The sequence below is a fragment of the Aotus nancymaae genome, unplaced genomic scaffold (genome assembly GCF_030222135.1).
Source record: "Aotus nancymaae isolate 86718 unplaced genomic scaffold, 86718_ANA_hifiasm-v0.15.2.pri h1tg000062l, whole genome shotgun sequence".
NCBI lineage: Eukaryota > Metazoa > Chordata > Mammalia > Primates > Aotidae > Aotus > Aotus nancymaae.
In genome coordinates this window covers 37,399,451-37,543,629 of record NW_026988476.1, presented here as the reverse complement: position 1 = coordinate 37,543,629, position 144,179 = coordinate 37,399,451, and the positions used below count along the sequence as shown (strand labels likewise).

Sequence of the window (144,179 nt, the reverse complement as noted above, 5' to 3'; positions counted from 1 at the left end):
TTCCTAGAATAATTAACATTTCATGAAATTTTCATGTTGTTTTCACATTGTAACCAGCCTTTTATATTTTTGATATTGTTTCTGGTTCTGAAACTACAGATGCTGACTTTCTTACTGCCTCCGCCCCCCCAAAAAAATCTAAGGCACCCAATAGACCACGAATAAAAACCACAGATGAAGACTCTTTTGGTTAATAGAATTTTTCTTTAGTGGATTTGGAAATAATATTACGGTAGAGTTGATATACTTGAAAAGCTTATGGGAGTTGAACTTCCAGAAACAAGGCTCATATTGTATAAAGTTTTCCTGCCTCTTGGTTGTAAGGGTCTTTCTTCCTTCGAAATAAAGGTCTGGCCTTGTGTTGTTCTAGTCATCAAAATGGAGGGTCTTCTCTGGGACACAAATGAAACACCTGGTACTTTAAAAGCCTTGGTCTCCAAAGAGGCATCCAGTTTCCTGGCACACACAACTTTCAGTATGTTCAACTGAACTTGGACCAGTGACCTGTTCTTGGGCCAAGTTACTAACTGGCTATGAGGTGTACCAGGCCTACATTCTTGAACCAATTAGGGTAAAGAGCCTCCTTGAGGTGAGGATTTGGTCTAGAAGAGCCACAGCTAATTATAGATATGTTCTAAATCGATTATGAGATGGAAAGCATCAAGGAATCTCATATAGAGACAGCTGGTTTTGAAATGCCACAGTCTTGAGCAGTAAGCATGTCTATAAGCTATGTAGAAGTATTGAGGACATTGTCCAGGGATACAGCAGAAATTAAACTTCCCAAGTTCAATCCCTAACTTAACCATTCCCTAGCTGTGATGACCTTGGGAAGTTAGTTAATTTCTCTCAGCTTCACTTTCTCTTCTGCAAAATTAAGATTAAAAATAAAATGGAAATAGTAGTCCCAAACTCAAATAATTGATAAGACTATCAAATAAATTGAAAGTAACTAATTTAGTGCTAACTCTTGGTAATATTACTCTTGTTTCTTCTTGGTGTGTTTTGCAGTTCTGTGTTTTAAAAGGACATAAATATTTTTGTATTTATCTTCTGCTAGGTTTCTCCATTCTGACTCAGAGAGAATCAGAAATTGGTAGTTGGACAGAATTTTTAGAACTATATAATTCTATCTTTTTATTTCTCATTTGAAGAGAAGGAAATACTAGAGAGTGAATAATTTCTACTAAGCCATTGCTTCTTAGAGTTTGAGAATCTCTATTACTGCTACTGATGAGGATAATAAATAATGATAGCAAAGTATGTATATATACTGTTTTATGGTTTACAAATTGCTTTCACATTCATTATATCTAATTGACCCTCTCAATATTCCTGAAGACATGCAAGATGGGTTTCTTAATTCTCATTTTGGAAGATAGGTTCCCCTTAGGTAACTTTCTGGGTCGTAAAGCTAGTTCTTGGCTAAGCTAACATTAGAATTCAAATCTCGAGTTTAGGCTCCTAATCTGAAAAATTTTTCGTGATATATTAAATCCTCATTCATTTCAGATCTCTGGGTTTTCGGGTACATTTGTAGCATTCATAGGGCACTAGAATTGGAAAGGATGTTAACAATTCTCTTCCCTGAAGCCCACAGAGACTAGATGACTTACTCATCAGAGCATAGCTCTAATGGTGGCACAGCTGAGACTGTGTTTGTTTCTGTTTAGAGTACTCCTTCTACTAGGTCATGCTGGAAACTCCCTTTTAAATTCTATTTATGCAAGGGGAAGCGGAGGGAGCTTCAGTATGAGGCAGGTCTGGTTTGGATTCTAAGCTATGGGACTTTACTTCGAGAAATTCAATAAAGAGAAGAGATAGGAGGGTCAGGGCTTAGTGAAATTTGGGGACCTTTAGGGCCTGTGACTACTTGTAGGCTTTGGGTGTTAGTTTTTGAGTTTTTTTTTTCACCTGTGGACCTTTTTGACCTATGGCTATTATTAGAAAAATAATATTCTGATTATTCTTCGGACTAAATTTTCTTATGTTTAAAACCTGACTCACTAAAGCTAAAGGGGCCTGAGTCTGGAATGTGGAGAGGGTGTCTGGTCTTTGCAGAGGGGAGAAAGCAAGATGCCTTTTGCACAGTTTATTAGCACAAGAAAGGAAGCAGAAATTCAAGGCAGTTGTTCGAAACAAGAATAAAGGTGGTAAACATAGGTGCAGCCATCCTTATGCTCTATTCACTGGAAACCTCCAAGTGGAGACAGAGGAAAGTGAGGAATCCCAACAATAGTTTATCATTTGCTCAGCATGGTGAAGAAATCAGTCACAGATGTTTATTGAATTCACCAAACAAAATGAGCTCTCTCACACACACGCAAGGTAATTACAAATGTATCCAGAATGTGTCCCAATGGTGCAACCATAAAAACCGTAGAGCTGGAACTCTCACGCAAGTGCATATTCAAATGTCCCTTTATCAAACTCTTCAACTTCATCTTCCCATGTAGAGGAAGGCATGCTGCTATATGGGTCCAGCAGGATTTTGAAGCATCTGATAATAAGAAGTCCCAAGAAGATACACAAAATCCCAACAAAAGCAAAGCCAGTTTTTTGCTCCAGAGTCAATGAGAAAGCTGATACTTCGTTGACACTCATCTTAGCTGAAGAGTTGCCACAGTAGGTACTACTCATTATTCACTGGCACATTGTTGTGGCTCTTCACAATTCCATCTGGAATCAACTCTTGGCCTAGGTACAAAATTGGACTCAGTTTAGTTTTTTTTTTTTTTTTTTTAATACAGTTTATCCTTGTATGGTATTGGGTAGGTTGCTGCTTAATAAAATCTGATATTTTGCAAACCTTCTTGACTGAACTCACAAAATGTTTGAAAACATTGATCAGAATCAAATTAGCACTGGAGATGCTACTTTTAACTGTTGTAATTGGAGAATTACCTTTGTGGACACCTAAGACTGTCCCTATATACTCTCAATAAATCAAGTGTGAGTGTGGATATTCAAATTATCAGCCCTAAAATATTTTGATTCATTGCTAGACAGTTAGATATCTGCTTCTTTGATCTTAATTGTCATCTAATTTTTACCTCATATTTGCACGTGTAGGTAATATAATCATAGTATGTAAGCTGCTCAAGCTGTTTCAAGTCCAAACTTCAAGGTCTATTTCCAGTGCCATTTTGATTGCTATAGATTCTTATACTTTTAAACAGACATAATGACTTCTCTATTTTTTACCACCTTAGGTTTTATATGTATGTACTTACATTTTTTTCTTCACTACCACTGGATATACTAAGTGTCAATTTCTTAAAGAGAGGAATTATTTCTTAAAAATTACATTAACGCAGGCAGTGCCCAACAGAGCAGCTTGCAAGTAATAAGCAGCAGTGGCTATGGCCATTAGCCACCTCCCCACCATCTCCATTAGTTTTCAGAACACCCTAAGTAGACATAAAATCCAAGTTAAACAACATGCTTTCTCTGCAAATTCAACTTCAAGACAAGCTTCCCAGTCCCCCTCCCAACAAAATTTCTGCTCCGAATTCCCTACTGTGCTGAGATTCTAAAACTAGCACTAAAGTGTAAGAAAGTATATGTTGAACTGAAACACAATAGGCTTTTTTCCTCATTTGATGTCTTAAGTTAGTTAAATGAATTACAAATAAAGATAAAAATTAATCAAATAAATTACTAATGTACAGTCACCCTTTAGAGAGGACTGTCACCAAATAGCTTTTCATCTAATAACTGTGAATGATAGACAGTTGGTATTTTCTTTTTTATTGTTGCTTTTCCTGATAATTTTTGGACCTAATTTTCAGAAAACAACTGAGACAGTACAAAGGATGGGAGGTAAGGAACGGAGAAAGAGAGTAATAAAAGCAGGCCTTGTAGCTTTCAAAATTATTCTGCAAGTAATACACCAACTAATATCAATCAATATTTTGTTTTATAATGATTTGGATTACAAAAAAGCTCTATCTTCAAACCTTAAGTGGCAGAAATATTCAATAACTATGACTTACGTTCATTGTTTGATTTTTTTGTTTAGTAAAGGGAAAAACTATTGTTCAAACCCCTGTTGAGTTTCTTTCTGCTAAATCATTTTTTATCCTAATCAATATAGTATAGTGAAAAGACTTTATTTTTTTAAATATAGGGACATTTATTGGCTGAGAATGATCTTCCTGAAGGTTGAGGTCTTGTTGTACTATTTGTCCTGTAAAAGGCATAGAAGACTGGATTGAATCTTTAATGACTCTGAGACTTAACTGGAACTTTTTTTGCTGTCTGAATGTCTAATTTTCTTGCTTTTGTCAATTAAAAGTCATTTGTTAAGATCCATATACTTGCTGGTTCATTTGTTTAATGGATGGAGAAATTGAATAGCAGCATGTTTCTGTATGGAGATGTTGAACCAAGGAGATGATTCAGCTAACTCACTTGTTCATTTATTTTTTACTAGAGCATAACCTTGCTGGGCTGCAACATGTGGATATTTTAGGAGATATGTGGGTAAGAGGAGGCAATAAACATGGTTTATTGATGGACACTGTGGTTTCCCAATAGATTTTCTTCAATGAAGGACTTGTTGCCCAGCAGCAAAGAATGTTGCCAGCAAACAGTCTTCAGCTTCAGCCTCTTTCACTGTTTGCTTCCGTTGCAGAGAGATGCTTCATCCAAAGTCATGGCACTTCCCAAGGAAGACTACACTCAATGATTGATTATATAATAGGATAAAAGCATGGCCATCTTGACTCAAAGGAGGGCAGCTCTGAAAACCTATTTTAGCTTCAGAGTTCTATATGGGCTCAGTGGAGACTGTCACTGGGTCCATAGCACAGCTCAACTTCTGCCCATTCCTGTTTAATTTCCCACTCTTCCATGGGTATTGAGCCCAAGGACAATCCTCAATAAAAATTCAGCAAACTAACCTCTGTCTCAGAGTCTGTTCTGGAGAGTCCAACTTTTAACAATTGATATCACAAAAGTTAAAGCACTTGGGCAGTTTTAATGATCTGTTTATTTTTCAGCTAGTTCCTTTTTTTATCATCTAGCAGTAGCCTAAACTGACTAAAGTTATGATGTTAGCTAAATGTATTCAGGTGTTTTGAAAATGCGTAATGTAGACCCAGACACAGTATCATAGCTGATCATTGGAGGAGTTAAGTCTGTTGACTCTTACCCAGTGATTCATTTACTACACTCTTATTTTTCTTAAAACCTACTAACCAACCAAACAAACCAACAAAAAAAGGCGTTTTTTTTTAGAGGCAGCAATAAAACATTCCTCTCATTTGTTACTATCAATTTAAAACAAGGCATCTTCCTACTTAAGACATATAAAATCCTTTGTACTTTAGAATATAATATGTCCGTTATACACCAAATAATACTTTGTTCTTAGAGCCTTAGATGATATGTAAATTAAAGAGTATTTATCATTTTAAATGGAAAATAATTACTTCTCACATAATGATCACAGTTCCCAGCACACTATAGGTATTCAATAAATATTTTAATTGAATTAAACTAAATATATTGTAGAATATATTTTTTGAGGAATGAAGTCCTTCAAATAAAGTTTTGTACAAGACTCTAGTTTTTAAATATCCAGAAAGCATGAAAATACATTTAGTTAAAATAAAAAAGAAAACTTTGATTTCAAAAATTGGCTTTGAAAATAAGTATAAAAACTCAGTAGCTCAGAGTTCAGTGTTTTTGTTCTTTTCTATCAAATTTACTTAGCATTCTCAGACTCACATCATTTTTAGTATTCAAAGGTTAGAGAAAATAGATGTTTCCTAACAACCTTGGGAGTTTCCTTTTGTTTTCTAAGGAAAGATATATAGCCAACATATATTTTGGCATTAGTTTGTGCCAGGAAGTACAGGGTTAAATTTTGTATTCAACTATAGTGACATTGGTTAGCTTAAGATTTCTGGTATAATTACTCCTTCTTCTTCTGTCCCTGCCCTCTACATTACTTGGCTGTTACCCTTAACTAAGAAGGTATTGTAAGATACTTTAAAGGCTTTTGGAATCATGTAAGGGCATAAAGAATGAGTAGATATGCAGAGTCACTGTTAATAAATAAATAAAGTCACCATTTTTATACTACCTTGGAGGAATAGATAAATGGCTATTTCATGGCTTTAAACAAAATTTATAAGCACTCTGTGTCTCTATTATTGGTACAAATATAGGAGCAAATGCAGTATAACTAGGGAAAATGCTGAGAGTGATCAAAAACTTTCAGAATGCTGTTAAGAAATCTAAAGAGCTAGATGAACTTGAGGTAACACATAATAATATTTTCATGTATTCATTAACCAAATATATATTGAGCATCTGTTAGATGTCAGTACTGCTCTTGGTACTGGAGTACAGTGGTGAACTAGATAACAATGTGCACCTGCCAAACTTAGGGTTACATCCCAGTGGTGAAGACAGACACAATTATTTAAAAATATCTATCTCTATATAACCATATCTATATATTATGGCAGGTACTCATAGTCATAAAGGCTATGAAAGAAAGCAAAGTGAGTTAAGAGGAAAGAGAATGATGGTGGATAAGCAACATTCCTTTAGTTAAAGAGGTCAGCAAAGGCTTCCCTAGGGAGACAGTATTTGTCCTGAATGATATCTGGAAGAGAACCATGAAAATATTTGGAGTAATAGATTTGAACTTTGTGGAAATAGCCTTTACAAAGGCTTTGAGGTAGAAGGATTTCGTATACAGTATGTTCATATCAAGAGATAGACCAGTATAAGATTAAGCCCTTTATTTGTACAAGACAGTTTAATGTTATCAAATAACAACAACAACAACAGCATCTACTTAATCTACTTCTGTCTTTTTAACCAATGTAGAATGAGCTTTAGAAATGACAAAAAAATCAAACAATGTAAGGGGACAAATACTTTAGTAGAATAATGTGTAGCCACAATAAATGAGTTAACACTCTCGTGAACAGATAGTTTATAACTTGGAGATGTACTTTCAAGACTTTTGAGAAATTACAGACCATGAAACAGCTGCCAGAGGTAAGGACATGGACAAATGTCTCAATTTTCAAGAGGAGTAAGGGGGAATTGTAAAAATTATGTATTGGTGACTTGGAATTGATCTTTGTTGCAAACCCATAATTAATTATTTAACAAGTAATTTGTCAATATTTCAGAAGTCATTACAAGTTAACATGAGTTTAATAGGTAGTGTCAATTCACTTCCTTTTTGAAAGTTTACTACTAATATGGTGAATCAGGGAAATAGCATGGACAAGATTTAGTTATTCTGGCAATGCATTTAACAGCCTCCCATGATATATTTGTGGGGAAGACATGAGATATGCCTGGATAATAATATTTTTATGTAGATTCATAGCTCTAAACTACCCTAATAAATAGTGGGTTCTGTGATCATGGAGATGGGTCTCCAGTGTGGTATTACAAAGGTTTAACTTTATCTACACATACTTTTCAGTGTTTTTTAACAATGACTAAGTTGAAGATATTGAAGTGAAGCTTATTAAATTTGACAAAGTTTGGCTGAAATATGATAGCACATTTAATAAAGGCTCAAAACAATTCTGATGCCTAGAATTTTGGGTTGAAACTACAGCATAAAATTTAATAGAAACACTTCTAAAGCCCAACGTTTAAGTGGGAGGGAAGGAGATGCACCAACCCCAAACGGGAGATAATGACCTGGCAGTTCATGTGAAATAAATCTGTAAGCTGTCATTAATCAAGTTAGTATGAGCCAAAGACATGAGGTTGTGGCTTACAAAAGCAAATGTCTTAAATTGAATGGGGGTGCAAATGATAGATAGTAATAACATTATTATAATGCATCAGTCAGGCCACATATAAAGTAATGCTGCATATATTCACTATACTTTCATTGAAAAACATTTATTGGGTTGCTACTATGCTCTAGTAGACATGGACCCCTCTACTCAAAAAGATTCCAGCTAGTAAGAGAGAAGAGCCATGTACACACAAGGAAAAAAACAGCAATGCAGGCTTCTACAAAAGCAATAAAAAAGAGGAGGAAACAAACTTGTATTTAAAATCTACTGTGTATCAAAATACTGCATTACATACATTATTTTATTTAATTCCCACAAAGCCCACATTGTGTTGATATTATTATCTTCAACATCTTGGTGAAAAAAAAGAAGATCCAAAAAGGATAAACAAGTTTAGATGGAATCAAGATTTCACCCATTGAGGGATCAGGAAAGTTTTTTTCGCAAGAGATTATATTTGAACTGAGTCTTGAGAAACAGAACAATTCAGATCTGAAAAGAAGAAAAGAGCATGACAATAAATATGAAGACAGAAATGTACTGGATTTACTCAGAGCACAGTGAGTAATTTGGTACAGGCTAGAGGGAGTATAGGAAACCAAGCATTGGAAAGGTAGGTTCCATTATTTTGACTGCCAGGCTAAGAGTTTGAAATTTATTTGCTTAAAGGCTGAGTGGCTTGATGATGAGACTGAAATAGATGTAATTTTGAAAGACAAAGCATCATGGGAAAGAAATGGTTCAGGTGAGAAGCAATGAGGGTCTACACTAGGGATTAGATGTGTGGAAGATGGTAGAGGTTGGAAAGAATATTTAGAAAAATAGGAGGGGTAGGATTTAGAAGTAGTGGGCCCATGGAGAGGGAAGCATCAAAGACGACTCTACACTATTAAGCTTGAACAAGTATAAATATAGTGTTTTTATTGATCAAAACAAAGAAAATAAGAGCAAAGTATAGAATTAGAAAGTAAATGATGAGTTTACTTCTGAACTTGGTGAATTTGCAGTACTCATGTGTGATGCATAGTAAGCACTCAATTGACAGCTTTCAATACATTAATCTAGATCATTTTGTCTACCATAAAATTTTTGATGGAGAGAATATTTTAAGGTATTGTTGTTAAATAATGTTTGTGTAGAAGACTGTATCCAGGATGGAGAGAGCCCAGTACGTGGAAGTATTTGCAGATCAAACCTTAAAGAAAAGAATTGTTGAGTTTTGCCTAGGAAAGGGAAGACCAAAGATGACAATAGGTAGATTCAAATATTTGAAGTATTATCTTGTAGAAAGCCAGATGGGCTTGTTCTAGATTGATCCATAGAGCAATTTTATTGTAATTCCATTAAAGTCTATTTTCTGTAACCAGAAATGATTAAAGATGGAAGAAGCCCAGCAAGGAGCTTCAAGGAATGCCTCTCCTACAAGGAGAATCTCCTAGTGGAGTTATATAAGAAGGATCATGAGTAAATCTGTAGCAGAAAGTTTACCACAATAAAGGAGGCCAGGCTTTCTAGAAGGAGGCATTAGTAAATAGTGTCAAATTCTGCAGTGGTGATGAAAACTAAGCACTGAAAACTAAGCACTGAAAAGGGTCTTATGGTTGGCATTCGGAATTATTTCATCATTATAAAAATTTAGTTGAGGGTTGAGGAGGGACACTAAATTGAATGGGAGTTAGGAGTGAGGGTAATGAGAAAACAGAGTCAGATGGTAAATAAACTTGACAGAAAATAAGTTTTACTTAGTCAAAAATTAAAGGTACAGAAGGTTAAATCATAAGACGAATCACTTTCTATAATGAAGATATGACTGCATATTCAGTTTTTAAATAAAGAGCCACATAAATTTACCTGGGTTCAAAGAATTGTAAAAATTTCCATTTTTAACAAAAAATGGGTTGAGAAAGAACAAATGTTTTATTAATATCTTAAAAGGGAAAACAGGCTTTTATATTATCATAAAAGTCTATACTAAAGATGAAAACAAAATGCAGGTCAAGGAGAGCAACTGAAGTAATATTCAAAGGCTGATTAAAAAGTCTGGCCTTCAGGCTGTGACTACACAAGCAAATAGAAGTAAAAAGTTAAGCAATTGCTGAACAATATGCTCAGCAAATAGATGGTTTTGGTAATTTAAACTATATATGTAGCAATTGAAATACCAGTATTTCTGGCCTAAATTTTTCAAACGATTGCCCAAACTTTCCATTTTACTTGCTCTGTGAAATGAACAACTTGTCTCATTTCAACAACAAATCTAAAGTTTTTGAGAATATACTGCTAAGTGTGCCAAGTCTTCTGCTTTTCTATTGATATAGAGCACACTATGATATAAAAATACTGTTAACTACAACATATTCTTAAAAGCAAAAGTCTCCAGTTACAAAACTGATTCCTTCACAATTACTAAGGTATTCAAAATACTCAACAGTTATAGATAAAATATGCATTTTCACTCTTTCTAATTGCTGGAAGAGCTCTTCATGACAAACACTGTAATACCTAGCTCTGGAGAAGCATCATCTTAACATCCTGTTTGCTAGGAAATAGAAAATGAAAGAAATCTGAGAAAATTTAGATGATGTTCCAAAACCACAAATTTAAAAAATCCATATAAAAATAGTTAAGAAAAAAAATAAATTCTCAAAAATAAGTAGAATGTAAATTGGGTAATGGTAAAAATTATTTGTAGTATATTATACCACAAAAAATGGGTAAAATCAACAATGCACAATTTACATATCAGGATCAATATGAAGAATGATTAAAATATTTAAGGTTCTTTTAGTACTGCTGATGCAAATAATAAAATACTGTCTTGAGCCATATTCACTGGAATAAATGATTAGGTACTTTGGCAATGAGTAACTTGGTTGTAAGTACATTTCCTTCATGACAATTGTCAGGCACTAAGATTTCTAAGTACTGATGAGTCATAAGATTGGGCCAAGGGTATTCCTGTAGATATCAAATAGCCCAAATCTCATGAAGTTGCTTTATAGTTAGCATCCAGTAAGTAAAAAACAAAGTCTTCCTATGATCAGTACTTACAAATCATACCCCTGTAAGTAGTCAAGCATAGTATTTTTTTATACCTGAAATGCAGCCTTTCATATTCATGAATATTGTTAGTGATGTTTATTTCTTCTGTGACATAACCTTACTAGAGATATAAAAATACACCTTTCAGATAAAATCATTTAATCATCATGCAGTAATGCACAATTACAGAACCCAATGTTAAAAAATGTGTACTCATTACAGAAAGAGCCCCCTGTGTTTAATTTTAATCAACAGGTTTTTCCTCTTGTTTATTTATCTAGTAATGGTATTCCAAATAGTAAACCTGAAATAGTAACTATTAGAGTGGAATATGATGTTCTAGGTGGAAAGTATTTTAGTACTGGCCATTAGATACAATAATCTCTACTGCTAATGATGACATTCATAATTTCATAAAATAAGACATAGAAAAACACAGCTTAAAAAATAATGAACCCTTCCATACATATACACATTCCACACAAAATATAAAGGTTATTATATCCCAGTAAAAGAGAGAAAAGAAGCATTATTGAAGCCACATCTGCACAGAGGTAGTTAATCATTAAGAATCAAATGTGTTGGAATCAAAGGAAAACCTTAAATTACAAACCCAGATGTCTTCATCATGGTGAAATGCATAAACTTCAGGGCTTTCCAGAGATCCCAAATCTTAGGATCTGCCAGAATCCACCCCCAAAGCCTCAGATTTCAACCTTAAGAGAATTTCTCTCTCAAGAGAATCTTTGGATGGCTCAAGGACTCTGACACTCAATCCTTCCAAAGCACTGGGAAACCTGGTCTGAAAATTCTCCAAATATCTCATTTAAAAAATCTAGACCATCATCATCATTCTGCGTTGTTTGTCTCCAGGTCTCTTTCTACGTACTAAGCCGAAGAAGCATGGAAACTTCCTACAAAACATTATGGGAGAAGCATCAGCAATCTGCACGTACACAGCACTTTTCCCCCCCTGGCAGCCGCATCAGCAGTGGCGCTAGCATTAGGGCTGCTGTTTCCCCTTCAGAATGTGAACTTATCAGACCTGCTGGCTCCCCCGCCCACCGCCCCACCACTCGCTGTTTTGTTTCAGAAATGCAAGAGAATGAGGGCATGCTTCTCATCTGGATCTGCATTTGGAACGCTGTCAGTTAATGCGGAGGGAAGGGGGAGAAAGTTACTTCGCAGGCAGCAATGTCTCACCTTCCATGCTTGTTGCCATGGAGATGAAATCCAGCCAGTAGACTTAAGTGTTGGCACGTTTGTCTGTGTTCGCTGATCGGTTCAGTAACAATGTAGAAGGAGTGTTCTGGAACCTGCGTGGAGTCACAGGACCCTGGCTAGCGCTTTCCTGGCCTAGGAGTGTAAATGTCTGTGTCTGTCGGTGAGACAGAGGACGTGGGCGCCCGCCGAAGTACGTGTGCGCGCGCTCGTGTGTTTGCAGGAAAACGTGCATGGATTTCCTCGGTGTGGAGTGTAAATATTTGCGCTCGCGTGTTTCCCTGACAGCGTCTGTGTGTGTATGTGAGACTGAAATGAGGTGGGAGATGAGGAGGGGAAGGGAATCGGCTCCAGCAGCAACAGGCTCTATTCCTGCTAAAAGAAAGAGAAAGAGAGGAAGAAAAAAAAATAGACGATCATTTTTCTCTCATGACACACCCTGAAGGTTAGCAATTAGATTTCATCACTATCTTTGTTTACTAAGGCAGCGGGGGTTTAATTAATTCACTGCTGAAATCCTTGTTCTGCTCTCTGCTGCATTCCTAACTGTGCCGCGGGCATTTTGCTGTGCTTTGGTGACAGCCGTTTCAGTCGAACAGTAGGCTCTAAATTCTTACATATTTCTTCTTATCCGGCAAGGAAAATTCAGGAGTGAAAGGTATATTGGTTTAACTGGAGGCTGAATGTGTCGTTTGGAGTTCTTTTTTTTTTCACTCCCTTCCCTCTTCCACACTAATACAACTGAATCCCCCTCGGTTCCCAGAAGGCGCCTAGGCGCTGTCCGTAGTGCTGAAATGGGTTGTGGTGAGACCTGGCTCCCAAACACGAGCTAGAAGACCGTAAAATAGCAGCCAGGAAACGCTCTGATAAAGCTCTAGATAGCTGCCAGTTAACGTTTTCTAAACAGTGTTGAATATGTAGATTCTAAACCTAACCGACATGAAAGCAAGGCAAAGCAAAGCAAAGCAAAGCAAAAGAAACCAAACAACAGAAACCTTGCTCTTTATCCTTATTTTAGGGGTCTGGTCGTTTCAACAAACTTAGTTATAGGGTTCCCAATTCCCTGAAACCTTAATTATTCACCTTATAATTACTGGACTGTGAGTGGTTGGGGGAAAGGTAGATACAGAATTGGGACATCATTCATCTAAAGAAAATAAGTTGAAAACACGTACTAAGTTTAACTAGATTCAATAACAAAGTGAAGACAAAGTTTATGATTATATTATTTAGAGGATTTACTGATTTGGGAAATGTAATGGTCTTACAAAAAATGGGCAATGTATAACTGAGAGTTCATATAAGACCACATTTTTTAAAAGTTGTTTTTGATTTGAAACTATTAAAATGTCCTAAAATGTAGGAGAACTAACTGCCCCCTATGGAAGAGTGAAAGACATATCTTCTTCTAGGGACATTTCCATGGCCATGGTTTTATTGACTCTTTTAAAGCTTGCCAAGGGCCATATTCTTTATTAGTGCTCTGTGCTGGAACAGTGCTTCTTGAAATATAACATGCACATGAATCTCCAATGATCTTCCTAAAATGCAGATTCTGATTTAGTAGGTGTGGGTTTGGGTCTCAGATTGTGCTTTTCTGACAATTTCCTAGGTGTTGCCAGATATTACTAGTTTTTGGGACCAATTAAAGTAACAAGATGCAGCTGGAAGTGGTGGCTCATGCCTGTAATCCCAGCACTTTGGGAGGCCGAGGTGAGAGGATCACCTGAGGTCAGGAGTTCAAAACCAGCCTGGCCAACATGGCAAAACCTTGTCTCTACTAAAAATACAAAAATTAGCTGGGCATGGTGGTGGGCACCTGTAATCCCAGCTACTCAGGATACTGAGGCAGGAGAATCGCTTGAACCGGAAGGCAGAGACTGCAGTGAGCCGAGATCAATTGTGCTACTGCACTCCAGTCTGGGGGACAGAGCAAGACACTGTCTCAAGAATAAATAAATAAATAGAAATAAATAAAGTGGCAACATGCTAGAGATATTGTATTCTGGCAATGCAGTCACTCATAGAGTGTGGGAAAGGAGATCATTTTATTCCATCTATTATCCTATATATGTTCGCAAACTGTTACAAAAATAATTTATTCAAAATTAATTCAGAGGTTAATCATGTAAACATTTTGTCTGTACAGTATTAACGATTTTTATGAATTTGATTCATTTGATTTTGATTTTGACATTGTGTGGCTGGACCAGTGGTATAGTTGGTAGTTGACTCTGTATTTCCATACTATGATTACAATCATTCATTCTCTTTGCAGGCCCAGCTCAAGGGAGCAGAACTAAGTTACGTGACTCTGCTGTGGATATATGTGCTCCACTCCAATAACTTATTATCATGGTTGGAGACTTTGACGTTTTATTTTATGACTTTAAATATGGCTCCATGTTGAATGCCCATGAAGCTGATTTTTAAAATCTGGATATTACACATTTAATTCTCATTTAGTTTAGAAGGTAGAATATGGCTGTTTCATAGATCATTTATGTGAATGTTGATTTGTCATGTCATTGACACACATGCTTACATTTTGAAGGTTGCTAGTGTTTCCCATTAATGCTTCTGAATTGATGCCAAAGGAAAGCTTTGACTATAAATTAGGTTCCTTGGTATTAGTTGGTGCATGACCCTGACCCTTTTCAAGCTATATGAAAGGTAATGATGCTCTCAAAAGTGTGCAAAATGGCTTATTCAGGAAAGCATAATGGATTAAAAATCCATTAGGCTCCACTTTCTTTGCTAGATGCTGAAATACAAAGATAAATGAGATTTGGTCTCTGCCCTTGAGGAGATACATGGCAAAATAATGTGGCAAGTTCTACAAAGTTCTATGCAAACACAGATTAATATGCTATTCATATTTTGTTATCCATTGCCAAAGAAGGGATGAAGAATTGCAAAAAGGTAAAACACAGAATACTTGTACTTCAAGTTCTTGCCAATATCTGCTGCCCAACTTTTACAAACAAATTGCTGAAAGACATGAAATATATGAATGCCTTTCTAAAGCACACGTAGATAATCTATATTTCTGGAGCATCTGTGATTTATTTTCAGAACGATTCAAGTTATTAGAAAGGTATATATGTGGGTGGCATTGTTTAGAAGTTCCCCAAACAGAATTGCCTTTACTATGCTTTGACATTATGCTGTCAGCTTATACACATAATTCTATGTGAAACAGCTCCCAGCTCACACAACGTGCTCTATGTCTACTACAGGGCTGTTACTAAAGTCTTGGTCAATATGTAAGTTACTATTTCTTATATAAAGATGCCTAAGGAGTTTAGATTTCAGAGACATAGCCCCCAAACCATTTCTTTACCAGTTTTATGAATTAATTTCATGAACCAGTTTCATTCAATACCAGTTTCATGAATTAAACTTTCATACCCCTCCTCCTCACTTAAATCAACCCAGGTAAAGTGGTATGTTTTGTTCTTATATACAATGAAAATCACGTAACTAATTAAAATTAGCATTTATTTTAGTTACTAGGGATGTCAGAGTCAAATTAACAGCTGAAAATGGATAGCTGTATAGGATCTTAAGACTTTGATATCTGTTCTTTTTCATCACCTTAACTACTGCAATTTTGGTTTCTCAGGTAATGATATATTATTTTCTTTTAATTATCTGTTTTAATGTGTGACCTCATGTAAATGTCCTCATAAAATCAGAAGTGGAGTAAATAAAAAAATAAGTAAATGTCTCTGCATTTTGGTCAAAATATGTTGACTATTGGGTGAGTGTATATGGTTGTTTTATAAATTTATTAATAGGATAGTAAAATACAGAAAAATGTATCATCTAATTATTTATGCAGATACAAATCTAAATTATAATGATGAAATATTAAAATGTCAACATGACAGAAAAAATTTTTAGTTTATATAATTACAGATCAGCTTAATTTCAGACTGCTTTGCTATCCTGTTTCTCTTTTTATACTCTAAATAGTGTCCCTTCTATGACTAAGGCTTTTTGTTATCTCAGAGATTGGAAGTGTTAATTGTCCACCTTGTTAGAAGACATGGTAACTATAGGAATTTAGAAAGCATGACAGCCCCACTCTAATGAACACATTCTAGAATGAGGTTGTCACAAAGAAACTGAAAACAAGAATTTCCTCTAACAGTTGAGCTCAGGATTCTTTTCAGTGGAAAATTTAGCTTGCATAAATTCTTGCCATCCTGGCTCTAGTTGACTTCTTGCTCTCAACTTATTGGGCCAATAATTTACTTTCAACTTTTGAGGAAAATCTACATCTTGTTAGGCTGAGATTTGATCATTATTCCTGAACTAAAATATTTTAATGTAGCTGTGTTTTTGATTTGAATATTGCTATTGATTCAAACATTGGATAGCATATCTTTCAAATGTGAAACTTAAAAAAATGTATTAAAGACAAATATAGATTAGTTTTGGTTTAACTATTTTTTAAGATTGATCTAATGCTTTTTTTTTTTTGACTTTAGATGATGTTAGGTAATTAGCTATATTCAAAAGTCAACTCTTTATTTTTCAAACAATGAATTCCTATGTATTTGAGTGTCATTTTTATCTACCCATACCTTTTTTTTGTCTACATACACAGTTTTAATCATTTTCTAGGGGGAGGAATAAGAATGATTTTGAAATTTCACTAAGAAATGTAGGCCCTCTTCCTAAAAATATATATATATATATATATATATATACACAGATGGTTCGCTCACAGCTCAGGTATTCATGGATCTCTGGAAGTTCATTTCTATAATCCCAAGGTAATCCAAAGAGCCTACTAAAAAATCTGCTGTAAATGAATGGTACATGATCTCATTCCCTGTCTTACAACTAAGTATTGAATATTTTAAACTCCTACATTTTTAAAAGCCATTAGTTTTCTATTTTTTTTCCCTTGGAGATCTTTCTTTAGGTTGTTTTTACCATCTGATATCTCAAAAGTAAGCCAAGGCTGAATGTGCTGAAATAAGATTAGAGAGTATAGTAATAGGATAATTAGATTTGATTAGAAAATGACTGTGTGGGATTTTGTCAACAGTGAAGAAATTATCTAAGTACATGGACTCCTAAGTGAATTGAACATGATGACACTTTAGTGTAGTTAATGATCTAATGCTGGTCTGGTTGATGAGTCCCATTGAAAATAAGATGTTATGTTTTCTGGTAAACTTTTCTGCAAAGAAAAATGTACTAAATGTTTCAGTTCAGAGTGATCTATTTAAATGAAGTTTCATTTAATTGGTTTTAGTTTTACTGCTCAAATGCCTTCAATTATTTCATTTAAAGTGTACTTTAAGCCCTCTACTATATTTACTGTTGAATCTAAAGAGTATGAGAGGGTACCTTGGGCACAATCTCCACGAATGTGTGAGCCATAACTACAGTATAATATATAGAGATTAGCTTAAGTTATTTTGCTCTGCTAAAGAAATAGAGAAACAAGAGTAGTTTTCTTTTCTATCTTAATGTATGCTTCTGTAATAGGACTCCTTTAAAAAATAATTGGCAAATAGGAATGTCAATGGAATGTGGAAATCAATTGTTTTATACCTGATTTTCCCCAATACATTAATGTTTTGACTACCAAGTAAAAGCAGTTGCACTCTGTCCACTAACACAGCTGAAGGCAGTAAGCTGTGGAGTAAAGTAGTCCCATATACAACACCTATTTGCTCCTTTTTCCTCTTGGCTTAATTTGACCACATGATCTGTCTTGAAAATCCATGTTGCACAATTCTTTCTGATCTTTGTGCATTTGTCCTTGTTTTCATAACTCAACCTTTCCTTATATTTATCCCATCATTCTTTCTTAACAAAGAAGTTCTAAATATATTGAAATATATATCACAACTTTCATTTGTAACAGTGCTAGCATTTTCTTAGCTTAGTAAATGTTTTTGCAGTGCTCTGGTTGTCATGTTATGTGAGTTTTACACTTTTTTCTCCAATGTAATTTTTTCCCTAAATCTTTCCAGTTATTTTTGTTATTGAATAGACTTAATTTTTTTAGAGGAGTTTCAGGATTACAGAAAAGTCAGAAACTACAGAAAGTTCCCATATCTCCCATCCCTTTCCCACAGTTTCACTTGTTATTAATATCTTACATTAGTGTGGTACATTTGTTAACAGTTGATGAAACAATTTTGTTACATTATTATTAAGTACACAGTTTACACTAGAGTTCATTTTTTATGTTGGTCAGGTCTATGAGTTTTGAAGGGTGTATAATGTCATATATTCACCATTATATTTTCATGCAGAATAGTTTCACATCCCTAAATATCCCTTATTTTCTTTCCTCTTCCCCTGACAAGCCCCTGGAATCCATTGATCTGAAAACTGTCTCTGTAGTTTTCTCTTTTCCAGAATGTATGCATAGAGTCATACAGAATGTATGTATAGGGTCCATCTGTTGGCCTTTGAAACTCACTTCTTTCATTTAACAACATGCATGTAAACTTCCTTCATGACTTTTCATGGCTTGATAGCTCATTTTTTTAATCACTGAATAATATTTGATTGTATGGATCTGCCACAATTTATCCGTTCACCTATTAAAAGATATCTTGGTTGCTTCCAATTTTTGGCAATTATGAATAAAGACATTATAAACATTTGTGTGTAGGCTTTTGTGTGGACACACATTTGCAACTCATTTTGGCAAACAACTAAGAGCACGATTGTTGGATTCTATGGTAAGACTATATTTAGCTGTGTAAGAAATCGCCATACTGTCTTCCAAAGTGGCTGCTCCATTTTGTATTTCTCCCAGTAATGAATGAGAGTTTCTGTTGCTCCACATCCTCTTCAACACTTAGTGTTGTCAGTGTTTTGGATTTTAGCCATTCCAAAAATATACAGTGGTTTCTCATTATTGTTTTAATTTTCAACTCCCAGTGACATCTGATGTTAATGGTAATTTCATATACTTATTTTCTATTTGTATATCTTCTTTGTATATGTCTATTCAGATTTTTCCACTCTTTAATTGGGTTATTTGTGCTCTTATTGTTGAATTTTATGAGTTCTTTATGTATTTTAGATATAAGTTCTTTATTAGATATGTGTTTTGCAAAGATTTTATCCCAGTCTGTGGCTTAGCTTTCCATTTTCTTAAGTCACCAGTTATTTTTAGTGCATGATTTTGTAGAATGTGAGTTATTTTTCTTTTTCAGGAATCTGTGGATTGTTAAAGAATAAACATTTGTATTATGTGGTATCACATTTCTAAAACTAGTCTAGCTAAATAAAAGCCACACCTCTCATATTTTAAGCAAAGCTAAACTATATAAATGTTTGTCTGGTGAGATACGAAGCCACTTTAGGCAACTATAGGAGGCAATCAGAAAGACCTAAGAAGGGGCCTTCTTTTTCTATATTACCTAAAAGTCAGTATAAAATAAGTTGAAGTTAGTGACTATTGTTTTAAAGAGTATTTAAACATATGAAGATTTTTAAGGAGAAAATATAAGCCTAATGTTTTGAGGACTGATTAACTGTAATAATTTTTACATAATATTCTATGTCTACAGTAGTCCTTATGTGACTGTCCCCAGTAGCTTAGATAGTGCTCAAAGCAAAAGCACTTGGGAAGAATAAGGTTTGGTTTTTCAGAAATGTTGTTGATACTGGTTTCCAGAAATATTCAGAGTCCTGATGCAGAAATCTGTTTTGAAGTACATGGACATTTATGCAAGCCTACATTTGCTCTGTGATGTTGGGACTGTCAGAACATCTAGCCTGACAGTGCTACCATGCAGTCTCTTTAGTAACCTGAAGGATATTGCAAGGAACTCACAATTGAGATTTGTTAATAGAGTCAAGAGAGTAAGATAAGTCACAAGTATTTTTACATACTAATCTTATTTAGAAGTTCAGGCACTTTTTAAATCCAACAGACACAATGAATGAATGGATTGTTAAAATAAAATAAAATGAAGATCAGGCTTGAGAATCCTCTGAGCAGACAAAACCAGTTAGACAATGAAAGAGTAATTTAGGTTATTTCCTGTAAATGCCTCTGAAAATTGTAAATAAAACTTAAGTTGTCTTCCAAAAATGGTGTAAGATGATGATTTTTAACCTATCTGTTGTCTGAAAACCTCCATGGTAATAACAAATCACTGTAAAAGTTAACAATTTCATTTTTGCTTTATAAGCCAGCCTATAATGCCATGCCTCTGAGCTTCCCCTTACCATTTTCATTTTGAGATCTCTCAGTTTGTAAGTTGTTTTGTATTATATTTACACGTTTTAAAACATTTCACCTGATTTGATTTTTACAGCATGATTGCGCACATAGAGTATCTGTCTCCTTCATATTGGGGTACCTCAGAAAGCATGGCAAATGGTTTAGAAACTGTGCCAAATATTACCTATTGACATTCAGCATTGTTCTCGCCCAACTAAGTTCTCCTGTGAGACATTTCTCAAACTCTTGCTAGTAGTATTCCAACCTAAGTTCTACTAAGGAGAAGCACTGTTGGAAAATTTGCAAGGAGGATGGGAAAGAAAAGCCATCAATTTTAGCAGTGGCTGCAGGTAACTTTCTTTGTATCAACAAACGGTAGATGGAATGTTATGTCAGCAGATTCTGGGCACAAGAAGTCTTGAGACTTATCTTGTTGTTACAGGTCAGAGGGATTATTGGCCATGGTTTCCTGTGACTCCTGCTCTTCCTAATATTTTGAACTCTAGCAATAGCTCCTGAACCTTTACCCTCTCAGTCTTACTAATTGTTGTATAAGCCTTTAAGACTTCGTGCATTAAATCCTTTCCTACAGGAAACATCTATAACATTTGACTGAATCAAAAGCTTTATTTCTTTTCCTGACTGACGAAAATAGCTAGAAACGAAAATCATGGAAATATGTCTTGTTTACATACATATTGCATATATACACATATATATTCCGTATGTTTAAACAGTTTGTGAATTGAAATATAATGACATGAAATCACTTCAATCTATCATTTTGCAATACATCATGAAAAAATATATCACATTAGTATACTACTGAAAAATCATTGCTTTCAACAAACCAAGCTCATAAGCAGCCATGAGGAATGGTGTGATCCTTCATGAAAAGGGCTGTAATAAGGTACAATTTTTGGATTCTGTTTAGTTTCATGAAACAGAGGACACAGACAGAAATCCAATGGCAATGCCTAAAGGCAATGGAGGTTGTTTCTCTCCCTAAACACGAAGAAGTTTGGATGTAGGTAGTCCAGGGCTTCTACAATGACTCTGTGAGGCCATCAGTGTTTCTGTTTTCTTTCTCACCTGTCTTCCTTAGCTTGCAACATTTGTCTTTATTTGTCTTGGTTTCAAGATGGATACTTCACCCTTTAGCTTTACAAGAAGGCAGGCAGGCAAAGAGCTTATTAGGAAAGTAAAGACCCTCTGAAAATCCCTAGTATATTACTCCTTGTAACTAATTTGATAGATCTGTGCCCATTGTCACTCCCAGCATTTCAGGTGGGCACGCTGCTACCCTAAACAAAATTGTGGTTCTACCAGTAAAATTAAAAAGGGAGAATGAAAATCAGATTAAAAAAACTTTTCAGTGTTCTACAGCATAAAGAAAAAGAGAAAATAAAACCCAGTATAAATGATGTCTTCAAAAAATATTTTTAATGTAGTGTTTTTATAACCAAATGTAGAAAAATGATTGAAGCAAATAAGTCATTTAAATTAAAAATAGTCATCAGGATTGTGTTCAGGCATATTTAATAGAAATAGCCCAAATAGCAGCAATTTATCAAGATAGAAATGTATTTCTTCCTCTTGAAAACGAGTTTAGGGTTAGGAATGTCAGGGTTGTTATTGTCACTTCGTGGCCATCAGAGATCTGAATTTCACATATCTGTTCTACCATCCTTACCACTCAACTTACAATCCATGGTGTAATAGGGTTGTTGTTGTTTATATATATCATTGCTCCACTTCAAGCTAAAAGCAGGAGGAAGCAATAGAGGACAAAAGGGCCATTCTTCCCACTAAGTCAGTTTCTTTCGTGGAAACTTCTACATGGTCCTTTCAACATTTCTGTTTATATCTTATTGGCCAGAACATAGCCACGTGGGTGCATGTAGCTGCAAGTGAGGCTAGAAAATGTGGACATTTAGTACTATTCATAGCTACTATAAAAAAAAATTTTCTATTGCCAAATAAGAAGTGGAAGATGGATTATGTCAGTTATCATCATTTATAGGATTATCTTCAAATATGCAGGACAGCAGGTGGACTGAACCTTATAATTCATCACTCTAAGAATTCTATTTTCTCTTCCAAATGTTGTAATTGAAAATTAAGAATGATGTGCCTAAAAAGGGTAATTATTTAAATTGAAAACAATTTCTGATATGAAGCAATCATTTCATTAATACTGAGTTATGGCCTGGCATGATGGCTCACTCCTATAATCCCAGAACTTTGGGAGGCCAAGGTGGGTAGATCACCTGAGGTGAGGAGTTTGAGACCAGCCTGGCCAACATGGTGAAACTCTGTCTCTACTAAAAATATAAAAATTAGCTGGGCACAGTGGCCAGCACTTATAATCTCAGCTACTAGGGAGGATGAGGCAGGAGAATAACCTGAACCTGGGAGGTGGAAGTTGCAGTGAACCCAGATTGTGCCACTGCACTCCAGCCTGGGCAACATGGTGAGAATCCATCTCAAAAAAAAAAAAAAAAAAAAAAAAGAGAGTTAGGGCACCAAATCAAGGATATTTTAAAACATTGCCATATAATATCCATGGCTTTGGATAGAGTAAGCCCAATTTGTGGAATTATTAACAGGAGGGAGTGGCTATGCCTACAGGAAGGAAAGCAGGGTAGGGCTCCCGGGAATTTGCTCTTTTGATCTATCTTTTGATGGAGTTACTGGAGTGAGATTGAGGAAAACACAGGGTGATTTAAGTTAAGAAATTAGAAAATGATTAAAAATGAGACTCAAAGATCTGGGAATTATAGAAGTCTTTAGTCTTCAAAGAAAAAATATGTCCCAATATTGCTTACAAAAATCAAAAGTAATTCTGTCATTAGACAATTACCCTAGGATTGTAAAGCTGAAAAATAAAACAATTATCTAAGGAAGTCTACCAAAACCCTTGGTATTATCTGAATTATTTGAATAATTGAGGTAAAAGTGGACTTTCTGCCTGAATTATTCAGATAATTGTCTTAATTCCAAACTTCACTTAGCTAGCTGGTAGAGACCTTTCTATAGGATATATTTTTGGAAAGCTAAATGCTAAAAGAAAATGGATTCCTAAAGTAAGCAGAGTTGTGGTATAATGAGGGTGTATGGGGGTGATAGAGAGGGAGGGAAAGAGGAAGAAGGAGGAAAAGAGAAAAAGGGAGAGAATGGTAAGTAGCTAATTGTCAGAATAAGATTATATTTTTCTTCCTATTCGATAGTAACCAATGTCTACATTTTCATCAATAGTGAACTTTTTATAAAAAGGGAAATACATATGTAGATTTCAAATATAATCCATATTTTTTAAAAAAGTTACAAAATCCTTTTTAAGCTTTAAAAATATAACTTTTTACTTTGTAAGGTTTAGAAATTTCATGCCTTCAAATCCAGCCATTTAATTTGTATAGTGAAGCAAATTGACTTAAAAATTATACTATACTTTTTATTTTACTTATTGTTGGTCCTTGCCTTTTCATTCTTAAAGACAAAAACAAAGCAAAACAAAACAAAAATGAATGATGACATCCTAGTTGCTACTCTATTCTCTTCTTCACTGGTAATAGAACCCAGGACAGTAAGCCCAGCCCCTAGATTATTTGTCAACCTTCCCCACAGCTGAGTGTGTCACGTGACTAAGTTCTGGCCCATAAGTGGAAGTGTTGTGTGAGACTTCTGGATAGGTTCCTTCTTTTCTGGACTCTTTCAGACCTACAATGCAGACAAGGTGCCTCAATCTCCAGCAGCCATTTTGAGTCAGAAGGCTACCTTAATAATGGAAGCTTCATACTAGGATGGTGAAAGAGTAAGGTAGCAGGAACCTGAATCCTTGATGACTCTGAAGCTACTACACATCCTCTGGGAGGCTCCCTCTGCATTTCTTAAGAGATGTAAAAATGTCTATCTTGCTGAAGACATTATTATTTCTAGTTGCTGTTACTATCAGATGAACACAATTCCTAAATGATACATGTATTAAGGTATTAATTAAAATATTTTGTGATTTTTAGGATTAAATTTCAAGATATGTGTAATAACTCTTTCCTTACCCTGCCGCATACACACATACAAACATGCATTCCAATTTGTTAGAAAGATAACTGATTATGTGAGGTTGTACCAGTGACATATTTTGTGCAATTGCAAAGGATAATACTTTTGTAATGTGAATTATGGGAAAACAAGAATTTGAGCATTACTTAAGAATTTTTCAATGTATCTTCATGCACACACACAAAAAACAATAGAGAGGAAGAAAAGAAAATACAGAAATGGAATTCAGCAACAGAATATTAATAGTTTTTTTTTACCTTTTGCAATTAATAGCCAGAAAGGAAGGAAAGATGAATCTATAGAGCAGTCAGATGGAATTGTAAAGATTAATCATTCTCTTCCTTCAGAAGTCGCCCTAATTCTTTCTGTCTTTTAAGATCCAGCTCTTTTATAAGGCCTTCACCAATCTCTCAGTAGGAATTAACCTCTGCTCTTCATGCATTTATTAAGACTAGGACTAAGCTACAGTGGGTGAGGTGTTTGTCTTGGGTACAAAATATGAAACTCAGTAATCAAGATAAATATTTTAATGGAATATTTTAATTGGCAAACTAAGGCATGCAGGCCAGTCTCCTGTTTCTGTAAATAAATTTTTAATTATGCTTTGCTTTTATCTGTATTACAGTACTCAAATAGTGCTTTTTATGATCGTTCTCTCCCAACAGGGCTGTACTCATTTTCATATTCCTCACGTGCCTACTACTCTGTTTTAAGCATAAAGGCCTCTTAAAAAAATCTCACATTGAGTTGATTAAAGGATTTTTGTGAGACTATATTGTTCTAGTGATGGTGGGGTTCAATCATTAAATTCAACTATAGCCAAAGAATAACAGAATGATGACTATTTTGAAAGTACTTTTAATTTAGCACTGTGGGAAAAATCACTTGGCTTGTCTTTCACTAAAACCCTGCTGAGCTTAGGGAGATAGAGAATTGTAATATTACATTATGTTCATATAGAACTTTTTCCTACATAAAGTGCTTTCTTTTAATGCTCACCTCAGTCCTGTAAGGTCAGTATTGCTATCCTTATTTATTGTGGAGAGATTGAGAAGTGAGGTGATTTGCCCAGGGAGTTATGGGCAAAAAGAGGCAGAGCTGGGGTTCTAATCCAGATTTTGTCCATCACAATTGAAGGCCCTTTCTGCTGTTAAAAATCTTAAATCTGGAGTTGAATGAGACACAATTTATACAGCAACTACAATAGCATTCTCGTCATTAATATGTCCTGACTGTGTGTGTGTGTGATGAAGTAGCTGAACTCGTTAAGCAGAGGATTGGATGTTTTATGGCATTTCTTGGTAGAGGGCAGGAACCTACATATCGAAAAGCTGAAGATGAAATGATATATTATTTGAGTATTACTTTCTAACTATGTGTATGATACTCTGCAAAGTGAGTAAACTGGACATGTTTGCTTCTTTATGAAAAGAAACATTTGAGAAGGCATTTAAACTTTTCAGCTGAAAACGGTTATGTCAACGTGAAATATTATAGTACTCAAGAGTTAGGAGTTGATTAAATTTAACAGGTTTCCTTTTCACACTTGGGGAAAAATCTACGACTATATTTTAAAGCTCTGTATGACAATTAAATTTGAGAGCCTATAACTACCTCACATAGAATTTCCATGAGTATATAATAAACACATAATCAAAACCTCAAATGTCCATTATTAGCCAATCTAGTAGACGATGTTTTATAATTATAGATTCCCCCATTGATAGATGTCCAGAGAAAAACTGCAGTCTACTTTTACTAAGCTGATAGCTGAGTTCCTAGGAAATCCTCACCCCTGAGAACAAATAATCTTCAAAGAAATTCAAAGGCATTCATTTTGGTGAATTGCAATCAGTCATCAATAACTATTTATGGAATATCTGCAGGGTGCCTAGGCATTGAAGTGGCAAGAGACTTACTCGCTTCATTCAAAAGATTTCTAAAGGAAGTCTGAGGACTTGCAAGAAGTCTTAAAGATGCAAAGTGGTGTGTTCTTCTTTAACTGTCCCTACCAGGAATGAACTGAAGAGTCTGGATTTTAGAGCTTGGTGTCTAATCCCGCTTTGCAAGCGAAGACTCCACTGGTGCCAAGCGACAGGCGGGCTGGTGGGCAGACATGGAACCACCACCGGGGGCTTCAGGACTGGTCCAGCCCTCCCCAGGCAGGTGCAGGGCTGACTGCAGCAACGGCGGCCCTGACCCCCGTCCCCATTGCTCCCCTCCCCCCGCACTCCCACCCCCCGCACCCGGCACACAGCATCTCCCAGTCGCCCAGTCTCGACCGGTTCTCGCGAGATCCGGGCTACTGAGCGCTCGGGGCCTTTTCAAATCGGGATCCGTTACCGCTTCCCCGGCAGCCGCCATTGTCGCGCTCGGAGCCCCTCAGCGCAGGCGGCCGAGGCGGAGGCAGCGGCAGTGGGATGGCGGACGCCGACAAGGCCGAGGTGCCTGGGGCCACTGGCGGCGACAGCCCGCACCTGCAGCCCCCGGAGCCACCGGGCGAGCCGCGGCGAGAGCCGCACCCCCCGGAGGCGGAGAAGCAGCAGCCGCAGCACAGCAGCAGCTCCAATGGCGTTAAAATGTATTGTCTTTTCCTCCGGGGACCGGGGCGAGATGGGGAGCGGGGAGTCAACCCGGGGGTCAGAGGCGGGGCTGAGCCTTGATGGGGGACAACCGCCCCCACGGCCCCGGCCTGCCCCCGGGCCATCGGCTGCACGAAGAGCAGGTGCAGCTGGGCCGCTCCCAGGCCCTTCCCCGCCCGCCCTGGGCCTGGCCGCCTGCGGCCCCGGGAGCCTGGGCTGGGGACCCGGGGACCGGCGCGCCTCCCTGGTTTCTAGCCCGGGACAGCGGACACCCCCTCTTCCCTGACTTTAAAGAACCTTTGAGCAAGGCTCGGCGACCGCCACGGTTTGCAAGAAAATGGTCCCCCTATAAGGGCCAGTAGTTAGTGTTCATCACTAGAGAGTATCTAGGGATGACATCATCGGACATTTCCTCTTAACCACCGAGAACGTATTTAAAAGGAATATCCCTGGCTTCTTCCTGAGATTCACAAGTTTAGTGTTTTGTTACTTTCTAAAGTGTATGTTCATTTTTAAACTGGTTTATACCGAGAGGAAGTTTAATAATGTGCTGTTAGACTGTATCTATTGTGTTACTCTGGAATTGGCTAGACGTACTTTAAAAAGGGAAATGTGTGATGCGCATGGCTTCCCTTCCCACTGGATAATGTGCGTCAGCTGTGCAGAGTATTTTTTTTTTAAAACTCAGTGTGTGATTATCTTAATTTTGGTATAATAGATGATTAAGATTTTTTTTTTTCCTAAATGAAGGAAAACTTTAAGGTTGCAGCTGTCATCAGGGCCTATAAGGAATTTAGTTGACCCCAATCCATAATAATTTCTAGCTCTAGGGAAATGTTATGCTCCCCTTTGTTCTTGTCCTGTGGGAGGAGATGAAGTTAAGTGCTTACTTTCATATGCCTGCCTCCTTAAACCTGAAGTTGAAAGTATGTTAATAATTTAGTGAAAACATCCTTTTCCTTCTGTTATGCCTCAGAGCAGAAAGCAGTAGACGTAGGCTCACAGTAAAATAGGCAAGGGAAAAAAGTTTTTTTGACCTTTGCATAAAAATGTTTGAAACAGTATTGTAAAACCTGGACCAGTCTGTGTAAAAGTTGGTGGCAGATAAGATGGGGTAGCTCTCCCCAGCTCTGTGACACTCTTGCTCTCAAATGAGTTTGAATATGATCAGCAGCAGCTTTTAGAATAGAGGTGCAGGTATAAGAGATTGGAACTTAGTGGAGTTTGTTCCTGAATGAAAAGTGGTGCCCTTCAGTACTTAAGGAACCAGAAAGTGAATGAAGCGCTTTCTACCATGCTTGTCAAAAATGTGGGCTTTCGGGGATATGGCATTAAAAATAGAAATGAAAAACGGTGGAATGATAAACTTAAAAATATGTGCTATTAGTTCATATTTAAACACGAGCATACATGCCACCTTTTCTCCTGAACAAAAAGTGCAGCCTTGAATTACAGAGAGAAGCCCTCCTAAACTTGGGTATGATTAGTGTTAACATAGGGAAAGTTTGGTATCTAAACCTCCATCAGATTCTCCAATCCCTTCTAAAGTTTCATCGTGGTTTAGCAAGACTGAAAAAAAGAGAGGAGAAAGGTAGAGAAAGAATCCTTTTCTAATTTTGGAAGAGAAAAATATAAGGTGAGGAAATGAACAAATATTACTGGTAAATACAGATTATTTCCATATTGCTTATAATTCACCTCTTTCCCTTTTCTTTTTTTGTAGAAATTGACTTGAGTCCGGTTTACTCTCAGGGATTTCTTGTACTGTCTATTCCATAAGAACATATATGATGGTCCAGCATGGGTCATTCAAACTGAGTAACTAGGGACCTAGATCTTTTTTTTTTTTTGACTTCGTGAACTAGTAGGAGTGGATAACCCCAATACATAAACCTTGGGTTGATTACTATATGCTTTTAATAAAAATAATTCATTGTTGATTATGAAAATTACCATAATATTGCCCTAAATCATATATTGCTTGGAATCGAACAGAGTACTGCTTGTCATCAGGATTGAAATAACATTTGCTAATGTTAATCCATAGTTACTGAGGGTGGGAGACCACTATGTCTTATTCTTCTTTGTGTTCTTAAGGCCTAGTAAATGTTTGTTGAAGAATTGCAGAAGTGAACTTTTGCTTGTGAAACTCATATACAGAGAATTTAGTTTGCTTATTCAAACCTTTAGAAAAGATCTGTTTTCCTAGCTGTAGTCTTCTTTTTTAATGCCAAGTAGTATACTAGCTGTCCTTTTCTTCAAAATGAATAGGAGGGAAGAGAGCAGTGTTTTTATAACTTCGTTAATCATGTGTAATTAATTAAAACTTTTGAGTGTATAGAGATTGAGTTATATTAGGGTACTATAAAATATTAAGCATTGGAGCAAGGTAATGTGTTCTTTAACTGAGTGATATTTATCATATTAGGAACAAAGACTAGAACTGGGCTTAATTTTTACCCCCCAGCTTTATTAAGGTAAATTGATGAAAATTTTATATTTTAAAGTGTACAATGTGATGTTTTGGTATACAAATAAATTGTGAAATGATTACCACAATCAAGCTAAATAACATACTCATCACCCCACATAATTACCATATTTTTGGTGTTGCAAATACTTAAGATCTACTCTCTAAGCAAATTTCAAGTATACAGTAAATACATTATGTTAACTATAGTCACTATACTGTACCTTAGATCTACAGAACTTACTCATCTTATAACTGAAAGTTTGTGTCCTTAGGATATCTCTCCATCCCCTGCTGCCCTTCACCTCTGGTAAACACCCTTCTACTCTTTGCTTCCAAGTTTGGCATTTTTAGAGTCTGTGTATAAGTGAGATCATGCAGTATTTGTCTTTCTGCATCTGGCTTTTTTCACTTAGCATAATGTCCTTTAGGTTTATCTCTGTTGTTGCAAATGGCAAAATTTTGTTCTTTTTGTAAGGCTAAATAATAATATTCCAGTGTGGATGTGTTGTATACAACAGATAATATATATCATGTTTTCTTTAACCATTTATCTGTCAATGGGCACTTAGTTTGTTTCCATGTCTTGGCTATTGTGAATGATGCAGTGAACATGGGAGTGCAGATATCTCTTTGAGATAGTGATTTTATTTTCCTTGGATGTATGCCCAGATGTGGCATTGATAAATCATATGGTAGTTCTGTTTTTAATTTTTGGGGGACCCTTGATGTTGTTTTTCATGATGTCTGTACCAATGTATATTCCCACAGCAGTATCTAAGGGTTCTTTCTCCACATCCTCAGCAACACTTGTTATCTTTTGACTTTTTGATAATAGTCATCCTAACAGGTATGAAGTGATATTGCATTGTGGTTTTGAGTTGTATTTCCCTGATGATTAGTGATATTGAGCACCTTTTCATATACCTTTTGGCAATTGGTATGTCTTTGGAAAAATATCTATTTGGGTCCTTTTCTCATTTTTTCATTTGGGTTGCTATTGAGTTGTATGAGTGCCTTATACATTTTTAATATTAATCCTTTATCAGATATATGGTTTGCAAATGTTTTCTCTCATTGCTTAGGTTGCCTTTTTATTTTGTTGATTGTTTCCTTTGCTGTGCAATAACTTTTTACTTTGATATAGTCCCAGTTGTTTATTTTTGTGTTGTCTGTACTTTTGGTGTCACATAAAAAAAAAATCTTTGCCAAGACCAGGGTCAAGGAGCTTTTTTCTTGTGTTTTCTTCTAGGAGAAAATGGATTAAAAATTTAAAACAGAACACCTAAAACCATGTAACTACATGTGTTTTTTGGTTTATGTGGATATCTAGTTTTACCAATACAATTTTTTGAAGAGACTGTCCTTTCTCCATTGTATATTTTTGGTGCCTTTGTCAAAGATCAGTTTACCATATACTTGGGGATGTATTTTTGAGTGTTCTGTTCTGTTCCATTGGTCTGAGTGTCTGTTTTTGTGCCAGTACCATATTATTTTGATTACTGTAGATTTGTAATGTAACTTGAATCAGGTAGTGTGATGCTTTTAGCTTTATCTTCTTGTTCAAGATTGCTTTAGCTGTTTGAGATCTTTTATAGTTCATACGGACTTCAGGAATTTTTCCATTCCTGTGAAAAATGCCGTTAGAATTTTGATAGTGATCCTGAATTTTGATAGAGATCACCAGGTCATTTTGAGTAGAAAGGACATTTTGAGAATATTAATTCCTCTGATCTGTGAACATGGAATATCTTTCATTTGTATTATTTTCAGTTTCTTTCATCATGGTTTCATAGGTTTTCAGTGTATAGCTCTTTAGCTTCCTTGGTTAAATTTATTTCTAGGTATTTTATTCTTTTTGATGCTATTTTTAAATGAAATTGTGTTCTTTGTTTTTTTTAGATAGTTCATTATTAGTGTGTAGATATGCAATGGATTTTTGAATGTTGACTTTGTATCTTATAACTTTACTGAATTTATTCTAATAGTTTTTTTTGTGGTGTCTTTAAAATTTTCTCTGAATAATTTTCTGTGTAAGATCACATCTTCTGCAAACAGAGATAATTTTACTTCTTTCTCTCCAATTTGGTTGTCTTTTATTTGCCTAATTGCTCTGACTGTGACCTTTAGTACAATGTTGAATAGAAGTGGTAAGCATGAACATCTTCTCTTTTTCCTGCTCTTAGAGGTAAAGCCTTCAACTTTTCACTGTTGAGTATGACATTAGCTATGGGCTTGTCATATATGACCTTTATTGTGTTGAGGAACATTCCTTCTGTACTAAATTTGTTGAGAGTTTTTATCTTGAAAGGCTGCTGAATTTTGTCAAAAGCTTTTTCTGGATCTATTGAGCTGATCATTTGATTTTTAAAAATCCTTCATTCTGTTAATGTGGTATATAACATTTATTGATCTATGTATGTCATCCTTGTATCCCTGGGATAGATACCACTTGATTATGGTGTGTGATCCTTCTAATGTGCTATTTAGCTTGCTAGTATTTTGTTGAGAATTTTTCATCTGTGTTCATCAGGGCTATTGCCTGTAATTTTCTTTTCTTGTAGGATCCTTGTCTGGCATTGTTATGAGGGTAATCTTGGCCTTATAAAATAATTTGAAAGAGTTTCCTCATGTTCAGTTTTTTTTGGAAGAGTTTGAGCAGCATTGGTATTAGTTCTTAAATGTTTGGTAGAATTTACCAGTGGAGCTATCAGCTCCTGGGCTTTTCTTTGTTGGGAGATTTTTGATTACTGTCTCCATCTCCTTTGTTATTGGACTGTTCAGATTTTCTAATTTTTCATGATTTGGTCTTGGTGAGTTGTATGTTTCCAGGAATTTATTAATTTCTTCTACATATAACAATTTGTTGGTGCATAATTGGTGATAGTAATTTCTTATGATCCTCTGTATTTCTGTGGTATCTGTTATAATGTCTCCTCTTTGATTTCTTTATATATTTTTTCTTCTTTGATTTGATTGTTCTTTTTCCCTCATAGTCTAGCTTAATCTTTTGTCAGTTTTGCTTATCTTTTCAAAAACCAACTCTTAGTTTTATTGATCTTTTCTATGGTTTTTCTAGTATATTTCATTTATTTTTGCCCTGATTTTTGTTATTTTCTTTTTTCTACTAACTTTGGACTTAGTTATTTTTTCTGGTTCCCTGAAGTATAAGGTTAGGTTGTTGGAGATCTTCTTTTTTTATTTTCGAGACAAAGTCTTGCTCTGTTTAAAAAAAAAAAGTACAATAGTGTGATCTTGGCTCACTGTACCTTTTGCCTCCCAGATTCAAGTGATTCCTTTGCCTCAGCCTCCTGTGTAGCTGGGATTACAGGCATGCTTCACTACGCCTGGCTAATTTTTGTATTTTTAGTAGAGACAGGGTTTCACCATGTTGGCCAGGCTGGTCTCATACCCCTAACCTCAAGTGATCCACCTGCCTTGGCCTCCCATAGTGCTGGGATTACAGGTGTGATCCACCGCACTTGGCTTGGAGGTCTTTTGTTTCTTAATGTAGGCATTTATTGCTCTGAACTGCCCTCTGGTAGTTTTCCTCTGGAACTGGGATTAATATTGGATCTCAGATTACACCATTGTACTTTTAAAATCACACATTAAAACTGAATTTCTTCTTTTGATGTTGGATGTTGATTTTTTTCAGAAATTTATGTTATAATTTAGATAGGCATAGTTTGATTTTAAGAGTAGATAACATTTTTCTGGCTATTCTAGAGTTTTTAGGTACATTGTGAAAGTGGTTTTCTAAATGAATAATTTGGGAATTTAGTTTATGGAATTCTGAATGTACTACCAAAATTTGGGAATTTTGTTGCATCATTTCCTTAAGAGTTTTCACATGTATTTTTACTTTCTCTTCCAAAGTATTTATGACTTAGAAATAGTTCAGAAATTAAATAATTATTGCTCAGTTTCTTTTTTTTTATTGCATTTTAGGTTTTGAGGTACATGTGAAGAACATGCAAGATTGTTGCATAGGTGCATACGTGGCAGTGTGCTTTGCTGCTTTCCTCCCCATCATCTGTATCTGGCATTTCTCCCCATGCCATCTCTCCCCCAACTCCCCACCCCCTGCTGTTCCTCCCCTATTTCCCCCCAACAGACCCCAGTGTGTAGTGCTCCCCTCCCTGTGTCCATGTGTTCTCATTGTTCAACATCCATCTATGAGTGAGAACATGCGGTGTTTGATTTTGTGTTCTTGTGTCAGTTCACTGAGAATGATGGTTTCTGGGTTCATCCACGTCCCTACAAAGGACGCGAACTCATCGTTTTTGATGGCTGCATAATGTTCCATGGTGTATATGTGCCACATTTTCCCTGTCCAGTCTATCATCGATGGGCATTTGGGTTGGTTCCAGGTCTTTGCTATTGTAAACTGTGCTGCAATGAACATTTGTGTGCATGTGTCCTTATAGTAGAACGATTTATAATCCTTTGGATATATACCCAGTAATGGGATTGCTGGGTCAAATGGAATTTCTATTTCTAGGTCCTTGAGGAATCGCCACACTGTCTTCTACAATGGTTGCGCTAATTTGCACTCCCACCAACAGTGTGAAAGTGTTCCTATTTCTCCACATCCTCTCCAGCATCTGTTGTCTCCAGATTTTTTAATGATCGCCGTTCTAACTGGCGTGAGATGGTATCTCAATGTAGTTTTGATTTGCATTTCTCTAATGACCAGTGATGATGAGCATTTTTTCATATGTTTGTTGGCCTCGTGTATGTCTTCTTTTGTAAAATATCTGTTCATATCCTTCACCCACTTTTGAATGGGCTTGTTTGTTTTTTTCTTGTAAAACTGTTTTAGTTCTTTGTTAATTATGGATATCAGCCCTTTGTCAGATGGGCAAGCTGCAAAAATTGTTTCCCATTCTGTTGGTTGCCGATTCACTCTAGTGACTGTTTCTTTTGCCGTGCAGAAGCTGTGGAGTTTAATTAGGTCCCATTTGTCTATTTTGGCTTTTGTTGCCAATGCTTTTGGTGTTTGGGTCATGAAGTCCTTGCCTACGTCTATGTCCTGAATGGTTTTGCCTAGATTTTCTTCTATGGTTTTTATGGTGTTAGGTCTTATGTTTAAGTCTTTAATCCCTCTGGAGTTAATTTTAGTATAAGGTGTCAGGAAGGGGTCCAGTTTCTGCTTTCTGCATATGGCTATCCAGTTTTCCCAACACCATTTATTAAACAGGGAATCCTTTCCCCATTGCTTATTTTTGTCAGGTTTGTCAAAGATCAGATGGTTGTAGATATGTTGTGTTGCCTCCGAGGCCTCTGTTCTGTTCCATTGGTCTATATCTCTGTTTTGGTACCAGTACCGTGCTGTTTTGATTACTGTAGCCTTGTAGTATAGTTTGATGTCCAGTAGTGTGATGCCTCCCACTTTGTTCTTTCAGTTTCTTAATAATTAGATCATCCCTGTAGCTTCTAAACTGATAATGACTTTTATAATTTTTTTCTTTTTTGTTATACACTGGGAAGAAACAAGATAAATTTTAATTCATACATCATAGATGAACAGTTTAGCATTATTTTTAAGATGCTTCTAATTGGGGAAAATGAAGAAATTGCTTTCTCTGATCATCTTTGAGTAAATATTTTAAAGAAGATATTATATATAAAGTTACTGTTTTTTAATGGAATTTTCAGATTGTTGTAAGCAAATATTTACAACATCTATGTAACCTCACCCAAGTCAAGCATAGAACATTGTAAGTACTTCAGAACTTTGTGTAATTTTCACAATTGGTTTAATCCAGGAAGAAAATAGTCAGGGGAAGGGGTATTTATCTAGAGACTATATAGCTATCTGCTTACTGAATAGAGTCTTAGTTACTTTACAAACATTCATTGAATTCATGTAAGCCTATTATATAAACAGGCCCTTTGGGAAATTGAAAAGAAAGGTTTGTTCTTCCATCTGCTGTACCCAGAAACCAGAGAAAAGGCCTTTGTGCCTTTTGGCTGCTTACTGCCATTTTCAAAAGTGGCTCTCTGTTCAGACAGGTAGGTATTTTCTAGAGTTAGACAGTTCAGAACACTCCCCCCAGGCCATGCCATTTCTGATGAAGGAATGTGTTTGATAGTGAAGATGTCCCTTTCAAGGTCTAAAAAAAGATGGCAGAGCAAGTTTGACCCAAACGTCTCTTTCTTTATTCTAGCAGTTTTTCTGGCAACATCTGTGCTCAGATCAGTATGGATTCCTTTTTTTTTTTTTTCATTGAGTTCATTTTTTTAATATACTTTAAGTTCTGGGGTACATGTGCAGATTGTGCAGGATTGTTACATGGTATACACATGCCATGGTGGTTTGCTGCATCCATCCTCCCGTCATCTACATTAGGTATTCCTCCTTATGTTATCCCTCTTAACTGACCATTAATTCATTCAAAAATTACAGCACAGTGTTATTTGCATTCACTATTCAAGGTGCTGCTGATACCAAAGCAGATAGTTTTTGCTCTCATAGATGTCAAAGCAGATAGTTTTGGTTCTCATAGAGTTTACATACTATATTTGTGGCTGTATGTTACCTACAAAGAAGAGTAGTGTTCATGAAGTTCACTATATTATGTAACAAATGACTGCTAAAGTTAGAGGTATGTGTGGAGCATTGCAATGTATGGATCAACAGAATTGCTTGGTTTAGAAGACTATTTAGAGCCTGGCTCATTAAACTTGGTTTGTTGTCAGAATAATCCAGAAAGTTTAAAAAAAATTTAGATTGCTAGGTGTCATCCCCAGTGATTTTATTAGTAATGTTGGTGAAAAATTGCTTTAAAATGGAAGTTTTGTTATTAAAATAGTTTTAAATTGACTAGAGCACTTACTTATTTAAAGAAACCTATTGACTGGATGTGGTGGCTCACGCCTGTAATCCCAGCACTTTGGGAGGCTGAGGCCAGCGGATCACCTGAGGTCAGGAGTTCGAGACCAGCCTGGCCAACAAAGTGAAACCCCGTCTTTACTAAAAATACAAAAAGTAGCTGGGTGTGGTGGTGCAAATCTGTAATCCCAGTTACTTGGGAGGCTGAGGCAGGAGAATTGCTTGAACCCGGGAGGCAGAGGTTGCAGTGAGCCTAGATCTCGCCACTGTACTCCAGCCTGAGACAGAATGAGACTCTATCTCAAAAAAAAAAAAAAAAAAATCTATGTTTTGTAAAAAAGAGTCATTTTGAAAAGTAAATTGCATTTTAAAATATAAATTCAGATTTTTATCTATAGGGTTTAAGTGGATGCCTACATCTTTTGGATGGTTGGCATATGACATCATAGAGTTGCATTGTGATTGCAGTGTTATAAATTGAATTTTTTCTAGTTAAAGCCTCATTAAAAATCAGGTTTATTAAACTTTTGGCTTACGTTGCTTTTGTGTACTGCTTCTCTCCCACATTACCCATTCTAGGTTATATTATTAATGAAACTGCATAATTTGATGAAGTAACCTATTCTAGTTTATAGGTTAAAATGTAACATAAACTATTAGGATATTTTATAAATTTTCTGTGTTGATCAAAATTGGGAATAGAAAAAGTTTGAGAGCTGTAATTTGAGCATATACGTATATAGATGTGGATATATAGACATAAGTTTGTATTTTAATTATGCTTCTAATTAAGGGAGGATAAAGTTCTGGGAAAAAACTATTAATCTTTAAGAGGTGAACTTTTTCAGAGTATCATTGTGTAAGTTAGTTTTTAAAAAAAGTTTTGAATGATGCCCAGAAAGTTAATTCTCCATTAAAGGTGACAGTTTTAGATACCTTAGAGGTAAAATTATCTGCTCTCCCCTCTAGTCCAGTCTAATAGCATTTATTAAATAAGTAGCGTGACAGGAAAAACTAGGCGATTGTTTGGATGCTTACAACTATTTAATGTGGAAAAAAATGAGTACTGTTAAATGAGAAGTCAAACTATTGCTTCAAAATAGCACTGGGTAATTACAAAGTTCTCAGGCTGATTCTCCAGCTACTGTGCTGAGGTCTAGCTTAGTGGAGAGTTTTATGAAGTGATAAATATGAAATATTTATTTAATATAGACTTCCATTCTTAGAAGTACAACTGAGGGTTTTTGTTTGGTTGATTTTTTAAAAATTCACAGGGAGAATGATGAATCAGTGAAAGAAGAGAAATCTGACTTAAAGGAAAAATCTACAGGAAGTAAGAAGGCCAATAGATTTCATCCTTATTCAAAAGACAAGAATTCGGGCACTGGAGAAAAGAAGGGTCCAAATCGTAACAGAGTTTTCATTAGCAACATCCCATATGACATGAAATGGCAAGCTATTAAAGATCTAATGAGAGAGAAAGGTAACTATCTCTGAAATAACCCACTGTTGGATAATCTTCATATAGACAGGGGAGGGAACTACACAAACATTTTTATTCCTCTGAGCCACACAGACTCAAAAAATTGATTTTTATTTCTTGACATGTGAATTAATCTTTTCTTCTTCTTTCACTTGACACAATTTCATTACAAGGTAGTATGGATATTTTTCTTTTTGCCATTTTGGTGGGATAGTATCGAGACAGCATATGCATGCCACCAAGAATTTTGTTAAAGTGATTGCTTTGTCTAGTTGAAGTTTTTATAGATTTTAAAAGAGCTATTGCATTAGTTAAGCAATACATTTAGCTTGTTAAAGAATGAATAATAAGGTCTGATTATTTTTTTTCCAAAAGCTGTTTTGTTATTATCTTGGTGGAGTCTGGAATCTGGCTGTGGAATTTATTTTGTTTGCCTTGTCATGACTGCCATGATGCTGTCTTTGCAGTTCTAAATTAAAATTGCATTACTGCTGTTGCAATTTTGTTTTCAGAATAATCTGAAAACCTTCATCTTATATACATGGTTGGTTTTGGGGAAAAATAATTTTAATACTTGATCTTGTAAAAGTTAGTTTTGTTATCTCTTGAAAAATTGAGTTTCAACCGTCCTGCAAACTATGTACTTGGTTTTGAGGCTGATCTCTTCTAATAAATTTTTTAAAAAATTGCATTGGTGTATCTGTTGTAAGGTGACAACTATTTGATTGGTTTTATTCATTGACTTTATTTAGAAAGTGTGTGGCTTGCTGTGACGCATGATTTGTAAATTTAGTTTACTGATGGCAAACATGATTGAAGACATTCAGGTAGAAAGTCACCTTAAAACAGCTGTTGTGTGTAGGCTGACCAAAGTTATTTGAAAAGTGCTAATGTTGAAGTTTTTTAATATGATAGGCTAAGGGACCATTTGTATGTATATGTGCATTTGTTCACCAACTATATCATGCTGGCCAAAATATGATCTGTAGTATGAATTAGGTTAATATGGTTGTTAGCTTTTTCTAGAGAATGTGGATGATGTACATTTCTGAAAATCAGTTAAATTTACATAGCCATTGATAGGAGGTATGTTGGTCTGGTTTTGATTGTTGGTGAATAATAGGTGCTTCTCTGTAGAGTTGTGCACAGGTGTGCAGTAAAGCAAGATATTGGTGTTTAAATGTATTGTTTCTTGGTATCTTCCTTTTGTATGTCTTATGTAGTTGGTGAGGTTACATACGTGGAGCTCTTTAAGGATGCGGAAGGAAAATCAAGGGTAAGTGCTGTGGGCAATAATCTGCTTGAGGTTTAAAAGTTCCTCAGCAGTTTACTTTTTTGTATAATACTTGTACCAGTTTTTGGAAACTTAAGTTTCATTTTGTTTTACTTTATTATGCAAGATTTGAGGCTCTTTACCAGCAAGTGTGACAGTTTTACAAACCTAGCTGCCTGGAAGGGATGGGTTTTGAAAATACTCAAAAAGGGCATTCACATTTCCAATGCTCTAAGGTAATACTTCTTAGCCAATAAGATTTTAACATAGGATTTTTTTTTTGTTGTATTTAGATGTCTTCAAGGATACTTTAAAAGTCACTGAATTGATAATATTCCTGAGTTTTTTGAGGAGCCTATAGCTTAAAGGTGTTAGTTCAGAATGTATTTTTGAAACTTTACTGTAAAGCTAAATTTGGTAGCCTGCAGGACTACATAAGAGGCAGTGCTCTGACCAATTGGTATGAATGACATTTATGATTATATTGACATAGAAGGAATTGGTTGATAGTATATTTTGATTTTTAGCAGCAAGAATGCAATATACTGAAGAATACAATGGAAAACTCTTAACAGTGTTTAATTTTATGCTAGTAAAACCAGTTGGGTGCATGATGAATAAAAACTTGTAATCACATTCAAATGGGACTTTGAGTGGCAATCACAGGGAATTATTCTTTAAAATAACTCTCCAAATTAATTTATTATTAGTTTATAGATGATTTTTATATACTTCCAACTGGGTGCTGTTAAATGTGAAGGTAGTTTTAATCTAATAGAGAACTTGTTAAAAATAAAATTAATATTTATTTGCTGTATTGATTTTAATAGAGTTGAAAAATATGTTGTAGATGACACATCTTTTGAAAATATTTGTAACTATATAAGGATAGGTATATTGGAGCCTTTAGTTATTTCCCTGATTTCCTGTTGATTTAATTTGTATGGTGACATTAGTTTTAACTTAAAGAAAAGTCACATAAAAGTAAAAAATATGCTCCAAGCTTGTTACATGCTAGATTCTACTATCTTTAATAGATAGACACGTTTAAAAATTTATAGAAACTTTATGGTCACTTGCCTGTTATGTTCTGGAAGCATAAAAGATGAAAAGTGATTGTACCATATTATTAATTGCTTTTAATGATTGAAATGTTAGAATTTATTAACTTCATGTACTGATCTAAAACATTTTTTTCTTTCGCATATTTTAACAAATCTACCTGGATATAGGGTTGTGGGTAAGAATTTTTTTCTTTAAGTATTTTAAGTCAAATTAAACTTTGATTGGAAAAAAATTAGTACATAAACATTTCCTGTAATTTTTTTCCCTATTAAGTGTGGTTGAATTCAAAGACGAAGAATTTGTAAAGAAAGCCCTAGAAACTATGAACAAATATGATCTTAGTGGAAGACCCCTGAATATTAAAGAGGTAAGATTTCTTATATTTGGAATTTAAACATTTGACTAGAAGGACATGCTTTCCTTGGATTTTCAATTTTGGTAATATATTTGCCTGACTACAATGTTGTGTTTAAGCATAGGTGGTTATTAACGCATTATATATTGATGATAGTTTTACTTGTACATGATTTTATATTTGCTCTTAAGCAGTTATCCTATATTTGATTTATTCCAAGTTGTTAAAAATGGAAGCACATAATAAAAAAAAATTCAGGACCTAGAAATTCAAAGGGGATAAACTTTAGGTGCTGAGTTTATTTGGTACAGACATTTTCAATTTTTAGATTTTGTTAATTTGAGAAACAATATTTTTGTAATTGATAATTAAAGATCACTTAATAATGCAAATTTGTTATGGTTTTGAATAAAATTGATACTCACTTTTTATGAATGTTACTTGGAAACTATACTAGATTAAAATTTCATAAAAATTATAACTCTAACTGTTAGTGAAATTTATAACTAGAAGTTTGAATCCCCGAAAATGGAAATGTCCTCTTTGAACAAAATTGTAGCAGTGTAAATAGGTTGACAAAAAATGACTAGAATATACAAAAAATTTTACAGTTTAACCTTGAAAATTATTGGCTTGAATAGCACTCATCTTCATGTGTTCCTTTATTTTGGATTGTTGATCTTAATAGTTTGATTACAGACCTGTTACAAACATATCCTTGCTAAAGTCTGTGTTAAAAGAGATAGCTAGTGTAACTTTGGGAACCTGAAGATTCTGTACTAATACTGATGTTAATCATTGGTTGTGGAGCAGTACTATCAGTTAGCCATGGCATTTAATAGTATAGTAATGATTTGATTCCTGGTTCCATCACTTTCTAGTGATGTGTCTAGACATGCTACTTCATTTCTCTAAACCTAAATAACTGTAGTAGTACTACTGATAATAGAGGCATATCTTTGAGATATTGTAGGTTTGGTTCCAGACTACTGCAATCAAGGGAATATCACTAATAAAGTGTGTCACACATAAGTTTTGGTTTTGCAGTACACATAAAAGTTATGTTTATTCTATACTGTATTCTATTTGAAGTGTGCAATAGCATTATGTCTAAAAGCACAACATACATGCCTTAATTTAAAAATACTTTATTGCTGGAAATGCTAGTGATTATTTGAGCTTTCATTGTAATCTTTTTGCTGGTGGAGAGTCTTGCTTCAGCGTTGATGACTGCTGACTGATCAGGGTGGTGGTTGCTGAAGTTTGGGGTGGCTGTCACAATTTCTTAACATAAGACAACAATGAAGTTTGCTGTATCAATTGGCTCTTCCTTTCATAAAAGATTTCTCATGAAGCATGTGATGCTGTGTGATAGCATTTTACCCACAGTAGAACTTCCTTCAGAATTGAAGTCAGTTCTCTCAAACCTGCTGCTGCTTTATCAACTAAATTTATGTAATATTCTAAATCCTTTGTTGTCATATCAACAGTGTTCATAGCATATTCACTAGGTATAGCTTCCATCTCAAGAAACCACTTTCTTTGCTTAGCCAAGAAATAACTCCTAATTTGTTCAGGTTTTATCATGAGATCGAGCAATTTAGTCACATCTTCAGGATCCACTTCTCATTTTCTTGCTCTTTCCACCACATCTTCGTTTACTTCTACCATTTAAGTCTTGAACCCCTCAAAGTCATCCATTAGGATTAGAATACATTTATTCCAAACTCCTGTTAATATTGGTATTTTGACCTTCTCTTATGAATCACAGATGTTCTTAATGACATCTAGAATGGTACATCCTTTCCAGAAGGTTTTTAATTTACTTTGCCCAGATCTATCAGACGAATCTCTGTCTATGACAGCAGTAACGTTATGAATTGTATTTCTTAAATAATCAGACTTGAAAGTTAAAATTATTTCTTTATTCATGGTTTACAGAATGGATATTGTGTTAATAGGCCTGCGAATCTTAGTTTCTTTTGTGTCTTCTTTAACACTCTCGGATGACAAGTACATTGTCAACGAGCAGTAATATTTTGAAAGGAATTATTTTGAGCAATAGGTCTCAACAGTGGGCATAAAATATTTGGCAAACCATTCTATAAACAGATGTGCTGTCATCTAGGCTTTGTTATTTCATTTGTAGGGCACAGACAGAGTAGATTTAGCCTAGTAGTTAGGGCCCTAGGATTTTCAGAATGGTAAGCATGGCTTCAAATCAACTTGAGGTCACCAGTTGCATTAGCCCCTAATGAAGGAGTCAGTCTGTCTGTTGAAGCTTTGAAGCCAAACACTGACTTCGCTTTTCTAAGTCTGAAAGTCCTAGATGGCATCTTCCTCCTATAGAAAACGGTTTCATCTACATGAAAATCTATTGTTTAGTGTAGCCACCTTCATCAGTGATCTTAGCTAGATCTGGATAACTTGCTGTAGCTTCTACATCAGCACTTGTTGCTTTACTTGCACCTTCATGTTACAGAGATCGCTTCTTTCCTTAAATCTCATGAACCAGCTTCAGACTTTTCTTCTGCAGCTTTCTCACCTCTCTCAGCCTTCATAGAATTGAAGAGAGTTAAGGCTTTACTCTGGATTAGGCTTTGGCTTAAGGTAATGATGAAGCTGCTTTGATCTTCTGTTCAGACCACTGAAACTTTCAGACTACTGAAATATTACAAGCACAAACAACTGAAATATCTTAATAGTTCAAGAAGCATCTTCTCTACTGTGTTATCCTTCTTTCCCAAATGTAACCAGTATCTTACATTTTGTGTTTTTACCTGTTTTTGAAACATCATTAAGGCTGTTTCACTTTCTCATCATTCGTGTGTTCACTGGAGTAGCACTTTAAATTTTCTTCAGGAACTTTGATGCAAGAGGCCCGGCTTTTCACCTATCTGAACTTTTGATATGCCTTCCTCACTAAGCTTAATCATGTCTAGCTTTTGATTAAAAGTGAGAGACTTGCAACTCTTTCTTTTACTTGAACTAGAAGCCGTTGTAGGGTTATTAATTGGCCTTATTTCAATATTGTATCTCAGAATAGGGATGCCTGAGGCAAGGGAGAGAGATGGGGAATGGCTGGTCGGTGGAGGGGTCAGAACATTTATTGATTAAGTTTGCTGTTTTATTTGGGTATGGTGGATGGCGCCCTAAAACGATAAAAACATCAAAGATCACTAATCACAGATCACCATAACAGATAATAATGAAGAAGGTTGAGATATTGCATGAATTACTAAAATGTGATACAGAGACACAAAGTGAGCACATGTTGGGAAAATGGTGCTGATAGACTTCCTGGACACGAGATTGTCACGAATCTTCAATTTGCAAAAAGTGCAGTATCTGCAAAGCGCGATAAAGTGCAACACAATAAAACGAAATGTGCTTGTATTTACCTAATAGGATTTTTCTGAGGATTAAATGAGATACATGATAAAGAACTTAGGCTCTGGCATCAGAGAACCTCTGTAACTCAGGGCAAATTACTTAACCTTTCTTGTTTGTTTTCTTATTGGTAAGATGGGAAGAATGATAGTACTGATCTCATAGTGCTATTAGGACTTGAAGAGTTAATATATGTAAACCATTTAATGTTAGCTGTTTATTGTACTTGTGATGTTATGATTATACAGAGCACTAAGCACAGTGCTCAAAATATTGTAACTACCTAATATATGTTAGCCATAATAATAATGATTGTTATTCCTGTCCAAGAGTCTCTTGTTCCTGAGAGTGAGAATAGCTTGAAATTAAAGGCCATGCTACCAACATGTAACATGTATCCCAGATCCCTTTATTTGAGTCTGCTTCCAAATTATTCTAATCCTCTTGGAGTCTGGGGGTTATTATTAAAAAAAATTATTGACAGGAATATATAGAATTAGTAGAGAAAATTTTGACTGTTGTGGTTTGTGTCAGTCATTTATTTGGTGGTTTTTATGCGTAAGCCAGGGCCAGTGCTTCAGAAATATGTTGGTATCTTAATTTTCTTTAAATTATAATAATCTGAATGATTATTTTGAGGATCATATTAGATTGGTGCAAAAGTAAATGCAGTTTTTGCCGTTTGGCAAAAGTAATGGCAAAAACTTCTTTACTTTTGCACCAATCTAATTTTCTGTTTTATGTTTTTTCTCTTCAAAGGACAAGTATTATAGATTTTAGTATTTTTTTCTTTTATTAGAAAAAAAAAGTTTATTGGATGCTAAATATCAAGGCCATGTTATTGTGTTCTTTTAAGTGAAAGTACATTGGCACATTGTAGATCCTCAGTAATATTGCAGAGACCCTAGAGTTATATAATCCAAATTGGTAGAGGATGCCACCATTTTCAACTTTTTTAAGAGGAAAAAAAAGGCTTAATTTGGCCTAGCTAAATGATGAGGGATTTATTCAGTTGACTTTTTTGGATTAATGTCACTTTGGTATTCCCTTTCCGGGAATATCTGATTTATAGATGGGTGGATGAAATGAATGCTTAGAAGTGCTACTGCGGTGGAAGTCTAAGGAAGATATATTTCCAGTGTTTCTTAACAGTCTTTAGAATTACATTTTTTTCATTTAATTTAAAAACTCAGAATAGTATCAGTTATAAACTGCTACTATACACCCTCCAAAAACAATATCAGTCAATGACCAGCCAGATGATAGCAAGGGAAAAAGAAGAATAAAAGTCGTGTTATATAGTAGGTGGTTTGTTTTATATAAATTTTATTTTATATATGTTTTATATATGTGTGCATATATTGTATGTGCATATATTTCTGTCATGTGTGTATAAAAGACAGATCAAAACAGCAACACACCTTGTTAATGTTGTAAGCACAAACAACAAAAATATCTTACTATAATAGTGCAAAAAACCTCTTCTGTGTTATCTTTCTTCCCCATAGGTAACCACTATCCTAATTTTGTATTTCTACCTATTTTTGAATCCTTAGACCTAAAGAATTTATTGTTTATTAACTTAAACATTCTGAAGCATTCTTTGATACATTTTTTTGTAATCCTTTTTATTCCTTCATATTGAAGAAATATGTTGGAAGCCAGAATGGTTTTATTATTTCATTTACCTTTTCATCTTTTATTCTCCAGCCATCCTAGAGAATTCATTAAAGTCATCTAACTTTTTTAAAATTAGTACAGTATTCCCAGACTGAGGCCAGCAAAGTAGATTTGATGGTTACCTTTACACTTGATCTTAGCCTAAAGATGGAGAAGTGATGATGATGTTTACCTTTAACAATCATTTGGCATTGCAGATGATAGTCTATCAATGTGTTTATGTGGTTTTTGTTTATTTATTTTTGTTTTTTGTATTCACCTAGTGGGATGAGTGAGAAGTACATTTGTGTGTGTGTGTGTGTGTGTGTGTGTGTGTGTGTGTCTGTGTCTGTGTCTCTTTGGTTTTGTTTAAAGGTAGGGTGTATCCCTTACAGAATTAATGAACCTAACAAAAAACAATGTTTAATATCATTCCTCACTTGGATACTTAGCCTTCCTTTATCTCTCCCCTCCCCCATCTCAGATTATAATCATTGTTGAGGAAGGTAAGAATTTAGAAGGTGGATAATTGTATTTGTTCAGGAATAAAATTTACAGATTACAATGAGTCATCCTGTTTTCCACCCTGATATTTGGGCTTTATAACAGTCTGTTCTGCTATTGAAAAGCTTTGAATTAGTCTGAATTTGGCATTCCATTGGTCATCCAGTAGTGAAAATTCACCATTCCTATGTTTTGGAAAGAAAAGTCACAGTGAGTACTTCACTCTTCTTTGAGTTATGTGTATATATACTTGTACACTAGTGTGAGAGCAAAATTAAACTAATATCAAGTTCTTAAGTGACTTTAGGGATCGGAAAAAATTATTTAACTGACATCTCTGGAGACTTAAATCTTTTGTCTACCCACAGGTTTTTATGGGACTCAATTCTCTAGATGAGAAAAAAGCTCACTCTTCAAGAGGGTCAATAATTTGAGCCAGATAGGATTGCTACTGTAGAATTTAAGTTGTTATTTTAATTATATAGAATTACTGATGTATTTAGTAGAATTTAACATTTGATGTGTGTTATAGGATCCTGACGGAGAAAATGCTCGTAGGGCATTGCAACGAACAGGAGGATCGTTTCCAGGAGGACATGTCCCTGATATGGGATCAGGGTTGATGAATTTACCACCTTCCATTCTCAATAATCCCAACATTCCTCCTGAGGTCATCAGTAATTTGCAGGCCGGTAGACTTGGTTCTACAATTTTTGTTGCCAATGTAAGTTGAAGCTTTAGTCTAAAATTGGTCATTCAGAGAGATAATTAGATAATTTCATTAGCTGAATGAGTTAAAGGTTTGTAGAACATTTTGCTTATTTTTAACTAAAGTAAGTGAAACAGTAATTATTATAAACTCAAACCCAATTTATGTATATATATGCATACATACATATACACACACACACACACACAAGGTTAGAGTTTAAATACAATGATTTGGATTTTTTAAACATGGATCTGTGCAATTTATACACATTCAAGCAGTTCTTGAAATTTAATTATATGTGTTTCAGTTTATATTTGTAAATGGATTTCTTTTTCGTAGCCTTGATATTTGTAAATATGCATGTCATAGTTGGTTTGTCATTTGTTCTAAGCATTTGAAAGTCAGTGAAAATGATGCTTTTCAAAATCTGGATTTCTTTTGGTAAAAATAGATGTGCAAGTTTCAAAACAGGTTTGAGCAGTTGAGAGATGATTTTAGAAATTTAAAAAAGAGGATAAGGAACAATGTAGATGTAACTTAACAATTTTAAACAACTGAAGATGTTTTTAAATTTGAACATTATTGATGTATTGTTGAACTAGGCTTACAGTTCTTTATGGTTTTAAGATACTCTTTTGTATTTACAGATGGGGAGAGGGATTTATTAGATATGTAACTTTATACAATTTTATATAAAGCTTGACTTCAAAGTTGGTTGGAAGAAGCTAAAGGAAGTGTTCAGCATAGCTGGAACTGTAAAGCGGGCAGATATTAAAGAAGACAAAGATGGCAAGAGCAGAGGAATGGGCACTGTCACTTTTGAGCAAGCAATTGAAGCAGTTCAAGCAATTTGTATCCTGACATTTTAGCATTGTTTATGAGGTTGAAGAAGCTTAATACTATTTTTTTGGCAGGGGGGTTGAGGGTGGTAATTGAATTTAAGGTTGCCTGTGCCTGTCTTAGAGATGTGTGTTAGAATTTAGTCACCAGCAAATAAAACCCTGACTAGGTACAAGTACTAAAGTCACTCTTAAAACTTGAATTAGCCATATTGTACAAGGCTAGTATGAAGTTTTTCTTTTCTCTCTTCCTACCATAATTGTGTACATGCATTTAACAATTGTGTAATCCATTGTATATTAATGCAGTTACTTTAAGTGAAGCCTTACGAATTTACTTTTTTCAATGGTTGAATTCAAAATAACCATCATTCTCAGCAAACTGACGCAAGAACAGAAAATTAAACACCACGTGTTCTTACTCATAGGTGGGTGTTGAACAATGAGAAAACATGGACACAGGGAGGGGTGCATCACACACTGGGGTCTGTTGAGGGGGACTAGGGGAGAGACAACAGGGGGTAGGGAGGCTGGAGAGGGATAATATGGGGAGATATGCCAGATATAGGTGACGGGGGGATGGAGGCAGCAAACCACATTGCCATATATGTACCTGTGCAACAATCCTGCATGATCTGCACATGTACCCCAGAGCCTAAAGTACAATTAAAAATATATATATAAGGAAATTTTATTGTAACAAAAAATTAAATTTTTTTCTTTCTTTTTTCTTATTTATTATACTTTATGTTCTGGAGTACATGTGCAGATCATGCAGGTTTGTTACATAGGTATACACGTGCCATGGTGAATTTTTTTCCTTTCAATCAGAGGAATAGTATGCTAAAAATGGAATTTTAATTATTTTAAATTTGAAGTTATTAATAAGTTAGATTGGAGGTACAAAAGATTGAAGGAAGAATTACCTGATGGAAATGCATTCCAGTAATCTGAACATAAGGTGAGGAATACTCAAATATTGGTACTATCAATGGAAATATTTTTTTAAAAATACTAATAAAAATAATCTCATACAAAAAAAATATATCTTACTGATGAAATAAAATCATAAAGCAAATAATTGAATATTTTTGTGAGTATATGAAAGTGGCTAATACCAGTACATATTAAAGTTGTTCATTAAAATATCAGAGATAGTTGGACTCTAAGATTATTAAAATTAGTTTGTGTTCTGATATAATTTTATATAGTCATCTTAACTGACTTTCCTTGACTGAACCAACAACAGCTATGTTTAATGGGCAGTTTTTATTTGATAGACCTATGCATGTGAAAATGGTGAGTTCCTGTATATCATTTCAACCTCCACCCTTTTCAAATCTTATTGGCTCTCCTCTACATTACAGTTCTTTGTGATAATATATTAACCATATTATAAACTTTCTTGCAATTAGGATGACAAGTCTGTTCCTCATGAAGAGTACCGTTCACATGATAGTAAAACACCACAATTACCACGTAAGTAAACGCTATTATGAGAAACAACATAGGCTTTTTTTGTTTATTATGTGCTAAGCAAAACTCTGTTTTTGTGCCTACGTCTAGTTTTTTAATTTCCTCTTTTAAATTAGAATTATCTGTTCTCTTTATATTTGCTATATATCAAATTTGCTATAATCACAATTTGGGATTAGTTTGGAGTTATGAAGATAGTTTGGTGCTATTGATTAGGAAGACTGAGAAGGTAAATGTTACATGCCTTTTTTTTTTTCTTTTTGATAACTTTTCCTGACTATATAATCAGCAATACATTCTAAAATGTTTGGTAAATTTATACAGTTGAAGGAAAGAAAGCTCTCTGTAATTTCATCATCTGTGGGTAACTTCATTATAACATTTTTCTGTATTTTCCTCCAGCCTTGTATGTATATTTTTTACATAGTTGGGAACAAAAATAATTTTGAATTATATTTTATTTAACATTAGAGTGTAAGCATTTTTTTATGTTGAAAATTATTTTCAAATAGTTTTATTGGTAGTATAATAGTCTATCATATAGATGTTCCATAACTATTTCACTGTTCTGTATTTTAGGTGTTGGAACTTTTATTTCCGTTTGAGTAACCAACAGAGTAACACATGCATTTCTGTACACAAATCTTTGTTATGGTTTTGGGTACTTCCTTTGTACAGATATTCTGAAGTAGATTTACAGTTCTAATGGTATTCCCATAGATTAGTATTATCAAATTGTTTTCCAAATGATTATAACAGTGTAATACACTCAGCATCTTTGTCTCAGTGCCTCATTTGAAAAGTGGGGATAATAATAATGTCTACTTCATGGAGTTGACATGAGTATTACATGAATTAACATGTGTAAACCACTTAGAATCATTCTGGCATAATGTAAGCACTCAATAAATATTAGCTATTGCTTTTGCTATTTCACTGCACCTTCTCTGGTTTTTAAAGTGTTCTTTTTTTTTTTTTTTTTTTTTGAGACGGAGTCTTGCTCTTGTTACCCAGGCTGGAGTGCAATGGCGCGATCTCGGCTCACCGCAACCTCCGCCTCCTGGGTTCAGGCAATTCTCCTGCCTCAGCCTCCTGAGTAGCTGGGATTACAGGCACGCGCCACCGTGCCCAGCTAATTTTTTTGTATTAATAGAGACGGGGTTTCACAATGTTGACCGGGATGGTCTCGATCTCTCGACCTCGTGATCCACCCGCCTCGGCCTCCCAAAGTGCTGGGATTACAGGCTTGAGCCACCGCGCCCGGCCTAAAGTGTTCTTATAAGAAATCTTGGGCCGGGCGCGGTGGCTCATGCTTGTAATCCTAGCACTTTGGGAGACCGAGGCGGGTGGATCACGAGGTCAAGAGATCGAGACCATCCTGGTCAACATAGTGAAACCCCGTCTCTACTAAAAATACAAAAAATTAGCTGGGCATGGTGGTGCATGCCTGTAATCCCAGCTACTCAGGAGGCTGAGGCAGGAGAATTGCCTGAACCCAGGAGGCAGAGGTTGTGGTGAGCCGAGATCGCGCCATTACACTCCAGCCTGGGTAACGAGCGAAACTCCGTCTCCAAAAAAAAAAAAAAAAAAAAAAGAAATCTTAAATATACAGATAAAAATAAAATTATTTATATAGTTATATGCCGTATTTGTAGATTTTTTTTCTTTAAAATAAATAAAATTTTACAGGTAAAATGGAGCTTCCCCATCTCCATTGCCCATCTTTCAACTTATGCCTTATCCAGAGGAAGCAACTTATGAATAGAGTATTTATTATAGAGTATTTATTATTTAGTTTTTAATAATGTGATTACACATACCTACCATACTACCATAAACATAGGGAATTGTTTTGCTGAATTTACAATTTTGTTTGAGTAACATCATAATGTATTATATAACTTGCTTTTTTTGTTTAAAATTGTTTTGGAGATTCATTTATATTGATAGATATAGCTCTAGTTTCTTCATTTTAACTGCTGATACCACATTTTATACATTTTTCTGTTTTTAGGTTATTTTAATTTTTAGTTATTGTGTATTAAGTTGGAAAGTATTTGTTCTTTTTATTAGAATTATCTGTTCTCTTTATATTTGCTAGAAATTGTGTGTAAAACTGGCCTTCATCTGTTGTTTTTGGGAAGTTGTTAACTACTGATGGTTTATATTTTCTATTGTTTTTTGAGTCAATTTTTGTAATTTCTATTTTTCTAAGGATTTTTCCATTTTTGTTCATTTTCAAATATTTTGGCATAAAATTATCTCTTTTTTTTTTTTTTTTTTTTTTTTTTTTTGAGACGGAGTTTCACTCTTGATACCCAGGCTGGAGCGCAATGGCGCGATCTCGGCTCACCGCAATCTCCGCCTCCTGGGTTCAGGCAATTCTCCTGCCTCAGCCTCCTGAGTAGCTGGGATTACAGGCACGCGCCACCGTGCCCAGCTAATTTTTTGTATTAGTAGAGACGGGGTTTCACCATGTTGACCAGGATGGTCTCGATCTCTTGACCTCGTGATCCACCCTCCTCGGCCTCCCAAAGTGCTGGGATTACAGGCTTGAGCCACCGCGCCCGGCCAAAATTATCTCTTAGTAAATTTTTCTACATCTATAGTTCTGTTTTAAAAACTCTGAGTTTGCGTTTTTTATTTTTTTCTTGGTTAATTTTGTTAGAAATTTGTCAGGTTTTAATAGTGTATTCAAATAACTGAATTTGGATGTTTTGTATTTTTAATTTCTGCTCTTAGCCTTATTTATTATGTTTTTCCTTCTATTTCTTGGGGTTTAGTTTGTTTTTGTCCTAACTCCTTAAGTTGAATGCTTCCTTCAAATTGGTAGCTTTTCTTTTCTAATATAAGCAGTTATGACTATAAAGCTAGTATATGGGTTTTGCTATGGAGCATTTTTATGATGGGTTACTTTTTAGAGTATTTAAAAATTACCATTATGGGCCAGGTGCAGTAGCTCACACCTGTTATCCCAGCACTTTGGGAGGCCAAGGCGGGCTGATCACTTGAGGTCAGGAGTTCAAAACCAGCCTGGCCAACATGGTGAAATCCCGACTCTACTAAAAATACAAAAAAAGTAGCCAGGCATAGTGGCACATGCCTTTAGTCCCAGCCACTTCGGAGGCTGAAGCAGGAGAATCACTTGAACCTGGGAGGCAGAGGTTGCAGTGAGCTGAGATCGCACCACTGCACTCCAGCCTGGGTGACAGAGGGATACTCCGTCTCAAAAAAAAAAAAAAAAAAAAAAAGATTACCATTATGATGTCTTATTGAGCCATATATTATTTGAAAATAGAAGTTTTTAGTTTCCAAAGGTATGAGGTTTTTTTTTTTCCTTAGTAATTTCTCATTTCAATTTGGTCAGAGAACATGGTTTATATATGAGTGTGAATCTTTGGAAATTTGGACTTATGGAAGGCCTACCACATGGCACATTTTTCTTAGTATTCTGGGAATAGTTGGTGAGTGCAGTGATCTATATATGTCCATTAAATCAAGTGTATTAATAATTTAAATTGTCTTAGATTCTTACTAATAATTTTGTCTGTAACACTTTTTATCTTATTATCTTATGTGTCTGGTAAAGTCACCCAGTATAATAGTAGATTTGTCTACTTTTTCTTTTTACTTAAATATTTTTAAGCTAGCTTAGTAAGTGCATCTAGATTAGAATTGATATATTTTCCTAGTGAATCAAACATTTTATATTAATGGGTGATTTTTTTTCTCTAATAATTACTTTCTTTTGTCTGATATTAATGTCAGTACAACAACTTTATTTTGTTTAGTACTTGCCTGGTATATTTTTCCTATCTTTTTACTGTTTTAGATGTGCGCCATATAAACAGTGTGATCGCTGGGATTAGACTTTTTAAAAAATCGCTTTGATATTTTTTCCCCCTATACAATTGAAGAGTTCAGTTTCTTCACATGTATTGGTTCGTTTGGATTAATTTCCATTATATTATTTTGTGTTTTATTTTTCTGTTTTACAAATACTTATTTTTCTCCTATCTTCTTTAGTGTTTGTTCTGGATATTTTAATACTTCTATGAATCCTGAAGTTAATATAATTATTTTATGTAATAGTAGAGTGACCTTTGAATGCAGTCACTTTCCTACTGAATTATATGCTATCATTGCTGAACGTTTTAGTTTTGTATTATTGGTTCTTTACTGTTTTTTTTCTGTCCCACAAATTAGACAATGTTATTTACCATTTTCTTGTGTCATTACTCCTCTGCTTTTATACTCTGGCACTTATTTTTTTCTCTGAAGTATATATGTTAGAAGCTGTTTTAGTGAGGATCTTTTATTAGTAAATTATCTCAATTTGGGTTTTTAAACATCTTCTAAGATAGTTTAACTTGTTTTATAGTTTAAGATTGATAATTATTTTCTCTAAGCACTTTGAAAGTATTCTGCAGTCTTCAGGTTTATGCTGTTGCTGTTAAGTCAACTATTTGTTGAATCGTCCTTTCTTTATAAGTAATCTGTGTCCTTCCTGTAGTTGATTTTAAGACTTGTCTTTGTTGTGCAGTTTGGCAACAAAGACCAAAGTCTTAAAATCAGCTCCATGTCATTATGCAAGTAACCTAAGGTCTCAAAAATTTCCTCTTCTATGAATAATAGATGTTAAAACACTTAGGGTGCCATGTAAGTATAAATAAATATTTATAACAATGAGAAAACTAGGTAATGTAATATTTGCTTTATGCAATGTTATGCTTTCATGGTTATTTACTTTTTAGTGTTATATGAACTGTTTAAAAAGTAATTCTCAAATTTGAAGTGGTTCTACAAATTTGGGCAAGATGCTCATTTTCAGATGTGTGTGCCATATATAAGGTGCTATGATATTCAAAATCCTCTAGGTATTTTATTATTCCTTTCATTGTACCTTTAAGTGGTATATAAGGTGTACTTTATATTGTATCATGTTTCATATCATACAACACTTCTCATTAATAAATGGTTTTGTAGTCAGGCTTCAGTGTGCTACTTTCTAGATAAAAACAAGAACCAGTGCAAATCTGCAGAAATTTTAGGGATACTACTTCAGGTATATGGCTTTTTAAAAAAATTTCTTGCCAATTAGTTAATCATATATGGATCTTGGTAATATTGTTCTCATTTTTGTTTTAGGTGGTCTTGGAGGCATTGGAATGGGACTTGGTCCAGGTGGACAGCCTATTAGTGCCAGCCAGTTGAACATAGGTGGGGTAATGGGAAATTTAGGTCCAGGTGGTGAGTATTCTAACTTTCATTTTTCTGTTTAAATGATACATATGCTAGCTAATAAAGCCATCGATCTGGTCTGTTTAAAGGACTCTAATTAATAGTTAGATATTTATGATGTCACTTCAGTCTGTAGCAAAAGACAGGAAGGTTTCTTTGGGGCCAGCTGTATTGTAGCTAGCCTTTTAGCACTTTTGATTTTGAAATGCCTTTAAGGCAGAAGGAGAATATGTCATGTATGTACAGTATTTATGGAGTGGCTGAAATGCTATCATATCATAGCCAACTTAAATTTGGGAAGGTGGCTTTTCAGGTAGTTATTTGGCTGCTCATCTGAAGGAACTCACAGTTCATTTTTGGAGATTGGTTTTTAAACTCTGGTGTTAGGACCCAGACTTTTAATTTTATATCTTAAAAATTGTTGAAAGCCCCAAAATGCTTTTGTTTATATAGTTATAATTACCAGTATTTACTTGTATTTATTATACTATAAATGAAATAAAAATGAAATGTATTACAAATGAAAACTTGGAAATTAGAAAAATTATATATTAAAAAATAAACTCATTACATGTTAACATAAATAAAACCTATAAGAAAATAAACTATTTTTCAATGCAAAAAAGAAGTTAGTGAGGAGAGTGGCATTGTTTTACCTTTCCACACATCTTTTTAATGTTTGGCTTAATATTAGACATCCATGCTGTTATATTGGTTTCTGCATTTAGTTTTTTGTGATATTGTATATCATATAGTCTTTGGAAAATTACATCTTAAAACTCAAGAGAAACAGTGGCAAAACAGTCAAATAATGTCTTGGTAGTATTTGGTGACTTAAATAGTTTTGACCTGTTGAACTCTAAATTAGAGTCCCTGGACCATACTTTGTGAATTATTGTTTTAATTGATAGACATTGATAGACTGATAAATGCTATCAGGTTTCTATTTTTGTTGAGATGCTGTTGTCACACTTTATGAGGCTCATTATGGTAATCATTCTGATCCAAACAAGTTTTCTCCCTTATCCTTAGACTCTCACACCTACCTACCACCTCATAAATATGTACTATTTATAATTTTAAATTTTATACTACTCCTTTAACTGCCATGTTTAGAGGAGTCCTTACATTCTGGCCTGATCTCTAAATCTGCTGTAGTGATATTTCTGTGTCTGTGCTGGAAAAAAAATTATTGATAGTAATATTTCTATGTTTATTGTGGAAAAAAGTAAATGATTACCAGGTTCTAGATATTCTCTAGCTGAATGTTTTGGGTGTTACTAGTGAATTTTGCTTTCTTGTCTAATAAATGTTCTTAGAAGCCTTTTTGAAGATTCATGATTAGACAGCTCCTATGGCATAGCACTTTAAACCATGCCTCCTGTACCCCACCGCTTCTCTAGTGTTTCATTGTGGTTAGACCAGTGGTATCTATTTTGCTATAATGCATTATATCATTCTTTAGTCATAAAAATAAAATTTACTTAAAGTACATACTGTGTATTTTATTTGAGGTATGGGAATGGATGGTCCAGGTTTTGGAGGAATGAATAGAATTGGAGGAGGTATGTATAAAGATTTGTTTTTTTGTATGTACCCATCGCCATTTTTAATAAACTAGAAACTGTGTTGAGAATTCCATGAAGAAAAAGTCATGGTTTATTGTTGGCTCATGTTCTAAAGGCTGCTAGCAGAAATTGAGCCTGGTACATACTTAAAGGAAGGTGATGTATTAAGAAGTAGCTGCACAAGGTAGGGTGGATGAAGAGCTTACTGGTGAGATTTAACATTTATGAAATGTATCTTTCAGCTACATGACTGACTGTTTGATCTCAAAATTAATCTTTATTCCATAGGAATAGGGTTTGGTGGTCTGGAAGCAATGAATAGCATGGGAGGATTTGGAGGAGTTGGCCGAATGGGAGGTAGGTACATGTATGCAGTGGGAAGTGTGTGCACATTTAGTTTTCCCTGTTATTAAAATCTCCACCCTGTAACTTAGGAATGGGTGCTAAAAATGTCTTCAGAAGGCAGATAGGCACTATGGGATAAAGATAGGCATGGTGGGAATGGGGATGGTATGTATAGCATGTGAGGTAAGTTGGGTAAATGACAGACTATTTTGTATTTGTGACTTACACTGTTTTTTCATAGTTTAGATACATTCCTGATGTTTTCATCATGCACTGATATATTTGAAAAGGGTTAATTTGTTGCACAATTTTTTCAGAGCTGTACCGTGGTGCGATGACTAGTAGCATGGAGCGAGATTTTGGACGTGGTGATATTGGCATAAATCGAGGCTTTGGAGATTCCTTTGGTAGACTTGGTAGGGCTGGCTGCATACTTCTCCTTTTCTTTTTGTAGGCTCTAATTTTCAAAATTTGGTTTCTCTTTTTCTGTGAAACATCAGAAAATTATAATGTTTTATACAACTTATTACCTGAAGAAAACACTTTAAGGATTTTAATATGCTAGCTCTCTTTTTCAACATCTTATATATTTGAACTCTATTTTCAGAAGACTTTATGCTTTTCAGTTATTGTACATCGGAGCACATAGTACCTTGGAAATTTTAAAGTATGATTATTCAAATTAATTAGTATATTATCTTTCCATCCTTGTTTAGGCAGTGCAATGATTGGAGGGTTTGCAGGAAGAATAGGAGCTTCTAACATGGGTCCAGTAGGATCTGGAATAAGTAGGTTTAAATTTTACTAGAATTTATTCAGTAATATTTGAGTGCTTGCAAAGACTTTGCAAGAGTAGTTATTGTAGTATGGTAATACTTTGTTCTTACATGTTAATGTGTCTTGCTATAATTTGAGAAACCTTGATAGTTAAGACTTTGTTTGATTATTGTTTGAAATTTCTAAATTAACTGTTTGAATTTTACTTCTTTGATATTTCTAAACTGTGTGCCAACAGTCAATCCAAGAACTTTCTTTCCAACTAAGGAATCTGAGGATTTCTGTGATCTTGTGTCAGGAACAACTTTTGCTTTAGCACCAACTTTATTTCCTTGCTTATTTTCTGTAATAGCCATTAGTGACTAGCTTATTTTGTTTGTAAATATCTATATCTTTTGGTAAATGCAGATATAACACTTTTAGGCACCTCATGAGCTTGAGGGCTAAGGTCGAAAGAGGTACTTATTTCTTTTCCTCTTGAACCTTTCCCGTAATAGCATCAAGAATACTTGCAACACTAGGGAATGCTGAATCTCCCATCCATTTCCACTATTACCTTTTAGACTTTATGTTAAACCTGAACACATGGCTTATTTATTATTACTATTTTTAACCTCTTTTGCTTACTGGGCCATGTCTCTGAACTCTCCATATTTTATTGATGTCCTTTAATTGGTGAAATTTCACAAATAGGAAATACAACCTATTTAAACTATTTTAAGAGTAAATTCTAAAATCCTGTCAGCTGAAGACATCTACTTCTATTGTATCTTGCTCCTCATTTTATTCCTTCTTGCATCATCTTTTGGCCACAGCCATTTCCTGTTAGTCCTAACTTTCCTACCTTTCTCTTTTACCTCAGTGTTTATACTTCTGTTTCCCTGATTTTATACTGGCTATTCACAGAAAGCCAACTTGAGGGTGATGTTAATTTTTAGAATTTCCATGTTAGGGGATATTAAGTACAAGAAAAAGTTTTGATAATAAGTAGATTGCAGTAATTGAAAAGGACAGAAAATAGTGTCAATGTGTAAGAATCAAGTAGGTATGATCTCAGAGCTAAATTCTCAAGCTCTGGCTAATGGGGAGTGATAGCATTTTTTGTTGTTCCCTTGACAGGTTCTTTATAATATTGAGAGTAAAAGTTATGTTTTGCTATGATTATTGAATTACCATGAGAAGAAAAACTGTATGGGAAACAGAGGTGAAGATGCTGAGGTGAAAGCTAAGCTAGGGAAGGAATATTTACCTGTAGGAGAGTATGATGAGAGCAGCTTGAGTGCTGGAGTTGTAGTAATTTGAATTTATATCTGTGTCTCTTTATTCTAGCAATTATTATGCTGGATATTATTGGAAAACAAAAATAAGGATGAGATCAACTGTCATGCTATTGGAAGCAGTGATTGATAGAGGATTTATATATTTATATATTTTATGATCAGAATATAAATTATACATTTATATATGTATAATGTATTTATATAGTGGCTAGAATTTCTAAGCTAACCAAATGTATACTGAAGCAAATGCTGGTCTTTGGAAAGTTGTTATGTTATCTGTATTAAAATAATTTTATGTTTATAATCTAATTATACAAATAAATTGATTTTTCCCCTTCTTTCTCAAAAATGATTATCTCTTCTTTTCCTCCTTTCTCCTCTTCTCCTTTTCCTTATGTTTTTGAAACAAAAACATGAAATTCCCAAATCCCCCTGTCCTTTCTTGAAAATCCAGGTGGTGGAATGGGTGGCATGAACAGTGTGACTGGAGGAATGGGGATGGGACTGGACCGGATGAGTTCCAGCTTTGATAGAATGGGACCAGGTATAGGAGCTATACTGGAAAGAAGCATCGATATGGATCGAGGATTTTTATCGGGTCCAATGGGAAGCGGAATGAGAGACAGAATAGGCTCCAAAGGCAACCAGATATTTGTCAGAAATGTAAGCAAATAAATATTAAGGATAATTGAAATTCTTTTTTTTCTTGTATATATGTTACTAATACCTCTTTTCATTCTAGCTACCTTTTGACTTGACTTGGCAGAAACTAAAAGAGAAATTCAGTCAGTGTGGTAAGTATGCCAATGACTGCAGATATGTTGATAATGATTATGCAGGAAAATTGGTTGTAGACTTTTAAACACTGTGTTTAGACCTTTGCCTGATACCTATTCCTGGATAGTCTTGATAGTGTGCCAGGTCTAATTCCACTACAGATAAGTGAATTATTTCACTACCTTTCAACTTAGAGCAGTGCTATTACTACTAGGTAATAACAAGGTTTAGATAACAAGGTTTAGGATATATCCTATCATTGTCTTCTGTTAATAAAGATAGGGCTTGTCTTATTACCTCATTTAAAAAATATAAATGTATGATCATTGTTTGCATTAAAATGTTTTTTTCTCATGAGAAATATTAATAAATGGTATATTTATTTCTTCGTTTATAGTATAGGGCAGTGGATTATCAGCATAACCAACAGAGATGCTGACATCCAATTGATAAGGGAGTTAATAGGTAAGACTCATTCTACAGACACTGTATTCCTACCTAACGTAGGAAACCTAGCTGGTAGCATCCACTGCCAGCAATGCCTTGGACATGGGTACATTTTGGTTGCCCTTCTTTTTAACTATAATGATACTACTTATACAACCTTAATATGTTCCATAGGTCTGCAGAAGATCAGATAGTTTATTACTTTTAAAAAGAGCTTTTTATATACCATACTTACTTTTGTTATAAAAGATATTAATGGACTAAATTCTCACTTTTTTTTCTTTTGCAATAATGGGAGAATTCATGTGAGTTTCATAAAATAAAATATTTTTTGCTGCTATTAATATTTTTCTGCTATTGCATGGACTCTCAGAGACTGTAGTCACAATAGGAAGCTACATAAGGTAGCATATGTATAATTTCCAAGATCATGAAGAGACAGGTTTAGTGTTCTGTCACAAAATAGCCTTTGTGGCCACTACAGAGATAATATTACCTTAGATTTCTTTATGCATAACTCTTTTGTAGCTTTTATTATATTAATAGTTATTTGTTCAAATTTTCTTCCTATGTGGAAGCTCTTGAAGGCAAGAACTGTCTTTTTAGCTTAACTCCTTTTATTGCCTCTGTACATAGAGTAAGAGTTTATGAAAAATTTATAGGTTAAGTGTTCTGGGTCTATGTAATTTATTCATTAAATCCACAAACATATTTTTATCAGTCTGCTAGTCACTAAAATTTTGAAGGTAAACAAAGGGCTCTTGCCCTCAAAAAACATACAACGTGAATTTGTCTAGGATGTTCTGTTAAGTCTCTTTCTTGATTGTCCTTTTATTTCCACTAATCAAAATTAGAGTAATGGAAACTTAAAAATTTTTTTGAAAAGAAAAGTTGTTGAAAACAAAGTCAACTGGTTAATAGTCACTCCTAAGAGAAAGTAAAATAGTAAAGCAGGAGTAAGAAGATCTACCAGAATGAGTCAGCAGTATCTGGCCATGAATCTTGTAGACTAGAGGAAAGAATGTATATAGGGTCTTAGTGAAATACATCAAATGAGGAGCAGTGGCAGCAAGTATAATCTCTGTTGATGTAGTTTCAGTGAAAAAAAAAATCTCCAAATGAGATATGACATTATGTTAAAAGTAGAAATGAAACTTAGCAAGGTAAAGAGCAAAGCAGGACAAATAAATGACAATGAATAGGTGACCGATGTTGAGTTGCCTGTTCCTTATTCTTTGTAGGCTGATTTCTCTTGAGGTTAGATATGAGCAAGGCTTGCAGCAAATTTGAAATCTTTGGTGGGCCTCTGGTCGGAGTGGCATTGTTTTGACATGAGGACATCAGCTATTGCAAGACATTTTTTTGAAAGGAAAAACCATTTAAATCTATGTAGAAAATTTTTACAATATTTTAGCCATATAAAATAATGGTTAAATTATTATTCTTTCCTATTTTGGCTCTATTCTTATAATCCTTTTTTGATCATAATTATATTTTAAGATTAATGATTTTTATTTTATCAATTCTTTTGTAAAAGTTTCTGACTCTTAGATTTCATTTTAAGGTAACACCATATTTTTGCAATTCTCTATATCTCCCTTATTTTTAACCTTGAACTATATTGATGGGAAAGAAAATAAAGTTATAATAGTATAGAATTAAGTGTCCAGATATTGACAACTCTACAAATTATCTAGCTAGTATGAACTGAACCGTCCATTTTTCTGCCATGTCATTTATTTATAAATCTTTTTTCTTAGTATGGAGACATTTCTTTTTAACATGCTGCAAGCTAGTAATGGCCTCTTGGGCAGTAAAAGGCAGTCTTTTATTGTTGTTGTTTTTCTTCTAAGCCCAAAGAGAGTAAGTATGTTCTCTTGCTTGCTTCTTAATAAGAATCTAGTATTACTCCATGCATCTCCCCTAAACAATATCTGTCAGTAAAAGGTGCCTGGGAAGCCCCTCTGCTTGTAAATTATCTCTAGTGATTAACTGTTGTTGATGGAGCAATTACAAAAGCTGAGTAAATGTTATATTATGGGTTATATTGCCCTCAATACAACATTGTATTAGCCTTTGTAATTCAGTAAAAATTGTTTTCAGATCTTTCCAAATATAACAAGATGAGAAATAAGTGAAACATAACTGCTATTTTCTAATTCCATCAAGCCCCTAAAGGTAATGTTTTTGACCCCAGGCTGGTAAGATACACATCTTTCCTGTAGCAAAAGAGATCTTTTTTTTCTTGCCCTATGTAATTTCTCAGACATAGGCATTTTCAAAAAGGCTGAGTATAAATGAATTAACCTATTTAGTATTGGACCCCACATCATTTCAGCTTGTGCTAATAGGGTCAAATGGGCATAGTCTTTTAAATGTGCTCCCATGTCATCTGTATACTTTAGCTGCATTCTGGCCTTCTGGCTCAGTATGATGCAAGAATATAACATTTTAGCACTGCAACACAAGGAAAACCCATTCTCAATTATTCTTGCTATAAGCCATATAAACAGATATAACTTTGTTCCACAGATTTCCATTATGTAGTGTTTCTACATTAGTATGCTTGTTAACTTCATGGAAAATGGTGGCTTATGGTAGATTTTTTGATTAAAGTACTTGCTGCTTCAAGCATGATGAGAGGACTTTAACTCTAGAATCATTTAACAGTAAAAATGCAGTAATACTGCAAATGACATTTGATGAACATTCATTGATAGGCACTATCTTTTGTTAGTAAAGAAACATTGGAAAACTTTGCTTTTATATCCCTTATATCCTTATTATGTTTTCTTATGGTAGAATGTCTGATTTTCCTTTTTTCATTAATGGTTGTGTTACAGCTTCACGTAGGCAGTAGATTTTATTGAACATTCTTTAATTCGTTTTATTTTTATATATGTTTTTATACCAGCATATCCCAATATAATACCCCACAAGATGTTAATAGGCTGGGTTAAATAAAACAGAAAGGTTTCTTTTTACTGTGAGATAAATCCTTTTTATTGCTAGTATATGTAACAGCAGCAATATGTTGATTATTCTGTGATAATAATTTCTCATGGCATATTATTTTGTCCTGTGCTGTTGCTAAAATAGCAGTCCTGTTTTTGTTTTTTTGGAATCATACAAGATTAGTAGATACTTAACTCAGTTGAGGGTCCTCAGAGCATCAGCTATTAGAAAGTATTTTTTTTTTTCTCCTGTTATTTGTCTTTAGAAAAGAAAATATTTCAGTTGGTATTTTTATAGGATCAGGAAGAAACTCAGAAAATTTACAACTGTTTCTGGTTCCATCCTGCTGGGATTCTTTTTAGGGGAGCAGTCTCTCCATAAAATAAATATCTATGGCTACTGTCCATATAGCTTGAGCATCAGAACTGTAAGAAAGTTCAAGTATCTTAGCTGAGGGATCTTGTCAACTAGAGAATTTTTGAGGTTATTGCAAGTTCAGGAATTTGGAGGTCTGAGTGCTGATTTCTAAACTGAAAGAGACAATTCAAGAGAAAAACAAAAAAGAGAAACTGTACTGAAAGATTGAGAGACAGATTATGCAAGAAATAGTGACATATTTTCCTTTGAGTTCTTTGAAGACGATTTCTTACTTAGGTGAACTTTACTATTGCTAATAAACCTATGATGGGATACTTAAGAAAAACTACACTTTTAGGTAAAATTAGGATAAGGAAGAAACTTTAACCTTAAAATCTCTCGAAAATGTCCACAGTTCTTTTCAAAATAACTGTAAGGTGCTGCCATTTACCGAGGTATGCTTCTTTAATTAAACTTGCTTTTTTTCAGGTACCAGCATTCAGGATATTAAGAGGACTCTGGAAATTGTGCTGCATTTATCTTCAAAGTTTTTTTATTTAATGTGTTTTTCAGTTTCATTTTATAATGTTTATTAGAAAGTGTGATTGCTGTGTTTTGCTTGTTTTCCCCCATTTCATTCCAGTTGTGGGCTAAATATTATTTGGATCTACTTTAACCATTACCATGTAATTTCTGTGAAGATTAGCCTATTTTATAACTTCTCAGAACACTTTAAAGACTACCTGGCCTGTGTAACAAGATACTGGTTTTGTTTCAGCATGACATTTATTATCTTAGACCATTTAGTCTTTAGTAGGTGAGCAGTTGACTACCAGTTGGTTTTAAAAAACAAATGCAGTAATAGGGAGTGGATGAAAAAGTGAAAGTATGAAGTAGTCCAGGATGTTATAGGTAAGAGATCATTCAGATCAAGATTTCAACAGAAAAAAACCTTCCTTATGCATTAATGTTAAAATTTGATCTTATCTGGAAAGGGCCTATGCAATTTTTTGACTCGCCCTCTTGCTTTTCCCTTTCCCCTTCTTTTTCCCCTTCCCTCTCCCTTTATAGAACTAAATATGTCTGGCTGTCTGATTTGGTTGCCAGACTAAAATTAGCCCATAGTGATCTGGCAACTATAATATTTAAAGTCTTCTAGCTTGATTTGTTTTGACATGTACATCTAGTGGGGAGGGAAATATTATGGTGAGTAGTCATACCCTAAATTTATGACCTGTTTGGATTGAGTGACCATATATTCCAGTTGCCTGGGGATAGTCTCACTTTACATCTGTTACTTATGTGTAATTTTTGATAACTCCCCCTTTTACTCTCAAAAGTATTCTAGTCCAGTGAGGAATTCTATGGCCACTTTGTATTTTGATAAATGGTATTGATTTACTTCAAATACCAGTCTCTAGAGTTAGCAATGATATTACAACTGCATAAGGACAGGTTTCTGGTTTTCCTCCTCTTTCCTGAAGCTTCTCCAAGATTCTCCTCTTGACATCACTGTTTTTACCTTTATTGATTTAAATCAATGCTATCTCTTCCCACGACTCTTTCCATAGCATATTTAGTGCCATTCTTAGACTTTGAGTTCAAATTGTGATACTGAATTTGCACTGTGGTTGCAAAACAGAATTAGTGCGGCCCTTTGTAGCCTGATAGAAATTAGATTTCTGATCAGTTGCACTTGTTTGCAAGGGATGAAGGAGTGAAATGAGGATAAAAGGGAAGGAAGACAGATTAGGGAGACTGGGCAGTAAGCAACCATTTATTGTTTAAATGAGTAAGTTTGTCATAGGGTGTGGTGAGTTGGTGGCATTTTGTGCTAGCTTAATTTACTGCTTATAAAATTCACTTCAAGAATTAGAGATTTAACATAAATAAAATACATTAAATCCTAAGAATATCTCTCCTGATTCCAATTTTGTGTATTCTAATATGTATATATTTACTTTATAAGAATTGTATTTTATTCTGAATGTAATGCTTATATTATTTTAATGCATTAATGTTAATGTTTTTAATAAATTAATTATCACAATTGGCTATGAGGAATTTCAAACCTATAAAGTGAATTAGAACTCATTTAAACTGACTAGTAATTCTATAACTTTTATTTTACAGGTCATGTAATGTTTGCAGAAATAAAAATGGAGAATGGAAAGTCAAAAGGCTGTGGAACAGTCAGATTTGACTCCCCAGAATCAGCTGAAAAGGCCTGCAGAATAATGAATGGCATAAAAATCAGTGGCAGAGAAATTGATGTTCGCTTGGATCGTAATGCATAATTTCAAGCCATGGTTGGAACATTCCTACATCTGTTTTGCTGAATCTCCTAGTAAAAGTCATTTTTTAAAGTAATATTGTATGCTTACAAAAGCTGTAAAAATGAACTTTTAAAACTCCCACCAGCTTTTAACAGTATAATGTTAAAAATATACTGTAATTTTTGTTAATCTCAAGTTTGGGTTTTTAAAGACAGCAAGTCTGGTCATTCAGTTTAAATGAATGGTTATACTGTTTTTAATGAAATAAGCCATTTTCTTGTTGTTTTCAGTACTACATAGTGGGATTTGTTTGCTCTAGTTTCTCCAGTTTTTATCAATTTATTGTAGAGTAAAACATGATAGATTTTTCCCCCCAAAACTTCTGTTTTATAATATGTATTTGTTCATGAAAAGAAAGGTCTCAGAAAAATTAGGATGTGATTTTGGTTCGTTTTAAATTACTGTAAGTTTTAGATTCTAAAGTTCAGGATTTTTAAAGTTTGATTTAAATGAAGAAATGGATTTTTGTCTCTGCCCCTCCCTGCCATTCACATTTTCTGCATAACACTATGAGTAATATCAATCTCCGCAGCCCCTTATTTTATTATTTCCAATAATTCCAAGTTCATATAGAACTGATAATGTAGCAAGCCCCAAGTATGATAATAGGCAGACTACTCCCAACTTTCTGTCTAGTTTCCAGTCATTAAAGTGAACTGCTAAAAAAAGAAAAATAATTGAAATGTTGAGAGAGATGGTTATATAAGTTAGTCCTCTGCTGTTTACTTCTACAGGAGCTGATCCATTTATAAATGCAGTTTTAATAAACCATGGAATACCAAGGCACAACATATCAAACACATTGGATCCCACGATGTTAGACATAGCCATATCTCCTTTCCCTACAGAAGAAAAGCATATTGTTAAAATGTGCTTACCAATACTGTATTTTATTAATAATCTTCATAAGAAAAGAAACACTGGATACTTTTTTTGTTGTTGATTCATTTTGAAAAACTGTCGTTAGAATAAATGTCTTAATGAATTTGTATTTTAAAATTTTTCTTGAGTTGGTATTTAAAGTCTTAACATTTATTTAATAATTATATTTATTAAACCATTTTTCAATAAGGTGTATAGCTTACTTGTTGCTTTTCATTGTAATTTAACATGGTTAATTATTATTTAATGCACATTTCAAATGAATATTATTTGGGGGATTAGATTGAGTGAAATTAACTTGCTATTAAATAGTAAACATTTCCTAGAGTCACTTTTTTTTCCCTTCAAAGTTTGTTGCTAAGGAAGTAAATATTTTTAAAGCTACTTTTACTCATTCCAGGCTTGTAGAATGACCATCGCAGCTTGAGGGACCTAGTTCTTACCTTTTCTTGCAACCAACACACTTGCAATTGTGTCTGGTATGCTTGTTCCTGCTGCTAATAAAGTAAGGCCCATTACTGTATCTGGAATTTCTAGTATTTCCCCTGTAATAAACAGATATTTCAAGTTACAAATCTTACAGATTCACTAACCATTCTTTGCAGTTATTTTGGATATTTCCTTCCTGAACAAAAATAAAATAGGCACATTTAGAATTAGGGGCCAATATGTGCTTGCTTAGTTTTTTAGCTAGCAAAATATTCGAATCAGGTTGTTAATTTGGGTAACCCAGTTAGCACAGATTTTTTAATGACATATCTAAAGATACGTAATAGCCAAAATTCCGTCAATGAGAAATTTTCCTGTTTGATATTATTATAGAAGATGTTTATGTCCACCATTATCTTCCTTCATCAGGGCTGTGCTGAATATTTGCTAATGAGACTGATCATTCCTCATTTCCATTCTTAAAAATTTTTCTTAAATTAGAGTTAAACAAATTAATTATAGCTATCTTTAAGCTATAAATGTGTTAGCATATATATACCATTTATTACTTTCTACTTTCGTGGTACACCTTAATTTACTGATTTTTTTGAGGGGGGAGAAGTTCATTAATCTCTGAGGAAAACAAAACCTGTTTGTTTTCTACTTGAGTCTAACATATGGTCACAATTTATTAATACTTCTGTTAAATTTGGTTTTAGGTCAACATTTTTAACTGTATTTATTCTCAGAAACAGAACCAGAGAGAAGTTTTTTTTAAAAAGGATATGTAACTGTTCTTTTAATGTTGTAATTGAAAACTTGGTTTAATATCTTTCTCTTTATTTCTTAAAATGCCAGTGAAAATAACTTAATTAGAAAGTAGCTTATTTATTGCATGCTTATATATTGATACTGGAATTGGAATTGGTTGTTAATTTCTGTTACTGGCTTTGCTAGAATTCATATGTGCATAAATAACACTAGTATTTATCATCTTGGGGGCTGTTCTGTGATCTATTACATGATTTTTGCTGTCTTTTAATTTTCCTAATATCAAATGTGTTCTGGCTGAGTGAATTTGGATAGATATAATATGCAAGCTAATTGGACTTCATCATTTTTCTCATTAAAAGAAGAAATAGTCCACTTTTTGCTAGCATAATATTCTAATACTTACATTAATTTGGGAAAAGTCAAGGGTCAACAAATTTTTGTGTCTGTGAGGGGCCAGATAGTAATTATTTAGGGTTTGCAGGCTGTATGGTTTCTATTGCATTTATTCAGCTTTTCCAATGTAGTGTGAAAGCAATCATAGATAATATGTAAAACTTTACAAATAAAAACCAGCTGGGTTATTTTGGCACACTGGCAGTAGTCTGTTCACCTCTGCTATCAGTCAATTCGGGTTAACCTTTGTAGGAGAAATTACAGATTATTTTTGTCTTTGTTGATAGTTTTTTGTTTGGGGACTACAGTGGATTATGGCCAAGCAGCAGTAGTTTAAGTCTTAATCATGAAGGTAGTAGAAACCTAGAATTACACTTTATTTTATACCCTTTTCACTCATTTCATAGTATGTTTGTGTTGCCATGTTGAAAAAAACAAATAAAATATAATCCACTTTAGCGGTGAGCACCCATTGTTTTCCCAAAAATAGAGCTCCTTGCTCTGTTTTTTTTTTTTTTCCTTCTTATGTAATGGAATTGGATATAAAGAGTTTATTGCGAACCCCATGGAATGTGATTAAATTATTAGCACAATAAAAAGACATTCTATGAATTTGATTTCATTTACAAGATGATTTCTTGAATTGTACCCCAGGCTGAATAACAGTGGAAAATACAGTTTATATATAATACACAACTCACAAACCCAAATGATCTTGTTATAGTAATACTTAATCATTTTGTAAATGATACTAATCTTCAACCTTGCTGAAAAGAAATTTGCTGTGTAGCTAGACTACTTTGAGTGAACATAAGCAATTCGTTCTTATATGAAATTATTTTCAAGTTGTCCTATTGTGCTTAAAATACATACCAGTTATTGTGACCATCCAGACCAGGATATATGTAAATGCAGATATCCATAGTGCAGACATGAAAAAGGTTATCACAAAGTAGTTTTTCCAGAATTTTCTTCTACAATCTGGTGTGGTTAGAAAAAGTAATGTGATAATAGGAAGGGATAATACCCAGAAAATTCTTTTTAAGTCTGCTTCAGGCATGTTGAAAACACTTGGTGGATCTGTCGTGGAAAAATTAAAACACTTTTGAGTTTTCTCAATTGCTAATTAAGTTAGAAATGTCTACTTAGAATGCTATATTGAAATAAATTGTGTCAGTTTTTAAAAGGCTGTTTAAAACATTTGAGTACCTCATTACTGACATTGCTGGTGAAAAGAAACTAATTGAAACTTTACACAGACAGTGTGAGATGTGATACTCAGCATTTCTTTATTTGGGGCCTTAAGTTTATCAAAATGTCTTGGGCCATTCCCTAAATATATTATAGATAGTGTTTATGAAGTGTCAATTGGACATCTCATGTAGATTGCCTTCGGTAACTTTTTGCTTAGGGGATTAACCTGGCTTCTAACCTGGCTACTCCAGTTGTCTCCACTTCACAATATTGATGATGCCTCTGCCTGCCCTATGTACCAGATAATGTGTACTTAGAGAATATAACATAATTATAGCATCATCTTTTTTATTAAGTTGCATATCCTAATTCTTATTGGAAGTGGTTTTTCTGTCCTGTTTCATTACTATTTTATTCAGACTTTTCCGAAGTTCATAGAACCTTAAAGTAGGAGCTAGTATATCATCTACAATATAATTTATGACAATTGAGTATATTTCTTTATTCAATTTAATTTAGTGAAAGACAAGGATAATGATAATATATTGGATAAAAATGGGAATTTAATTTAAAATTGTTTAAAATTTGTATGGCATTTACAAATTGGATCAAATCATGTTAAAACTAATGCTAGAACAATAACTCTTAAAAAGTTTGCCAAACTTCAACCAATGTGCCATTAAGTAATATGAGATATAATTTTAACATATCAAAGAGTTTGGATTGGTTCCTTTGCATTTCTTATTAAAAACTTAGAGATCCACACCTCTTATACCTGAGAGAGCAGAAGCTAAAATTTTTGTAAGAAGGGGGAAAAGTCATTTCAATTTTTTAAGTAGTAAATTAGAATAAGGTACCCTCCTAAAGCCTTGATTAAAATTAGAATCTGTTTTAGACAATCACTTTATAAAATAGTAACCTATGAACTTATAATTCTGATCATAGCTGAATTTGACTTCCTAATGAACATGTTTACCTAAATGTTTTGCTCCTGCTTTCAACAGTAAACCTCAACTGTTTTTCTTCGTTCTTCCAAACCAGCCCCTTTTCCTGAGTTCCCAGTTTTAATAAGTTGTGTTCCCATTTTCTTAGTCAAGATTCGAATGTAGGAGCTATCTTGGTTCCTTTTTCTGGATCCATATAGTCTCAGTCGCCAAGTCTTGGTGATGCTTCTTTCATATAGTCTCACATCTGTTCTCTTTTATTCCTACCACTTTCACTTGGTCTAGGCACCTAGTAAACATATCAGCTGTTATAATAGCCTCTTACACACCTCCTTGTCTCTTCATATTTTAGTTCACTGAATATGAACATCACTCAGGGTAACATTACTAAGATAACAGTTCTGATAATTTCTTTCCTCACAAACCTTCCAAGATTCATACGATAGCATTTAAGATTCTTCTCATCCTATGTCTTTCTTTCTACCTTTCCTCTGTTTCCTTACTATACATATACTGTGCTATATGTGCTTTACTCCTCTTATCTCTGCATCAGTAGCTGTTATTTACTGGTCATAACATCATGTCATTAGTTAAAATCTTACTGGTCCAGCAAGGCCCAATTTAAATGCTCCCTTCTCTGTGAAAATCTCCTCTCTAACTGTCCTCACCACATTTTGATAATCTGTCCCATTTGTGAACCACAGTCACACTTTATTTATTTTTTTATGGTACTTATACGTTCATATTTTAGCTATTTTGTATTTCCTATGATATTGGAAGTTCCTTAAGAGTAGGGACTTAGTCTGTATCATTTCTGAGTCTTCACAGTCTTACATAAAAAGCACACAATACCTGCTGAATTGAAATTTTAAAGTTCTGCTTTTGTGAATAGTCTTAATAATGGGCAGGATTTAGTGATTACCTTCAGAAACCTGATTAAGACCATGTAAACTTATAGAGAGCTGAGAGTAGCCAGAGTCTTCATAAAATATTCCACTATCAGTTCTTGATTGCCGACGAATGAATGGTTGACCTTCATCTTCCCATCCCGTCAGTGGCTGTTGTTCACTTCTCTCCATAGCTTTGGCAAGACAGGTGCAGCAAGGACTGCATTTCTTTATAATATATTGGTTAATTTTAATGTCGAAACACAGCACCAAAACATATAATCCATATATCAAAAGCAGTAAAGTTCCTTCATACCTATAAATTAAGAGAAATTTGTGTTTTTAAATTAAAAATGAAAGTCATTTTGGTGCTGATAGCTTTTGAGCAGTATCTATTGAATGATTTTCTAACAAAAGTAGCCACAGAGCAATAAAACATTTCTAGATTTTTTTTTGTAGATTTGTCCAAACTTGGTTACAGCATTATAGTAAGTTTACTGATAAAAACTGGACACTTATATGTTTTTTTAAAAAAAAAAAACCCACAAGATCAACAAACTCATTGTTTTTACTTGTAGATACCTTTCAAATGGTAGGTATAAAATGCAATGAAAATGATAATTTGAGATTTTCAAAATAAGTGTAAAATTAGTGAATAGTGGTGAACATTTTCTACCTCAGCTCATTGGCACAATACATTCCCCCAAATACTTTTAAGTCATTTCAACCATCCAAGTTTTCTGGTATAGGAACTTTGTGTAAAATATTATTCAGAATATGGGAGACTTTGGCTGAGATTTTTCAGTTGGCTATACAGAGCATTTTTAATGTTTTTAATGTAGGTGAAGTTGGTTTACAGTCACAAGAAAACAAGATGTTCTAAAATATAAAATTATACCTTGGGAACCAAGAACTGTTTCTCTGTACTCTGGCAATTAGCAAAAGCCATCACATTTGAACCTTGCATTTACCTTTTATTTTATAGCCAGTAAATCTCTGCTACATCTTAAGGAACAGTTCTGATTTCCCTAATTGAGGGAGCATTAGCTTGGGTACTCTCGCAGTCACTGTCCCTTATGACTGCCGAATTCTAGAAGGATTTCTACTCTACCAACACAGTCTGTCAGACTGGATGACAAGATGATTTGTTTAGAAATTATGCTTCTGGCTGGGTTTTAAGTTTCTTGATAGCAGGTTTTATGCAGTGCTGCAGACTTGTGGTTCTCCAGTTGGGCACCATTTACTTTTTTTTTTTTTGAGACAGAGTCTCGCCCTGTCACCTAGGGTGGAGTGCAATAGTGCAATCTTGACTCACTGCAACCTCCACTTTTTGGGTTCTAGGGATCCTCCTGCCTCAGCCTCCCAAGTAGCTGGGAATACAGGTGTGTGCCAGCACACCCGGCTAGTTATTTTTGTGTATGTTTTTAGTACATATGAGGTTTCACCATGTTGGCCAGGCTGGTCTCAAACTCCTGACCTCGTGATCCGCCTGCCCACCTTGGCCTCCCAAAGTGCTGGGATTACAGACATGAGCCACCGTGTCTGGCCACATTTTTTTCTATTTTTCCAGTGTCCTCTGGAAGCTATGCAATGTTTAACCTGTGTAGCTATGTTTTACATTTCATTATCCCTTGTATCTAGCACCTAGTAGGTGCCTGCTGCTTGCTTGTTGAAAAAGTTTGTATTTGTCTACTCAGTCACCCCCTTTTTCATTTTCTTGGACCAGCTAGTCACAGAGAAATCACAGAGAAAGCAAACAATTTTAATATTAAAAGCTGAGCATTGTTAATTCTTAGAAGAAGAAGGCTGTAGTTTCTCCTGAATGAGCCTCCGAAGTTTGGAGGAATTTTAAATGACTTCCTTTACATCCTCTACCATCCTTCTCCAGTCTTTTGTGACCGTGACCATGTCTAACCAAGGCAAGGCAAGCAGTAACCCAGCAGAAGAAAAAGTCAATGGTTGTGGCTTTAGTGGACAACAGAAGTTGGGAAACTTTCTGAATAGGCAGCCAGTGGGGAGAAGGAAAAGTGGTGGTCTCCAGTCACTGGTGAGAGGAAAAAGGAGACTGTGAAGTGACTAAAAAGAAATTGTGAACTAGTGAGAACTGAATCAGCTGTTGGACTATGGTGTGGAAGTGGCAGATGAGGGGACTGAAATAACACTTCTGAAAAAAATGTTACTGAAGCATTGGAATTTCATAAAATCTCTGTAATTTTTATATAAGAATAATTTTCAAGCTTACCAGTAAACTTGGTTGTCATATATTATACCAAGAACTGCTGCTACACTAATTGCGTATGCTGCACAGTCTCTGAATAGGGGCCAACATGATAGTGTTGAAACCTGTAATATGATAAGTTATTATTTCCATTACATTGTAACTTCAAGTATAATCCTTAGTATAATACTAAAATTGTTTGTATGTTTGTAGTTAAATATTGTTATCTTTTACATATTGCTCAGATAAAAATAAAAATTTTGTTCTAACTTACACGGACTTTCATAAATCTAACCATGGGCTATTTGTGGATTAACTTCAAATTGAATACATGTTGTTTTTCTACTAATTAATAAATTTGATTGCACATATTATTAGTGCCCTGTTGTCCATCCCAGAATACAAAGAGTTATCTTTAGAATTTTTTAAGACAATAAATTTTGTTGAATGGTTTTGCTACATACCATATTAGATAGCAAGCCACAGGCTGCACAGATGCCAAGGAGATTATAAATTGCAGATCCAAGAATGGTGCTAATGCCAATATCTCCCTTTGTGATAAATACACCTGTGCGCAAGATAGTAGCAGCCAAGTTAGTGTTAACTTGAAGAAAATAAAATCACACTGAGTCAACAAAAAGTATAAGGAGCAATATTTACCTAGGAAAGCAGTAACTAATTCAGGAGCTGAACTACCCGCTGCCATGAAAGTTGCGCCTGCAACATCCTGAGACAATCCAAGGACTGAAATAAATAAAATGATCGTTATGTCTAATAAAGTGAAAGAGTATGTCTTTACAACTAAACAAAACAGATATTCAGAGCTACAGCTTCACATAAAACCACTAATATTTACTTAAGCTTTAAAATATACAGATTAATAGCTGCAGTGTTTTGCTTCTTTATGAATTCATTACTTAATACTTCTATAGATAGGGTGAGAAGGTGGAGACTAAAGGGAGTGCCAAACGTAGGGTTATTTGGAACCAGAAAAGCCTCTTTTCTAGCTGGAGGGCTTGTAGGTGAATAGCAACAGCATGGCTTTGAAAATCAAAGTAATTTGGAAATTGTAACCCAACTGCAAGATAAAAGTTTTTTAGATCTATAATGAAATTGAACTGAGCTTGTTCACAAATTTACACAAATCTGTTAAGTCATTTCAACTGTCCATTCAAATTTTCTGGTATAGGAACTTTGTGTAAAATACTCAGAATATGAGAGGCTTTGGCTGGGGTTTTTCAGTTGCCATACAGGGAATATTTGATGATTTTAATGTAGCTGAATTTGGCTTATAGTCACAAGAAAACATGGATATTCTAAAAAAATTTGCAGCTTCAACTTTGTCTAGTTACAAATGAGGGAAAATTACTTAACTAGATTTCATATTGTGTAACCTCTTGATTTAAAACATGGATCTATCAAAAATTTTCTCTAGGAATGTAAGAAAATACTGAAATACTATAGAAATAGTTTGTGTCTATCCTCCAGACTTACAAGCATGCAAGTTTATAAACTTAAGTGGCTGACAAGATGAGGGTATTAAGAAATTTTTGGCCCTTTCGATTTTAGGGCCAATATTGACCTACCATAGGAAGGAACAGAGAAAGCCTTTGCTTTGGGAAGGTTGAGATAGGTTTGCATAAGAAACCTCCAACCAGGCTTTACTGATAAACTAAAAACTAGCCAATAGAAGTAGCATGCCATACATTAAATTACCTACCATAGGTCACAAAGTTAGTATCCAAGTCAGAACTAGAATTTGGGTTTTCAAGACTTGATGGCAACTCTTTGTTGATGTTTATTGTCGTTTACCTATTGGACTTTGAGGATTCAGTCTTCCCAGACCCTCAAACTCTGGTGTGCTTGATTGAGTCCTTGTCACAGGTGGACAGTATTTCCTTCTTATTGTTGCCTGCACTCAGGTTGACTTTGTTCTCTAGTCTGCTGGGACTGCATTTGAACTTACTGATTCCTTTTTAATTGGTGTGGCAGATTGTATATTACAACAATAGTTACAATATTTTTCTGCTCCACATAGTTTTCGAGAACTCTAAATCCCCATAAACAACAACAAAAAAGTAGTCTCCTCCTCCTGAACCTGAATGAGCCCTTGTGACTGATTTGACTAATAGTGTACAGCTATGGCAGAGTCATAATATTTTTGAGGCTGGGACATAAAAGGTGATACAACTTCCTTGGTGTAATCACTTGGGACATTTCCCCTAAGCTATGACATAAGTCCTGCTACTTTGTTGAAACCTCCATACTGGAGAGATCTCATGAAAAGCCCTTACAGAAATAGAGATGCCTAAGGAATTGCTGCTGTTTCAGTCCCCACATTTTGAAACTGCCCAGCCTAGGCACCAGACATATGAGAGAGTGAGCTCTCAGATGATTCTAGCTCCATCCTCTGACTATACCTGCACGAGAGACCCTGGGTGAGAACCACTTAGCTGAACTCAGTAAACCCCCCAAACTGTGAGAAGTAATTGTTTTTAGCCACTAGGTTTGGGGTGATAGTTAAGTCATATGGTGGTTCATTTATTTGTTACATTTATTGAGTACCTACTATATGCCAGATGCTTTTTTAATGTGCTAGTAATAACGGCAGTGGACAAAACAGACAAATACTCCTGCTCTCACAGAGCTTTATTTTTAGTAAGGGGAAACAGACAACATAAGGAAAATCGGTATGGTGTTAGAGATAAGTTGCAAGGAGTAAAGGCAGGGAGGGGAGAAAGAGAAAAATGTCAGAGAGGAAGGACTGAAATTTTAGATTGGATAACCAGAAAGGACTTAATTGAGAAAATACCTAAAGACTTTGAAGTGAGGAGCTAGTCACTTGTATACCTGGGCTAAAAATATTCTATGCAGAATAAATGACTGCAAAGGTTCTGGGGTAGAGGCTAGCCTGTGTGGTGGAGAAAAAGAAGACCTGCATGTCTAGAATGGAGAGTGTCCGGGGAAAGCAGTAGGTCATGAGATAGAGGTAATAGGCAGATCATGTAGGGCCTTGTGGATTCCAATAAGGACTTTGGCTTTCATTTTGAAAGACATGGGAAGTACTTGGAAATCTGTCATCCACGTATTGTCTGCTGATGATGCCAGCTCCAGTCATTAATTTTATCCCTTGGGGTAATTTGGTCTGAGAGATCCAAACATCCCTAATCTGAGCTGTGACACCTGCAAAACCATTGTGAAAAGTTCTCTTGTGGTAGTTAGAATTATTTAGGCCAGGCCCTCTATTCTATTTGCCTTTGGTCATGTCACTTGCTGAACATCTACTGCAGTGACTAGTGAGGTGAGAAATAAATGGTTTGTGTAGTTTACATTGTATCCTAGTCCATTTTGTGTTGTATAAAGGAGTACCTGAGGCTGGGTAGTTTATAAAGAGAAAAAGGTTTACTTGGCTTGTGATTCTTCTGTCTGGAAAAGTTCAAGATTGGGCATCTGGTGAGAGCCTCAGGCGGCTTGCACTCATGGAAGATAAAGGGGAACTGGTGTGAGCAGAGATCACATGGTGAGAGAGGAAGCAAGACAGAGAGGTGGGTAGTGCCAGGCTCTTTTAAACAACCAGCTCTCTAAAGGAACTAAAGAGGGAGAATTCACCCCCTAGGTGGTAACCTCCATGATCTAAACACCTCCCATTACTCCCCATCTCCATTTGGGATCAGACTTCAACATGAGGTTTGGAGTGGACAAATATCCAAACCATAGAATATTTCCTAGCATTTCTTTTCCTGATTAGAGTGATTACATATATATGTATACATACATATACATGCATATATATAAAATCACTCTAATCACTCCATATGTGTATATATATAGACACACATATATGCTATATTCTTATTACAATTCTGATGGGTACCACTGGTCATAATATTTAAAACAGAACAAAAAGATAAAGCAGATGGCTCTGTAATTAACTTTTTTCATTTTAGAAATGAAGTAAATAATACATTCATGGTATACAATGCACTCCCATATACATAATTTAATATCAACTATCCTGAGATATGAGTGTTGATATTCCATTTTACAGATAAACAGGCCCAGGAGGTAAAATAGTCTCACATGGATTGCAAGGGTCTTAAATGTTGAGAGTTAGGGCATAAACCCTGAGCCTATTGATTCTAAGCCCAATGTTGCTTTTATTTTGCCACAGAAACCCAATATAAGAACAGCACTTAGGCCAATTGTAACATGGAGGATGACTGAATCTTTTTTGTTTACACTTTGTGGCACTGGCACCATAATCACCCCCATTCAATTATTTCCTGGTCAAAAAAATAGTTACTGAGAGCCAAGATACTTAGGAAGTTTTCTAGCACATTCCAGAGAATTTATAAATTTAGTGCTGCGGGATATTATCATGAATTGTCTTCCCAAATTAAATCAGGGCTAGATAATATGTAGAAGAAATTGAAAAAGAACAGAATGCCTTATTTTAAAGTAACTGTCCAAACAGTGCGGCTGAATACTGAGCAATCTTCATTTAGCACTAGCTGAAGAATGCTTCATTAGAAAACCCAGTCTCAAGAGACAGAGAAGGTGATTTATTGGGCTGTTGCAAGTGGGAAAATAGGTGGTCCTTTAGAAAAGTTTTAGTCACATAAGGCAGTAAGAATAAAGCTTGTTCCTATTCACTGCACTCAAATTATGAAAGGAAAGATTTTGTGTAGAAGGATATATAAAACTTAAAGATATTTTAACAAATTATATCTTAACATTCTAAGAATATTTTATAAAATGTTTTATACCTTTGAACTTTAGAATAGATTGCTTTGTCTTCTCTGACCTTTTGGGTAAAATTTCTTTCCTCTATAGTTTATTATTTAAGATAAATTTTTTCTATTTTTTGCCTCCCATAGCTATTATTCCTTTTTTCCTCTGTTACTCTAAAGGAATAATCACATATCCTAGAAGATATAGTAGAAATGTTCAACTTGAGTTTTCTTTATAGATTTAGGTATCAACACGTTGTTTATATAAAACACAACTTTGTGATAATGTGTTGATTATTGAAATTCATCAGACTTTTTCTTAAGTGTGTTCTGTGATGCCATGTTAGAAAGTTAATAATGGATTTTGAAAACTGCCTTCTGGAAATATTATATAGTAGGAAGAATATTAAACTAAAACCGAGACCTGGATTCAGCCCTGCCAGTAACTTGATATGAGACTTAAGTTATTTAGATAAGCCTCATATTTTGCCATCTGTGAAGTGGAAGGTCAGACTACACAATCTTTAAGGTCTCTCTATTTTTTAAATTTTTGCTCAAAATTATAGAATATGAATTCTATCATTTAAGGCTCTATACCATTTCTTATTTTTAATTAAATTTTTTATAATACCTATGCCCCCCGAGTCTACATTACCAAAATTGAGAAGATGGAGGGTAAAAATGGAGTGAGGAATACTTTTATCATTATATTTGAACCACTCTGATCATTTTAATATGTGTCTAGTCCTTTTCACAATGCACATTTTAAAATAGTTACAGCCATAGGCTATATGCAATTTGGTGTCCTCTGGCATCGTTAAAAAAATATGCAAACTTTTCTGCTTCGTGAATGGATTAGAGCTTTAGAAACAATCAAAAGTCTATCAGACCCAACTCTAGTGACTATGGTGAGTAGTTATGCTGAGTCATACAATTTAGCGTCCAAAATGAAGTGCAAAGGTGAATTGATGTCTTTTTTATGATTTTCAAAACTGGTTCTGAAATTAATTTTAAATGTATTTCTAGAAATATATTGAATGGGATAAATGCCTAGAAGGAAAAATAGTTACTGAGAGTCAGGAATACATTACTGCATGTATGTGCACTGGGATGTTTTTAACAATAAATTAAGACAATTCGATTACCTTACATTTACTACCTCATATTTTGAGCAATGAAAGAATGAATTCTGAAACTGTAATGATTTTAAAGGCCTGATTCCACTGAAAAAGGATTCTCCCTATCCCCAATCTAACAGCTATAATATTACAGTGGATTTCCACCTGCCCTTAGCCTATCATATGAAGCATACTTTTATACAAGACACTTTACCTCCAAACCTAACAATTACTTCATTGGGAAAGTTCCATAACTCCCAAGGTCATATAGGGAATAAATGCAGAAGTAGGAAGGAAACCTAGATCTTTCTGACACCAAGAAGCTGCTCTTTCAGCTATCCATGTGGGCAAAGTAAAGAGATAATACATAGTTTTATTATTATTTCTTGTTCCTGCAATAGCATCTTGGTAAAATACTGACTACATAGCACTTCTTTAGATCTATATGCCTGGTATAGATTTAGGTGCAGTCCAAGGGGACCACAATTTAGATCAGAGAAAAAAGAACAACAAAGAGGATGAAATGCTCTTAGGAGAATGGACGCCTGTGAAGTGGGGAGGAAGCACTATTCTTAGATTCTTTGTTCTTTAGTCAAGCTTTTGCTTCTGTAAATTTCATGAGGATTAAAAATCAAACAATCCCCCGAAACCGTAGGCTATCCAAATGCCATACTCACAGAATTATTTGAATCCCAATTTTTTCAATTTAGAAACAATTCTACCTGGAATTAAAACTTGCATTTCTTTCTTATTGCCTATTTCTGAAACATAAAGTAGAACACAGGCAAATATTAGTCCAAGGCATAGTAAGTGAAAAAATTTTAAAATAAAAAGTAAATATTTTGTTTAAGTATATTACCCCCAAACCTTATTAAGATCATTTTCACATAAGACGTGTTATAATTCTAAGGTATCAGTGTGATGGAGGGGTTATAATACCTAATTGAATGGCATATTAGTGTAAATTTTTTTTAAGGTTCATAGCTGGCTCACTGGAATTTGGACTCTATCAAAGTGACCAGTCTTAAGGGGTTTTCAGAATTTTCTGTGTTTATATCTTGAAAAAGTATAAAGAAAGCTGGTTGGAACAGTGGTTCAATACCTCTGAGATCCCCATAACATATCAAAAGGATATTTTGTTTTCATTTTATATTAACTTTTGTGTTTCTAAAAATGAGCTGTTTAGAGAGGTGAGACAAACTGGTCCTATTTGGTCTTTAAGTGAATATAGTTTGTATTGTATTTTAAATTTATGTTATATATTGGCTTATATTTAAATTATTTAAATTTAAATTGTTATATTTAAAAGTGATTTTTTAAATAATAAAAGATGAAGTAAAATGGTATGGATGCTAATGTAAAAGAAATAAAAGGAAATTTAAACAGAATATTCTTTTATTTATTTATTTATTTAGAGATGGAGTCTCGCTCTGTCACCCAGGCTGGAGTGCAGTGGTGCGTTCTCTGCTCACTGCAAACTCTGCCTCCCAGGTTCAAGCGATTCTCCTGACTTAGCCTCTGGGTAGCTGTGGTTACAGGCCAGGGGCCTGCCACCATGCCCGGCTAATTTTTGTATTTTTGTAGAAACGAGGTTTTACCATGTTGGCCAGGCTGGTCTCGAACTCCTGGGCTCAAGTGACCCACCCTGGCCTCCCAAAATGCTGAGATTACAGGCGTGAGCCACCGCAGAATATTCCAGAGATATTTAAGGTTTAAAGTTTTCACATGGCTTATTAGATAAAATAAAATAATGGGTTTAATAAGCTTACCTCCTACCTTGTCAAATAGGCCTTGCTTTTATTTACCTTAATTTGGTGTTCAAGCTCTAGCAGATGCACCGTAGATTTGGTTATTTGCTCCAAATATACCTAAATAGGCTTTGGTATTCCCCTTGTCCACTTTCCCTGAATAAGGGATTCTAACCTTTGTAGTCTGTTCTTTTGTGACAATGAACATTCAGTGAATGTTTTCTATGTGCTAGGTACTTGTATAAGCAGTTCACTTGTGTTTCTTCATGCACTTGTCACACAGCTCTTTGAACTTCAAGTTTTAATCATCTTGTTTCACAGCTGAGATAGCTGAGGCAGTGAGCAAGCAGTTAGGAACTTTGCCCAAGGTCACAGTATTAGCAAACGGCAGAACGCAGGATTTGAACCTAGGCTGTCTGGCTCCAGGGTGGGCACTTTCAATTGTCTCTCTATAGGAGTGTGGCACTAGAGCATATGATGTCTTTGTCCTCCCCCTCTGACTATCTGGGGATTCTCAGCATTTGTCATAGACCATTCAGCAACAATATCAATATATATAGAGAAAAAAACTGGAAAAAGCCCAAGCCAACAATACCAGACATGACTACAAGGTGATGTAACTAACTTCCCAAACTAAGCACTGGAATCCTAGACACAAGTTTCTAAGTCAGGCTTACACGAATGATCAGAGACGACAGAGGCTCCCTCTGCTTCCTTAGAGTCATTTGGATTCCTTTCTCACTGTGTCTCTGTTTCTCTTCCACTCTCTCATACACACCCCTCAGGGTATCCATCCAGGTATCGTTCTAGAGTAGCGCAATTTGGGATGAGGAAGCTCCCCTTAGGTTTATTCCTCACCCCATTACCTCTAGCTCCTTTAGCTCTAACTTGGGCTTGGATAATGTTCTTCTCTGATCACAACTTTAACTCTCTTCCCAGAATCTCCATCCTGTTTCCCATCACAGAAGCCAAGTCTTTTCTTGGTGAAAAGTGAAACGCCCTGGACAACTAGAGGGTGATACATTTTTCCCCTCTATCATATGGATTAATTTCATTTCAGCCCTCTGTGTTCAGAGAATCATTAGCTTCTTTTCCTACAGAACCTGAATGGAAAGAAAAAGAAGATCGGATTGGAGGAAGAGGGCATAGCAATTGCATTTTCTTTTATTGGCTCCATACAGTTATGATGATGGTAAAGTGTCTGAGGTTGCCTAGTAGAGATATATGCTTTTCCAGATTTTCCAGTGTTCGAGGGTAGAGCAGAGGGTGTGTGACTTTTATGATCATGAGTAAAGGAAGAAGCAAAAAAAAAAAAAAAATCCTTGCTGGAAGCCTCTGGTGGTGGCAACTCTAGGAGACCAAGACCAACATATGTATGTCAGAAAGAGGAAGAGCACTGGTTTGACTGAGCTAGGGCCCTCCCAGAGCACCAGCAAGAGACTCTGCCCTCTACCACTTCCAGCTCTTTCCTGCATGGAGATGACAATCCTGAGCCTCTTCTAGTCTTCACCTTGCTGTTGACCAAATGAGCCACTGTGGTGATTTGAGGAGTGAGTAATGGGCTCGCGGGGCAGGGGCCTGCCAATCCTTCCATTGTATTCTAGGTTGGAACTCAGTATACATTCCCCACAGGACATTATGGCCTCATCTATGATGATTAAGTTCCACAGTACTATATTATGATCTCATGATCTTGGATAAAATGTTTAGGCCTGAAAGCTTATTATGGATAAGTATCTATAGCATTGATTTACAATCACCTATAGGTTGCCAAGGGTGCAAAATGATTTTTGTAAATAATTCATTGTAATCTCATTATTTTGTAATATACTTCTTCCATAGTAACCATGGGGATTTGATTTTTTTTGGCAAAATTTTCAGTGCTTTCAAGAGGAAAATTTCTTGTAAGATGGTTCAATGGAACAGTTCGGAACAACTATATACTGGCAGCCAATCTCAAACAAGGATGTGCACAATTATATCATGTTGAGATCATACTTGGGTTTTGGCATCAGAGAGATTGGGACTTTCTCTGTGTGGCTATGTGGTCATGAGACATTACCTACCCTCTTAGCCTTGGCTTCCTCATCAGTAAAACCAAAATATTAGTCCCTACTTTGTAGGGTTTTTGGAAGACTAAGTGAAAACATATATATCTATATATAATTATATATTATATAAACTATATGTATTATTATAAGATGTATATCTTTCACCTTCTATAATTGTATCTTAAGTAACTGATAAATAAGAACACTGTAGTACATTTTGGAATAAATTTGTAAACCGTTTTGAGGTTTATGTTAATAACTATTAGTTGACAAAATGGATGAAATTATTATGACTCAGTGCTCATCAAAAACCGAGGAAAGGCAAAGCACTTGCAGACTTTTGAAGCCTGTTTCTGCAGATTTAAAAAAAAAAATTCAGGAAAATTGTTTTTTATTGCTGATGTCATAATTTGGATGAGACCATGCTAGACCTTGAAAAGAGAAGTGACAGAATTAATTTATAAGCATTTAGAAATGCATTGAGCTAGCACTATTTCTATCTCATTTTGTTGCCAGTATTTTCAATACTCAAGATGAGGGTCAATTTTTAACAGCTGAAGATTTGGCAGTGGCATGGACATTCATCAATCACACATCTGTAATAGCTACTATATTTCAGGGCAGAGAGACTCATTTGAGAAATGCATGTTTGCAGATGATGTTTCAGAGTAATTTCACAAGGGGCATGTTGGAAGTCATTTAGACATATTAAGTCTCTTAATGAATATTATTTGGAAGTCATAATCTAAATTTTAATGCAGTTGTATCTTCTACAGGGTTAGAAAGGTTTTTAATTTATTTTTGACTTCTCCAAAGATAATTTTTTATAAATAAAATTCTTCATAGATTTAATTTTTCAGTCATGTCATTGTTCAGTTAAGTCATTAGAAATGGAAATAATACCTTACAATTTAAATTTCTATGTTTTATATGATAAACATTTTTAAATTTTTAGTGTTTTACATTTTTCTAATTAAGAGTGCAGTATTGGCATAAGAATGAACAAAAAGGTTATTAGAATACAGTTGGGAGCATAGAGACAGATCTACATCTTTATAAGAACTTAGTATATGAAAATTGATCAACTTTTGGAAAAAATAACATTACATCCTATAGCAAGACAGATTCTTAGTAAAAGAAATAAATAAATATAAAAAAATCCTATATGTAGAAGAAAATACAATGATTTTTATGACCTATGGATAAAAATGACTTTCTAGTTATAAAACCAAAAGGAAAATGATAAAGAAAAATATTTACAAATTTACTTAAAATATTTAAACTTCAAACTTCAATGTGATAAACACAAACAAACTATGAAAAAGCATATGATATAAAGTAGTACTAGAAAAAGGGTTAATGTCCTTATATATTTTTTAAAGTTTTGAAAATCAATAAGAGAAAGACAGATACCCCTGATAGAATATGGGCAAAAAAACCACAAAAGCAAAACCACAAAATTCATTAAACCTATAAAATATTCACCTTCAAGCATTATAAAATAATGTTAAAAGCAATTAAAAATATTTCATATATTTTTCATGGTTTTCAGGAATGAATATTGCTATACATTAAGTTAGTGTAAGTAGGCACAACTTTTGTGGGATGCCTTTTGCAAATATACATTATAAGACTTAAAATATCCACATCTCTGTCTTTTAATCAGAAATCAGAGAAGTGTGCAAAGATTTTATACAATTATGGGCATAACATTAACACAAAAAATTTAAAACAGGCCAAATGTCCAATGAGATTAATAGTTTTAAATTTTATGATAAATTTCTACTGAGTGCATATGTGTAAAAACCAGTTTCAAAAGCTCAAATCATGTATAGAATCATGGACTATCATATCATTAATAATGTTTTCAAAGAATGTTTACTAATATGGGAAAATGTGTACAATAAAATATTATGTGAGAAAAAGGAAAGACCCCAAACTGTATATGTAGCAAGATTCAAAAGTTTTAAAGGAAATATACTAAATGGTAACTGTGTAGATCTCAGCGTGATGGAAATATAGGTGATTTTATTTTTCTGTTCTATTTTTCTTGTATTTCATTAATATAAGTAAAACTGTTAATATAATTTAATATTTATTAAAGAAATATCAATGTCTAGGTAAGATGTAATGCCAAGATAAAAAGTATATGTTTGTATCCACTTAAGAAAAATTGTAATAAATTAGGCTAACCTATTCTCTCTATATTTTTTCATTAAACAGGTGTTGAGTGCCTCTGCTATTGCCAGTTACTGTTTTAGATCCTGCAGATACTGGTATACTGCAGCGAACAAGGGAGAAAATAATTCGCCTTGCATTTCAGCAGGGGTTGGGGGTGGGATGGTGGGCAAAGGGAGAGTTTACATTCATGCTCTTTCCCTTTATAAATCAATGGCAGCAATGTGTATATATGTTGGGGGGTGGGTGGAGGTTGAGGATGCTGCTGTTTGTCTGTACAGTCTTGTGAATATGCAATAGGGAACCCAAACCTTAACTTTGACATTGCTTTTTGCTGTAACATGAGCATGCCCAACCAAATAAATAGCCAAGCATGAGCCCGAGTCTAGAAACACACTTTTTGCTTATATGGCACAAAACATACTGCTATCCTGGTTTTAGGGACCAGTGCACCAGTGAAGGTCTATGCTCAGAATTCTGGGCTACACATACTGCCGAAGGAACAGAGCTCAGAGGCTTGGACTGGCTGATCTTTTTTTCAGAAACCAATAACGGAGCTCTTAATTTTTAATAACTGAATTTACAGTCATCTGACACCTGAGGTCACTTAGGATGCAGGACTTATTCATCTGTTTATTTATTTATTGGTTCTTAAATATCAATTAATTTCCTTAATGGTAGGATGCTGGGAAAGGAAGATGCGGAGGGTGATCCTTAATTGCATCACTTACCTCTTTATAGATGAGGTTATAGTGAGCTTAGAGTAAAAATGAAAGAAAAGTTCAAGTATAAAATGGCATATATTAGGAGTTTCATTGTATTAGAAGTGCACACAAAGTACATACAAGTGAAATCTTGGAACAGTTCTTACAACAAACATCCAGGCAGTGGACAAACCAGAGATTTCTGGAAATAGGCAGGAAAATAATAACTGCTGGGTTCTAACTTAAAGAAACTCCCATTCACATTAACAACCAAGAGAAACCACACTCGACCAGTTCCTTAAAACACGGGACCCCACAACACAGAAGTCGGTGCTCTGCAAGCAGTTGAGAAGTACAGTGCAGTTGCTAAGCTGTTTCAAAGACAGTCATATCTGTGTGACACACTCTTCTAGAAGGTTACAGGGCAGCTTTCCAGTCACTTACATTCACTGATGATTTCCAGGGAGGGTAGGAAGTACTCATCACAGACAATAGATATGGCCATGAACATGTAAACGATAATTAGGAAGTAGATGATAATGCCTCCATCTCTGCTCTCTTGTCTTGTGAAAAACCCTTTGGGAAACTCCGATGATGGAGAAATAACACATTGGGTGCTATTTTCTGTTAAGGAAAAGGAGGTGAAAATTTGAAGAGTTTGGAGTCACACATTCTAAGCCCACAGAGAGCTTCCTTAAGAAATCTGTACGTGTAGGGTAACTGGGTGGAATTTTAAGAACCCATTGAAAATGTATAAAGCACTTCTGAATATGACACAGTTGTAGAGTTTTTTAAACATTATTTTTTGGGACCAAAAAGAGGTGCTTTAATGAATATGTTGATGATGGTGAAGAATTAAAGAGAGGAAACCACGAAATCACTCCTCCTTTTCTGCTCCATTTCTGAATGCTCCCCAAGCAGAAATGATATCTCTGATACATGAAGATTTCTAAAATCTGTACAATTTCATTTTCTCATTTCAGAGCCTAAATTGTTCATAGGCCTGCAAAGAATCATCCACTGTTGCAAAGAGCGTTTCTAAGATGAAAGATTTTTTTTCACAAAAAACTCTGCAACAATAAAAACCGGAGACTTGACCTACTGTGATCTCTGTGAATCACTTTGGAGTATATTTAAGAACTTAGTTGAAGGATCAAAAGTGTTTGATATCTTTTTAAATGCTAAAATTCAGAGCAAATACAGCAAGAAACATAAGTAAAAGTGAGCCCATTGAGAATTTTCCTCTTTCTGTTCCTTCATCTGTATGTGGTAGCAGCAGCTGCTGCAGCAGAGGTAACTCACCCGTGTACACCTACCTGTGGCCCTTGGGAGACGTTGGGGCAGGGAGGCCCCCGGGAGAGGCAGGTGTGCCGTGGCCCACAGGATGCCGAGCAGCAGGGCGCTTCTTGCCCATGTCTGGCCCCCTTTTGTCTGCATTTCTGCTGTGCTCTTACTGCAGCGTGCAGCTTTAGAAAGGGAGAAGAGAAGGATTAAGCTGGATCATGTGAGGAGTCTCCTTCCTGCCCAATATCCTGCCCAGGGCACATCTCAGCAAGACCAGCACAGGAGAAAGGGTGAGTGTAGCCAGCCAAGCTACTCTGATCAGGAGACCCAATCTCCAGAAAAGCCAGAGGAGATGGAGGAGATCTGACAACCATTGTCTATAACTATTTGCATGGCCTACAGTCTCTGAGGGCAGATTAAGGCAGCCTGTACTTTGTGAAAATGTGTGGTTTTATTTAATGTCTTCATACTGGCTTTGCTTTTGACTTTCTCTAGATTTATAAAAACTTGGGTTTGCAACTGCTTCCTCTCTCTCTCCAGCCCATTCTCCTAGAAGTTATTGGGGCTCATATTAATATATGTACATCCTTTGACTAGCTTGGCCTCCTTTCATATTTCTGTTTTAGCCTCTCATCTTCATCTTCAGTTAGGGCCAAAGGGAGAAAGGCCAGTTGGGAGGTCACTGCAATGATCTAGCTGAGAAATGATAGTGACTTGAACCAAGGCAGCGGCAATGGGAATCGAGAGTAGCTGACAGTTTCAAGAATTATTGAGACTGAATGGATGCTATTTGATCATTGATAGGCTGTGCTTTCTACCAGAGGGAGCTACCTAAAATGCAAATTTGACATACCAGGTAGTGTTTAAATATAGACTACCATCTTCCCTACTCTAACACTTACAGGGCTTGCCAAGATATTTAGAACTTTTGGCAATGTAGTAACCTGTGCCTAATAGCACAGGCTGTGGAACCAGACCACATGGTTTGAGTCCTCGCACTTACTTACTAGTTACGTGACTTTTGGCAAGTTATTTAACCTTTCTGCTACACGGTTCCATTATCTCTAAAACAGGGATCACCTGTATTTGGGCTGTGGTAAGAATTACAAAAATGAACGCAGATAAATTGCTTAAAATGACCTCTGGTCTGTGGCCTGTGTCTTTGTTCCTTCCTTCCTTTCTTTTTCTTTGTTTTGTTTCTCCTCTCCTTTCTTTCTTTCTTTTTCTTTTTCTCTTTCTTTCTTTCTTCTTCCTTTCTTCCTTCCTTTCTTTCTTTCTTTCTTTCCTCCTTTCTTTTTCTTTCTCTGTTTCATTATTACTGTTGATTAAAATAGAAGGGTTTTGTTCATAAAATTTTTTGTAGTTTTGCAACTTTCATGGTTCGTTTGCTTTGCAGAGAAAACAAAAATTGATATGCTTGCTAAGTTTTATATTTAGACACTAGTTTTATCTGGTGGAACGGAGTAAGTTGCTTCCTGATATTTGTGATTTTGGGTCGGAAAAAAGTCTCAAACACTTCTTTGTTTTGCTGGGGATTGGTATCCATTATAAACCTCTCCAAAACTGTCATTTTTAGGAACTAGATATTCAGATGTATGGTGTGACTGTGAGGCTGGATTGATGAGTTACCAAAGCACAGTCCAGTATAGAGTAGATTCTCAAGAAGCAGAGTCCCAGCTGTCTACACCTGCAGGAAGCAGCACCTTGATCACTGATCACTGGAGAGTGGCCTAGGTGCCAGCTGGCTAAGACTAAGGGAAGAGGTCATTCAGTTTTGTGCTGAGTGGAAGTGTCTTCAACACACAGTACTTCAATCAATTCATAAAACATCACAAACAAATAAAATACCAATAATATAAAAAGCTCAAACCCAAAGTGAAAACTTCCAATGCACGTTGCCAACTAATCTGAAAAAGAGAGCAAGCGTCTGAAGGTACAAGCCAGTTGCGATGGAGCAGCAGAGGTGCCTTGCACATAGTTGGCACTCGAACAACATTTGCAGATGATTACATTGCAATGGACTTGAAAACACATTGGCAGAAGGTGCATATGCTTGGTCTAAACAAATTACCATTTAAATATGGATTTACCAAGAAAAGAGAATTTAGGAGGTGGATTAGATTTGCTTTACACACATTCTTCATTTTGCAAAAGCATCTCAAAGATTTTTTTTTTTTTTTTTTTTTTTTTTTTTTGTGACGGAGTTTCGCTCTTGATACCCAGGCTGGAGTGCAATGGCGCGATCTCGGCTCACCGCAACCTCCGCCTCCTGGGTTCAGGCAATTCTCCTGCCTCAGCCTCCTGAGTAGCTGGGATTACAGACACGCGCCACCGTGCCCAGCTAATTTTTTGTATTAGTAGAGACGGGGTTTCACCATGTTGACCAGGATGGTCTCGATCTCTTGACCTCGTGATCCACCCGCCTCGGCCTCCCAAAGTGCTGGGATTACAGGCTTGAGCCACCGCGCCCGGCCAAAGATCTTTTTATTGTAAAATAAAGCACAGATAAAGCCAAATAAGTGAATAGTTTATTATATCATTATGCTATTATTTTTATAAGATGAACACCCTTGTAAACATCCCAGGTCAAGAAATAGAAATTTGCCAGCCACCCTAGAAGTCCCCTTGTGAGCCTCCATCTCCTCTCCTCCCTTTCTCTGATAGTAACCACTCTCCTGATTTGTAATCACTTTCTCATGTGTGTATTTTTAATAGTCTATGATCTAATTGGGTGCATCTTTAGGATGCTATAACTTAGTTTTGCCTTAAAAAGGTATCTTTTAACTTTCTTTTGCTATATAGGTCTCCCCTTTTTTCTCTTCTGTTCCTTGTAACTTGTCTCTGGGAAAAGTCCAGGGCATTTGATTTGTAGAGTTTCCTACAGTTTTGATTTTGACGATGTGTCCTTGTGGCATAGTTCAGTAAGTTTCTGTTTTCTATATTTTTGTTAACTGGCGGCTGGATGCAGAGGCTTGATCAGACTCAATCCTATCCCTCTGGCAAGGCTATGTTTGTTTACAGGAGGCAAACTGTGTCTGCTCATCTTTCTTTTGTAATGTGAGCAGCCACTCATGCTCATTACTCCAATTAGTTAACTCCCATTAAATCTTTGGGAGTTGCAAAAGGGTGGCATATTAGTTAGGGTTCTCTAGAGGGACAGAACTAATAGGATATATGTCTATATTTACACACACACACACACACACACACACATATATGAAGAGTTTATTAAGTAGTATTAACTCACATGATCACAAGGTCCCACAATAGGCCGTTTGCAAACTGAGAAGCACGGAAGCCAGTCCAAGTCCCAAAGCTGAAGAACTTTGAGTTTGATATTCGAGGGCAGGAAGCATCCAGCACTTGAGAAAAATGTAGTCTGGGAGCCTAAGCTGGTCTAGCCTTTTCACAATTTTCTGCCTGCTTTATATTTGCTGGCAGCTGATTAGGTGGTGCTCACCCATCTTAAGGGTGGGTCTTCCTTTCCCAGCTCACTGACTCAAATGTTAATCGCCTTTGGCAACACCCTCACAGACACACCTAGGATCAATACTTTGCATCCTTCAATCCAATCAAGTTGACACTCAGTATTAACTATCACAGGTGGCATTCTAACTCTAATTTATTCTTCATTTATTAGTTGGAATATTTTACAAAGAGATGATTTCTGTCATCTACTCTTTGAATACCCACGGGTGCCCAGTTTCTGATTTTTTCCTTTTATTTTACGTTTTCAAAACAATATATTGGTTCCCTATTTTTTCTCCATAAATAACCAAATTATTATGAATTAATATATTTAAATATATTTGATGCATTCCAATCAATTGCAGTTATTATCAGTGTTGAAGCTTAAATTGCCTCACCCTTAGCCAGTGAGAGCTCCTTCTGAGCATCTCTGACATGATCTTAATCATCTTTGATAGCTTCCTCACTACCTGGTATAAAAAGATGTTCCAGGCTCACTCATCTTATACATGAAATCACCCATTTTCTCCAAAATCTTTATTTTTTTAAAGTGGAATGTATTTCAAGACTGTGATGTAAGAATTTGGGTTGCTAGAGATGCTCATTGCAACTGGGTTGGTCATCGTTTCTAAATCTCAATCTCTCTCTCTCTCTGACACACACACACACACACACACACACACACAAACACTCCCACCTCTTAATAAAATATATCATGAGTTAATACTGATAGTTAGCATTCAAATTCATGATGACAGCTTTTTATTTTAATCTGGACTTTTTCTATACTAACTCTGTATCTTCTGTCTTTAGCACCACAGGTTATGGCTCCCAAGAACACAGGAGATGACAAAATAGGGATATCCAAAATTTTCTAATTTATGATTTTACTGGTAGCATATTACCTACATACAAGTGCGAAATAACAATATTGATACTACCACCCCTGAGATAAATACTGAGAAGAATTAAACATTTGTGCATATGCCCTTCCATGCTCCCGTTATTCTTTTAAGAGCTATAGTCTCTCTACACTGCTGCAGCATATAGTCATTAAATCTACTGTATCTCCCTTTAACCCACATTTTGTCTTGGTTCTACAAGTACCTACATGTTTACTGCTTGCCACCAGTCCTTAGGCTGTTGTTTCTCTAGGTATTTTGATACCTGCAACTTATTTTCTAGTAGATTGCTGAGAAGGACCTTTGGGAAGAATGTTGCTTGAGTTCTTTCATGTTGGTAACAATTTGTCAATGATCTCTATACCTGAAAGTCAGCTCTGCTGGATGTAAAACTATTGGCTTGCATTTTTTTCCTTTGCATGTCCTTAAATATGTTACTCTGTTTTCATCTACTATAAAACATTGTTATTGACAAGCCAATAATTATCTAATTCTTATTCTTTCACAAGCCACTTGTTCTTTTTTCTAGATACCCAAAGGATTTTTTCTCTTAAAGTTCAGTAATTTCACTAGAATATAGCATAGTGTGGTTCATTATAGGTCAACATTCTTAGGTCTGTAGTATGCTCTTTTACTATGTAGTTTCAAATCCCTTTACTTCAGGAGTGTTTTCTTGAATTACAGTTCTTAGTATTTGTTCTTCCCTCTTTGTCTAGATTTCTTGTTCCAGAGACTTTCACTATTTTTATGTTGGATATTCTTTGAGTAACTTCGATATTGTAACTTGGTTACAAATCCTCTATCTCTCTTTTCAATTTCTTTTTTGATTTAAAAACTTTTCATGCTTTTTCTTATTTCTCTGAAGACATCTGTTGTGTTCATTGCTATGTGTTCCTTCTAGCTTGACATGAGATGGCTTTTTTCCCTTTATATCTAATTCTTTCCTGAGTGCTTTGCTGAGGTTTTTTTTTTCTAATTCTGTTTTAGGTTTTTATGTTCTGTATGATTTCCTTCATGTTTTTTTTTTTTTAAGATTTATTTTAGCAGGTCACGTTTTTTGTTTTGTTTTGTTTTTGTGAGATGGAGTTTTGCTCTTGTTTCCCAAGCTGGAGTGCAATGGCGTGATCTCAGCTCACTGCAACCTCCACCTCCTGGGTTCAAGCAATTCTCCTGACTCAGCCTCCTGAGTAGCTGGGATTATAGGCACCCGCCACCATGCCCAGCTACATTTTTGTATTTTTAGTAGAAATGGGGGTTTCACCATGTTAGCCAGGCTGGTCTTGAACTCCTGACTTCAGGTGATCTGCCCACCTCTGCCTCCCAAAGTGCTGGGATTACAGGCGTGAGCCATTGTGTCTGGCCCTGAAGGTTGCAGCTTTGATCTGTCCTGTGGGCACATCTTTCTGGCATGCTTCTGTTGTCTGAAGTGATGTTATTCTGCTTATTATCTTTTATTCTTTTAAAAAAAATTTTTAAAGTTTTTAAATTTTTTTTGGAGACAGAGTCTCAGTCTGTCACCCAGGCTGGAGTGTAGTGGCACCATCTCGGCTCACTGCAGCCTCCACCTTCTGGGTTCAAGCGATTCTCGTGCTTCAGCCTCCCAAGTAGCTGGGAGTGTGCATCACTGAGCCTGGCTGATTGTTGTGTGTTTAGTAGAGATGGAGTTTCGCCATGTTGGCCAGGCTGATCTCAAACTCCTGACCTCAGGTGGTCCACCTGCCTCAGCCTTCCAGAGTGCTGGGATTACAGGTGTAAGCCACCATGTCTGGCTCTTATTCTTATAGTAACTTTATGTGAGCTTTGACCTCGATGCCTTTCTTTTTTCATTTTTATAGAAAATTAATTTTTCTTGAACTTTTAGAAGAAAGTGGTATTCACTATGGCTTTTCTCAATTTGCAAAGCTCCCTTTTTTATTATTTCAGTGTTCAAAAATAACAGGGCTTGCTTTCTGAGATTTACTGATGCAGTCCCCCACACCTGTGTTTATCTGGGTCTTCTCTTCTCCTTTATTCTCAAGTGTCTCTATCCTGCTTAGCTTTTCCACCATGGGTAGCAGTTTTAATAAGTAGTTTCAGATCTTCATGTGTTGGGCCCTGTGCTAAAAGGAGTTCTGGTTGATGAGTTCTGAGAGTTCATATGGGTCAGACCTTTCTATGACCCCTATATTCACCTACTGTTGGAATGAGCCAAGCCTTTTTCAGTTATAGCTATTGTTCTCAAATTGTCTTATGGTACTTTTACAAATACCTGTTGTGTATTTTGGGGTCTCCAGTTCTCAAGTCAGTCAGATTCCCTGTCCTCTTCCTGTACTTCTCTCTCATAGAAACCAATACCACGCATGTTTGGTATCATAATGGTGGTTTGTCCCCACTCATTTGTATTTGGGGTTCATAGGGATAGCTTGACATAATTATATTTTAACTCTTGTTCATGAGTCTTTGGATTTGCTATCAAGTTGCTTTGTCTATTTCTAAGTAGGGATTTGGAGAGATTGGAAAACCATGTAACTGCTGTCTCCATCTTCAAAAAGTTTTTTGCTTTTAACCAAAAGGATTCATAGATGTATTCTTTAATCAGAAAAATTATTTTAGTAAGTTGCACATGTGCTTTGCTTTATGAAGATTCTATTTAATACAAACCAGTAGGAAACCCTACTGCATTTTTGGCTTATGATATCTTCTTTTTTATAATTATGACTTTTCATTTACTTAGCATTTTTGACGTATATATGTTTCTTTAAAAGAACTATACAGAAAGAATAGTTTTTTTTTTTTAAGATGGTTGTATCAGGACATAATCCTACCATAAATCAAAGAACACCTGTATTATGTAAAGTTGCGTACAGCTAAATCGTTATAAAAGTTCGTGCTGAGACCAAACGAAACAAAACTTTGAACATGTTGGATCTTTGATCTTGAGAAAATCACTTCACTTCTTAGGGCTTCCTTATTCCCATTTGTAAAATGAACGGTCTGGGCCAGATATGATTCTAAGGTATGTTGTTTTTTTGAGACTGAGTTTCACTCTTCCACCCAAGCTGAAGTGAAGTGGCGTGATCTCGTCTTACTGCAACCTCCGACCTCAGGTTCAAGGGATTCTCTTGCCTCAGCCTCCCGAGTAGCTGGGATTACAGGCATGTGCCACCATGCCTGGCTAATTTTTGTATTTGTAGTAGAGACAGAGTTTCACCATGTTAGCCAGGCTGGTCCCAAACTCTTGACCTCAGGTGATCCACCCTCCTTGGCCTCCCAAAGTGCTGGGATTACAGGCGTGAGCCACCATGCCTGGCCTAAGATATGTTCTTAATTCTACTCCTTATTAGCATTTGCTAGTATGAAACAATATTAAGCACTGAATGGTTTGTACTAAAAATGGAAATTTAAATACATAAATAAATAAGCCATCTCTTGAAATAACGAAGTTTACCCATTAAAATCAGCGCAGAGGTGGTTATTGAGCTGTGATCAAGTTATAGACTGGCAGTCAGTTTTTCCCCTTAGGAAAAAACCATTAGAATTATCTTCAGCTCTTATTTGCTTATGGACCAGCTTCAGATTAACAGTCTTCTCCCATATACTTGGACCTCTGATTCCTCTGATTAGTTAGATGGCAGCTGTTATGTTTGAGAATCAACGCTATCATTTACATATTTACTAAGCACAAGGTATTCAGGTACACTATTTAGTGCAGTTCTCCCACAGACCCTAAAGAATATAGGAGTAGTTCTCACTGGCTGCTCAATAGATGTGTCTCGTGGCTTTTTAAATTACTGATGATTTGGTACTTACCCAGACCAACTGAATTAAAATCTGTAAGGGTGGCTCAGGGTTAGGTATTAAAAAAATTCCTACGTGATTTTAGGAGGGTGGAGAACTTCTGGGGTGAATATTGCTAAGCCCTGCTTTATAGATGATTGATTGAGTCAGTTACCCAAGATCTGAGGAGCCACAGCTCCTAAGTGACAGAGCCAGGATGTAGACAAAGGTCTAATGTCAAACTGCATGAATATCCTTAACTACTAAGCTGAGCCAACTCCTCAGAATCTGTTTCATGAGGGCATGAAACCATGTCTACCTAATTTCCTACAGCACTTCCAGTGTATAACACAGCGCCAGGCACATGGTGGGTATCTCATAAACATTACTGTATGAATGTATAAAGTAGATATGGTATTCCACCTTGAATTTTATTTGATAACATCCATGGGACCCTGTAATAACACACAGAGCTTGTTGAGGGTATGACTGGCTGGGGCCAGAGTTGTGGGGAGTAAAAGAGTTTACCAAGACAGTTATAGATAAAGAAAGGCAGATTTGATAAAGTACAAGATACATTGCAAGGGTGTGACAGGCAGCACAGCAGAGAAGGGGCTGTCTGCAAAGAGGCAGGGTCTGGAGGGAAGTTTTATGGGGTCATATTGGAGGGGCTACATGCAGATGAGGTGTGCAGATAAGTTCCTGCTGCTGGGGCTTACATGCGAGTGAGGTGTTTGGAAACAGAACGTCTACAGGTTGTCTGTGATTAGCAGCTTCTCAGAACAATTTTTCCTCCCCGACCTGGGGTCCCTTCCTCATGCTTGCTTATCTTATTAGGACTCCACAGGGGTTTTTTGTAATTTTGCCTTTCTATCTCATCCAAAATGCCATCTGCCCAGTTCTCGAAGCACTTGTCTGAGATGTCCCTTTACTCAGCGGCTCCATTAGCTCTTCAGCTCCACCTGCTGATGCTTTCACACAGGTTGGGCTTTCCCAGTTTCCCTTTACATACGTACATACATACATAAATAAGCCATCTCTTGAAATAGATAAGGGAATACAGGCCAATGTAGTGTTAGGAGCCCTGTGAAATCTGTCATTTGAAAAGGCATTCTGACTCTCTTCCACTGAATGAGGAGTTCACAAAGTTGACCACCCCTGCACTTCAGTATCTGCAAGCCCCCATCCCTGAATATGAAGGCTTCCATAGGCTTCCCTAATCACTATAAAGTCTGAGGCATGGAAAGGAAGCAGATGGCTCGGGCTATCCCATGCTCTGACTCCACCTTGTTAATTTTTTAACTGGCATATATAATCTACATGCAGAAAAAAATGTACATATTTTGCAGTACCTTTGCAATGTAAACATGCAGAGTCAAATCTCGTGGGTAACCTTTGCCAAGGTGAGTGATTGCTAGGAGCAACGTGGAGCAGAGTGAATTTTAAATATGAATGCACTGTTATGTGGAGCCTTCACTGCCTCGGTTGCTGCAGTCCCATGGGTGGCTTCCCCTCAGGATCCTGGAGCAGGAGGCCAGTGTGGGCATCAGCTTGACTAGGAGTTTCAGATTATCTACTGAGTCTCATTTTTTTTTGTCTCTAACCATCACATGAATTTCTAACCGGAGCCACAGCCATGACTGAGTGTTGAGTGGCATTTCACTCAATGGTTCACATATTCACAAGGTCCCTGCCAACTTCCCCAGACCCTTGTCCTTTCCCAGACTGGGGTTGGGCATCAAAACTAGGGTTGAGCAGTGGTTTAGAGCATGAGTGAACATTCCTCATTTTCAACCCAGTTCAGATTGGTCTAATTTCACTGCTGTATGGCTCCAATGCTGTGAAAATTGTCTAAAACATTTTCAATTCCTAGGAGGCTTTCACTGTCTTCTCAAAGTTATACCTTTTTTTCCCCTTCACTGGAAGGCATATTCTAGTCCTCTAAATACTACGGGGGAATTTAAATTATTTGGCAGGAGTCAAGTTTTGCAGATCAAATGTTATTTAAAATAAACAACATTTTAGAGTGGAAATCATTTTACAGTTTACCAAATCTGGGTTAAATTCTTCCTCCCCATTCTTTTTGAAACAGTCAATGTGGGTAATACCACATGGTTTTTAGGCTGTGTGATAAAAGACATAACTATAAACCCCCTTTCCCTCTGTACTATAAATGTATGAGAGCACATTTTATGTTAGTAGAACTTGTCAGAGTCCTTAACTCTCAATGAAACTGAATGCATTGGGCAGGCCATCAGCTGGGGAAAAAAATAACAGATAAGAGATTTTAATTCACTATATTTGCCCTTTGATACTTGTTGCTCCTAGTTCATTTGTGCTAGCCTTACTCTGCCTTTGTTTTCAGAGTTTGAATGAAAGGCCTCCCCGAGTGTTTCAGTAAGCGGTGGTTTAAGGAGTGATCTGGAAGAAGGCCTGCCTCTAGTTTGGCTTTGTCGTTTTCTCCTCTAGCTCTGTTTCATCAGGGGGATCTGAGGGGCTGGCCAGTGAGAACACGAAGTGGAGGGGCCCTGACTCAAACACAATAGAGTGCGGAGATTTATTTCCTTCACTTTAATATAATAAACCCCTCAGGGTCTGAGTTAGCACCATCATTTTTCCTTAGAATGCTATGTGAAGGCTGCCATCCCTATGTGGGGAGATTAATGCCACCTTTACTATAAATAATCGGGATGAAGGAATTCATCAGGGATGCTTCAAAATTTGCTGGGCTTAGAAGTTCTCCTATAGAGTTGGAACTCAAAAATCCAAAGAACTGAACATACAAGACTCTGGTCCTGAAGAGAAAAAGCCAATGAATGCTTTATGATAATCTCTGGCTTGGAATACGCTATGCAAATTACTCAATGTGCTCTGCAGTCCTTCCATAGCAATCAGAGAGGGAGGTTGTCATATCTCTGTTGCCGCAGGTGTCATCGTTGCAGGGGACTGGGAGGCTGGTATGGAGCTAGAGGACAAGGAGGAGAATCGACCAGAAAGACTGTCCATTGTAATCTGAGTAGCTTAGTACATCATGCCCACATGGTCCAAGACTGTTCTTGGGACTGGGGCTATGGTCATTCCTAGTAAGTCTGTCTGTTGAGTTCATGGCCTGCAGGAGTCTTTGTGAAAAGGGCTCTTGCATTCTGGCCTGCTGGGCTACTGTTTTAGATATGCCCAAGGAATTAGAACTATATTATGTTTTTCTAGAACATGAGGACACACAAAAATCCCTTTTGCCTTTCTCTCCCTTGTTTTCCAGTTCTTCCTCAAACTGTTAGGTCACTGTGGTATACGTGGACATGGGCCTCCCAGATCCCCCTTGAGGAAGGAATGTCACCCCAGCAGCTGCAAGTGCCAGCTCCCAGCCCCTTCATGCACTGCCTCAGCAGCAGGGAGTCACCTCACCTGAGGGCAGGCGGTTCACAGGGCAGCCCACGTCCAAGTAAGGCAGGGACATCAAAGCCCAGCCATTTCAGCGTGACACACAACTCAAGTGGCTAATACTCCTTTCAGAGCTGCCCTCTGGCTTAGCTGAGGCTTTGTTGCACTTAACTTTGAAGTCTGACTTCTCCCACTTCCCTATCCTACTCCCTCTCACAGTTGCTGAACCCCAATAAGTATCGTGCACTCCCAACTCCATCTCAGTGACAGCCTCTGAAGAACTCTACCTTTGGTGACTTCATCTCGCTGATAGGCTAAACCTGCCTGGTAGCTTGGTGGAGTTCGAGGCTCAGACTTCCAAACTTTACCCTTAATATGTAAACAGTGAGTTTTAGATTTTAGAAAATGCTTTTCCCTTTTTTTTCCCTTCAACAAAACTTGGTTTTCAAAACTGTTGTCCTCTATGGATAGAAGAAAAAAATTGCATTTGACACTTGAAGTTGGGGAATGACTCCTTTGTTCTAGGCTGCGTCTGGCCTTTACTTGAAGCAATGAATGCCATTGATTCAATGCGTGGGCAGCCACAGGGCAAATGGAAATGAAAAAAAAAAAAGGTTGGAAGGCATTTTGAAAACATTATCTCCATTATATCTATAAGAAAGAGTTTTGTAAACTCCAGAGCACCAGGCAAATGCTGGTTGTTACTGACGGCAGAGCACTGTCCCTCAGCTGTGCGGCAGTGCGCTGCACACTGGGCTGGACGCCTCTTATTCTCCCTCAGCAGACCCTGTTATTCCGGGTAGTCTGGGGAGCTGGTAGGTGTGGAAGGGATGAGGCAGCAACTATGGTGGTGGGATTGGCTGTTTCCTAGCTATAATTGTTTTATCTCGGCCCCTCTTTCTCTCTCTCTTGTGTCCTGGGCTTTCTGCCCTCTTTTTAACGCATGTGCTTATTTTTGTGCCTCTGGAGGATCTTTTTAATAAGATATTCCTCCTGGATACAAAGAGAACAAGAGGTTTCATTTCAAGAGCAGGCTCTTTTTCTGTGCCTTCTGTGCTTACCTTTTGAGCACGACTGCACAGCCTTCAAGTTGTCCTGCATGTGGACTCATACTCATGTCACTGGCAGGTGTGGCTGCTGGAGAGCCTCAAATGAGCAGCCACCTTGGAATTCCTCCTGAAAGAATGTGGTTTAACCGCAACACTGAGTGTCCATACAGCACCCACTCCCTTAGCAGACTTAGCTTCCTCTGCGGAGGATGGGTCACCAAGAGAAACATGAACGGGGGCTGCCATGATGGTAAGTGCCTCTCAGACACTGAACTTCATAGAGACCAGAATCTGAAGCACAGCTCAGAAGTTTCAGCCAAGTCTTCAGTCTGACTATCCTGAAGACCCACAGTTTTCTGTTAAAAAAAAAAAAAAAAAGAAAGTAATTTAGCCCTTCTACATGGCAGAGTAGAAGTTTCCTAAAAATATATATTATTAATCAAAACAGCTCCTTTGAGTATGTACTGCTCTAAGCATTTACATTTACTATGCTTTTTAATTCCCACAATAACTTTAGGAGAAAGTTGCCACTAATATTCTCATATATGAGGAAGGAGAGGCACAGAGAAGTTAAGTAAGAGGCACACATTCTGGAGCAGGCCCTAATGTTCAAAAGGGGTTGCTAACTAGGTTTTCAGTTACTGAGTAACTATTCATAGAGCACCTGCTGTATACCAGATGCAGTGCTAGCACTGGAGGCAGAGTGCTGAGCAAATAAACATAGTCCTTGTATTGTTGGAAGACAAGGATGGTCAGAATGTGTGGATCTTGATGGGCAGTATCTGCATACCAGTTTTTTTGTTTTGTTTGCAGAGGAATAAAACCTCCTAAAAGCTCAGTTGGGAGAAACCAGGTTTCTGGAACATTTCTAAAGGTTGTATTTACGGTGGCCCATCTTTCTTCTCCATTTCCAGCCTCAGTGAATGACGCCACCCAGGCTGTCATCCTTGACTCCTACTTCTCCCTTTCCTCACAGCTTCCATCAATCACTGAGTCCTGATAACTCTGCTTCCTGAACTTCTCTTGAATTAACTCACTCATCTCTACACCCATCACCACCATCATCTGTTGCTCAGAGTTCCGTAACAGCCTCCTGACTTGTCTCTTGTCATCTCTCTTGAAACCCTACAGCCCGCTGTCCTTCCAACCCCTGTGTGTCAAGTGGATAGTTGAATACAGGGGTCCAGAGATCAGAGGTGCAGCCAGGCAGGAGAGGAGGGGCTGGCAAATGAATTTCAGAAACGGGGTCACTGAGGTAGGTGGAAAACCAGAGGAATGTGGCATTGCCAGAGGAGAGGGTGGGCAGCTTTAAAGGAGGGAGCAGTTAGGGGTTAAGATGAAATATGAAACAGTCTCTTACATTTGCCAGCACAGAGATCATGGGTGTCTTTCAGAAAAGTTTCAATGGAGTCCTGTGGGTAGATGTAAAATAGAACTAAACTCTTAGAAGCAAAGATTAAAACAAAAAATTTTTAACTGTATGTGAAAGAAAAATTGAATAGCAACTGGCAGGGGGACATTGAGTGAGGAAGCTGTTTTTTTGTTTGTGTTTGTTTTTACCATGTTAAATCTTACAGCATGTTTATGCATTGATGGCAACAGCCCATAACAAGAAAGATTGAAAATGCAGCAAAGAGAGAGGAAATCCTTAAGGTGCCAGGGCTCAGAGTTACAGAACCTCAAGGGGAGGTGGCATTTGTTGGATGAACTCTGCTTTCCTCACTGAAACGGGGAGGAACAGAGATACAGATAAAGGAGACTTACAGATTTGGTGGGGAGGAAGATGCATACATTCTTATCTGATGGTTTCTCTTTTTTAAATCATAAAAAGCATTTAAAAATGTTTAATTTATATTTGCAGGAGGTTTGAGGTGAGAGACTACGGAAGATGTAAGATAATCATTTTGAGGCTGGAGAGGCTAATTAACTAAGGAAGCATAAAGGGAGTGTGGAGTGTTTTGTCCGAGTTTTATCGTGGGCTTAAAGCGCACCTGGTCAGCAGGATTGCGTTTGTGTTCCCCACCCCAGTAGTATTAACTTTTTCAAATGCAGGTGTGGATAAACTGGACTCAGCCAGGCTTGGTTTTATTCCAGGCAAGTGTGACAGAAGAGAGAGGAGTAAAAGAGGAGAGGACATTTTCAAGGAGGTGATGGGATGATAAGCCCTGTGATCTAAATGAGTAAGAAGGAAAATAAAAATGGGGTGGCGGCTAGATAATGAGCAAGTTGTTGATGGTTTGGGGATACTGGTGAGGCTGACTATGTCAGGGAGCTGGAACTAGCAGAGGAGGTATGGGTCAGAGTTGGGGTTTTCTGAAACAGATTCCAGAGGTGGTGCTGATTGCAGTAGCAACAAGGTAGTTTGTGACAGCAAGTACAGACTGGCTACAATGAAATAAAGGGAAAAGCAACTGGGCATGAAACATTCAAGGATCTGCAAGCCCGGAGTTTAGAGGTCTTCTCATTGTGCACATTTTGTAGTTTTTGGCTCATCTTTCCAATAAGCCTGTTATTCTCTGCAGGAAGAAACTACATTTGTCTTGTCACTGCTCCCTCCCTAATGCCCAGCACAGTACCTGACCCACACAAATACTCAGTAAATATTTACTGAATGAACAAGTAGCTCCATCCTTTTAAAAATTTTACAAGTTATTCCTGAATTGAGAACCGCACTCTGGGACTCCATTGTCTTGACTCCGTATGGACCACTGTTTGTGAGCTGCCTTGTGGGTAAATGACATTTGCTGCTGCTGTGGATGCTGTAAGAAGCTCTCCTGTTTAAATCTCCTTGGTATTTAATATAGGAGCTTGCTGAGGAAGTAGTTTATTCTCTTACACAATATTCCCTTCATTAGTACCTACAAGGGAAATTTTTCTAGGGTTTTATTGCTAGAGAGACCTGTGACTCTCCTAAGTGAACTGATGCTTTTTTGTAACTCTCATAAGTAAATATGTTTTCCTCTTTGCTTTGTCCATAAAAGCCAGATTTACGGCCCCAGTTCAACCTTAGCAAATATGCAGAAAAATAGGGTATCTATTTCTTAGGAATAATTCTACCCTTTGCTTTATCTGATTATCCTGACTTCCTCATCTTGGTAATTTCTTCTCATGTTTCCTTTTTTATTCTAGAATCTTTCTCCAAAATTTAATGCTAAAGTATGTTTCTCTGAAGTTCAGCTGGGTGAGATTTTCTCTTGACAATGTTAGCTGGCGCAAGCTTCTAGTGCAAGCTTCTGGTGATCACGTAAAAATGCAAGCTTATTGTTTTAAAAATCATAATAGTAAAGATTCAGATTATGACCATTTATAAGTAATACATGTTTCTGAGAATTTATTAACGTAATCTTTTTCAGCTAAGTTTAGAATTTCTGTAGTATATAATGTTAAACATATTTTAGACTGAATATGAGAAACAAAATTATTTACAAGAAGTTAAGTATTTCTGACCATTTATTAATTAAAGGCACCTACCTGAGCCTTTATTAATTTAATCAAGAAACTCCATGAATTTTTTTGAACATGTATTTGCATAGCCAAAGAATTTAAGAAATGTAAAAATAACCAAATTATGAGTTAAAGACTTGGGCAAACTTCTAAATATGCAAATGCAGAGAAAAAACAGGGATCAAGATGACAAATATGGACAGAAGCCGCTGCAGATGGAAATAATGAATGGAAATGGGAAGACGAGTGAAACTCTATAGGACTAACCACACAGGAATACTGGACACAAAATCTACATGGTGTAAAGGAAATAAAAGGAAAAAGCAGAGGAAACATATTACAGCTGTAAGCTCTACCATATACAATATTTGAGAATTATTAAATACACTGAATAGGCCCATTACATACTATCTTGATAGGAACATTTATTCCAGAACCCTGGTTGAGAGCACCTACTATGTTTTACAAGAGTTGTTTTCAGAAAATACAAATGCAAAGCCTGCAAGGATGGAGAAAGATACATGGGCACAGCTCAGCAATGGCCCTCCCACCAGTAGAGTGGAGACCACATCATTGCTTGTAATTTAATCAGGACAACTGCATGCTTCTTTCTTCAGGCTTTGATCACTAGACTCATTTAGTGTTGTATATGAGAAGAAAGAGATTGTTAATTGTGTTTGCCTTGAGATGTATGAATAAGTAAATAAAATGCATTAAAATTTTATCAACAACTGTGAAAATCTTCTAGAATGGTATAAGTTATACGTTGGTATAGGTCACTTTATGTATTTTCACAAGCTGCCTCAAATTCCTTCTTGGGAGAAGCTAGGTTATTCATTAAGGACTACAAAAAATAAGACCACATGAAGTCATATTTTCACTATTAGAATTTTAAAAAATAGCTCTGATAATGGATGAAGTCATATTTTCACAATTAGATTTTTAAAAAATGATTCTGGGAATGGAATGTATTAGTATTGTTAGAACTACTAGCTATCTGACATTGTGGGCTTCTATTATGCTAAGAAATGTGCTAAACTTTTTTTGTGCATTATTTATTTAATCCTCATAGTAATCCAATGATAGATGCAATAACTGTTCTCATTCATTCATTCATTCATTCAAGAAATATTGAATTGTTAATATATGCTGGCCACACTTTTAGAATGAGTGAGACAAAGAGCCTGCTTTCTTGATGCTTTCCTACTAATGGAGAACAATAAACAAACAATCTTACAGAATATTGGAAGTAATAAATACCCAGAGGAATGTTAAGTGAGACAGGAGATGATGGATAGTGACAGGAAGTACCCTTTTAGACAGGGTGGTCTGGAAGTGGCCTCTCTGAGGAGGTAACATTTGAGAAGAGACTTGTACAGAGTAAGAGAGAGTGAGAAATCTTACAAAAGAGGTAACACGAACTCGAAAAGGCTAAGTAACTTGCCAAGAGTTACACAAACAGAAAATGGCAGAGCTATAATTCGAGCTCAGGGATGTCAAACTTTAGAATCTTCACTTTCAGCTACTGTACTTCATAGCCTCAGTGTTCTGGGCTAATTCATGGCAAGCCTAGACGGCAGATCTGAATGCATGATCCCAACTCCTGGAATTTCAGCTTCCAAGGTCAGGACTTGCTGCCCACAAATGTTCAGTGGGGGTCTTGCTACCACCACTGCAGTGTGGCTGGGTTGCAATTTCACAGCAAATAGATAAACATGTCTTTGATTAGATCAGGTGTGAAAAACAGCTGAGGCTCTGTTTTTCTGAATAAAAATAGTGGGAGGAGAGTGTCTTTTGGAACTGTGTTGTGCAGTGTTAAGAGCTTCTAAATACTCACATTGCTTAAGGGTGATTCACATTGTGCCCTCAGCCTGAATCCTATATGATAAAGTTAACAGAAGCAGAAACACATTTGTCCCTTTCATCTCCTTTCTTCCCATATGTTGTTGTTCCTAGAAAGGAGTGCAAAGACTCTGTCTCCTTTACATTTTCCAGCCCACCTTTGTTTGACTAGAATTTCTGTAACTTTCCCCTCTCTCCATGGATATCCAAAATATGGATGGTAGACAGTACCAGGTCCCATGACACTGTGTATATAAACTGGGTTTAATCACCTTCCTCCCAGTCCAGGGATGAGAACTGGTAGTATGTGTTTGTTCATAAAAAGGAGAGAAGAGCATACTATTGAGAGGAGTCTGGATCTAGGATAAGCCCCAGAAGAAACTCTGGCCCTTAGATGTACAAAATGACAGTCTTCAAGTTGATGTAGGCTTGAGTAAATCTCTGAACTTTTGGAGAGATCACACATGGAGTCACTTGTTCATTCACTTGCTCAATTGGACATTTATCAAGTACTTATGAACCATCTTTACTTCTTTTTTTTTTCTTTCAAGGATGTCCTAGAATTATTTTTCACTTCTTCTTTTTTCTTTCAAGGATGAAGCATCTTTAATATGCATCATAATTCTTAACCCGGGGGATACAGAGAACACATGGTCTCATGGGAGACATGGACACAAACAAGTTCATTGCATTCAGTGTTATAAGCATTTCAAAAGAAACGAAAACACGGTGTGTGGGAAAAACAGAGTGAATGTTGGAGAATCCTCAAAGGTGTTACAGAGAAGTTGCTGTTGGGATGGACCTTCAAAAATAAGCAGAGTTGATAGAAGTAGAAGGAAATAAAGTTAATTGTCTAAGATAGTGGGGACAGTGTGTCCAAAGACTCAGAATTCAGGAATGGCCTAACTAATTCAGAAAATACCACAGCAGCATGAAGATGTCCTAAAGGGAAATGGAGGAGGGATGGTTGGAGAGGAGGCTGGCCCAGATGAGGTCTGTGACACGGAACCATAGATTTTTCTAACAGATGGGACCTTAGAGAACATCTAGCCAACAAAAATCCTGAGACTCAGATGCTGACTTGATCAAACTAGCTTTTAAAAAACAATATGGTTTAGGAGTTGTTGCCAAATGAGAATCTCCTGAGGATTTTTGTTTTGGTTGAAAAAGTATATATTGTTTATCAACACAAACATTTTGTTTTAAAGGTGTGCTTGTGTTCAGAATGATAGAAGTAGAGGGGCCTCCAATTCTTACAGTCATAAACAGTTGGGTCTGCCAGTGAGAGTTCATGGCACAGTATTAAGATGAATGCCGTGGACGCTAGCACTGCACAGGTGGGAGTCAAAGTTGGAACAGCTCTTCTGAAGGGAGATTTGGAAATTCACATCAAAACAACCTATGAAATCTGAACAGCTTTGACCTCAAATTCCTTTTGAGAGAATTTGTCCTGAAGGAATGGCCAGAAATACATCTAGAGCACATTCATTCATTGTAGCGTTGTTAATAACATAAAAAACTGGAGCTGGTCTACATTTTCTATAGATAGAAATGTAGACATTTAATATAGATATTAAAATGATTGAATAGAAGTTTATTTGTTTATATGGAAATATATTTCTAAATTAAAAAGTAGGTTAGAAAATATGTACAATGACCCTATTCTTATAAAAATTATATATATATATATGTATATATATGTATGTTATTTACGTGTCTGCATGAAAAAACTTTGGACAAATATATACCAATATATTAACAGTAGTCATTACCAGGTGATAGTAGGCAATTCTTAATTTCTACTATTGGCTTATCTATATAATTTCTAGGGTCTTTTTTTTGTTTAATAATAAACATGTTTTACTAGGTTACTTGTGCAAAATAAAGTTATGTATCATTTCTCCATGTGCATACAGACTGGCTGGCTGCCTCTTCACCACACCTATTTACAATTCTTCTATTGTTCCATTTAAGGCCAATAACTAGGGGGGAGAAAGAGATAAAGTTTTGGAACCATCTATTATGGTTGGAAAACTTCTTCCTTGTGTATGTTGTTTCTGTGATGGGAAAGATAAGCTCAGCTTATCCCTACTACTTTTTGGAAAGCATACATCTTTAGATTAAACATGACTGGCCAACTTCCAGAATTTCCATTTCCTTAGTAACTGAGTAGTGTAATAAATTGGATAAAAGCATCTGCTACTTTTCAAATCATCTATGCTGTGCAAAAGTTTCACCCAGACACCTGGATTCCCTTTCAAAAGCTGTGTGATTTTCACATTCTGCACACACAGATGGAAGTAATCTGGGGTTAAGCCAGTCCTCTCAGCAGGAGTTGTTTTTCTGGTTGTGCCTGCTATTTTGACTCTGATGTTCAAGTAGGTGTCACCCAAACCTTGTGTCTGTTTCTAACATGTTTAGGAAGGGTTTTGTCACTTGGATGTTATGAAAATGGTAACTGTTTCATGGAGAAGGGATGGAAACGCCATTCACTGCTCTGATGTATAAACTTCAAGTTGGAAAGGAAAGATATGCAGCAGATCCAGCCCTTTTCTCTTTTCACCTCCTCACTAAGACCTTAGAGAGCACCTTTTATCAAACTAGTTCTGGTCCAAACTGGTTTCTTGACTGCATGTCTCACATTGCTCTTTATCTGAAGAGGTCTGATCTGCCCTGGGATATCTGTATCCTGCTATATTTTTTATTACAGAGTCTTTGTTTATGAAAGAAAAAAAGATTGAGATATTAATTGGTGTATGTATTTCTCTGTTTTCCCTCCTTCTTCCTTGTTGCAGAAGTGAAACAAATTTGTTTTTTTTTTTTGGAAATTTTTGCAGGGCAGAGAGGAAAAGCTGCCTGAGGGCCAAAGTCCACCAGTGCTTTATAAAGTATTGAGCTAATCAGAGAGGTGGTGTTGGGCAGGAAGAGTGGTAAAGGGAGCACCCTGGAGAACAGGGGAGACCAGGGGATTCCCAGACACTCAGTAGGGTTTGAAGGCTGGCCCATGCCCTTCTCCCCAGCAGTGCTCTGGAAGGGCACCTCTAGGGGCAAAGGCTGCCAAGCACCTGGGCAAGTGGGGTTAGGCTTTCTGCTTTGGAGTAGTCCGACTTCAAGGAATCACATTAAACCTTGATATGCTAAGCCTTGAAGACGCCAGAAGAAGGCATTCTAGAAATGAGGACCTGCTCCTATTCTCCAGGTTCTTTGTAAATCTTCTGGATATTGGAGAAAAGGCTGAAATAAAGTCGAGAGGCCATGTGTTCCCAGACCCAAGTAACATGAGAGGTGAGGCAGATTTAAGTTGATAAAAAGAAAACAATGTTTCTAGCTCTGATGTCAACGGGCCTGAGTCCATCAGTTACATGCTTTAGAAGACCTGGTTTCCCTTCAGTATTCCTCCATCATGCTGCCTATGGTCATGTAGATCCCTGAGTTTTGTGGCTCTAACAAGAGATTGATTGGAGAGCTGCCTTTCCTCTGGGAGGATTAGTCATTTGAGGGCCAGAAGCTGAAATGTTAAAGGCTGTGATTATTGCTGGGGTTTGTTACCCATTTATGTGGGAAAAATCAGATCCAAGTTGAAGCTAAGAATAGATCATCAACTTCTGTAGTATCGTGAGATTTCCTATATCACATTATTAAGCATCATCCCTCCCCTCTGTAGCAGCTCCAGCTATAACTGTTTCCCTATACTTAGGAGCAGAAAATCCATTTCTAGTTGCACTATGAAAAAGTACGCCATTGATTATTTCTTGGTTTATGTCATGATTTCTGAGGTTGTAACATAATGTCACTGTGTCTCAGTCACTACAAGTATGGGTCTGTAATAGTTGTTGCTTATGCAGCAAATGGGGCGATTAATGCAGGCTAGAGCCACAAGGATGACACAACATGAAAATGAAGGTGGATTCCAAATCGAGGATGAGAAATAAAGGCAGGAGACCTGATCTCAGGTTTCTGCTGGCCCAGTGCAAAAGCTGCAACATGGTCAACAAAAACTATAACACATGAATAACCTTCAAATAAGGCAGGAATTAACAAGGGCTAGACTCAAGTTACAAGGGATTATGGGCACTTGAAGAGTTGATTCCCAATTAGAATACTTGTAGAATAGTTTTAAATAATGGGTAGGCAGAAGGAGAAGGGGTAATCCAGATGTCTATTTTTGACGAAGTATTGAAACTAAAGCCTCTGAAGTTGATTCTTAAGATATCCCACAGGCAACAAAATCTGCCATATTTTTCCATCACATCTTAAGCCCAAGTTAGAGGTAGTTCAGAACAAAGTAAAATTGTGTTCCATTTCTTTTTTGGAGAGTTTTCACTTCATTACTCCTTTTCATTCCTTTAAACTGAAGATTTAACTGAGCCAATGATGTAAGTCTAGGCATTTCTCAGAGGTCAGGAATGATTGGGGACAAGGGGAGGTTTGAGACCTCCTTTGTCCCTTGAAGTCAAACTGTACTGTTCCACACTATTCTGCCTGTGCTTGAAAGCAGTATCAGTGAGCAGGGCAGAAGAGGATGTAGAAAAAGAGGTAATGTCTCCAGGTTGTTCTGCTGTTGCTGGATACCTGCTATGGTTTGAATGTTTGTGTCCCTCCAAAATTCATACGTTGGAAGCTGAAACCCAATGTGATAATAACAAGAGGTGGGTCTTCAGGAGGTGTTAAGTCTTGAGGGCGCCACGCCCTCCATGAGATTACTGCCTTGTAAAAGGGCTTCAGGGAACTAGCTGGGCCACTTTTGGCCATGTGAAGAAGCAGCAAGAAGACACCACTTTGGGAGCAAAGAACAGCCCTCACCAGACATCAAAACCATTGGAGCCTTGATTTTGGACTTCCCACCTTCCAGACCATAAGAAATAAATGTCTGTTTTGAAAATTACCCAGTCTCAGGTATTTTGTTTTAGCAGCACAGACAGACAAAGACAACACCAGACGTGGGGAAAGCTACAAGGCAGAATGAGGCAGTGAAATGTGGGGGACATGGTGATCAATAGAAACTTGCCTTCCATGCACTGATCATCCATGAGGCAATGGTGGAATACAGAAGGCCACAGATAGACTAGCAATGAGTCAGGCTACTGTATTACTTATCTAAACACAATAGCTGATATTTATTGGATGCTCATTTATTGCCAAGATCTTTATAATGCATTATTTATTCCACATAACTACCCTATGAGAGAGGTACACTGTGAGTCCTCTTGTACAGATGAGGAAACAGGCAGAAAAGTTAAGAAAATTGACCGAGGTTATCATCTAGTAGTTAGTGTAGCATTGAAGTCAGATTCCAGAGCCCCAAAGCTTAATTCTTATGGCAGACTGACTGATTTCAGGAGAAAAGAGCATGAAAATATGTATAGAGAATTTGTGTATAGGGAATTCCTGTTAGTTTCTTGATGTTCTGGTGGGTAATGGGGATTTTCCTTAGTTTACTTGCATCAGAAGATAATGAACCAGATGCTAAGAAAAGCAATGGCTATGCTTACAGAATTCATATCTTGCATTTTCCCAGATACTTTCTCTTTCATTCTCTGCCATCAATAGGGTGGTGGCTAGACAGTGGCATTAAAAAAAGCATCAATAATGAATTAAAATAGTTTTCTAATGGAAAAACTATTGATAGCCTAAAAAACAGTAACGTTCTCATAACTTGCCTGGAGTTGACTGAAGAGAGTCAATGAAACAAATCTGCAGCGAGCTGTATTTTGCTGGTTTATTTTCTGAAAAATAAATAAGCCAAGGAACTCCACTATTACAAGATTGTTGGATGTGTGTGTTGAGTTATAGGACTGTAACATTTATTCACCAATCAAGAAACATGAACTTACATTCCTAAATATGCCTTTGCTTCTCAGACATGTATTTTGATAACTTCAGGAGTGATATTAAACCGATATTCTGTGTTCCTGTTATTTACAAGTTTACAGCCAATTCTAGACTTCACCTCCAGTACTTAGAAGGAGAGAACACATTTAAGATAGCCTTCACATTTAAATCTCTAAAAAATACCCTGGTCCAAGTACACTGGAATTCATGAGGATTTTAACCTTGCACACTCTTGGGGTAGGTGTGCACTATTCTCTGGGACCCCAGTGCAATGTGTCTATAAGGGCATACATGACCTTAAAGAGAACTCATTCACGTTTTGGTTAAAAGATAATTATGACACAATACACAATGCAAAAGATATTAATCAGATATACCAAAAAGTAAGAGTCTCTCTGACCCACATCCCCTGGCCACAGCAACTACTGTTTTCCTTTTCTTCTGTCATGTTATGTCTTGATTCAGGTGAAACCAAAAAACAAACCATTAAACTTTCACCTTAAAAAAGTTATCATGTAATTCTTATGCACAGTGCACCATTGCACTCCCCCTCCTCCCAAGTACCAGTTCTTTCTTTACCAATAATTTGATCCTTTCCCCATTAAGGATAAGATAAAGGGGAAGATGAGAATAGGGATGCTGAGAGGCTCAAGGAGGGGCAATGATGGTGGGGAGTCGAAGATGGATGAGGATGAGAGAAGGGGTAAGACTCAGGGTTGTGTTGTGCCAATTAATTTTTGAAATCCAATTTTTAAAACTCTGATTGGTTGTTTCATAAAGCCCTGTTTTATGTTAGCAAAGCTTTGGTGATAGCCCTCAGATGAGCTTGGAGTCTGATTGGGACATTTGGTTGCCTATAGTAATATATAAGGAGTTTGTGACTAAGCCCTGATGATGGGTAATCACTGAAGGCATCATGTGTGGTTCAGCCTCTGTCACCAGTAGGATTGAGCTGCAACCACGATTTTAACAGCATGAAGAAGGAGAAGATAGGAGCTGTTGTAGGATGAGCTCCCAGACTTCACTGAAGCTTTTCCATGCCCACAGGCCATGAATATTTTTGAAACACTTTTCTCATGGCTTGTTCCTATCTGCCTCCCCCAATAGCTTTTAGTTCTGATTCATTGCCATGTGATGTAGTGAATAGGTATATACGGTTACATTTTCCAGTGGAACAAGAGAAGGTGGCAATATAGGCAGAGAAATAGCTTGAGTGAAGGCCTGGAAGAGGGACAGATCCCTGCATATTTGCACAGTGGACAGTGTAGAGGTATGGTGAAGGTGTGGGTGAGCAGCATGGAGGGACTCACTTCTCTAGAGGAAACCTGGGCTTTGTATGAAATTGGGAGTCTTGGATCATTTGAATCAGTAAAGAGATGTGGTCAGAGTTGAGAATGGCATCGTTGGTCATAGTGTGGAGCATAGTTTGAAGAAAGAAGTCAGTGTTGTCTGTTTCTACCATGCTTACTGGCTAGGAGTCCTAAATGTTGGTGCACCAAGAATCCAGGAATATAATTAAGATAAATCCTTTATCATCTGTCATCGAAGACATAAAGAATTTTAATGTCAGGTGTCTTCCTATATGTTGGACTTAAGAAATACATGTAGCCATTCTGCTTATACCACCCGGGAGCATTACCAACTGTTTGGGGACTGGAACTCAGGCGATTTGGGATTCCCTGTTATGCCTAAACTGTTTATGTTTTTTTAGATCCTTGAGTTAAGAATTTAGTTCATCTCTGTGATTAGGCAGGTGAAGATTGTCATTGACAGGTAGATTTTCCATATCCTAAGTAGGATGGAAACATGTTTGTACAATAATGTAGGCACAATGCAATGTCAAGGGCCAAGATGAGATATTCCATGCTGGAGCTCTGCAGTGTAGCTGACTCACTCCTTCTGACCTATGCTGGTGTGACTCAGCCCCACCCAGCAGGACATGTGATGAAGGTGGCAATGGCAAGGTGTTCGGCTCCTTCCTGGTGACTGCAGGTAGGGATGCAGCTGTATGAGAAGAAATGTTAAGAGAAGGTGCTCCAGAAAATTTTAGGAAGTGCATACGACATAAATTTTTAAAAGATGAATGAGAAGCTTGGAGCAGACATCAAGCTGGCATGCAGCAACCAGAGCTTGTGTGCCTTTTCAAAGGACCACAAACCTTTACTGATCACCTATTGCATGCCTAACACATAACAGAGAGGTGGGGGGAGATCAAATGTGACTTCCGCCCTCGAGCAACTTCTGGTCTTAGGGGAAACAGACACAAAACCGAGCAATTGTAAGATGATATAAAATAAAGTAAGTGCTAAATAAGTATAAATAAAATTACGTGGACTTGAGGATAAAAAGAAAATTGTTGAGGGAAATAGGAATACATTAAAATGGTGGTAAAATTGAGCTAAGCATTGAAATGAATAAATGAATAACTATAGGAGAAAGAAGAAACTTCTAAGCAAAGTTCAGAGAATGAAGGAAAGCCTAGTGTCTTAACATGCACTCTGTGTTTTGGGATGGTGACTATTGCAACTTGCAGGGTGTGTAAAGAGCAAGTGTGTAAAGGTTCTTCCTATGGAAGAGTAGTCTGTGGGGACTAGATAGGCCAGAACCTTCATTGCTGAACTTATTCTGGAGACGATGAGTGGCCATAGCAGGGCTGTGAAGAGGAGAGGAATGTGTGGTATGCAAACCAGGAGGCCAAAGAAGTGGGGCAAGGAGGATCACTGGTGTGGACCTCATCTCACTTATTTTCTTGATAATAGCTATATTTAGCTAGAGTTCATTGCCAGGTACTATTCTATGACCTTTTTGTTGTTTAATATTTATAACAATATTTTATGGTAGGGAGAGTCCAAATAACAAGTCCAAGATCACACAAGTAAACAGGCTAGAACCAGAACTCACACGTAGATCAACTGGCCCCAGAAGTAACACTCATGTCCTCAGGAATTCAGTGCTCAACCAGTAAATGTTTGATGAATTAGCAAACACTTGGATAAATGGAACCATCCTGGGTTTAGGTAGCATAGTCAAGAAGGGTCTAACTCAAAGGACAATTATACCTGAGGCTGACATGTTCAACCTGAAATGGCCGAAAAAGGAGGACCAGGCTGGTGCTGGAAGTCTAAGAGGTGAGCAGCCTCTACTGCTTGATACCATGCTATTTCCAAGATCAGTAAGAAAAGGGAAATAGGGCTAGGATGCTCTAAGATCCAGGGGCTGCATCTACAATTCAGAAACTCCAAGCAATGTAGACTATACTGGGTTGAATAGAGCCCCATCCTCTCATTCACGTTCATCCAGAAGCTCAGAATGTGACCTTGTTTGGAAATAGGTCTTTGCAGATGTCATTAGTTAAGGTAAGATCATATTGGATTGGTGTCGGCCCTAAATATGATGACTGGTGTCTTTATAAGAAGTGTGGGTACACAGAGATTATACCAGTCAGGGCTCTCCAGAGAAACAGAGCTAACAGGAAGTATGTATAAATAAAGATAAATTTTAAGAAATTGGCTTGTATAATTATGAAGGCTGGGAAGTCTACAATAGGCAGGAGAGCCAGCCGACTGGACACCTACAGAAGAGAAGAGCAAATGTTGCCATTCAAGGAAAGACCACCTGCTGGAAGAATGTCTTCTTCCTTGAGGGAGGTCAGTGTTTTGTTCTATTAAGACCTCCAACTGCTTGGATGAGGTCCACCCACCCTTATGGAGTCCAGTGTGCTTTACTCAAGGACCCCCACCAAAAATGATACTCTTATCCAAAACACCCTCACAGGAACATCCAAATGTCTGACCCAATATCTGAGCAACGTAGCCTAGCCAAGTTGACAGATGACAATTAATCATCACACAGACCCGGGTACACAGAGATGAAGGTGTTGTGAAGACAGAGGCAGAGATTGGAGTGATGCATCTATTCTATTGCCTAGGAAGGCCAGCAATTGCTGGGAACCACCAGAAGCTAGGAGAGAGGCATGGAACAGGTTCTTTCTTAGAGCCTCCAGAAGAAGGCAACTGGGTTGTCTTTCAACATCTCAGTTTTGAACTTCTGGCCTTCTGAACTTGAATGATTACATTTCTGTTGTTGTAAGCCATACAGTTTATGGCAGTTTGTTAAAATGGCCCCAGGAAAGAAGATAGAGATAAACCCAGCAGTGGCACAGACACATTTCCCAGCAGACGTCAGGGTCTGATGCACTGCTGAGATTTGAGATGTTCATGATGCCAGGTACAAAACAGACCTTTGTGTGGGCACTGAGGAAGATGAGGGAAGGGGGAGGAAGGCCTGGACGTAGGGTTTCCTGAAAATAATCACAACATATATGACAGAAAAGGAGAAGTTAACTTTCATATATACGAAAAGCTACAATTTTAAAGTCAGTAAGAAAAGGATAAAATGCCTATTGGAAAAGTAAACAAAGAAACAATCAATATACAAAGGAAGAATGACAAATGGCCACTAAATAGCACCTTGTTGATCTGGGCTCATTGTGCATGCTGTGTCCATTACATTTGTACTCAGGGTTTGCTCTTTCAAGTGCATAACGAGGATGCCTGTTTTGGAGAAGAACTCTTTGGGGCCAGATGCAGTGAAAGTGGGTGCTGAACAGCCGGCTTCAGCAGTGGGAGAGATGCTGCTACCGGGCAGCAAGTTCCCCAGACCCAGAACAAAGGCTGATGTGAAATATGCAAGCATGATCAATACATTAATCAAGAAACAGGTGTTGGCTGAAGACCTCCTTCATCTTCAGCCCTGTATCACACACTGTGGGGAGCACAAGAGCCCCAGGGACGACAAAGGCTGAGGGATATGAAATTGCAGGACAGCAATCAAAGGTGGAATGAACTATTTGGCCTACATTAATATTAGTGACTTCCAGTTCGGGCTATACATTAGCATCCCTGGAGAGCTTTTTAAAAATACAAATGCCTACTAGAATGTTCATAGTAGTAGCACTATTTGTAAGAGCTCCAAACTGGAAACTATCCAAATGCACATCAATAGTAGGATGGATAAATAATTATGGATTATTCACATAATGGAGCACCATTCAGCAATGAGAATGAAAGACTGACAACGCCACACAATAATGTAGATAAATTAGATAAATGAGTATAGATAGATCTCTTAAGTATAATGTCGAGTGAAAGAAGCTAGATAGAAATGGGTCACACTTTAATGTGTTATAGTAATGTAAGATGTTAACAAGAGGGAAACATGGGACAGAGTTTATGGTACTCTCTGCATTGTCTGCACTTCTGTAATTCTAAAACTATTCTAAAATGTTAAAACCTGCTTGAATATACAAAAAGTCATGCTGTATGATTCCATTCATATCAAATACAAAGACAGACAAAATTCATGCATACTATTAGAAGTCAGGATAATTCCCTTGGGAGGAGCGGTGTCGGGAAGGGTGCAGGTGGTAACCTTCTATGTCTCAGTCTACATGCTACTTACATGGATGTGTCTCATTTTGAAAATGTATTTGATTGAGCACTTATGTGCTTTTTTTGTACATATATTTTATTTCATTAAAAAATTAAAAGCAGCCAGGTGTAGTGGCTCACACCTATAATCCCAGCACTTTGGGAGGCTGAGGCAGGTGGATTACCTGAGGTAGTTCAAAACCAGCCTGACCAACATAGTGAAACCCCGTCTCTACTAAAAATACAAAAATTAGCTGGGTGTGGTGATGCATGCCTGTAATCCCAGCTACTTGGAAGGCTGAGGCAGAAGACTTACTTGAACCTGGGAGGCAGAGGTTGCAGTGAGTTGAGATCATGCTATGGCACCCCAGCTGGGGCGACAGGGTGAGACTCAGTCTCAAAAAAAAAAAAATAAAATAAAATAAAATAAAATTGAAAGCTATTCTGACATCCAGTTCTCCCCAGACTAAATAAGTCAGAATTTTGGGTGGAGTCTCTGGGCTTTTTTAAAAAGCACCCTAGATTATTCCAGCGTGCACCAGTGACTGAGAGCCATGGCTATTTGTTATGCAGGAAATAAGAAGAGGCAGAAATCAGTAGAGGCTGGAGCTGTGAGTTCACGCGTCCTTCTTACAGCAGGCAAGGCATGCATGGATCTTCAAAGGCTGGGAGGGATTGATGAGACCAGCAGGGCTCCACAATAAATGAGCATTTTCAGCCCAGGAAGCATTGAATTTCCAATTCTCATTTTTCTGTTTTTCTGGCCCTGGCTACATTTTGCCTGGAAACTTGACTCCCCATCTTAAATGCTCTTGTCATATGTTGGCCCCTTAGGGTCAAGAGCTGTGAGGAGAGTCTCACCAGTCTTCATGCAAATAGAGAGAATTAAAAAGCAATTAGTTTATGTACCCTGAGCACTGTATTTTATCTAATTTCTACACTTTTTCGTGTTTCTACTCAAGCCTCAATAAGCCTTTAAGAAAGCGTGGGTAAAATAAGTGACTGGAAGAACAAGCTGCAATGTCCAGATTTGACCACAGAAGCAACCTCTGTAGCATTAGTGATCAACTCCTAACACACAAAACATTTAGGGGTGTGAAGCTGGGGACGGGAGACCCTTAGGGGCAAGGATTGGTGGATTCCAGGTGTACAGAGGGGACATATCTGTGCTGAGTGTGTTGCTATTTGTGATTCATTATTAGTCCAGACAGTCCAGCTGATTCACCGGTGTGTTTCTTATTATGAGGGGGAGAGGACCTATAGACTATGCACTAAGAGCATTTATGAATTCACAGTTGGCTTTTGCATTCTGAGAAACAACAACAATAAACACACCCGACCTTGATAAGTGGTCAGATAATTCCAGGCACTTTGCCAAGCCCTTTCCAAGAATTATCTCATTTAATCCTCACTTCAATCTTACCAATTCCCCACTTGACAGATGAGAAGACCGATGCCAAGATTAATAAGTTATCTAAGGTCTCACCACTTGTCAGAGCGGAGCTAGTTTTAACCAAGCAGTTGATTCCCCAGATGGTGTTTTTAATGTGATGTGATATTGGTTAAAGATGGGATGACATGACCTTGTAATAATTTGTCCTTACAGCCCTCCCTCCTCTCCTTTCCCGCCTAGATTCATCCACCCTACCCCTAAGTCATCCTGCTCCTTCTTCTCTCCCTCTGCCTTTCTTTTCCTATCTTTCGATATTTGCATTTACTCTGAAAAGCTGTTTCTCCTTCTTTCCCCTCTTCTCATTTCTAGAAGAGCAAATGATTAATTAAGTCATACTAAGATGTTTGGGATTTGCTGTGTAATTTCTCTCCAGAGTGACAGCACTTGAAGAGAAACTGCACAAGGAGGACAATGCTCACCACCCATGAGGGCTTATGAAGGCAGCGTTAAGCTAACCCAGGGGTCAGCAGACTATGGCTTGCTGGGCGAATCCTGTTTTGGTAAACAAAGTTTTATGAGAACACAGCCACGCCCATTGGTGTATTCATTATTTAGGGCTGCATTGCCGCTAGCAGGGCAGAGTGGAGCAATTAGGACAGAATTGCTAGAGACCACAAAGCATAAAACATTTGCTGCCTGGGCCTCACAGAAAAACTTCACCGATTTCTCAGTTAATCCAGAGAGAGCTTCTAGTGCAGAACTTGGTGCACAGGCACTCAATAAATGCCAATTTCCTTTTCTGCATGTTTCAGGTTCCTTCCTGTGGGTGGACTCTGGGCAGGAGGCAAGTTCTGAAATCACATCACACAGGTCATTACTGACCCTGTCCTTTCACAGTGGGCAGCGGGGGTGACAACCTCACTGAATATTCATGTGCACTTGGGCAAGTAAAAGAGTGACAAGTGTCCTCACAGAAACAAAGTGATGTATTATTCATTTTGCAGAGAGTACTTCCTGATATGAAAGCAGCAGGGCAGCCCCAGCTGGGGTGGAGGTGTCATCTCTGTGCCAGCAGAAGTGAGCAGGCAGGCAGGGACTGTGCCTCCACGCCACAGATACAGGACAGTTGTGTTTCCTGAGAATTGTTTCTTTCACCAGATATGGATTTTGGGTCAAAGAAGGCACTTGCGGTCTCCTTCAGAATATGTTCAAAATAATAAAAACTGAAATTAGTCTCGCAACACTTGAAGTTAACTGCAGTATTGGCTTCTTTATTATGTTTTTGTGAAAGACCGCAGTCCATCATGCAATCCTTGTTCTTCCCTGGTTGGGCAGGGGTGATGTGGGATTGTTATGGATAGAATCAAATGTCTAAGCTGAGAGATGCTGCCTTCAGCACCATTCCAGGAAGCCACTCAATACAAACCCTCAGCTCCCCCTGAGTTTTGCTTTCTCTGATTTGGGGGAAGCAGGGGGTCTTGCATTTGTGGACCATTATCTCCAGGAGCTGTGTTTTCCTTGGGGTTACCCAAGTTCTGGGATCTCATGTTTTCTCCTGGATGACTTAGGAGATCTTATCTTCCTAAAGGTGCCCACATTACTTGCTAGTTCACATTGTGCTTCTCACCACCCTAAGAAGATGCAGTCTCTATGAAGTTGGTACAGTGATGGAAATTTTGGATTACAGTAGTTCCCCCTTTGCTGCAGGGGATATGTTCCAAGACCCCTAGTGGATGCCTGAAACTGAGGAGAGTACCGAACCATATATATGCTATGTTTTTCCACCTGAAAACTGAGATGGCTACTAAGTGACTAATGGGTGGAAGCCTATGCTGCATGGATACCTGGACAAAGGGATGATTCACATCCCAGGTAGGACAGCACAGGATGGTGGGAGATTCCATCGTAATACTAGAATGATGCACAATTCAAAACTTATGAATTGTTTATTTCTGGAATTTTTCATTTACTATTTTTGGTCCATGGTTGATAGTAGATAACTAAAACCATGAGAAGTGAAACCATGGGTGAGGATACTACTTTAATAAGAAATTAACTCTGTTGTGTTAGTCTGCGTTCCCCAGAAGGCAAAGCTGGAGGCCATGGCTTACTGGTACAACTTAATTCCAGGGAGCAGGTATGAGGAATGATGGGAATGAGGCAAGGAGGAAGAGAGGTGAGATTAGGATGGGTTGGAGAGCTACCTTCCTCTAAGTAAGATGGATTGTATCGTTTCATGACATCATTCTCTTTGAGGATGTATAAACTGGGCCTCAGGACAATCTACCCTAAGGACAGAAAGGGAGAAGAATTTACCCACTGGCTTCTATTTTTTCCCACCAGCCTCTGAAAGGTCTGAGCCACAAGTCCTTACTTCCCTTGGGTTTCCTGGCTGCATACACAGACCCTGAGTGGAGTCCTTCAAAGTCCCAGGGCTCATCGGCACCGGTGCAGCCACTTTGTCTGTGCTCCTTTCAGGTCCTCAGCACTCCCTATTTCCGCACACGCCTTGTCTCTCTAGGACAGCACCTGCAGCTCTCTGCTTGAGGCTTTCCCTGGTTGCAGGTGCATGAGAGGCCCTCATACAATAGGGTTAACTCTCTGGGAGTTGAGAGTGGGTGTTTAAACATGCCAGTGCCTTTGTCCCTTGGGTGAGCCAACCATGAAGCATGTGCTGTGTTAGTCTCCCAGAGGCGCAGAATGGGATTGAGTCCCGGTTATCCACTGCAACAACTGGCTCATAAACATACCCTTTGTTGTTTTTCTTCTCACCCTTGTCTTTCTTCCCTAGACCTTACCAATGTTCCTAGGATCACCTCCAAATTCTTATGTTGGTATCTGCTCCTGGGAGAACTCAACCTAAGGCAATAGAGAGGTCTTTGCAGAGGTGAGAGGCACACAGCACAGGCATGCAGTGAGTGCTGCCATATTGCACCTGTGTAAAGCTGCTCAGAGACCATGAAGAGCTGGTCACTGCAGTGACCACCGGGCAGAAGTCAGATGAGGCTGAGAGGATCTGAAGTGGTACATACAGGTGTCATATAGGTGTCTGATCCACCTGAGAGAAAATGGGAAAGTTCATAGATTTTATGTAGGCCCTGAGGAAGTATTCACTGTGTGCAGTGACTGTGCTCAGCATCATATGCGAGTCGATGCATCTAAGCCTTGCCATTTATGAAATGGGTACTAGGATCATTATCCACATCTTACAAATGAGAAAACTGAAGCCCAAGTGGATTAAGTAACTTGCCTAAGATAATACAGCAAGAAAAAGGCAGAGGCAGGACTTGAACCCAAGGCAGTTTACCTCCAGAAGCTGTGCCTTTAAGTTAATGGTTAAGGATAATGTGCCTTGATCGTTATTATGATAATAGCAGGCTTACCATGACCAACAGAGACAGTCAGGCATCCTGTCCACTGACCTCTGACAAGATTCAGTTCCTTAGCTGAGTGGGTGTGAGTGTGAGTGTGAGTTTGTGTGCTTATGTATTGAATGATGGGAGTGAGGGAAAAAGGTTAAAATGTAGGACCACGTTCCCTGATGTGTTATCCAAGGAAATAACCTCCCACTCTTTTCAATCAAAGCAGAAGATGGGTCTGAGTCTTGGGTCTTGGTTTAGGTCTTTTTTCCAGGACCTGAGGCTGTTTCTAAATTCGACTTTAACTTACTGACCATCAAATAAGCACAAAACAAAACAACTTTTTGATGAGTTAAGTGTAAATGAGTCAGAGGCAGACAGATTAAATTTTCCCTGAAATGCACATGGGTTAAAAAAATTATAGTCTCCAGAGAGGCTGGCTCCTTGAGGACTGAGTTTTTGCCAAGTCAGCACATTGGAGGAAGAGTCTGTGACTCTCTGCCAAACCCCAAGCGCCACTGGCCTCCTCGCCTTGGCTTCTTGCTGAACCCAGGAGGAATCCATCTTCCTAAATCCTTACTGTCTGTCACAACTGAGGGCCCATTTCTGTGCAAATGATTCATTGTTATAATTTGTGCCACCTCCTCACAGACTTAGGGACTTTTTATTTTTTACATCAACTCCTAGGTAGTATTTCAAAAGTCTCTTTTCTGTCCCTGTATCCCTCCTGCCCTTTTACCGTCTCTTTGCCAACAAATTCAAAACAGGAGTCAGCGACAGGCGTTCTTTGAGTCTAGCCCAGAATCTCACTCTGCCTCTGGCAGTATATTTCTGACAGGTGCAGAGCAGGCAGGAGAAATGACAGCATCATGCAGAATGCAAGCAAATATGGCACTGTGAATCATCATTTCTCCTGCTAGGAGCCGTCTGGGTTAGAGTGAAATCACCTTTTGGGACAGTTTTTGTTCTTTTACTTGAACAAAGAAATCACTTGTGGATATTATTCGTCCTCCAATTCCTTTTTAAGAACCCAACAATCAGAAAAGGATTAGAATAATTTTGAGTAGCTGGATACTTCTCATTCCAAGTTTTTGTGGTAAAAATGTGTTCTCCATTGCAGTGTGGCTATAAAAACGAAAGAGCAGCAGGACCATTGATGTGTCCCTGAATACTGGCTGCAGAGGGCAGTGGGATGACATTTACAGGGAGCATACACCCTGAATGATGGTTGAAAACTGAGTGCAGACTGGACTACCTAGCCTTGATTTGTTAAATTGCAGCCAATTCTAGTTCCAAGGTGAGTGAAATGAACAATCCAGAGCCAGGAAAATAAACCTCTTCCCTTTGCATTTTAACGCCAATGGATACAGTTTCTAAAATGGAGCCGCTGGCACCTGCCAATTCCTTTGTATTTGGCTTGGATTTTAATGAGCGCCTAGAGTGTAGTTGTCTCTCACAAGCTCTTTGCTGAGTATCCAGATAATGCCTCAGAACTCCACTTGTAGAACCTCTGGCATCCCCACCTGCAGCATTCCAGAAGCCTCGTCCATTCAGGCACTTTTTGTTCTATGGATCCTGGAAGGCGCTTGGATCTGAGAGTGGAACAGATTTCAGAGAACATGTACATCAACCCACTGAATATTCTGCAGGGTTGGTGGCATACAATGGTTTAGAATAGTGCCCATTTAATTGCTTGTATACAGCTCATGAGAGGATTCTGAAGTGCAGCCTGCTCTGATACTGGGCTGTGTGTGTGGAAGCCATGGTAAAGTTGAACAGCAGATGGAAAACTCCACCAAACCTTTTATTGGCCATATGTCACTTTTGAGTGTTGGCCAACAAACTAAATTTGCAGCTAATATATAATGATTTAAACAGCAAAAAAGAGCAGCTGCACTTCGATTTCTGATGTCTTTTCTCCAGGCTCCCCGAGCTTGCTGGAGTTTCTTGAGCTTTTTTTCTTTAACCCTGTGCTGTCTCCCTGAATCTTCACCAGGTGGCACCATCTTCAGCACTATGGTGTACGCTGCCTCCAACTTTGCTGGCTTAGCTCTCTGCTCCTTCTTCCTTATGGGCCAAATTTTCTGATGTTTTGCTATTATTATTATTATTATTCAGTTTGATAAGAAATACTACAAAGCACAAGACTCTGGTATTTTTGTACTTTCACCCACTTGACTATCTTCTTTTTTTTCAAATCCCTCATGGGCACAGGGCTCCCTGTAGTCTGTTTTGGGGTGTCAGGGCTGGCCTTCTGCTCAGACTGTAGGGTTTGTCCTTAGGGTGGACTGTGGAAGGGTAGCTCATTCTGCTTTAAGAGGACATGACCTGGGATAGAGCTCCCCTGGGAAACTCAGCTCTCTTACTGTCAGAATCATCTAGAAGGAAATGAGTGATGTCAGAAATAAGGAGAACAGACCGTCTCCTGGCTCTTAATTCTTTTCTAGCTCTTCCACCCGATGCAATTGAAGTGCCAAGTCTTCACTTCCAGCAGCCATGAACATGCTAGCTGGCCTAGTGCTTCCAGTCTCCTGGAAAAAGAGGCTCCTTGTTACAAAGTGAGTGTTATGTGTTACTTTTGGGGTCAAAGTGCTGGAAACAGCTAGGAAACAAGTGGGGAACCATATGAATCTAAACTTGCATGTCTGCCAACCACTAACTCAATAATTCAGTTTAGAAATATATGATTGCTGAGGTCGTGTGATCATAAAATGGCTCTAAAGTTGTCATTGTAACCGTCTCCAACTCTGGTTTCTGTCTATTAATTTTGCTGAAAAACTCAGCCACCTCCCTAAGGTTATTCAAAAGACTTTGAACAGCATTGTGAATAAAAATTATAACAGAGTACATCAAACTCTATGATTTCTATAACATCTGGAGCAAAGCACATTAAATGAAGAGTAAAATATACATTCATCATGGGTGTTTGGGTTTGTTTTCTGCCTTTATAAAGAGAGGAAGTAAGAAATATCTTTCCTGTAGGGATTTTTAGTTATCTGTTCCTGTGCTACACCGGACACCTCACAGAACTACAGCCTTGTTTTTTGTATTTATAGGAGGTGATTCTCTTTTTAAGTCCAGATTAAGATTGTGTCCTGCAGCAACTTCACCTTGGGGAATTTGTCCTTCAGATAGAACCACTGCATGAAATAACATGTGTACATGATTAATCATTTCATTCTTATTTATAAAAGCAGGAGATTGGAAACAACTCAAATGTTTATCGATAGAGGACAGTCTTACAATGCAACTATACATTAGAAAGAGCTCCACGACATTTGTTAGTGAAAGTCAGGTGCAGAACAGATTGGACAGTGCACTATCTTTTAAATTCATGTAATATTTGTTTGTATACACAAAAAAGAAACTTTGAAAGGATACGTGCAGAAGTAAGTGAGGGGACGGCAAGGACAGAGTCCATAGGAGAAAATAAATCATGTGCTTCTCAGCCTCTTGGAATCTGGCTTTTGTGTTCATTGTTCCAAAGAAAATATCCCCTATTGGCTCACCTATCATGTCCTAAATGCCAGTCGTGAACTTCCTTGATATCTCTGACTATTGCTGACCACTTACTTCTTCACAGTGAGGCAGCTCCAGTGTAGAATAATGAAAAATTCTGCCATTCAAAATTCTGCAGCTCTGCTGTTGAGGGAGCTGGTATTTCTGAGCATGTGCTGTCTTTGCAGAGGTATCTCTTTTAATCATTACAATGGCTCTTTGAGAGAGGTACCATGGTTATCTCCATTTTCCAGATGAAGAAACTAAGGCTCATAGAGCTTAATTAACATGTTCTGAGCTATATAACTCCTAGGTGATAGGGTCAAGATTGAGCCCCAGATGGCCAATCCCCAATGCAACTGTCTGAGCATTTTGTGAATGGGCAATGCAGCAGTGCTCCATTTACTGCTTCTGTCTTCTTTTCTGATCCTGCTCTGGCCTATTTCTTTCTCTCTTTTATTTTTATTTTTTTCTGGAGCTGGAATTTCACTCTTCTTGCCCACGCTGGAGTGCAATGGCCTGATCTCAGCTCACCGCAACCTCTGCCTTCTGGGTTCAAGTGATTCTTCTGCTTTAGCCTCCTGAGTAGCTAGGACTACAGCCATGCACCACCATGCCTGGGTAATTTTGTATTTTTAGTAGAGACGGGGTTTCTCCATGTTGGTCAGGCTGGTCTTGAACCCTGACCTCAGCTGATCCTCCCACCTCGGCCTCCCAGGCATGAGCCACCTGGCCCGCTCTAGCCTATTTCTTCCACTACTCTTGCTGCTTATATCCTAACTCTTTTATCAGCTCTTCTTTCTTCTTCTTTTCAAACAAAGCTGTCTCCAAGATACCACCTTTGTCATCCTCTCTGTAGCTACCCTCCCACTATCTCTGAAAAACTTTGACTCTCACCCAGTGGGTTTGCCTTCTGAGTCCATGTCTGTATTTTCAGACACTCATTTCCACCTGCTTGACGGACATTGCCACCTGGACCTGCTGTAACTGGAGGACCACTATTTCCCAAACCCAACAACTCATCTTTCTGCTCACAATTTGGTTCTTCTCCTTGTTTCCCTTTTTTGATAATACTACCCCTCAGACTTTTCATCCCTTAAGTTCAAAACTTTAGAGAAGGCTTTGATTCCTTTTTTTTCTCCCTTGCTTCCAATTTCCAATAATTAAAATACTATGCTGTTTTGGGTTCTGCTGCCTTCTGCTGCTCATAACATCTTGCCTGGGAAGTGCTCTCCTAACTAACCATCTCCCCTGTATGGGATGTTCTTCTCCTGTTATCTAACTAATAATCCTTATACAGTATGCCACCCATGAGATCTATGTGAGGGAAACTTTCAGATGTGGAACACAGAAAAAGACTTTGTAAATGGACGAGCCAGGAGCATGAGTCATTACAAACCTGCCAATCCTCCTTAAATTATAAATTTAGTGGGTCCCCAATGAAAACAGTAACAGGTTTTAAAAAATATATTTCTGTGACCATACAAGCTGATTTGAGAGTTCTGATGGAAAAATAAGTATACTAGAATATCCAGGAAATTTCTGAAAAAGTGGAATAAAAAGAGAGAACTAGCCCAAATAGATATTGAAATTATTATGTTAGCCATTAATATACCTTAATAACTGTACATGAATAAACAAACAGAATAGACATACTAGAATGAAACTGACCTCAAGACTTATGAGGATTTAGTAATTCTTAGATGTTATGAACCTTTATCCCTGGGGATAAATTTTACAATTCAATAAATGGTGCTGGGACAATTGGGTAGCCATCTGGAAAATAATAAACTTGTATCTCTCCTAACTCTCTATACCAAAGTGAGTGCCAGATGGACTATCAACATGAAAATTAAACTATCAAAGTTCTAGGAAAATAATTCAAATTTTTTAAATGACCATGGCATAGAGAAGGCCTTTCTAAGCATGATAAAAACAAAACATTTCTGCATGGTAGAAAACACTATACATAAAGTCAAATTCTAACCAGGGAAAAATATTTGTAACAAACATGTCAGACAGAGGGCATAATTTGTTAACATATAAAGAACTTCTACAAATCAATAGAAAAAAGATCAAAACTCTAATAGACAAATTGGCAAAGTACATGAGCCAATAGCTCACAAAAGAAAATACTAAGGGTATTTAGATATTTGAAAACATGCCTAGGCTCCACAAGATAAGCAATTGTAAATTAAAACTGTACTTTTCAGCTTGTAGCCAAAGATGATTAAAATGTATTTTCAGTCACCTATTTTTGGCAAGATTATAAGGAAACAGACATTCATACTATATTATTATTTTGAGATAGGGTCTCACTCTGTCACCCAGGCTGGAGTGCAGTGGCACAATTTCAGCTTACTGCAACCTCCTCCTTCCAGGTTCAAGTGATTCTCCCACGTCAGCTTCCTGAGTAGCTGGGTGTTATAGGCGTATACCACCACCCCCAGATAATTTTTGTATTTTTTGGTAGAGATGGGATTTTGCCATGTTGGCCAGGCTGGTCTTGAGCTCCTGATCTCAGGTGATCTGCCCACCTCGGCCTCCCAAAGTGCTAGGATTACAGGTGCGAGCCACCATACCTGGCCCATACATATATTTTAGTTATGTAAACAGAACAACCTCTAAGGAGGGAAATTTTTGAATATCATCAAAATTTTAAATGTACATACCCTTTCATGTATCAATTGCATGTTTGAGAGTTTCTCCTACATTTCTATTTAAACTTATGTCTGAAGAAATATAGAGATATTTGCTGCAGCACTAAGTGTAACAGTATGTTTTATCAACTCAAAAAAGAAATGAAACAATCACAAGCATGGAGCCTGCCATGTTTACCACCTGCTTAAAGCCTCCCAGTTGATTTCTGCCAGCTAGGAAAGTTTTTGTAATCCGGCCCCAGCCTGCCCTTCCTCATGTCTTGCTTCCTTCTGTACTCTCTAAGCTCAGGCCAAATGACCACACTGTTTGCCCTGAACCTTCCTATCTCTGTATCTCTCTTTGTGCTGATCCTGCTGCCTGGCTGGCCCTCTCTCCAGCCTTTCCCCTCTTCTTCATCTGTGTGAATACTAACCTGACCCATAGGCCACCTCTTTCTGAAGACATCTTTCAACTCCGTGCAATCCCCCAAACCCAGCTGAAAATAGCCACCTCCTCTTAACTTGACGTGATACTTTTTCCCAAACTATTTTAACATAAATGATCTCAGATACCATTAACTTCAATTTTCTCCCAAGAATGAAAATATATTCATGTACTTTCTAAGATATGGAATATGCACATACTTTTAAAAGTAGGAAATCTCAGGGCTCACCCCCATACATGTACATGTGTGTAATGTGAAGGTGTAGGTGTGTAGAAGAATAAAGAAAAAATAAATTTCCTGAAGTAGATTTCCAGGTCAAAGAAATGTGCATATTTAAAACACTGATATACATTGCCAAACTGATCTCTGGAAAGATTCAGAATTCACTCAACAATATTTATTGAGATCATAACATGTGCCAAGCACGATATGCTAGATATTTAGGCTATAATGGAGAGCAACACCAGATGTGGTCTCTGCTCCTGAACCAAATCAAATAAAAAGGATTTGATCTAGTTGTGAATTCAAGGATGACTTCCTGGAGGAAGTGAAATTTCAGGTAAGGCTCAAAGGTTAAATAGGAGTTAACTAGACTTGGAGTTAAGAGGTCTTCATTCAATGCTGTATAAATGTGGCTGGACAGGGAGTTGAAGAAGGCTGGCATGGCTGGAGTGGAAATGAGGGGGAGTGTGGTGCAAGATGAGGCCAAAGATATGTGTAGGGGGCACACCATAGATGGATTTGTAGGTCTTGTTAAAGATCTTACTGTGTTTCCAACAGCAAGGAGAGGTATAAGTGAGGTTTAGGGATCACATTTGTATTTTGAAAGGATAAATTCAGCTGAGTAGAGAGAACTGATGAGCAGAGGCAAGAATGAAGACAGGTTGACAAGGTAGGAGGGTACTGTAGCAGTCCAAGTGACAAATGATAATAGCTTAAACTAGTCTGAATTGCAGACTGTGATACATAGCTTGGACTAGGATAGTCAAAGGAGACATACAGAAGAGCAGATCATTTTATGATTTTACCAATTTATACTACTATCAGAAATAGATATCATTGATCAATTTTGTCATTGCCAATCCAAGGTGTTTGTTTATGTGTGTGTTTAAAATATAATATACTATGTTTTACATAGTACATATAATTTATAGTATGTATAAAAATATGTAAAGTTTTTCCTTTGATAATTGCTAGGGTTGAGTATCTTTTCATATTTCATTGACCACTTTGTTTCTATTTATCTCTTTTTTTGAATTATCTCTACATAGCCTTTGTCTATTTACTTACTGGGGCTTATGTTCTTTTTCTGTTTTGGGATGCAGTCCAGGATCTCACATTGCATTTAATTATCATGTCTTTGCTGTTGCCACTGATTGATGATAGTTTCTCAGGTGTGTGCCTTTTTATTAATGATTTGAATAAACTCTTGTTATATTGATGCAGGGCAGCGCTTGGCAAGAATCCAAGTGCAAAATCAAGGCAATCTTAAAGCAATTTTAAAAGATGATGATCTGTGACATATGTTACAAATATTATTTTTCCAGTTTGTCTTTTTGTTTGTTTAACTTGTTTTAAGAGTGTGTTTGTGTGTGTGTTTATGTGTGATATAACTGCCAAATGAATCGATCTTTTCCTTTATTATTTCTAGCTTTGGTATAATGCTTAAAAGTCCTCCCCATTCCAAGTTTATGGTGAGTTATCCTTTATTGCTTTTACAACCATCATTTTTTCAGGTCATATCAAATACGATGCAAAACAGCCATCTTTACCCTATTCCTCTAGTCTTCCCCCTCCGCCCCATGCCTCTAACTTTACCAGATGGGGCAATAAAATGCAGTGCTGAGGTGGCACTTACGGTATAAATTTAGCAATGTCAATTCTTGCTCCACAGCCCTCCTCTGAACTGCTTTGACTGCAAAAGACCTAACTTGGGTCCTGACAAAGTTTTTTCCTGCACCAATGCTACTCTTTAATTGCTCAACCAATTCTACCTAATCGTAAGTTCCCTGAAGTCAGGAACCAGATCTATTTTATTTTGTGCAGTACTCATGTGGCTGGGCCCTTTTTAACAGCCTCTGCCAACATAACATTCCAATGCATTATTCCCATGAGAAAAACACAAACCTTCACCACATTGATGAAAACGTAGATATTCTCAAAGGGGTGTGACGTAGTCATTGGAAGTGAAGTTCTATCATAAATCATACAGCAAGACACTCAAATTTCTGCATGGGGAAGTATTTTTGCTCAGTTTCTCCTCTCTAATCTCTATCCAGCAAGAGTAAAAAGCCTACTCAGCAAAATTAACACCCCCAGAAAAGCCTAGTAAGGACGAGATATTTTTCTTCAAACTTCCCTTAAGGATTTCAGTTCATCACGACTGTAATCTCCTGATGTTTTTATTAGAAAACTTTGTGCCTGCCAGAGAGTCAGTAAGTACTCCTGAGAATCAGTGAATCGGTTGGTAATCCTGTCCTGATACTTGACTTATGTAGTGTCTTTGTTGGAATCCAGGAGATAAACAAGACTATTTTCTTTTCTAATTGCTTCTTGTTTTCCTTTTACAGAAAGAATTAGGACTCTACTGAAAGCTTACCACCATTATATGGGCTATCAGGTCAAAATAATTATAATAAGGATCCATCTTAAATTCTCATCAAAGGGCTTCTTTGCTGAAGCAGCATTTTCTTAAGTGGTCCCTTAGCACAGACCCAGAGGACACAATATTATTGCAAAGTGAGTGGATGGACTAGGTGAGCTAAAAATAAGGAGTTCACCTTTCTGTCTTGGGTGACCAGACAGATCCAAATCTATTTGGAATAAAGCCTCGGGCTAAAAGCCAACAGTTCCAAAGGAGAAAGGAGTTGAGATGCTAGTGCAGCACTGAACATAGTAGATGTGAACAATTTTGGTTCTAAGGAGCAAGCCATGTGCACAGAAGCAGCTGTTTCACTTCAGTTGACATGATGCCACACCAGAGTTTGATTTCAGTAAGAGCCATGGGACATATGAATCTCAACTGAGCACGGGGAACAAAATGGAATTCAAGTTCAAGTTATTAAAAGACTGATGTCTCAGCACTTAATGCCACCCTAATGGTGAGTTGCATAATTTTCCCTCTTTACTTTCATTTCCTAATGACCCACCCTGCTTTCTGGGTCCTTTTCAGCCTTAATTCACCTATAACAAGTTCACCTTAGGTGAAGCTATCTTTTGTTGGTGATGTGGCCTGAGGCAAATCACTTTCTCTCTTTTAGCCTCATCCTAAGACAATAGGGAAAATAATGAGCGATAATGAGGGTAGAGCAACCAGCATGGTACTGGGTACCCAGCAGGTGCTCCTGTGATTTGTATTGAGAAAACCCCAGTTTTCCAGCTGTCAAGATACCTCGGCCTATCTCTTTTTCTTGGGCCATTGGAAGGAAGATTCCTCAAGCAACACGGAGAACAAGAGGCAACCTCCTTTCTGATTCCTGGCCACAGCAGCGTTCTCAGCATTTAGATTTCTTGTCCATTCCGAAAGCTGGGATGATGGCTCCCTCGTATCTCTTCAGATGCCACAGCCCATGAGTTATGGCTTCCGTTGACCTCTCTGCAGGGTAGGACGATGAGCTGGCAACAGCTGTGGGAGCCGCAGTAAAGAGCCCGCAGAATCAGAGCTGCAGCTGGGTTAATGACACTGTGGCGTTAGGGTGGCTGTCTTGAGGACTATAAAAAAAGAAAGGAGAAAGGAAAACAAGGAAAAAAATCCCAAACCTCAAAACAAAGACAGATGTTTTGACTTAGGAAAAGAACATAAAGAGATATCAGTTTAGATATTTGTTTTCCTAACAGCAAATCGATACTTAATTGGGTTACAATAAATGGGAGTGTTTTATATCTACAACAAAATTAACTCAAAAAGGAAACAAAAATTCAGTCCTCTCTATTCTTCCATTTCCCACTTTCTTTCTTCATTTTCCTCTCTGTTCCTCCAATGCAAAAATAAAAACAAAAACTCCCCTCCTCAGAATTATTCTGTGAGAATTAGGTGGGCTGTCCCAGAGATATAGTGGATATAATCTATACATGGGAATCTTGGAAATTCCACCCCTCAACTTTTTCTGCTAAGTATACTTGAATCTGACAGTGGCAGAGACCTCAGTTAATTAATTAATTAATTTTATATTATTTTTTGAGACAAGGTCTGGCCCTGTTGCCCAGGCTGAAGTGCAGTGGCACAATCTTGGCTCACTACAACCTCCCCCTCCCGGGTTCAAGCATTTCTTGTGCCTCAGCCTCCCAAGTAGCTGGGACTACAGGTGTGCACGACCACACCCAGCTTCTTTTTGTATTTTTAGTAGAGACGGGATTTCACCCTGTTGCCCAGGCTGGTCTTGAACTCCTGAGCTCAAGTGATCCGCCCACTTGGGCCTCCCAAATTTCTGGGATTATAGGCATGAGCCACCGCACCCAGCCAACCTCAGTTAATTTAAATTTGAGTTTAGCATGCTAATGATGCCTAGCAATGTAAGGAGAGAAGGATGATCACCTGTGTTTGCAAATACTCAAGCCCTAGACTGGGATTAATGAGACATAGGTTTTAGTTCTGAGTCAAACCCTCAACTGACATATTACTTTGGGAAAAATAACTCAACTTCTCGAGGACTCCATTTTTTACTGTCTTTTCCTCATCTAAAATTCAAAGTCTATGTCTTGGGGAAGGCTTCCGTGTGTGGTGATGTAGGTTAGATGCCTATACTGGGGGAAGGTATGACTTGATATCCAACCTTTGTTCCTCTTAGCAAGACTCTGCCTTCCCAGAGGGGGCACCTTTTGAAATAGGCACAAAGCGCCTATGTGCCAGCTCTGACCTCGATTATGGGCCTGAGAAAAGGTCCTCCCTAAAGTGGGGCAGAGATGAAGAATAGGAGAAGCATTTTTGAGAGACTAGGAGCTGAAAGCCAATTGATGTGGCTATGCCTGTGGGGTGATCAAGAGTGATCACAAGGCAAGGGATGTCTGCAGGAGGCAAGATGAAGAGTTTGGGAGGCTGCACAGGAGGCTGAACATCTAGAGGTTGAGGGAACCCAGGCAGGGGTCTGAAGAAAACAAGGTAGGTATCTCTCCTCCTCAATTCAGTAATACATGGAGAAACCAGATAGGACTGTACAGCCCACTGACTACAGAGTTATGACAGATGCTAGGCTGTGGCTGAGGATAGAGAGGGTGGTAATAGGGGAATGGAGTTGGAGAGAGGCTGGGAGAAGGCGGAAATAGAGTAGAACATGAGAATAAAACAGACTCAAAGCCTGTGCTTTGTAATAAGTCTCCTGAGACTGATGGTTTTAAAAAGAGGAGTTCCCCTGCACAGATTCTCTCTTTGCCTGCTGCTGCCATCCATGTAAGACACGACCTGCTCTTCCTTGCCTTCCACCATGGTTGTGAGGCTTCCCCAGCTACATGGAACTGCAAGTTCAATTAAACCTCTTTCTTTTGTGAATTGCTCAGTCTCAGGTATGTCTTTATCAGCAATGTGAAAATAGACTAACATAGGCTGGCATTATTTTTTTATTGAGCAAATGAGAAATACGTTCAGCAGAGGTATATGACCTACCCAAGGTCACAGAGCTGGGAGTCAAACCAGACTATGTTTTTCCTACTATGCCTTAATCCTCCTCATGACCATGTGCACACTCACTCCTGGACCTGCCTTCATTTTCTTGAACTCCAAACTTATTATTTCACAGAACAGAATTCTATTCTTTGTAGCCATCTCTTGTAACCAAGGAAAACAAGTCATTGGAACAGGTATATTCAAAGAAGATCACCTCTGGCAAACACTGTCAAGTTAAGATTTGTAAGCCACAAAAGAAAATCAAGTAAAATGATATTATTTTGTTTCTTTAAATCCATAAAACCAAAAACCTCCAGTGAACCAGAAAATCTCTCTACAAAAATCATTAAGTTAAAAATAAACTTTAAAAATTGACTGACAATCAACAAGAAAAATAGAAATTTTAAGACCTTCAGACTAGAGCAGTAATTATATTATTGATCCAAAGGATTAAGGCAAAGAGGAGGAACTTGGGGATAGAGTATGACTAATGACTGCTGCCCTTTAACTGGGAACTTTGAGGTGTGATGGATGATTAAGTTTTGGAACCCCAGGAGGAAGCCACTCTCTCCCTACCCTCAATCCCACCTAAAAGAAGTTTGTTCAACAGACTATACCCCAAAGCAGTTTTGCTAGCAACTTCTAATGTGGCCAATATGATAGAATAAAGTACTTTGTAAGCTGTGATGAGCTTTACAAAAACAAGTGCTGTCTTCGTCCTGGAGGCTAGAACTTAGGTTTTTACCATGTTTGTATCCTTCGAATACTTGGACTCAGTAAGTATTTGCTGAATGAAAAATCAAATAGCCTATCAACAACATCCTTCTGATACTACTTCTAAATGAAAGGATTTGGTAGGGCGTGGGGAGAGGTAGGGGAGGCAGTCATTTACTGTGTATTTGCAGCCTTAACACTCTCTACAGGGCTTTGTTGCATCCTGTTCTGCTGTAAGGAATCCTAAGAAACAGAGTCCTGCTATAGAGAGGCAGTACGGAGGAGATGACCTTGACATTCCCTTCTACAGCCTAGATTCTGGGATTGTAGATGCATAAAGGCTCTCCTGGTGACCCCATGTGGCTTTCCCTTTTCTTGCTCACTGCCACCCTTGGCTGGTGGCCCCACTGGGCTGTCTCTTCATTTCAGCTCCTAGAAACTCAGACCTCACTTGATTTCTATCATCTGGTCCTTGGAATTTTCCTTCCCAAATCATAAGTATCTCCACAGAAGGTACACTGGAGTAGTTTTTTTCTTTTTTTAGATTACTCTTGATAGTAGATTCCAGTCACTCATTTATTCAGCAGATATTAATGCTCACTTACTAGGTGCCAGAAACTCTACTATTACTCAAGGTCTAGTTCTGAACAACACAGACAAGTACCTCTCCTCATGGAAGCCGCGTGCTAGTGTCTGGGAGAAGGACACCCAGAGAGTGAGCTCCTTTGTGACTGGCCTCCACCTCCCTATCCCACGACCAGTTTGTGACTGGCCTCCACCTCCGTATCCCATGACCAGACAGGCTTTGCAATAGGAAAGAACACAGCAGCATGTCTGTAAGGTCCAGGGAGGCAACAGAGGTGACAACGAGAACTTCACTCTCAATAATTTTATTAACTTTGTGTTTATACGGTTTTTAGGACCCTTTACATTCTGACTAGCCAGGGGACTGGGCTGCTTGTGCAGATGGTCACACTGAGTAGCAGAAACTGCTCCCAGCCATGTCTGCCTCCCAGCCTATTACTGAATTACCTTTGCACTTTCGCTCTGCTTCTTAGTAGAAAGTGTGCAGCATAAACAAATTGACTCTGATACTCACTGCAACTATTAGGATTGGAACTTAGGGAAGAAATTCTGCTACTTTGACTTCAAAGTGTGCCCTGGTGTGAAGCTGTCTGCCAGGGCATTTTCTTCTCTCTGTCGAACAGTGTAGTATGGCTAGCTAGAAGCATCAGATCTCGGTTGTGTACTTGGGGCTCCTATGGACTCTTTTGAGGGCTGGGGATGGAGCAAGGCTTTTCTCTGCTCCAGGAGCACAATGAGAATGCTCTGCCTCCTGAAGCAGACAGCTCTTGCCCCCTCTGCCCTGGCTTTTTGTGAATACCTTTCAGGGAGGGCACAGCTTCCACTAAAGCTCTTGTCTTTGTGGGCTTGCGGGAATGTACTTAGTGAGAGACTACCCAACCCTCCAAAGAGCTCTGGTGAAAAGAACTGACAAATACATGTGTATTATTCTGTTCTCATGCTGCTAATAAAGATATACCTGAAACTGAGTACTTTCTAAAGAAAAGAGGTTCAATTGATTCACTGTTCCACATGGCTGGGGAGGCCTCACAATCATGGCAGAAGGTGAATGAGGAGCAAAGCCATGGTTTATATGGTGGCAGGCAAGAAGGCACGTGCAGGGGAACTCCCCAGGAGGGTAACCTTCTAAGGAGGGGCCATTAGAGCACACAGTCCAAAGAAGTCAGGCTGGGCATGGCTGAGGCTGGAACAATACCCTCAGGACCCGGGCCTCCTCTCCCCTAACCCATCTTCCATTGTAGGAAAATGCTTGTAAGGTTATGAGACCTGCCACTATTTGGGTCCTGGAACTGGTTTAGCTATGATATTCTAGATGGAAAAGTTGCGCCGTAGAGAGAGCCAATCCTAAGCAAGACAAATTATACACCAAATACAAAGTCTCATAAGCCTTCAGCTTCTGAATTTCCCCCAAAAGGTTTTACCAATTTAAGACGGACTCCACTGAGAATTTGAACCAGCAACCTTACAGTTGCAGGCCCTACACCTTAACAGACCATGCAAACAGGCCACTTCCCTTAAGGGGAGAGAGAAAGCTTTCTTAAGCCATATTTTGAATGAGAATGCTGCACCCCGAAGCTATGTGGCCTGCCCAAAGCTGGGTGGGGCTGACGGCCATCAGCCGCCTACTTTCCCACAGCTGCTTCAGCAGAGTTAAAAAGCCGCTTGCTGCGTCAGTTTAAAAGCTGCGTTCGCAGGCGCTGCTGGGCCTGCTGTGAGTTCCTCAGCCTCTGCGGCTTTCGGTCGCCATGTTGACCCCGTCAGAACCAGTGGTTGGGACACTCCCCAAGCTGCTGCCCACACGAGGACCCGCCACCGGCAGGTGAACATCCCGGGGAGCCTTTTTACCCTGCTGCCTGGGACTGGAGCATGCAGGACAGACATTCTACAAGCATGGGCCAGGCGGCCGCGCTCCTCGGTCCCTTGCAGGCTCGGGCTGTACCTCACCCCTCCCCGCTGTTTTTCTCTGGCCGACCTCTCTGCAGGCGCTGGGTTCCGCCCACCCCTGGGGCTGGGCTGTTCCCCTCCAGCAAGGAGTGGAAAGGTGGGGTGCTCACCCTTTCCACCCACCCAGCTCCTGCTGGTTTTGGTCCCAGACATAATATCTGACGGATAGAGAAGGAGAGGGAAAACAGAGAGAGAGCTTGGAGGTAAAAAAAAAAAACTGCGCTTTTCATTCTGGCTGGGCTGCGCCACTTAAGACGGGCTGGGCCGCAGCTGCTGCTCCAGTTCCCCTCAGCCCTGCCTGGCTGCAGCTGCTTCAGGTGGTCTTAAAGAGATGGGACAGAATGGGGCCGGTTTTACTGACGGTTTTGAAGTGTTCTTCCCTAGCTGTACCCCTTTTCTGGTGTACCCCTCTTCTGGTTGGCTCGCCAAAATGTAATATTGGGGTTAGGGGTTCAGGGTGCCCTCAGCTCCCCTGAGAGAACGTTTCTCCAGGTTCTTGGTCTCCTGCCCTCTCAAGAATGAGAGAGGGGACCACGGCACAGTAAATGCTGTACTCAAAAGTGTTTGTAGAAAGTCATTTATCTAGGGAGAGAAACAGGAGAAGGAGAGAGAAATAGCTAACTCTTACGCTGAGTGAGAGAATCCAGGAGAGGAAAGGAGCTTCCATACTGAGTGGAAGGGAATAGAGAGAGATGGAGTTTAGGAGGGGAAGACAGGCTTCCCCAGAAGGGAACCCCAGAGGGGAAATCCAGGAGAGAGAAAGATGGCTTCCACTAACGGAGTGTTTGTGGAAGGTGACCCAAACATGGAGTCTGAAGGGGTGTGGAAGAAGGGGACTTTTAACCTGGGAGGAACCCCCACCTTCTCCAAGACCCCTGGCCAATGAAAGGAGTTTCTTAGAACTTCCGCTGGAGTGATTGACGCTCGTGCCCGCAAAATTCAAACGTAAACCGTTAAATCTCCCAGATGGAGAGAGATGGGAGGGGGACACAGTACTGGGAAATTCTTGTCCTTAAAACTACGCCCCCTGGTGGACCTGGAAAGAGAACACATTCCCTCAGTACTTGCGCGCTGGGATAACCAAATTGCAAGCCTTATTTTTAGGAGCTCTTGAACAAGTCTGACCTGGGTTACCAAAACTAGTTTGAGAGGAGACTTAATAGCCTACCCAGCTCCCAAGGAGCTTGAGTCATTTGGCCAAAGATTTGAGAACTTTGAAAGATTATTTCATCCACTACCAAAATAACTCTTTCAAGCTACCTAAAATCCATTCTGGAACAAGACAAGTTTATAAATACAAAACATAATTAAAGAATTGTTTTTTGGTAGTGGGGGAGTATGGGGAGTATAAAAATTCAAGATTCACCTTTGCATAACAAGAATATATCTTGTAGGCTTTGTCCATTTCATTCTGTCTGTTGGCTGTTTATGTGTACGTCGTCTTCTAATAGATAGAATTCTGCCTGCCTTTTCCCCTTCTCCTGTTTTTCCACCAAAGTGGGGAGGCAAATAACCAAGACACAAAGGAGCAAAGCCAAACACTACAAAACATTAATAGAATCTTCTCTCCAAATGAGATTTTTAAAGAGGCACTTTAAATGCAGCAAAGACCTAAGCACCAACATCAATGTTCCTGTAAGCAGAAAATAAAATCTACAAATAAAGTTTTAGTGGAAGGTGTATCATTTTACTTCATTAATATTCATATTCTGAACTCGTAGGTGCAATTGCAGTGAACTTCATGGGACAATTTTGCTCTTCGGAAGCAAACAATAGCCCTAGACCAGCCTAATAAACGTTCAAAAACATCATCCTTACTGGGCACAGGTGTTTTCCAATTGCTGCCTGTGCTGATGTTTAGTGGGCTAGAGCTCCAAGCACTGTCATAATTTGTGCTCTGGCTTTGCATCCCACATGCCACTGGAATGAAATGGGCAATTCGTCCTGTCTCTGTGTTGAAGAAGATAGGATTGAGATTCTCCTAGCAATATACCTATGTTCTAGTTTACCATATTTGTGGTCAGAATGATACTCCTCCCAGCCTCCCCTAACTATTTAAGGACAGGTTAACTGTGAGAAAGGTGCTTAAAAGTCTCCTCCTGGTCTATTCCACTTGAGCTGGTTTCTGACCCTCAGCCTGAGCACCTGGTGAGATCCTTTAACTTGGACTCCAGTGACCTTCTCTTGGCAGGTGCAAAGTGGTTAGATAGCATATATATTCCACCTGGAAGCAGGAGCATTTTGTTTTTTGAGAAACTGGCCTGGCCCTGTAGAGGATGGTTGGACTACAGGAAATGATAGCTTGTGTTTGCATGGTACTTTAATACTTTTAGAGAATGTATATAACTCATTGTTTCACTCAACCCTTATGTTGGCATTCCCATTTTGCCCAATGCATTGAGATTGACTTTTTCACTTTACAGGATCACAACACTGGGCTTTTGGTCTCAAGCCTCCTGTTGCTCCTTTCATTCCACAGCTGCTCTGAAGATAAATGGAGGATCATTTTGAATTCCTAAGAGAATCACCTCCCCATTTAAAATTCCTTACGGTTATGTGGAGGTGAGGCCAGCAGATGAGAACATCCAGCTTAGAGAGAAGGGGAAGGAACCCAAAGGAAAACCAAGGATTTCAGCAGAACATATTTGAATGGGAAGAAATCCTCAAGACACCCTAGAGAAGGGAACCATAAGAATCGTAGCTGAGAAGCTGGAGAAGTATCTGACCCAGATAAGTAAGGTTTGGTTTAATCTCTTGATTCTGGTTGCTTAATTCTGGGACTGTTTGCTGTCAGGTCTGCACAATCAATTGGACTAAGGAGATAAGGGACCTGTTTAAATTAACATCAGAAAGAAAAAATAGCATATTCTCTGGCAGAAGCATTAGTTTTCCTCAGCTAATAGATAAAGAAGGTAGAGCAGAGGGGAGGACGCTGTACAGCTCCGCCACCTTCCCCCTGTGTGACTGGACCACAGTCCTGAGCCGGGGTTTCCTCATCTCCCCTGCCATGCTGAGGATAAAGTGCTCTGATGTGGAGAGCACTGTGAAAAGCACTGCAAGGGGAGGGCATAAGCCTGGCCTCGTCATATGCCAGAGGCCTACAGCCCCAGGGAGTAGAATAACTCACAGAACAGAAAGGGGGTCAAAGCATGGGCTTTGGAGACAGATTTGCTAGGGTCACATCTGATGCTGCTAGCTTCCTTGGGCGAGGGCCTTACCCTCTCTGTGCCTCTGTTTTTTCCTCTGTAAAATGGGGATGATAGGGTGAATGCGTGGATCGAATGAGTAGCACTAACTGTTGACAACAGTGCTTGGCACGCAGTCTGCGTTCAGTAGACAGTGATGGTAGTTATTATGATTAGGAATGCCACTACTGCTGCTGTATTTTCTGTGATGGCTTTCTGACCTGGTCTCATATGTCCAGACTCTTCCGTATCAAAAACTTCTAGGTGTTTATAGTTCCTGGACCCAACCCCAGATCTACTAAATCAAGATATCTGTGGTAGGAGCCTGGGAGTTTGTATTTTATGAAATGCCCTGATCAGGTCTGAAATCTGGTGTATGGAGCAAATTCCTCAGGCATCCAATTTAGGATGAATCTTCCATAACTTAAGCCCACTGTGCCTCTTCTCAGCTATTCTACCCACTGCCCACATCTTACTCTGCCACCATAAAGGCCTCTATTTTCTCACCTTTGTGTGAGGAATTGCTGTGTCCTCTGAGTACATGTGGACTTCCTTGTGTCCTGGCTGTGTCCAGCTATCCCCACTGCCCGAAAACTTTCTTACCCTCCCATGGTGAGCCTCCCTAGTCTGGCCATATACGAATGTTACACATTTTATCTTCCTCCAAGTCTTCTCCATCTGTGCCCCCTCATCCTGCAGCTTTTCTCTGGCTGCAGAGCTAGTGATGGGGACTTTCCATAGGTCTGTTTCCTAGACAACCTGAAATCCCCTTCCAGTGGAAATTCGGTTCCAGTTGTGAGAAACTAGGGGGCTTCGACTCATGTGACCAGCTGGTGTTTCCTCCTCCAGGAATGGCTGGGGTGTGAGTGAGAAGAAGATCTTATTCCCTTGGTCGTCAGATACTGTGCTTACCCTCACAGCCTCCAATACCTCCTGGGCCTGAATCACATGGCAGAGCTTCCTCCCTCCATGTCTTGTTCAAGCTCTTTCCCTGCATTTGGTCCAGCTCCCCCAGACGGCTCTGTTGCCACTTTGCTCTTTCCACCATCACTGCCCACACAGGATGTGGGTCCTCTCCCTGATGCCTTTGCTTAGGGATTGAAACAGCCCCACATAACCACCCTCTTTAGTCTGGCTATGCCAACCAGGCCTCCTGGGCACAGCCCTCCACTTGAGGCAGTGCGGCCCTCACCACTGGTGAGAGAGAGTTCTGTGATTCTGGACTCACAGATGCCCTGTGGTGACACGGAGGTCAGACACAAAGCTTGGGGCCAGAGCCCAGCCCTAAATGGCAGACCTCCCTGGAGGCACAGGAACTGGCCAAGTGGCAGCCAAGTAGCAGACATTCCTGGTGTTTCTCATTCCTGGTGTTTGCCACCCCCTGGGGCTCACCACATGTGCTGTTAGGTCACTCATTTGACCTGCTTTGTTAGCAGATCCTGTCTTCCTCCCTGATGCCCTTGCCTTGCTCTGTCCTCTGCTACAACCAGGGTGAGGGTGGAAGGCTGGCAGTGATTGCAGGGCATTGTGACTTTTGGGGTATGATATTCACTACCCTGTCGTGGTTCAGGGAAGCCCCCAAGGCCTGGAGCCATGACTGGGAAGGTCCTCTGGACTCCCAAATGTTCTTTTCTGCCAGGGCAGGGAGAGGGCAGAGGGAAGGCACAGGTGATGGTGCTAGCCTTTGGGACTAGTCATTAACATTTTTTGGTATATAGTCTATTCTTTCTCCAATCATCAAAGCTGTTTTGTGCAGGAACAGATGTATGACTTACACTTTAATATATTCTTTCATTCGGTGAATATTCACTTAGAACATATGTTGCCTGGGGACTTGGAGTGGAGGTGCTGGGAACAAGGTCAGGTGATGTGAAGGAGATAAGCCATGACTTACACAGTGCCTCGGCTTGGGCATGCCTCGGAGAATGACTCTTAAATAGGATCAGGCAACCCTCATATAAGAAAATTAGAGGCCGTTTAGAGGCTAAAGGCTCAGAAAATCTTCCTTGGCTGCAGCATCTGGGGAGGTCTCAAGGTAGACAGAGCACTGTGGTTGGACTTGAAGGACAGGTGGGCCCTGTAGCCAGACAGGGGAGGTGAGGACTGCACAGTGAGTCAGCTGGTGCAGAGGCAGGGGAGATGGGATGCTTTCTGGCATGTTCCAGATGTGAACAGTGTTCTGTTTGCCTAAAGCCTGGGGTTTCTGAAGGGGAATAGTGAGTACAAAGTTGGGAAAGATTGGCCAGGGCAAGTCTATGGAAGGCTTTAGCCGTCAAACTGGGGGCTTTGAGTTGACTTGGTCAAGTAGGAACCACTGGAGTCTATCTTTAGTAGACAGATAAGTGAATGTGACAACAAATTATGCTTTAGGAAGGTGAAGCACACCTTTTAAACCAGGAAAACCAACAACATAACAGCTTAGGAGGAAAAGGATGGTGGCAGTGTGAATAGAAACAAAGAGATGAGAAATCAACCGTGTCCTGAGGGAACTGCAGAATTCGGCAACTTGGAGGGGACTCTTGGGGAAACGGATATCAAAGACAGCTGAGATATCGAGAAGTCATTTTGTGCTTCTATATACAGATTCCTGTGGCCTGGAAAGATTGGTTCAGTATTCCTAGACATTTATTAGTGCTTGCTGTGTATCTCATGTAAGAGGAACAAAGGCAAACAAAACACAACACTTACTCCAAGTGGAAAAGGGCTTTAGAGGAGACCCCAGGCTGGCCCACACTACTCTCTTGGCAAAGAAAAGCAGAGATGGTCAAATGTTTCATTCAGTATCCGCTCTGAAGTATGGATGAAGGGGTCCAGGTTCATGTGCTCCCTGTGTGGGTAGCTTGGTGACTTTGTTTTTCTTTGTCTCACTCCACAGCTATTTCTCTTGCCCCTAACATGAGGTGTGAGTAGGAGAGTGCCCCTGCTCTACTCCCCAGCCTTAAGCCCCCAAGGAATCCCAGTGTTTGAGGATAATCAGAGGAGGCAAAAAGAACCACAAGGGCCAAATAAGGAAAGGGGACACAAAACAAGAGCTAAGGGATTGAAAGGAGGCCTCAGTGGGGAAAGGAGCTGAAGGGCAGACACAGGGGAAGTAGGGGAAGCCTTCCTGGAGAGAGAAACTAGGAGAGTAAATGTGAGGAGGCCAAGAACACAGGGCATGCTTGAGGAATGTACATGGTCTTGTCCAAAGAGTGTAGGCTGATCAGAGCCTTGTTTATAGCAAATATTTTGTTTTGGTTTTTTAATGAAGTCAAGAATAACAGCTGGAAATCTAATTATGTGGTTTAGAAGTTGTGGTTTAGTTGTTTTCGGTTATACAATGTTCTGGGTTTCTCGTTGGGCCTAGAAGCCGTCCCAGCTTGTTAGCCAATTGTCAAGAGGTCATTGATGAGGCAATTTCTCCATTCCAGCCCATAAACATAACTGCTGGGCTTTGATTTTTGGCAATAACTTATCCTTGCAGAAGGGATTTTAATTACTCAGTGTCCAAGAGGTAGAAATCTCACTGCTTTCCTTATGAGGTCTGTTTAGGAACAGCGAAATGTGTGGGTGATAAGACATGTGAATATATATAGAAATCACCAAGTTTCATAAATATATTCATGGAAAATCAAATGGTTAAGGCCAGGACCAGGTCAAAGTTAGTATTTTGTCCTCTTTTATTTCATCATTCTGGATCCTTCTTCCCTTTCAAAGAGCAACTGGAAATATTATGACAACCAGATCTTTTTCATTCTAAATAAAAAGACAAGAAGGACCACCCAAGAGTAAGAAGGATAATCAATTTAATTATCATCAGTAAATTACCAGTAATTCTCTTGGTAACATTGTGTGTTAGTATGATTAAAGTAAATATATTTTTTTTTCCTTTTTGCCAGAGCATGGTATGGTGATGGTGGTTGGAGTTGGAGAGTTCATTTTAAAACAAAAATTTCAATAAATCCAGGAGAGTCAAATCCCAGTGTCTCCAAGCATGATGTGTTGGACTTGGTGCCTGATGGCTTTCATTCCCTAGAGCTGATGTAACAAATACGTGGTTTAAAAGCAACAGAAATTTCTTTACTCACAGTTTTGGAGATGGAAGTGTGAAATCAAGGTATTTCTGGACCACATTCTTCCCCCTGAAGTCCTTCAAGGGAGAATCCTTCCTTGTCTCTTTCAGTTCCCAGTAGTTCCAGGCATTCTTTGGCTGAAGGCTGCATAACCCTAATCTCTGCTTCCATGTCGACATGGCTGTCTGACCTGTGTGTCTCAATGTCTGAACTCTTTCTCTGCCTTTTTCTTATAAGGACACCTGCCACTGGATTTAGAGCCCATGTTAAATCCAGGATGATTTCTGAGCTCCTTAGCTTAATTCAATCTGCAAATACCCTTTTTCCAAATCAGGTCATATTCACAGGTTCCAGGGGTTAGGACACAGGAGCATCATTTCAGGGGCCACTATTCAACCCACAACACTGAAGATGCATTCTTTGCTGGCATGAGAATGTGCCCCTGGATGTTCAATAAATCTTTGTTGATGGACTGGTGGCCTTTAGTAGAGCAGGGTTTAACTGGATTCAGTGTGAGGTGATTGGAGGGTGTAGCAAGTCTCTGTAAGTGAACGGCATTTGGAATAAAAGAGGTTATGTAATTTACAGGATGGCTAGATTAAATTCATTTTACTAAGCACAGTATTTTCTGAAACCGTATCAAAAGCTTTCCTGATAGGCTCCGAGGCTGGGAATATGAGATCCCCAATGAAAGTCATCCATGTAATATTTTGTTGTTCATAACATGTTTTGTTGTTTTCTCTTGTCATTGTTGTTTTTATCCTTAAAAATAGAACATTTTGAATTGATCTAATTGGACATTTGAGATGCTTAGAGCTCCAAAATACTGACGTACTGTGGAATAAAATAAGTACATTTTAAAGCAAGTCTTCCTGAAATAAATGGAAGACAGCCTAGTAAATAATATATATCTAAGAATTGTTTAAGAATACTTAAAGGGACCCACATGGGTCAGAGTTCTTTTTTTTTTTTTCCAAAGGGAGATATTAAGACATAGGGTAGCCAGGGCCATAAATTTGAAGTCAGCTCCCTAAACAATAACTGCAGAGAGTCCCTTTTCTCTTTCTGTCAC

At 37.6% G+C, this 144,179-nt stretch overlaps 3 protein-coding genes across 5 annotated transcripts; 1 reads left to right on the top strand and 2 right to left on the bottom strand.

Annotated features, from left to right (window-relative positions):
• Positions 1 to 184: 184 nt before the first annotated feature.
• Positions 185 to 12,220, bottom strand: CTXN2 (cortexin 2). 2 transcript variants are annotated; one of them, XM_012442376.2, is made up of 2 exons: positions 12,033 to 12,220; positions 185 to 2,697 (listed from the first exon to the last, which is right to left on the bottom strand). In XM_012442376.2, exon 2 carries the CDS (start codon positions 2,638 to 2,640, stop codon positions 2,395 to 2,397), a length of 246 nt encoding a protein of 81 aa, XP_012297799.1. In that variant the 5' UTR covers positions 2,641 to 2,697; positions 12,033 to 12,220; the 3' UTR covers positions 185 to 2,394. The 2 variants fall into 2 exon arrangements, with proteins under 2 accessions (XP_012297799.1, XP_064221707.1); XM_064365637.1 differs by lacking the exon at positions 12,033 to 12,220 and adding an exon at positions 11,443 to 11,848.
• Positions 12,221 to 26,747: 14,527 nt separating this feature from the next.
• Positions 26,748 to 67,738, top strand: MYEF2 (myelin expression factor 2). 2 transcript variants are annotated; one of them, XM_012442333.3, is made up of 17 exons: positions 26,748 to 26,908; positions 37,492 to 37,700; positions 38,924 to 38,976; positions 40,206 to 40,213; positions 40,312 to 40,405; positions 46,479 to 46,670; positions 47,357 to 47,510; positions 48,747 to 48,796; positions 48,913 to 48,976; positions 54,122 to 54,223; positions 55,729 to 55,779; positions 56,071 to 56,139; positions 56,445 to 56,543; positions 56,844 to 56,915; positions 58,639 to 58,847; positions 58,927 to 58,978; positions 64,854 to 67,738. In XM_012442333.3, the coding sequence occupies exons 1-17, from the start codon at positions 26,748 to 26,750 to the stop codon at positions 65,015 to 65,017; spliced, it is 1,803 nt and encodes a 600-aa protein (XP_012297756.1). In that variant the 3' UTR covers positions 65,018 to 67,738. The 2 variants fall into 2 exon arrangements, with proteins under 2 accessions (XP_012297756.1, XP_012297759.1); XM_012442336.2 differs by lacking the exon at positions 56,844 to 56,915.
• SLC24A5 (solute carrier family 24 member 5) lies at positions 64,966 to 86,743 on the bottom strand. Its single transcript, XM_012442339.3, has 9 exons — positions 86,623 to 86,743; positions 85,751 to 85,930; positions 73,438 to 73,521; positions 73,242 to 73,345; positions 72,802 to 72,902; positions 70,595 to 70,875; positions 68,408 to 68,614; positions 66,382 to 66,483; positions 64,966 to 65,898 (listed from the first exon to the last, which is right to left on the bottom strand). The coding sequence occupies exons 1-9, from the start codon at positions 86,741 to 86,743 to the stop codon at positions 65,576 to 65,578; spliced, it is 1,503 nt and encodes a 500-aa protein (XP_012297762.1). The 3' UTR covers positions 64,966 to 65,575.
• Positions 86,744 to 144,179: the final 57,436 nt, after the last annotated feature.

Excerpts from the sequence above, each read along its gene's own strand:
- CTXN2 (XM_012442376.2), bottom strand. The coding sequence starts at position 2,640 with ATGAGTAGTACCTACTGTGGCAACTCTTCAGCTAAGATGAGTGTCAAC.
- MYEF2 (XM_012442333.3), top strand. The coding sequence starts at position 26,748 with ATGGCGGACGCCGACAAGGCCGAGGTGCCTGGGGCCACTGGCGGCGAC. Across the intron at positions 54,224-55,728 it reads GGGAAATTTAGGTCCAGGTG|GTATGGGAATGGATGGTCCA; the intron begins GTGAGTATTCTA and ends ATTTTATTTGAG. Across the intron at positions 58,979-64,853 it reads AGAGAAATTCAGTCAGTGTG|GTCATGTAATGTTTGCAGAA; the intron begins GTAAGTATGCCA and ends TTTATTTTACAG.
- SLC24A5 (XM_012442339.3), bottom strand. The coding sequence starts at position 86,743 with ATGCAGACAAAAGGGGGCCAGACATGGGCAAGAAGCGCCCTGCTGCTC. Across the intron at positions 73,346-73,437 it reads ATTAGTTACTGCTTTCCTAG|GTGTATTTATCACAAAGGGA; the intron begins GTAAATATTGCT and ends TCTTGCGCACAG. Across the intron at positions 66,484-68,407 it reads CTGGATGGTCACAATAACTG|GGGAAATACTAGAAATTCCA; the intron begins GTATGTATTTTA and ends TGTTTATTACAG.